The sequence below is a fragment of the Pipistrellus kuhlii genome, unplaced genomic scaffold, assembly GCF_014108245.1.
Source record: "Pipistrellus kuhlii isolate mPipKuh1 unplaced genomic scaffold, mPipKuh1.p scaffold_m20_p_17, whole genome shotgun sequence".
Lineage (NCBI taxonomy): Eukaryota > Metazoa > Chordata > Mammalia > Chiroptera > Vespertilionidae > Pipistrellus > Pipistrellus kuhlii.
The window spans coordinates 264,069-385,964 of record NW_023425482.1 but is presented as its reverse complement, the minus strand read 5'-3'; the positions used below and the strand labels follow the sequence as shown (position 1 = coordinate 385,964).

General features: G+C 40.6%; 1 protein-coding gene and 2 pseudogenes across 4 annotated transcripts; 1 reads left to right on the top strand and 2 right to left on the bottom strand.

Moving 5' to 3' along the window:
- Positions 1-4,503: 4,503 nt before the first annotated feature.
- Positions 4,504-8,903, bottom strand: LOC118720847 (annotated as a pseudogene).
- Positions 8,904-18,227: 9,324 nt separating this feature from the next.
- On the top strand, positions 18,228-103,687 carry ZFP82 (ZFP82 zinc finger protein). 4 transcript variants are annotated; one of them, XM_036440751.2, is made up of 5 exons: positions 18,228-18,344; positions 32,668-32,753; positions 34,046-34,172; positions 64,479-64,571; positions 102,088-103,687. In XM_036440751.2, the coding sequence occupies exons 2-5, from the start codon at positions 32,745-32,747 to the stop codon at positions 103,440-103,442; spliced, it is 1,584 nt and encodes a 527-aa protein (XP_036296644.1). In that variant the 5' UTR covers positions 18,228-18,344; positions 32,668-32,744; the 3' UTR covers positions 103,443-103,687. The 4 variants fall into 4 exon arrangements, with proteins under 4 accessions (XP_036296644.1, XP_036296647.1, XP_045438437.1 ...); XM_036440754.2 differs by lacking the exon at positions 64,479-64,571; XM_045582481.1 differs by lacking the exon at positions 32,668-32,753 and having other exon boundaries at positions 18,244-18,344; positions 64,483-64,571.
- On the bottom strand, positions 81,269-83,287 carry LOC118720551 (annotated as a pseudogene).
- Positions 103,688-121,896: the final 18,209 nt, after the last annotated feature.

Sequence of the window (121,896 nt, the reverse complement as noted above, 5' to 3'; positions counted from 1 at the left end):
AGGACCACACCAAGACACATTATAATTAAAGTGCCACGAGCAAAAGACAAAGAGAGAATATTAAAATCAGCAAGAGAAAAACAGTTAGTTACCTATAAGGGAGCACCCATACAAATATCAGCTGATTTCTCAACCGAAGCTATGAAGGCCAGACAGGAGTGGCAAGAAATAATCAAAATGATGAAGAGCAAGAACCTACAACCAAGATTACTCTACCCAGCAAAGTTATGATTCAGAATTGAAGGGCAGATAAAAAGTTTCACAGATCAGAAAAAGCTAAAGGAGTACATCACCACCAAACCAGTATTATATGAAATGCTAAAATGTGTTCTTTAAAAAGAGGAAAAAGAAGAAAAAAGTAAAGATAAAAGTTATGAACAACAAATACATACCTATCAACATGTGAATCTAAAAGTCAAGTGAATTAAAAGTCTGAGGGACAGAATAAACTGGTGAATATAATAAAATCAGGGGCATAGAATGGGAAGGGATTGATAATTCTCAGGAGAAAAGGGGTGTCTGCGTTGGGGGTACGGGAAGAGACCGGACAAAAATCATATACCTATGGATGAGGACAGTGGAGGTGGGGAGCTAAGGGCAGAGGGTGGGGTGGGGACCAGGTGGAGGGGAGCTATGGGGGTGGAGTGGGAAGGAGAAACAATTATAATAATCAGAAAAATAAAGATTCATTTTTAAAATAAACAAACAAATAAATAAATAAATATTATGTTATCTGTGGAGTTTTTGTAGATGAACTTAATCAGGTTGAGGAAATTTCCTTCTATTCTTGTTTTTTAAGTGTGTTTACCACGAAAGGGAGTTAGATTGTGTCAAATATTTCTTCTGCAACTATTGAGATGATCAGGAGGTTTTGTTCTTTATATATATGGTGTATTATATTAATTTATTTAAAAATATTAGATCAACCTTCCATTCTTTTTTTAAAAAATTATTAATTTTTTACAGAGAGGAAGGGAGAGAGATAGAAAGTTAGAAACATCAGTGAAAGAGAAACATCAATCAGCTGCCTCCTGCAACCAAGATACATGCCCTTGACTGGAATTGAACCTGGGACCCTTCAGTTTGCAGGCCGATGCTCTATCCATTGAGCCAAACTGGTTTCAGCTAAACTTTCATTCTTGGTATAAATCCTACTTGGTCATGGCATGAGACCAAGTAGGATTTATACCACTTGCTGAATTTGGCTTGGTAGGTTTTTTTTATTTATTTTTTTTTTTAGAATTTTTGTATCTATGTTATAACAGAAATGGGTTTGTAGGATTCATTCCTTGTGATGTCTTCTGGTTTGATATTAGGCTAATATTGGATTTGAAGCAAAGTTGTAAGTATTAGCTACCTTTTGTGTTTTTAAAAGAAGTTATGGAGATTTAATATACAGCATAGTGGCTATCTATATATACATATATACTATAGGTTCAGTGCACAAATTCATGCACAGGGTGGGGGGACAAATCAAGGGTGGAACCTGTGGGGAGAGAGGCAGGGGGAGGCTGGCCATCTCTGCCCCCAATAGGGCCAGTTGTCAAACTGCAGTAGGTATCATAGTGACCAGTCATTCCAGTCATTCTGCTTGTTCTGGCATTCCGCTTGCTAGCTTTTTATTCTATATTAGGGGCCCAGTGCATGAATTCGTGCACCTTGAAAGAAACTGTGGGCTATAAGGCAATGGGTACAAGCAGCGGCTGCTGGCCCTGATCACCCCTCAGTAGCTGGGGAAGGTGGAGAAGCCCTGAGTGGCGATTGGGCCAGCAGCCACCACTCACACTCACTGATGGAACTAAGCGATCAGGGGCAGAACTGGGAGCAGGCAGCAGGTACAGAGTGGCAGCTCCAGCGCTGGCAGCAGGTACAAGAGGGGCCAGTGCTGACTGCAGGTACTGGAACCGTGCCTTGGTCTGGTACTCCTGCTCACCTGCTCCACCATCCCCCAGGGGCCAATACCTGCTATGTTTCATGCTCTGCTGCCTGCTGATACCACCCACAATGGTCCGCACAGGGCCCCTGGTTGTCAGTGCACATCATAGTGATTGGTTGTTCAGTGGTTCCACCATTTGGTCTATTTGCATATTAGCCTTTTATTATACAGGATAATAAAAATCTAATACACTAAGTGTCCAGTTGTCTGGTCATCCATTCAACAAAAGTGTAATATGCTAATGATATGCTAATGATGCTCAACCACTTTCTATAACATGCACTGACCACCAGGGGGCAAATGCTCCAACTAGTAGCTTAGCTTGCTGCTGGGGTCTGGCCAATCAAGACTGAGCAAAATGGGCCGGACACTCCCTGATCTCTCTCATGTCCCTCCCTGGCCCCAATTGTGCACTGTTGGAGTTCTTTGGCCTGGATCAGGGTGGGGGTTCCCTTGGGGCATGTGGTGGCCTGGGTGAGGGGCCTGTGGTGGTTTGCAGGCTGGCTGTGCCCCCTGGCGACCTGGGTTCTGGGATTTATTTATCTTCTATATTTGAAACTTTGTAGCCTTGAACGGGTCCAGGGCCTGCCAGGGTGTGCAGGAAGCTTGGCTTCCTCCATTACCAGGGAAACTCAAGCCTCCTGTTTGCTTAGTGGCTGCAGCCATCTTGGTTGGGTTAATTTTAATACTCATTCTTGATTGGTTGGTGGGCATAGCTTGTGGGCATAGCAGAAATATGGTCAATTTTAATATTACTCTTTTATTAGATAGAACCAGTAGCCCTGTACACAAATCTGTGTGCCAGTAGCTTGCCAGTAGCTTGCTGCCACCCTCTGTTCCACCCTCCTATAGCTCCCCCCACCCATGCCCTCCCTCATAACTCGCTGCTCTGCCCCCTCCTGTAGCTCTCCACTGCCCACTTGTGGTTTGCTGCCCACCCTCCTGCTGATCCATGATCCAGTTGTTATGCAGTTGGTTGTTACATTTCATGGGGTAATGACCATTTGCATATTACATCTTTATTATATAGGATTGGTATATAGTTGTTCATAACATTTCTTTATAATTTAAATTTTTTTCTGTATGCTCAGTTACAATGTCCTCTTTATCATTGCTGATTTTAGTAATTTGAGTCTTTTTTAAAAATATATATATTTTATTGAGTTTTTACAGAGAGGAAGGGAGAGGGATAGAGAGCTAGAAACGTCGATGAGAGAGAAACATTGACCAGCTGCCTCCTGCACACCCCCTACCAGGGATGTGCCCACAACCAATGTACATGCCCTTGACCGGAATCGAACCTGGGACCTTTCAGTCCGCAGATGGACGCTCTATCACTGAGCCAAACTGGTTTCAGCTTGAGTCTTTTTTTCTTATTCAACATAGGTAAAGTTTTGTTAATTTTGTTGATCTTTTATTTATTTGTTAACTTTATTTTTATTGTTGACACTATTACAGATGTACCCATTTCCCTCTTTCAATTATGTTTTGTAGTTAAAATAGTATAAATTTTATTCCACCCAGCCCTGCCTCTCCTTCCCTCTAGCCATCACCACACTGTTGTTTGTGTCTATGGATTATGCATGTACTATCTATTCTTTGTCTAATTCCTTTATCTTCTTTTATCCAGTCCTCATCTTCCCCCTCACATCTGACAGCCATCAGTCTGTTCCACATATCCATACCTCTGGTTCTATTTTGTTTTTTAGTTTATTTTGTTCATTAGACTTCGCATATGAGTGAGATCATATGGTATTTGATCTGACATTAGGATCCCAAAGCGATTACACAGGTTGTTGTAGGGGTACTCCATAAAGGCTTATTTCAGTTACCATAATAATTTCCAGGTCCATAAATGTTGCCACAAAAAGTAAAAGTTCCTTCTCTTTTGTTAATCCTCATCCAAGGATATTTTTTTCCCATAGATTTTTATAGAGAGTTAAATGTTGGGGTCGGGGGACATCGATGTAAGAGACACACATCCCCCTCAAGCATCCCAACCCACCAAAACAAACCCAGGTACATGCGTTTGACTGGGAATCAAACCCACCACCCTTACACCAGGTCAGACCCTGGCCAGGGGAAGAATTCATTCATTTTTTTTTTTTTTTTTTTTTTTTTTACCACTGCATAGTTTTCCAGTGTGTACATGCACCACAGCTTTTTAAATCCACTCATGTACTACTGATCTGTTGACCTTTTAAAATAAGAAACTTTGGCTTTGTTTATTTTGCTATAGGGGAGGCACGGAAGGTTGGATGTAAGAGCACACTGACCACCAGGGGACAACTCCTGCATTAAGTGTCTGCCCCCTGGTTGTCACTGCACATCATAGCTACCAGCCAGTCATCCAGTCATAATAGTTGAGGTTGCTTAGGCTCTTCTATATATACTAGAAGCCCAGTGTAAGAATTTGGGGCCCAGTGGAATTGGGCCAAAACTTGCTCTTCAACATCCCTCGAGGAGTCCCAGATTGCAAGAGGGCGCTGCCTACAGCTCCTGACCCTGGTCCCAGCTAAGCTTGGTCAGTCAGGTCCCCAGAGTTGGTCTGGGGTCCATTCTGAATCTCAGAACTTGAGGCTGAAGCCAGGCCCTGCAGACAAAGCCCCCTGGTTTGTGGTGGTGAGGTAAAAACTGGTTTCCTTTTGGTCATCATCACTCAACTGACTGTAGCCCATGGAATCCATGGGCTGTGCTTGGCTTCACCTTTTGCTGCTTGTTCTTGGAGGGCCATATCTGGAATATTGTGGGGATCATGAAGGGTTCATAGGGAGGTGGATCTCCCAGGAATGCTGAGACTTGAAGGCGTCCTTTATGCCGATCCCTCATCCAGAGAAGTAGGTCAGAAATTTGTTTGGGAGGGTGAATTCCTGGTCTGACAATAGGATTCCAAAGTGCTTGTGTGGACTGTTGTAGGGGTACTCCATGAAGGTCATCATTGTAGAGAGGCCAGATTTTCTCACTGAGGGTCCCCTGGTCCTTAAACACTTTGTTGATCTGATCAACCTCTGATTCCCAGGGAACAGTGGCTTCTGAATTTGCAGCTCCCCAAAGATTCAGCCCATGTAGCACATGTCCACAACTATGGAGTACTCCTTGGCATCCAGAGCTGCTCCGAGGCATGGTACACACCACAGGGTCACACCAACCAAGTGTAAGCCTTCAGAAAGGTCTCTATTCCTGTGCCAGCCTGAAGTCTCCTGCCTTGAGGTTGCCACATGGCTCAGCAGCAGGATGGAGGTCTTGGCATTGGGTTGCAAGATCTGTTGTCATGAGGGTGCTTCTCATTGTGCAGCAGCTGGATCATCAGGGTCTTCACCTCCCCTGGCAGGAAAGGCTGCTTTATGGTTTCCATCAGGCTCTTGAGATTGTGCTCCTCATAGTTCACCACAATGTAAATATTCTCCATGTTGCTGCCCACGAAATCTCCCTGATGGTTACTGTGTGAGGTACTGCTCCTGGAGGATAATATTGATCTCCCTCAGCGATGTGATTGCAAAGCCCTCCTTCTCTTCCATTTTCAGGTGCTTCAGAGCCACAAACTCATCTGCTTTCATGTCATTTGCTTTGTACACCGCCCGTAACATGCCCTCCTTTTTGGGCACTGGAACTCCAGCTCTGACAGCGCTGCAGGGTGGGCAGAGTCTATTGAAGCTTGATGGACATGGTCAACAGGGCTGGTGAGGGGCACAAATTCTCCTTTGGTCAGGGTGCTGCTGAGAGGGTGCCCTTGCTTTCTTTTCCCTCCGCTTCTTCACTTACCCCAGAATTTCAGTCAAATCATGGCTCTGGACCAAGGAGGATGTGTGCTTTGTCTCTCGCTCATTTCTTCCTCACTCACTTTCTCAGCTGCCAGTCCCAAGGAGGCCTCCCAAGGAGTCACTGCAGATTCTTCCTCCTCTCCCACCTCTCTCCTCCTTCCTCCTCCTCCACCACTTCCTTTTCAGAATCTGACCCTGGATTCCATGAGGAGGGTCTCTCCTGAGCTGATTTTCCTCTTGCTGCTATCTTATAAAGTCAGATAGCATGTCTCTCCCATTTTCTCTTCTTTTATTGGTCTCTCTCTCTCTCTCTCTCTCTCTCTCTCTCTCTCTCTCTCTCTCTCTCTCTCTCTCTCTCTCTCTTGTGTGATCTGTTTATTGAGCTGCTTTATTATCTGGTTACCAAAAATCTAAATCTTTATTGTTCAGATTATTACAATTGTTCTTCTCCCCCCCCCCCCACATATCTCCCTTCCACCCAGTTCCCACCACAACCTCTGATCTTACCCGCCCCCCCAACTGTCCTCATCCACTCATCCATAGGTGTATGGTTTTTGTCCATTCTCTTCCTGCACCCCAACACCCCTTCCCCCTTGAGACTGTCACTTCACTCCATTTCTATGCCCCTGATTCTATTCTATTCACCAAATTATTCTGTTCATCAGATTTTTTATTCCCTTGATTTTTTGATTCACTTGTTGATAGATATGTATTTATTGTTCACAATTTTTATCTTTACTTTTTTCTTCTTCCTCCTCTTCTTAAAGAATACCCTTCAGCATTTCATATAATACTGGTTTGGTGGTGATGTACTCCTTTAGATTTTTCTTATCTGTTAAGTTCTTTATCTACCCTTCAATTCTGAATGATAGCTTTGCTGGGTAGAGTAATCTTGGTTGTAGGTTTTTGCTCTTCATCACTTTGAATATTTCTTGCCATTCTCTTCTGGCCTACATAGTTTCTGTTGAGAAATCAGCTGACAATCATATGGGTATTCCCTTGTAGGTAACTGTTTTTCTCTTGCTGCTTTTAATATTCTCTCTTTGTCTTTTGTTCTTGGCAGTTTATTATGATATGTCTTATGTGGTCCTCTTTGGATTCCTTTTGTTTGGGGTTCTGTGTGCTTCCTGGACTTGTAAGTCTATTTCTTTCACCAGGTGGGGGAAGTTTTCAGTCATTATTTTCTCAAAAAGGTTTTCAGTATCTTGCTCTCTCTCTTCTTCTGGCACCCCCATAATTCTGATGTTGATACACTTAAAGATGTCATATTTTTTATTCTTTTTGCTTTTTGCTTTTCTGGTTGAGTGTTATTTGCTTCCTTGTATTTCAAATCTTTGACTTGATTCTTGTAATCCTCTAGTCTGCTGTTGAAGCTCTGTAGATTATTTTTTACATCTGTCAGTGTATGCTTAATTACTAGTTGGTCCTTTTTCATATCTTTGAGGGTCTCACTAAATTTATCAGCCTTTTCTAGAAAATTCTTGAAAAACCTTATAACTGTGGTTTTGAACTCTATATCCACTTGTTTGCTTTCCTCCATTTATTTCATTTGTGACTTGTTTCTTTGTCTTTGCATTTTGACTGCTTCCCTGAGTTGATAAAGTGGCTTTGTGTGCTAAGTGTCCTATAGGACCAAGTGGCTCAGCCTCCCCAGTTACCTGAGGTTGACAGTCTTGGTGCATCCCTTTCTGGGCTATGTGCACAGCCTTGTTGTAGTTAAGCCTTGTTTGTTGTTGGTATCACTGGGAGGAATTGATCTCCAGGCTCTGAGGACCCACTGTGTCTACAATGGGAGAACTTCTGTGCTGATTACACCCTTATGAGATAAGACTTGCTTCAGTTTGGCTTTGGTGCTCACTGAGTCTTCCCCCTGAGTGTGTCCCTTATGGATCTGAGGAGTTGTAATCTGGATGGTTCTACTCAGACTACTGGGTACACTGGCTCTTGGATCTCCATGGAGGTGATAATTTAATCTCTGCCTGAGGCCACCCAGCAGGAGCTACAGAGATATCTGTAGATTCTTCTTTCTTTGGGTTTTGGAGGTGCTTAGATGAAGCCCAGCTGTGTAGCAATTCAAGCTGATGTGGGGCCCTGGGCCTTATTTTGGATGTTCTGGGTCTCACTGAGTCGGCTGCAGTTTGTTAGGTAAGGCTAGAATTCAAAGGATCAGGCCATTCATATGTAAAAGCCTTTGTGCTCAGCTTGGATGGGGCAGAGTCTCAGGGTGGAGCAAACAGCAATGGCTTTGTGGGGAAGGATCTCAGTGCAGAGCAGACAGCAATGGCTTCCCGTCAGCCCTGCACTAAGAGGCCCCTGGGTCTCAGTGTCCACTGCAAACATCTCTGAGAGAAAGCCATCCTCAAGTTTTGCCAACTACCAGACAGTCCAGTTTCTCCCCATATGAGTCTGGCTCCCCAGAGTCTCATCTGGAACTGGAATTCAGAGCATTTGGGAGCATTTGTCTCTCTGCTGATTGAGAAAGCCAGCTGAGTATTCAGTTGCCAGCCCTCTCCACACGTGCAGCTCCATATCTCTGCATTTCTACAACTCCTGTGAGTCTCAGTGTGCTTTTTTTCTTTCCTTCTAGTTGTAGAATTTCCACTCATCCAGACTTCCTATGGTTCTGGATGATGTCTGTTTTGTCTTTTAGTTGTAGTTTTGAAATTGTTGTGCGAGGTAGCAGTTCAGGTGTTTACCTATGCTGCCATCTTGGTTTCTCCTTGCTTTCTCACTATTTCAATTGCTTTATAACACTACTAGAGGCCTGGTGCATGAAATTTATGCATAGGGACATGGGTCCCCCTGCTCACCGTCTCCAATCCAGGGCCCCTTAGGAGATGTCCGACTGCCAGTTCAGGTCCGATCCCCAGGATGGAGCCTAACCCAGCAGTACAACATCCCTCTCACAATCTGGGACAACAGGCTCCTAACTGATCACCTGCCTGACTGCCTGATCACCCTAACTGCCCTCCTTCTGCCCTGGTCACCCATAATTACCACCCCCACCAGCCTGGTCACTGCTAACTGCCCCCACACCGGCATGGTTGCCCCTTACTTCCCCCTCTGCCAGCTTGGTCTCTACCAACTGATCCCCCCCCTCCCCCTTGCTGACCTGATTGCCCCACACAGCTGTCTGTTCAGTCATTTGGTCACCCTTCACTAATCCTCCTGCCAGCCTGGTCACCCCACACAGCCTTTTTGGTCATCTGTACGATTGTTTTGGTTGCGATGATTAATTTGACTTTTATATATATAGATATCATTGAGCCTCAATCTATGTTTTGGTTTGCAAACTGTCTTTTAGGTATGTACACAATAAACTTTTACTAGTTAATACCTCAGTAACTTCTGTTATTTTGAAAATTTGACACATGCCTACCCTGATATTAATCTTTTAAAAATTTCTCTTCTAATTTAAAAGGATTTATTTTAACTGACACCTTTGAGATATTTGTTCTCATTAATTTAAGTTTGTATGTTTATTAGCAATACATGTTTCCATTCATATCCTTTTAACATTGCTATGTTCAACTGCTTTGTATTTCTTTCTTTCATTGCATTAACTAATATATGAATACATTGTGTAAAGATTCAAATAAATATAGTTGTATTTCCAATAGTCTGTGAAGTAACTAAGAGAATGCCTTGACATGGCAGTCCTGAAGAACACTTCAGACTCAGAAGCCTACTCATGGCAGTAATAATGATGGAGAGTGTGACATTGTGATTTATAATAAAAACTAGAGGTCCGATGCATGAAATTAGTGCATGGTGCTCAGCCCTCACAGCCTCGGGTGGCTCTTGCAGCTCCAGCTTCATCCAGAAGGTTATTGGATGGTCATTCTGCTGTTTGGTCTAATTAGCATATTAACTCTTTATTATATAGCATTATATTTGGTCTTCCCTACTATTTCTGACATAGAGTTTTTAAAACACTTGGAATTTCCTATGATGAGAGTGATTATGGTTTCTCGTGCTGTCTTAATGAGATGATACTGGAACACTTAAGGATGGGGGATGGTTGCCAGGAAAATAAACTGTGGGATTAGAAGGTTGCCACTTTTAGTCCAACCTGACTGACCTTCAGAGAGGAGAGAAAAACAGGTTAGTTCAATAGCTAATGACCAATGATTTGGCCAATCATGCCTATGAAATGAAACCTTCATAAAAACCCAAAAGGACAAGGCTCCAAGAGCTTCTGGGTTGGTGAACATATGGAGTTTCAGAGAGAGTGGCATATTGGAGAGGGCATGGAGCTTTCCCCATGCCTTTCCCTATGCATCTCTTCCATGTGGCTCTTTCTAAGTTATATGCTATATAATAAAAGCCTAATATGCAAATTAGCCATAACTTCAACACACAAGATGGCTGTCCCCATGTGGACACAAGATGGCCTCCACAAGATGGCCAGCAGGGGAGGGCAGTTGTGGGTGATCAGGCCAGCAGGGGAGGGCAGTTGGGAGAGACCAGGCCTGCAAGGGAGTGCAGTTGGGCTGGCAGGGGAGCAATTAGGCATCAATAAGGCTGTCAGGGGAGTTATTAGGGGTGATCAGGCTGTCAGGCAGAAGCAGTTAGGGGCAATCAAGCAGGCAGGCAGGTGAGTGGGAGCCAGCAGTCCTGGATTGTGAGAGGGATGTCCGACTGCGGAATTGGGGAGTCAGACATCCCTCGAGAGGTCCCATATTGTAGAGGGTGCATTGTGGGCTGTGGGACACTGCCCCTCCGTGCACAAATTTCATGCATCAGGCCTCGAGTCCTTTTATAATAAACCAGTAATCCAGTAAGTAAAATGTGTTAAATGACAACAATTTGACTGAGTAAACTTGGAGATCTAATTGGCTTTATTTAATGATTCATAATTCAGGGAGCATCCAATCTAGCAAATTGAAGGGAGCGCTGAAGACTGTACAAAATGGAAGGTTTTTAAAGCAGGGTGGGGGGTGGAACAAGGAAGTAATAAATGAGAAAAAGAAATTATTTTAAGTAAGGTCACCTCCCTTTCAGGGACAAAAAGGGCTATTTAGGCAGAATAACTTACTGGTGCTGACCAGAAAATTCTAGATTTGACTGGTTAAGATTACATTCTTTGGGAAGATTGAAACTGCTATTATAATATCCTATTATAAAACTGATATTATACAAGTCAAATTTTAACTTCCAAAGCTGAAAGTCTTTTTAAAGGAAAGGTTTATTAGGCCACTTCTAGCAAATAAACAAATAAACAAACAAGCAACCAAACAAGTAAATAAATAAAGCTGGTTTAGGACATGGAGCATAAGCCATCAGCAGCATGGTTAAATAAAAAAGACAAATGTGTCCATTATCCCAGAGTTTTGCAAGTGGTTTTGTACATCATGTACAGGGGGGAAAGATGTAAGGTATTCTGAAAAATTTATGTTGGCTATAGACAAAGAGGATGGTAGAAGGTTAGGAAGGGCTTGTTCTAGGATATGCCCAACAGAGTCCACAAAACTCATCTAAGTAATAAAAGTATAATATGCTAATTAGACCATATGTCCTTCTGGATGTCCTTCCTTCCAAACAAAGTCGCAGTGGAGGGGTTTAGGCAGAAGTGGCATAGGCCCCCAGCTATGATGGGTGGGGGCCAGGGCCAAGGCCCTTGCATGAATTTCATGCACTGGGCCTCTAGTCTATAATAATAAAAGCATAATATGCAAATTGACTGAATGACCTAACAGCAGAACGACCCTCTGGATGACCTTCTGGATGACCACACTATGACACCCAAGGTGAGTGTGATGCAATTGGATGGGGGTCCAGCCATTTCCACATCAGCACCCTGCAGAGGGAGGTCCAGGCCACTGGCTGGTGGGGCAATCAATCAATTGGGGGGGGGGGCTCCTCGATTGCCCCAAAGAAGGAGGCCGAGGCCACTGACCAGTGGGCTATGGCAGGTCGGTGGGGCCTTCCTCTGCAGGAGTGTGATCAATCTCATGATCACCCTGCAGAGAGAGGCCCAGGTTACCTGGAGGCAGAGCTGTGGTGGGTGGGCAGACCTACCTTTTTGGGGCAATTGATCACATGGCTCTTGGACTGTGAGAAAGCACAGGCTGGGCTGAGGAATCCCCACATCCCAAGTGCATAAATTTCATGCACCAGGCCTCTAGTCCTAATATATAAAATCCTTGGGTTGTAATGACCAGTAATAACTGGAAGCTGATGAACTGGAAGTCAGTGCTAGCCCCAACCCCAAGCAAATGGTAAGGGGCAATCAGGTACGCAGGCAGAGTGGTTAGGGGCAATCAGGTAGGCAGACGGCCCCTTTCAGGGCTGGCCCCACCCCCAGAAAAGAAAGAGAGAGGCCCAGGCCAGCCCAGCCATTGTACCCCAGCCTGTCACCTACAGAGGAAGGCCACTGTTGGCAGGGGAGGGGAGGGGCAGCATTGCTCAGATGGCAAGCAGGGGCAGTGGCAGGGTGGGTCAGCTGCCTGCAGCCCAAGGAAGGAAAGCCCCAATAGACCCTGATCTCAGGCTAGGCCTAGGGTCCCTATCTGGGGGGTCCCGGATTGTGAGAGGGTGCAGGCTGGGCTGAGGGATCCCCTGAAGTACACGAATTTTCATGCACTGGGCCTCTATAATAATGAAAGTGTAATATGCAAATGGACCAAATGACTAAACAATAGAATGACCATCCAGACGACCTTCCAGGTGACCACATTATGACAACCACTGGCTCCAGGCCAGCCAAGGCAGGTGCAATGTGATGGATTGGGGGCCTGGCCATCACCCCATCATCATCCTGCAAAGGGAGGCCCAGGCCACCGGCCAGTGGGGCTATTGATCATTCGGGAGGCTCCATGATCGCCCTAAAGAGGGAAGCCCCAGCCACTGATGGGCGGGCTGCGGTGGGTGGGTAGGCAGGGCCTACCTCTGTTGGACGCAATTGATTATATGATTTCCCTGTAGAGGGAGGCCTAGACCACTGGCCAGTGGGGTGATCAATTGAGGGGACTCCACAATTGCCCCAAAGAGGGAGACCCAGGCTATCCCACAGTGGTGCTACGGTGGGTGGGCAGGACCTTTCCCTTTGGGGTGATTGATTGAAGGGCTCAGAGACTGTGAGAGGGCACAGGCTGGATGGGGGAACACCTCCCACTCTCAAAGTGGGCAAATAAAAAAGTCAGGGCTCTTAAGGTTCTGGGGTTCCATAGAACATGGCTAACTGTTCTCTCATTCGTCAACCACTGTAATTTTAATTTAGAACATGGAGCCTGCAATCCAGATATGCACCCTGACCAGGAATAAAAACCATAGACCTTTTTTTCTAGATCCTCACCAGAGGATATTTTTCCATTGATTTTTTTTTTAATAGAGAGAATGTAAGAGGGAGGAGGGAGGAAAGAGAGAGAGAGAGAGAGAGAGAGAGAGAGAGAGAGAGAGAGAGAGAGAGAGAGAGAGAGAGAGAAACATTGATGTTGCCTCCTGAACACACCCTGTCCCGGGCTGGGGATGAAGCCTGCAACCAAGGTACTTCTCTTTACCAGGAATGGTACAGGGACCCTTGGGTCCACAGGCTGATACTCTAACCACAGAGAAAATCGGTGAGGACCAAAACTGTCAACCTTTTGATGCATGAGATGAGGCTCAACCAACTAAGCCACATTAGTCAAGGTCCATTGTTTTTTTTTTGCTGTTGCTGTTAATTTTCATATGAGGATACTTTTTCCATTGGTTTTTAGAGAGAGTGGGAGGGAAGATGGGAGGAGGGGAGAGGGAGCAAAAGAGAGAGAAACATCAATTCATTGATTGTTTGCCTCCCATACACACCTCGACTGGACCAGAGATCAAATCTACAACCCAGGTACATGCCTTTGGCCAGGCATCAAACTGCTGACCCTCTGGTGCATGATCCAATGCTCTAATACTTTCTTTTCTTTTCTTTTCTTTTTCTCCAACCTCTCTTCCTCCATTCCTTTCTCTTTTTTCTTCTTTTTTTTCCTCCCTCCCTCCCTATCACCTTCCCTACCTCCCTTCTTCCCTTCCTCCTTCCCTCCCTTCCTTGCCAGGGCCAGCCTGACAGGTTAAACCTGGCTGAGGTATGGAGGTGGGAATTGAGAAAAGAAAGAAAGACAGGAAAGTGTAATCAGGAGGGTTTGGAGCCATTGACCAACTGCAGCAGCTTTATTAACTGTGTAATGCCTTTTATACACAAGCACCGATTAGGAGGTCTGTCAAGAGGAATGTATTCTTTGTTCCTCTTAATCTCTAAGGGGGAGACAAAGCAGAAGGACAAATTCTTAGTACAGCAAATCAGGCAGATTCTCAAGTAAATAGTTACAGAAAATCTCAGTAAATAGTTACAGACTTCTTGGTAAGCCATGAAAGGTTGCTCTCATTCTACTGATAACCACCATTCAAACAAGTCTGGGAAAACTGTGCAGGAAGCAGCCTATCAATGATTCTTTCTCATCATTGAGGTTTATATCTCTCCCTCTCCTTCCCTCTCTGAAATAGATAAAAATATTATTTTATTGATGTTAGAGGGAGAGAAAGGGAGAGGGATAGAGAAGAAGCATCAATTGGTTGCCTCCTGTACCTGCCCTGACCAGGAATCAAACCCACAACCTGCATATGTGCCCTGACCGGGAATTGAACTACAGCCCTTCAGTATGTGGGATGACGCTCCAATCAAAGGAGTCACACTGGCCAGGGGTGTTGTTTCTTTTTAACAAATGTTTCTGTGAATTGTGTGACCTGCTCCAGCAAATCAATCAAAACCAGAGAGGGATTTGTTGGAACCTCCAATCTACAGCTGGTTTGTCAAAAGCACGACAACTGGCATGTGAAGTGTGTGTGTTGGGTGGGGGCACACTTATAGGACTGATCCCTTGACCTGTGGAATTTGACACTATCTCCAGGTACAAGGTACAAGCTAGTGTCTGAGAATTGCTTGTTGTTGTGTAGAAACGCTGCTCCCCAAAGAATATGGAGATTGTGTGCAGAACCCTTTAATAAGTAAATATGGGGTTTACTTCAGGCAATCTATATTTAAGGAATAACCAATGCAGCAATACCCTCCATTCCTGAACAGGGAACCAGCAACCACATAGACTTAAGCCAGCACTCAACTAGTAATGCACTTGAGGATGCATACAAGCTACCAGCACTGTTTCCGTAATTATAATTCATTTGCCTAGCTATTTACCAGGTTTGTAAAAGTTATTTCCTAGGCACATTGTTTCCACCAATGAGAGTGGCACTATGAGTGTCAAGAATTTAGAAAGAAGCAGAAGAGCTGGTCATTAGCAGGCAAGTCAAACATGAGACACTGGAAGAAATTAGATGGAGACTGACTTGAAAGAAAACTCAGTATTGCCTTATAAATTGTGTTATTTTATTGCACCATGGCTAGCCTTCATGCCATAAAGATATAGCCATTCAAACAATGTCACTCTTAAAAAACTCCAGGTGATAGCTGGCATGAGAGGAGATGATAGAAATAATGTTGAACTTAAAGGAAAACAGCATACTGTACAAAATCTTCATCAGAACAAAATATAATACTAAGTGTATTTGAAGCAGAGTTCACAAAGCTGTGTAAAATCAAACTAAATAGCTGGCATTCCATAAAAAAAGAGCTTTCCTTTTTTATCCCCTTGTCTCTTATTTATGGATTTTTATTTATTTAATGGGTTATAATCAATTTCATAAATTATTGATGACAGAGGGAAAATAATTATTTCAAGTCATTTTTAAACACTCTGTATAATTAGAAGGGATCTACTCTAAAATAGGGACTGGCAAACTTTTTCTGTGAAGGACCAGATAATAAATATAGTCAAACCTCATAATTTGTGGATTTCCATATTTATATACTTACCCACTTGCTAACATTTATTTGTAATCTTAAAGTCAATACTCACAGCACTTTTGTGGTCATTCATGGAGTGATGAAAAATGAGTCCTCTGACCCACATTTCTCAGCTGAACTCAAACAAGCAACCCTCTGCCTTATTTAGGCTCTTATAGTATACTTATAGTATAAACGTGTCTTTTTTTCAGTGTATTTAGTACCTCATTTTCTCACTTCTGTGCCTTTTATTGGTGATTCTGCTATTTATTTTTTATTTTAAAATATATTCTATTGGTTTTTTACAGAGAGGAAGGGAGGGGGAGGGATAGAAAGTTAGAAACATTAATGAGAGAGAAACATCAATCAGCTGCCTCCTGCACACCCCCTACTGGGGATGTGCCTGCAACAAAGGTACATGCCCTTGACCGGAATCGAACCTGGGACCCTTCAGTCCACAGGCCGATGCTCTATCCACTGAGCCAAACTGTTTAGAGGTTAGGATGGTTCTGCTGTTTAAAATGCCCCAAGCATAGAGGTAAAGTGATGTCTAGTGCTCCTAAGCACAAGAAGGCTGTGTTGTGCCTTACAGGGAAAATATGTTAGGTAAGCTTTATTCAGGCATGAGTTATAGTGCTGTTGGTCATGAGTTCAATGTTAAAGAAATTAAAAAATCTATGAGAAGAGTGTGTAAAAGAAACACACAAAACAGGTTATGTATTGATTGATGAAAATCTTGTGACCAGATGCTTGCAGGAAACTAATTCTGTGTTTCCCTAAGAGCAATGGCTCACTACTTCAGTGTTTATAAAAACTTTATAAAATACTAGAGGCCTAGTGCACGGATTCATGAACTGGTGGGGTCCCTTGGCCGGGCCTATGGGGATTGGGCCGAAACTGGCTCTCCAACATTCCCTGAGGGTCCCGGATTGGGAGAGGACACAGGCCAGGACAAGGGACCCCACTGGGGCTTAGGGAGTGTGAGAATGAACCAGCAATCTTTCCTGTCAAAGAAAGGAATTCACTGCCATCTTAGGTCCCACCATTTTGATATGACCTTCAGGCTCTCTTGGGGATTGCCATCTTAGGCTTTGCCTTATCTTCCCATTCCTCTGAATTAGCCAATCGCACAATAATGGGAATCCGAGCTCTGAACCCTGACCAATCAGGTGAGAGTTCAGAGTGAGGGGCAGGGCAGACCCCACATCAGGAAATAAAACCCAAATGGACTTTCCATCAGTATACTTTTGCCCATGATTTGCAGCTGGCAGGAGCACCCTTATGTGCAGAAGTAAATTTGCCTTGATGATCCAGTTTCGAGTGTTTGTCTCATTCCTGCGACATCATTGAAAGCATTTCTAACAGGAGGAACCTGGGGAGGGTTCCAGGGCATGTCTGGCCATCCTCACCCAGTCCTGATCTGCCTGACCCTTCCCGTTGGAGCATCTGCCTATAGTGGTCAGCACATGTCATAGCAACTGGTCTAAGGGTAGAACGGTGGGAGGGATAATTACCATATTAGGCATATAATAGAGTCCAGATTATTATGATTTCTGAATATATAATAATCTGGCTACTCAGTGTGTGTGTGTGTATACACTTGAGGCCCGGTGCATGAATTCATGCATGGGTAGGGTTCGGCCAGCCTGGCCAGGGGAGGGGAGGGGACATAGGTGGTTGGCTGGCCTGCCTGCTGGTCGAACTACTGGTTGAGGGGGCAATTTGCATATTCGCCTCTTCTTATATAGGATATACACTCAGTGGCCAGATTATTATGTGTTCAGAGATCATGATAATCTGGCCACTTAGTGTGTGTGTGTGTGTTGTGTGTGTGTGTGTATTAAAAAACAACAACAACTTAGTTTAGGGCTTCCTAAATCTTCCCAACAAAATCCCCTTAATACTAAGAAAGAGGGAACACCCATTCAAGGGGATCTGGGGCAGAAGAAAATGAACTATTGCATAGCAGGAATTCCCTTTGAAAACTTATTTTTAAAGTTATGCTTATTCACATTCTTCCCCATGATGAACCTATAATTAAATGTAAAACAAATACATAATTATCCAGAAATATCAGGGTCTTCTCCTCTTCACCCCCCCGCCCCCCACACACTAAACCCATCAGTGAAATTTATGCTTCTACAATAGATGCAACATTCTTTTCTCTATTTGTGGAGAGTGAGGCTCTGGGTCACATCCACTATCCAGATAGCCATCCTTCCACAATCCTGTAAGATTACGTCAGAAACGCACTTTCTCGCCACACAGATGGGCTGTGTCTCTAACACACACCTTGGTCTGCAGAGGAAAACAAATCTATCAATACGGCGCCACAAAAATGTTCAGTCAATTACATGTTCACCAAAACAGATTTTCCTGTACTCAATCCCACTATCTCAGAGGCCCTCCTGCCCCCACCCCAGCATTTGGTTCTACACCGCCCCCCACACACTTTCAGTCATAAGATCTTCACAAACCACATTCCGATTCCGCTATCGCAACTTCTCAAACACACACCAGCTACACCTGTGAAAAAAAATCGCACCCAGACCACCGCAAAGACACATACAGCGCCTGATCACTCATATAACTCCTCCGCTGGCCCCACTACGAGCTATCGCCCCCTTGAAGGAGCCTGCGGCAACTTAGGAAAGAGCCAGGACCCCCGCCCTCGCAGGGTCTCCGCTCACTTAACCACCCCCTGGGGTTGGTCACGCCTGCGCATTTAGTGCTGAGCAGAAGTTCCCAGCAACCCCTGCGTGCGGCCTCTTACGCCTTGGGGTTGTCCCGCCCTCGCATCTAGAGGGCATCACAGTGAAAACGGTTCGGAGCCCAGGTGAGCAGTCCCAGCGGGAGCGTTAGCTCTGGCCCTTCGTAGGGAAGGCGCTGCAGCCCGCGGAGGAGGATTGGAAAGACGGGACCTCACCGCAGAGCTTTGCGCTCGGCGGAGTGTGCGTGAGAACCGCGGAGTAGTAATTGTGTGGGTGGGTGGCGGCGCGGGGCCAGGTGTGGCAACAGGACGATGTGCAATAGTGAGTCCGCAAATAGTGGGCGATGGTGTTTGTGTGACTGAATTGGGTGAAGTTTCTTGTGTGACGGAGATGACCATGGACTGTGTGACTACGATCCTTAACGTCAAATCTGAATCTCTGCCCCCTAGCTGCACAAGACCAGGTGCAGAGAAATTGCCCCAGTCAGATACCTGAGCGCCTTGGAAAGATTTCCAGCAAAAAGACCCGATCTTGGGATCGGAATGTTGGAAGTGAATTTGTCACTGAGGCTGACCCTCAGTGTAATCCCACTGCACTTCATCCTCAGGAGCGCGAGTGCGTGTGGACACACTCACACACTTACAGTTCTGAGGATCCACCTGCAGGTTTGAGAACCGCGGAGTTCCCTCCAGGAAACTGCTGTGAAGTTTCCATCCCTGGCCTAGCCTTTCTCTTAAATGTCAACAGTACTCGCCCGCTTACTTCACTCTGAATTTGTGCGGATGGTGGGGACCGGTGTAGTTGTGATCTGCCCTGATTTAGCCAGCCTGGATTGGTATCCAAGAAAAGCCTGTTTTAAGATTACCTACTTCCCCAGTCCTATCTATTCTAAGAAAAGGGCTCTGTGGAGAAAGAGGAGGAATGAATCTTTTGCCCATTTAAAATTCAAGGTCAGGTTATTGGGTATTTCCTCTAGTTTTGTAAAATGTATTTTTGTGAGGACATGGGAATATTTACTTCCTTCTTAAATGTCCATTGAATTGATACCTATGCTCCCTCCCTAGTGCCTATAATATGCACATAATTGCCATTAATTTTCTTTTTATAATTCTTTGTAAAACTCTTAGAACAGTGCCTGATATTCCGTAAGTACATAAGAAACATTTGCTGTTTGTTGTTATGTGATAATTTGGGGCAATTCCCTATCCACTCCACTGGATCAGGAAAAAATGAAAATATCAAGCTAATTTTGTTGGACATTTTCTAGTTTTTAAAAATGATATGTTCAAATGGTTTAGAACAGGAATTTTTAACCAGAGATAATTTGATCCATTTGGGGCTTTCAGGGAACCAGAAACCCCTTGAAATTGTATGTAAAAAATTGTTAATGTGCAATTTTTCTGGGAGAAAGTTTATAATTTAATGAGATCGTAAAAAATGATCCAGAAAGCCTTAACTCATTTGGCTCAGTGGATAGAGAGTCGGCCTGAGGATTGAAGTGTTCCAGGTTTGATTGCAATCAAGAACATGTAGCCTGGTTGTGGGCACATCCCCAGTAGGGGTATAAACAGGCAGCTGATTGATGTTTCTCTCGAATCAATGTTTCTAACTCTCTATCCCTCTCTCTTCCTCTCTGTAAAAAATCAATAAAATATATTTTTAAAATGACCTAGAAAGATTCAGATCCACTGGTCTAGAATCAGAGAGTAATGATATATGAGAATGTTCTTTGAGATACTCTTATATAAATTAATGACTAACACTTGAAAATTATTAAATAAATCACACTCCATTCATTACACAGGCCTATAGACTCACATTTCTCCCCAACTCTGTTTGTTTTATTTTATTTTATTTTATTTTATTTTATTTTATTTTATTTTATTTTATGGAAATAGTTTAATTTTTGTTTCTGATGATAAAATTAATGCAGGTTTAGTGTAGAAAGGAAAAAATATAGAGACCTAAGAACTTTTTAAAAAATATATATTTTTATTGATTTTAGAGAGGAAGGGAGAGGGAAAAAGGAGCATTAATAATAAGAGAAAATCATTGATTAGCTGCCTCCTTCACGCCCCCTACTGGAGATTGAGCCCACAACCCAAGCATGTGCCCTTGACCAGAACTGACTCTGGGACCCTTCTGTCTGCAGGCCAATGCCCTGTCCACCAAGCCAAACCAGTCAAGGCAATACCTAAGAACGTTTAAAAAACATTTAAATTGTCCATAGTCCCACCATCCAGAATTAATGAATATTACTATTTTGATGTTTGTTTTTCCAAATATTTTTCTGTGCACCTGTGTACCTGTTGACTTTGCAAAATAGAATCACAAAAATTGATTATTTAAGGAGATAAAGACTCTCCAACACTTTGAAAAAAGAACCCAGTGCAGCCATAAAATTTATTACATTTCTATGCTTGTATAGAGTAAAAGGAAGTGCAATGGTTCCCCTCTAATATGACAAGTCTTTCAAGAATTTACACCTATGACAACAAATTATCAAGTAAGTTATCCTTTTAGAAATAGAAATTTTTTTATTGGTTCAAGGTTTATGTCTAAGTACAAATTTACAATAATGGGAGAAAAAGTGATAATAGTGATAAATATTCAGACATTATACAGAAGAACTTGGTCAAATATTTCTATTGATATGTTCAATATGATGTCTTATCAAATAAAATTTCTTGAGTTATATAATGCTAAATGCTATCTCTTGGAGATGCTAGGGATGGAGAGCAAGAGGAACTTTGATCTGTTTCTTGATTTTTGTGCATTTTTTTGGCTAATATTATTAATTAAGAAAAATTATATTCTCAAGCCTAGTTTTAAAATTTGTTGTAAAAAAGAGCAATCTTGGAAAATCTCAGAAAGTTTACTATAGGACAAAAATAGATGGGTATCCTAGTATTAAAATTACTATAGAAAATTATTACATATAACAAAAAATTTTAAATATTATTTAAGATATTTTCTTTAATAGAATAAGGAGCATGTAATGTTTTTTATTTTATTAAGTGCTTATAATCTATTATATGTATTTTATTTTTACTTTGAAAGACTTTTATTAGAGTTTAGAGAGAGAACAAGAGAGATTGATTTGTTTTTCACTTATGTATGCATTCATTTGATTAATTCTTATATGTACCCTGACAGGGATCAAACTCACAAGCTTGGCATATCAGGACAATACTCTAACCAATTGAGCTACCTGGCCTGGGCTATATGTATTTTATATGTATTACAGGAGGCCTGGTGCACAAAATTTGTGCACTGCTGGAGGTTGCGGGGGGAGATATGCCTCAGCTCAGCCCAGCCTGCACCCTCTCCAATCTGGGACCCCTTAGGGGATGTCCGACTGCGGTGTAGGCCTGATACTGTGGGGGCAGTCACACGTTCCTCTCACAATTCAGGACTGATGGCTCCTAACCGCTCACCTGCCTGCCTGCCTGATAGCCCCTAACTGCTTTTGCCTGACAGCCTGATCCATGACTAACTGCTCTTCTGCTGGCCCAATTGCCCCCAACTGCCTTCCCCTGCAGTCCTGGTCACCCCTAACCTCCCTCCCCTGCAGGCCTGGTCACACCTAACTGCCCTCCCCTGCTGGCCTGATCGCCTACAACTTCCCTCCCCTGCTGACCATCTTGTGGCAGCCATCCTGTGACCACATGAGAGTGACCATCTTTGTGAAGGCATGATGGTCAATTTGCATTTTACTTATTTATTATATAGGGTATTAGCATTAACAACATCCCTGAAAGATAGATACTGTTATTTTTCTCCCTATAGTTTAGATTAGGGGTGTCGAACTCAATCAGAGAAGGGGCCAAAATCTAAAATCCAGCCTAAATCGCGGGCCGAATGGTTTACTGAACAGTCATAAACTGTCATTGTGATGGAAACGCAGTGGAGTGCAGTGATGACAGCGCGGTGCGGGCCACATTGCAAGGCCTGGCGGGACGGATTTGTGTTTGACACATGTGGTTTAGATAGAAACAGGCATTGAAAATTAAATAACATGTCCAAAGTGAGACAGGCCAGTAAGCCAGGACAAGTGGAATAGGGAAACTGGGACATATAGTTAAACAACAGTTTACAGCTATCTAAAATATCTAGATGCTAAGCATTTGTGGCCCTCTAGTAAGTTCTATCTTCTGTAAGCCAGGGACACTTGAGAGTAAATGGTTTGTACTTCTCCACAATCAGAGGGAGGGTAAATAGCTTAAATCACCCTCCTTGAGACAGACAGCAGAAATCCGATTAGTGCCATTTGCCAAGTATAGCCAAGAACAAATGAAGTTAGGAAAATAAACTCATTTTGGTATATCAGCATAAAATTGATGAATAGTCTATTGAGATCCTCCTGATACACTGAGCCCTCAAAACCAAAATCCCAACATGTGCTCTCCCTCCCAGGAGCACACCCCTTACTTCCTTCACCTTTCCCCCATAGCCATGCATTTCCTACACTCTAAGGAACTCCAGAAGCCTTGCAACCAGGACAGCAATGGGCAGCAGCAGTTCATCCTGGGTAACCCCCCTGAACCTGTCCCCAAGGTCCCCTTTTCTATGACTTTTTGTTTTATGAATCCTCACTTGAGGACACTTTCCCATTGATTGTTAGAGAGAGTAGAAGGAAAAGAGGGAGACACACACAGAGAGAAATATCCATGCAAAAGAGAAACATCCATTGGTTACTTCCCACATGTACCCTGACCAGGGCTGAGGATCCAGTCTGCAATCCAGGTACATGCCTTTTACTAGAACCAAACCTGGGACTCTTCAGCCCATGGTTCAATGCTCTACCTACTGAGCCAAAGCAAGGGCTTCTCTAACTTCTTAGTGAGTCAAAGCTGCCCAGCCTGGCTCATTGATTCAGCCCTTCCTTGTTTCACTGTCCCCAGCTTTAATATACATCCTCTAAAATTCTCCTGGACTTATGTTGTGGAAATTTTCCTGCACGGAGTCAAGAACCCACAAACTCCTGGCTGGCCATAGGCAAACCCATTCAGGGCCAAGTCCCCTTTCCAGTAACAAACATTTCCAAGTTGATAATTGCCAGACCTTAGATTCATGTCCTGGATCCTGATAACAAAGCCTGTGTTTTTCATATATGAGAGTCAGCCACCTCCCAACATTGTGTATACTTTTAGTCTGCCTGTCATACTTAGAAATTTATTGTGGATATTTTCCTTCATTAATTAATATGAACCAGTATCATCATCATTAATATTTCACAATATGCCATTATATAGAGGAACATTATTTAGGTTGTTGCCTATATTAGGTATTTTGACTTTTGGTTATAAATTGTTCTTTGATAAACTTCCTTACATATATCGCTTTGTATACTTTTACAAATATTTCCTAAGAATAAATTCCTAGAAATGGAATCTCTAGGTTGAGAATCTCTAGGTTGTATGTATAACATACAATATGCCAGATCTTGTGCTAGTACTTGGGGGAAATACAGTGACTTAAGTGACATGGTTGCTATCCTTAAGTTGCTTACTATTTATGAAGGTGGATAAACCTCAATAGGAATAAGACTAAGATAAGTGTGAGAAAGGTCATTGAAGAAGTCAGGGGAAAAGTGAGTTGACTCTAGCTGAAGCCCCTCCCCTGCAGGTTTCCAGCTGCTGGGACCCTTCAGCCCTTCAGCTCAACTGCCTGGAACTACTTGAGGAACTCAGTGGCTCAGAAACAAACTCTTCCAGGTAGATAATGACCTCTCGGTACACTTGAAGGGCAAAGGAACCAACAACATCCTATATTGACTGACCATAGCATTTGTCTTAGGGGAACTGTCTATAGCCTGTTTTGCTTTGGGTGGGATTTCTTTCCCTAAAAAAAAGTGAGAAGTGAGACTATGAAAACTGTAGGACCTGAGGGACTTGAACAAGCATCAGTGAATGTGCTGAGTTCTTGGGGGGGAAAAAAAAAAAAGAAGAAGACAAAAGTCAAATGGCATGGCTTGGAAGATCCTGAGAAGGAGATATCGGATTTTAGCATGCACTGCACATTGTGATAAAATAATATCAAAACCTTGTGAGGCTGAAACCGGTTTGGCTCAGTAGATAGAGTGTTGGCCTGCGGACTGAAGGGTCCTGGGTTCGATTCTGGTCAAGGGCATGTACATTGGCTGTGGGCACATCCCCAATGGGGAGTGTGCAGGAGGCAGCTGATCAGTGTTTCTCTCTCATTGACGTTTCTGACTCTCTATCCCTCTCTCTTCCTCTCTGTAAAAAAATCAATAAAATATATTTAAAACAAAAACAAAAAACAAACAAACAAACAAAAACAACAAAAAACCTTGTGAGGCTGGGTGAAAATTTGAAGAGATTAAGAAGTATAAATTAAAAAGGAAAAAGAAGTATAAATTACTACAGTATAGGGAATCTCTCTATATATAAAGAACCAGGGTTTTAATATCCAAAACAACTGAAGGCTTGACTGAATACTAGGCTGAGTGTGCAGCAGGTGAGTGGACTGAGCTGCTGATTTCTTGGAGAGAGAGGTAGGGCTGATCAGCAGCCAAGCCTCTCTCTCTCTCTCCCAGAGGCCAGCAGTTAAGCCCACTTTCCAGTAGCCTGGAACGCAGCTGATCAGCCCTGCATCTATGATCAGGCCAAGAGATGTTGACTGGCATAGAAACCAACTAATCAGAACCAAAATCTGGGTAAATTGCAAGGAGCCAATGACTGCCTAAGAGGTGGAGCTTTTGATACCGACTGGCATAAAAACAGACCAATCAGAACCAAATCTGGGTGAATTACGAGGAGCCAATGGCTGCCTAGGAGGCGGGGCTTTTGATGCTGACTGGCATAGAAACTGACCAATCAACTAAATCTGGATAAAGTGCAAGGAGCCAATGGCTGCCTAGGAGGTGGAGCTTTTGACGCTGACTAGCATAGAAACTGACCAATCAGAACCTACTTTGGGTAAACTGTGAAGGCAGAACCTAAAGTAAAGGCTGAGGAGGGGTTTTAAGGGCAAAAGTTGTTTGATGTATGGTGTAAGAAATTGATTCAATTTTTTGAAAAATATATATATTTTATTGATTTTTTATAGAGAGGAAGAGAGAGGGATAGAGAGCTAGAAACATTGATGAGAGAGAAACATCGACCAGCTGCCTCCTGCACACCCCCTCCTGGGGATGTGCCCGCAACCAATGTACATGTCCCTGACCGGAATCGAACCTGGGACCTTTCAGTCTGCAGACCAATGCTTAATCCACTGAGCCAAACCGGTTTCGGCTGATTCAATTTTTTAATGACCAGTTTGGCAGTATAGTGCATATGGCTGGCTATCAGTCCAGATATAGGGATTATGTCTGCCAAGAGCATTTCTTCCTGCTGAAAAAGGCTTCCCGCCCCCCCCAATTTAAGCAATCCTATCCTATATAATCTATCTATACTAATAAGAGGGTAATATGCTAATTAGACTGGGTTGACCAGCTATCTTCCAGATGTCCAACTTTCTTCTGGACAAAGCCATAGTGGTGAGGGCTAAGGCAGAGGAAGTTAGAGGTGATCAGGCAGAGAAGTTAAGGGTGTTTAGGCTGGCAAGGGGGCAAGGTGGGGCAATCAGGCCAACAGGGGAGCAATGTAGGGGTGATCAGGTTGGCAGGGGGACAAGGTGGGAGTGATCAGATGGGCAAGGTAGGGGTGATCAGGCCGGCAGGCAGAGGAGTTAGGGGCGATCAGCAGGCAAGTGGTTAGGAGTCAGTTGTCATGGTTTGAGAGAGGGATATTCTACTGCCAGATGTCAGACATCACCCGAGGGGTCTTAGATTGGAGAAGTGCAGGCCAGGCTGAGGAACGCTCCTCGCCCTCCCGTCCCCCTTCCCCATCCCATGCACAAATTTCTTGCACTGGGCCTCTAGTATAATTAATAATGCTATCTAATCAAAGAGTAATATGCAAATTGACCATCACTCTAGCACACAAGATGGCTGCCCCCATGTGGTCAAAGTTGGCTGCCCCCATATGGACACAAGATGGCCACCACAATATGGCCACCAGGGGAGGGCTTTGGGGGTGACCAGGCCTGCAGAGGAGGGCAGTTGGGGGTGACCAGGCTGGCAGGGGAGGGCAGTGGGGGGGATCAGTCCTGCAGGGGAGAGCAGTTGAGGGTGACCAGCAGAGAAGGGCAGTTAGGGGTGACCAGGCTGGTAGAGGAGGAAAGTTGGCGTGACCCGGCCTGAAGGTAAGGGCAGTTGTGGGGGACCTAGGCCTGCAGGGGAGAGCAGTTGGGAACAAACAGTCTGGCAGGGGAGTAGTTAGGCATCAATAAGGCTGACAGGGGAGTGGTTAGGGGGTGATCATGAAGGCAGGCAAGGGAGCACTTGGGAGCCAGCAGTCCTGGATTGTGAGAAGGCAGGCAAGGGAGCACTTGGGAGCCAGAAGTCCTGGATTAGGCCTACTGGGATCAGGCCTAATTGGGTCATCAGATATCCCTTGAGGGGCCCCATATTGGAGAGGGTACAGGCTGGGCTGAGAGACACCCGCCCCCATGCACAAATTTTGTGCACTGAGTCTTTAGTATATATATAAAAGCTTAAGTGACCAAACGACTGGTTGACTGGTCACTGTTATGTGCACTGACCACCAGGGGACAGACACTCAACACAGGAGCTGCCCCCTGGAGGTTAGTGCGCTACCACAGCAGGATCATGCTCAGCTGACCAATGGGTGCTAGATGCAGGCAGCACAAGCCTCCCCCTGACAGGACTGACTGGGTCAAGCTGTGGCAAATGCAGCAGGTCTGGGATAAATGGGAAAGGCAGGCAGGAGCAGCAATTTCACATTCCCCAAGGGGTCCCGGATTGTGAGAGGGCAAAGGCTAGGCTGAGGGATCACACCAGTGCACAAATCAGTACACCGGCCCTCTTGTATAAAATAATGTTGAATGTCAATTGTAATTAAAAATAAAAAGTTATAATCATTTTTCTACCAAACTCCACCCCACACATAAAAACCAAACCCATGGGGTTTCTGTGGAAGTAAATGGATTTATACAATAAGTTTTATATATTCACAGTTTTTCTTATAACTTTGATGCAAAGTGAGATCAATAGAACAGGAAGATTCATTTATTCTTTGGAAGGCATCATGGCTAAAATTAAAAGTTCAGAAGCAAGATCAAGAAGTTATGAGAGGTGCCCCAGATGGAGTGCTCAATGGTTGGAGCATCATCCTGTACACAAAGGTTGCAGGTTCAATCCCTGATCAAGGTGCGAATGGGAGGCAACTGATTGTTGTTTCTCACATAGATGTTTCTCTCCCTCTCTCTCTCTCTCTCTCAAATAAATAAACAGCCCAGCTGATGCTGCTCAGTGATTGAGTTTCGACCTGTGAACCAGGAGGTCATGGTTTGATTTTGGGTCAAGGCACATACCCAAGTTGTGTCCTCGATCCCCAGTGTGGGCATACAGAAGGTAGCCAATTGATGATTCTCTCTCATCATTGTTATCTCTATCTTTCTGTCTCTAAAATAAATTTTAAAATATATTAAAAAATAGAGGCCCAGTGCACAGAATTCATGCATGGGGGGTATGGTCCTTCAGCCAAGACTGTACCCTTTTCAATCCAGGACATCCCTCTCACAATCTGGCACAGCTGGCTCCTAATCACTTGCCTGCCTGCCTGCCTGCCTGCCTGATCACCCCTAATTGCCATCCTGCCAGCCTGGTCACCCCCTAACTGCCCCCTGCAGGCCTGGTTGCCCTGTAACTGCTCCCCTGTTAGCCTGGTCTCCCCTAACCAACTCTGGTTAGCCCCCACCACTGTAGCTTTGTCTGGAAGGACGTCTGGAAGGATGTCTGGTCTAATTAGCATACTACCCTTTTATTAGTATAAATAATAAAAAATAAAATCAATAAACAAATCCTCAGGTGATGATTTAAAAAATATATATATTTTATTGATTTTATACAGAGAGGAAGGGAGAGAGATAGTTAGAAGCATCGATGAGAGTCATTGATCAGCTGTCTCTTGCATGCCTCCTACTGGGGATGTGCCTGCAATCAATGCACATGCCCTTGACCGGAATCGAACCTGGGACCTTTCAGTCTGCAGACTGACACTCTACCACTGAGCCAAACAGGCTTTGGCAAGTTCAAGGTATTTTAATAAAGTAAGTCTACCTGTTTGAAGAAAAGCTTCCTATTTGTAAAATTTAAAAAATATGTTTCAGGGGTATATATGATCATATAAAATGAAGCAATGAAAGCAAAAAGAAAATTAAGATTACAATATGGAGGCCCTGGCTGAGTAGCTCAGTTGGTTAGAGTGTTGTCCTGAAGTACCAAGGTGGTGGGTTTGATTTCTGTTTAGGGCACATACATACTTACAAGAGTCAACCAATTAATGCGTAAATAGATGGAGCAAAAAATTAATCTCTCTCTCTCTCTCTCTCTCTCTCTCTCTCTCAAGTCAATAAATAAAGAAAAGTATTCTAATGTTGAAATAACATTTTTTGCATATTTTTATTTATTTATTTTTAATAAATCTTTATTGTTCAGATTATTACAATTTTCCTCTTTTTTTCTCTCCATTGCTTCCCTCCACCAGGTTCCTACCCCACCCTCTGCCCTTTCCCCACCCCCCACTGTCGTCATCCATAGGTGTACAATTTTTGTTCAGTCTCTTCCCACATCCCCCTCCCCTTTTACCTGAGAATCATCAGTCCACTCCCTTTCTATACCTCTGATTCTATTATATTCACCAGTTAATACTGTTCATCAGATTTTTAAATTTCCTTGTTTTTTAGATTCACTTGTTGATAGTTACGTATTTGTTGTTCATAATTTTTATCTTTATCTTCTTCCTCTTCTTAAAGGATACTTTTCAGAATTCCATATAATTCTGGTTTGGTGGTGATGAACTTCTTTAGCTATTTTTTTTTTTTGTGTGTGTGTGTGTGTGTGTGTGTGTGTGTGTGAAGTTCTTTATCTGGCCTTCAATTCTGAGTGATAGCTTTGCTGGGTAGAGTAATCTTGATTGTAGAGTAATCTTCACCACTTTGAATGTTTCTTGTCATTCCCATCTGGCTTGCATAGTTTCTATTGAGAAATCAGCTGATAATCGTATGGGTGCTCCCTTATAGGTAACTAACTGCTTTTCTCTTGCTGCTTTTAATATTCTCTCTTTGTCTTTTGCTCTTGGAATTTTAACTAATGTGTCTTGGTGTTGTCCTCTTTGGATTCCTTTTGTTTGGGGTTCTGTGTGCTTCCTGGACTTGTAAGTCTATTTCTTTCACCAGATGGGGGAAGTTTTCTGTCACATTCTTCCAATAGGTTTTCAGTATCTTGCTCTCTCTCTTCTTCTGGGACCCCCATAATTCTGATGTTGGTTTGCTTAAAGTTGTCCCAGAGGCTTCTTATACTATCTTCAACTTTCTGTATTCTCTACTCTTCTTGCTTCTGCAGAGAAGTGTCCTCTAGCTTTTTGTGTTCCAAACCTTTGACTTGATTCTTGTGATCTTCCAGTCTGTTTTTAGGACTCTGTATAATATTTTTTTATTTCAGTCAGTGTATGCTTTATTTCTAGTTGATCCCTCTTCATATCCTCAAAGGTCTCATTTAGTTTATCGGCCTTTTCTAGGAAATTCTTGAAAAACCTTATAACTGTGATTTTGAACTCTATGTCTATTCTTTTGCTTTCCTCCATTTCCTTCCTTTGTGGCCTGCCTCTTCTCTGCCTTTTCGCTGCTTCCTTGAGTTGGTAGGGTAGCTTTGTGTGTTAGGTGTCTTAGCAGGGCCCAGTAGCTCAGCCTTCCCAGTTACCTTTTTGGGCTGTGTGTGCAGTTTTGTTGTTAAGCCTTTCTTGTTGTTGGTATCACTGGGGGGAGTTGATCTCCAAGCCAGTTGGCTATGAGGATCAGCAGTATCTCATCTAGTAGGGCTTCTGTGCTCATCTTGGATGGGGCAGAGTCTCCGGGTGGCACAGGCCAGCTTTGGTTTCCCATCAGCCCCGCCTTTAGAGGGTCCTATTCGCCAAGTCCCACAACACTGGCTGCTGGCGCACATATCCCTTGGGGGAAGGCTATTCTTGAGTTTTGCCTGCTCCCTGACAGTCAGTTTCTTCCTGGATCAGAGTTGGCTGTTGGGAGATTTTGTTTTTCTCCCAATCAAGAAAGCTAGCCACTGGGAGGGCTTCTGCGCTGCACTTGGATGGGGCAGAGTCTCGGGGTGGCACAGACAAGCTTTTGTTTCCCGTCAGCCCTGCCCTAAGAGGGTCCTATTTCTGAGTTCTGCAGTAATGGGTGCTGGCCATATGCACCTCTGAGAGAGTTTTGCCCGCTGCCTGACAGTCTAATTTCTCCTTGCCTGGAGCTGGCTATCAGTCCAATAGGGAGGTTTTATTTTCCTCCTGAACAAGAAAGCTAGCTGCGCATTAGCTACCTCCCCTCTCTGTGCACCGCGAGTAAGCCAGCAGTGTATTTGGTGGCCACTCTTTCCTCGCACACAGATCTTTGCACCTCCACAGCTCCTGAAGCTCAGTGTCCTTTCTTTTCCCTTCCTAGATTGTAGAGCTTCCACTCAGCCAGCCTTCTGGTGGTTCAGGGTGATGTTTGCTCTGTTTTCCAGTTGTAATGTTAAAATTGTTGTGATAGGCTGCATTTAGGTGTTTACTTTATGCCACCATCTTAGTTTCTCTCCAGATTTTTATTTAAAATAAATAAAATTTTTGCAGATTTTTATTTAAAAAAAAATGTTTTCATTGACTTTTAGAAAGAGAGGAAGGGAGAGGGAATAGAACGATTGATGAGAGAAACATCATCAATGGGCTGCCTTCTGCATGCCCTCTCCTGGGGATTGAGCCAGCAACATGGGCATGACCCTGACCCAGAATTGAATCTGGGATCTTTTGGTTCCTGTGTTTATGTTAAATCACTGAGCCATACTGGCTGGGCTATAGATTTTTCTTAATGTTTGATACCTGTTAGTACCTCAATATGCTGATATAGGTATACTTTACAAATATAGTCATAATACCCATTTTATTTTTTTTAAAGATTACATTTCTTGAATATTTTCTAATGTGTAGCATTTAGTGAATATAATGCACATACATGTGTGTCTGTGTATGTGCCCTGCCATACAGAATCACACTACCTACAACTGTTGTTACCAGCATTCTTCACTCTGCAATAACTAGTAAACATTTTTATCTTTCCAATTAAAGACCTACACCATCATTTTTAAATGGCAATTTTTTGAATCACACTACCTACAACTGTTGTTACCAGCATTCTTCACTCTGCAATAACTAGTAAACATTTTTATCTTTCCAATTAAAGACCTACACCATCATTTTTAAATGGCAATTTTTTTCACTTAATGGATGCTTTATAAATAATGTTTGTCAACAGGTTTGCATATTTATGTACATGTACAGGGTGTCTCCCAAAAATGTATACACACTTTAACAGCTGATAGCTCAATTTTGAAAATAAAGTGTATTGTAAAGAACAATGCCTTAATAGTTATGCAAAGTGTATATACATTTTTGGGAGACACCCTATATAATTATTTTCTTCAATCCCAAAATAGAGTTTCAGAGTCAGAAAGTTTACATGGTTTAAATATTTCTTGTACATGCTTTTAAATTTACATCCTTGTAGGTTAGAATATTCATTTCACCACAAACTTGCTGATATGAGCATCAATTATCTTGACGTGATATTTAATATCTTTGGTGATTTGATGTATTCCTACTTTTTAGTGAGTCATACATGCTCATCTTTCTCTAATTGGAACTAGCAATTCTGAGGCAAGAGCTACTGTTGAATGAGAACTGGTTTTGTGCTTAGAAAAATAAACTTTGCTACTTACTAACTGAATTTCTACAAGCGATTTTACTTCTTCTAGTGTGAATTTTCTGATTCACTGCATAGATAGGATAATTACTATATTGCATAGTAATCCTGAGGATAATTAATGTGTGTGTGTGTATATATATATATATATATATATATAACCAATTACACGAAAGTCTTGATAAATAGATATGCTATTATCTACCTGCTGGGAGCATGAACCCAAAACTTTTTTTTTTTTTTTTACCTTTGTTGTAAGAAAGATGAAGTCATTCAGGAAAGCAATGTGGATGCTTCTGATTGAAAATATTGAGGAGTCCAGAAGATTCTGGAAGTTCTGGCAGCAGGCAGGCAGGGCTGCCAGTACAGCAGTTTGATAGTGGTAATGACTGTCAGGGTTGGTCCTTATGAATGTCTCTTCGTACCAAATGAATCCAAGCATTAAAAGAGATTCTGCTTTAGAGGAAGTGGCCTTTTATCAGCCCTGGAATTTATGACTAGGGATTAGATTAGTCCAGACTCCCTCAAATCTCCGTGTGTACAGTATGTGTGTTTGTGTTGGGGAGGTTAAAGGGGGATTTCTGAGACTTATATGATCTCATGGCCACCTTTTCCTCCTCCTAGCTCTGGTTTCTGTGAACTCTGATTCTCCAGGCAAGTAAACCCAAAGGAATACTGTCCAGTTCTTGACTTTCTAAACTATGGCTCATGTAAGTTACTTTTTCTTTCTCTTTCTAGAAATACTGTTATATTAAGATCCTATGAACATATATTTATCCAAAAACTGCCTACTTAAGAACCTTCTTTCATTTCCTCCAAAATCAGTGAGGGATGAGGCTAAATAGTGTAATACCTATCCCATGAGTCCTCTTTTTTTCCAGTTATTGTTTATGTATTAATTGAACAAATCATTCAGCATCACTATATTTGCTCATTCTCCTGCTAAGAGATGCTATGGAGCAGAAATGAAATTTTTTGAGGGAAATGTTTGACCATATCTAGTGAGATGACAAGAGAGGATAGGCACATTTGATTACTCTTGGGAAAACTGACCTTTTCCATACTTCAGTTTTCTAAGTATATGAGAATTGCTATTGGTTGGCCTCAGCCTCAGTATATCATAAGATCCCATACTTTCTGAAGCTTTTAGGACTGGCTAGTAATGTGGTTGGGTCTTGCATGCAGAGATAATGAATCTTCTCTGGGAATCTCTTAAGAGTTGTACACCAGGAACAGAATTCCATTTGTAGTTGGATAGGATGTGCTTGTCTGGAAAGCTCATCTTTGTGAATCTGGATCACCAGTATCCAGATTCTACAGTAACTGGTAACTTCTAACTCAGGAACAAAAAATGCATACAGTAAGGGATGGAAAAATAATGGTAGCTAAGAAGATCATGTAACTCTCAAAATTGAGGATCGTGACTATTTTGTGTAGATATTTAAGTATGGAAGAAGATTAAGTCTCATATATCCATTTGCATAAACTATTGACAATGAATTTATTTTAAGTTTATTAAAGAATCGCCATTAATAGCAAAACACTTATGATTGGGTTAAACAATGAACTTGGAAGAAATTCTTTAATTGTATTTAGATCTTTTCTAACAGATATTGTAGAGGAACATTTTGTAAAAGTCTTCTCTTAAAGAAAAAAATAGAAGGACTCACATTTCTTGAGAATTCATGAATGGGACATATAGCAGGCAGAAGGCTTATATACAATATTTAATTTAATTGGAAAACTGATTGTTTGTTTGTTTCTTTCCCAGACATGTCTCAATAATTAAGGTATGCCAGAGTATATAAGAAGTTATAGCTGTAGCAATAGTATCCTTCAAGAACACAGCCATGCTGCTTCTAACTCATTATCTCACAGGGTTCTAGCCAAGCCTATTTGCTTGCTTGGTCCATTTTCTGCAGTTTATCTTCCATCTTTTCTCCTTCCATCTTTAAATAAAATTTCTTTAATTTTAATTATTTTATATGTTTTGTCATTTCAGGGGTCAGTGATATTCAGTGATGTGTCCATAGTCTTCTCTCAGGAGGAGTGGGAATACCTGGACTTGCAACAGAGGGACTTGTATAGAGATGTGATGTTGGAGAACTACAGCAATTTAGTCTCATTGGGTAAGGTTATCTGCCTCCAGTAATACAGATTCTTCTCTGTAATGCCAGCTTTCTTTCTTTTTTTTTTAATCAATCTTTATTGTTTATATTGTTACAAAGGTTCCTCATTTCTTCCTCCTCCACAGGTTCCCACCCCACCCTCCGCCCCCTCCCCATCCCCCATTGTCCTCATCCATAGGTGCAGTTTATGTTCAGTCTCTTCCTCCCTCCCTTTCCCCGATAGTAAATCCCTTTTCAGATAGTAAATCAGTTACTTAGCATTTTCTCATATCAATAATACCACCACATGCCCAATGATACATTTCACACAAAAGACATTTCCAAATAGGTCAACCAGCCTCATCTAGGCCCCACCCAAGGCACTCACAGATCAACACAGATCAACACCCCGGCCCTATACTAACTCAACACATCCAGATCTAAGCCTTCATCACTTGATTCAGCAGACCCTCAAGTTCCCGCAAAAGTTTCCAGCCATGTCTGAGAGGCAGCCGTGGGGCAGGGGCAGGCAAGGAGCGAGCTGTTCCGGGCCTGGATGCTCCAGGCCTGGCCTCTGTTGCTCTGGTTCGTTCCACAACCAGCTGCTCCGGGTCTGGTCACCACTGCTCCCGACCTAGTTGCTTTGGACCTGGCTGCTGCTGCTCCGGGCCCGGCCACTCCGGGCCTGGCGCTCCGGGCCTGGCCGCTCCCAGCCTGGCAGCTGCTGCTCCAGGCCTGGCCGCACCCGACCCGGCTGCTCCGGGCCTGGCCGCTCCCAGCCTGGCAGCTGCTGCTCCGGGCCTGGCTGCACCAGACCTGGCTGCTCCAGACCTGGCTGCTCCCAGCCTGGCAGCTGCTGCTCCAGGCCTGGCCACACCAGACCTGGCTGCTCTGGGCCCAGCTGCCCTGGGCTCGGCCGCTCCGAGTCTGGCCGCTCCCAGCCTGGATGCTCCAGGCTTGGCTACTGCTGTTCTGGGCCTGGCTTCTTCGGGCCTGGCCACTCCGGGTCTGGGTGTTCCTGGACTGGCCACCCTGGGCTTGGCTGTCTCCGCCTCAGGCCTGGCTGCCATTGCCCCAGGTCTGGCTGCTGTTGCTCTGGTTCTGGCTGCTGCTGCTCTGGGGCCTGGCCGTTGCTGCTCCGGGCCCAGTTGCCACTGCTTTGTGCCTAGGCACTCTAGACCTGGCCACCGCTTCTGTCCTTTTTTTTTTTTTTTTTTTTTTTAAAAAAAAACACCTCATTTATGTTGGAATGTTGGCTGGTGAGTTGAGTTCTGACTTAGTCTTTGATTTTTCAAGATCTTCTTTGTATTCTTTCTTAAGTAATTTTACTATCTTTTGCTCTCACTTGATTTCTTCACATTGAGTACTTTGGTTTCTTCCTCCTTGTCCTGGGAGCTCAGCAGGTTGGCCTGTGGCACCCCTTTGTTCTCCGCGGGCTCCTGTGCTGCTTCAGCCTGTTGCTAGGGTCGATGCCACCCAGGAAGCAGCCCCCGGCCTTGGCTCCGTTGCCTGCGCTCAGAGGTCGAAGGCTCAGGGGCACCCCCCCACCCGGGGGCCCCGTCGCCTGGCTTCCTGCTGGCGCCCGGCTGGCTGGTGTCCTGCAGGGGCTCCTGCTCCCTGTCGCATTCCTCCAGTATGGAGCTTTTTTTTCTCTCCTTCCTGCTAGGGGAGTCTAGGATCAGAGTCAACAGACTGTCTTCTGTGCGCAGTGTGTGCGACTCTGGGGGCTCCGCTTTTCACCACTCCTCTGGGATTCCGCCTCACAGCCCCATCTCCCCCTGCCCGAGCCTGGGTCCCCAGGGTCTGGTCCAGGACTGGGGTTCAGAGCAGTCTGGACTGAGGCTCAGCGCCGCCGGAGGCTTTGTTTCTTCAGGCTAGGGTAATCCAGCATCAGAGTCAACATTCAGTCCTCTGTGTGCAATGTGCGCGCGACTCTGGGGGCCCTGCTTTTCGCTGCTTGCTTGGGGTTCCGCCTCCAGCCCCGTCTCCCCCGCCGGAGCCTGGGTCCCCAGGGTCTGGCTCATATCTGGGGCTCAGCGCTGCCGGTTCGGGGGTTCAGCCCAGGCTGGCGGTTTTATTTCCTTCCTGCTAGGGAACGCCAGGCAGCACCCAGCCCTCTCCTCCTCTCCAGCTGCAAACTTTCCGCGCGCGTGCGTGCGAGCGAGCGCGCAGCATGTCTCAGTACCTTAGGCTTTTTTTCAGCTACTCTGATTTTCCTTCTGGTTTTCTCTTTTCTTCTTGTTGTAGAGTTTTCAGTCAGTCGACTACCTGTAGCTCTGGGCGATGTCCACTCTACATTTTAGTTGTATTCCATTGAAATTGTTGTGTGCTGCTGCGGTTAGGTGTCTACCCGAGCAGCCATCTTGGATCCTCTGCCAGCTTTCTTTTTTGGAAATTTGAGCAATATCTTTCAACAAATTATCTCAATTTCTGTTCCCTGTTCTCAAGGGAATGGTTTGACCTTTTACTTCAAGCATTTCAAACTCGTGGCCTGCAGGCTGCATGCGCCCCACAATGAATATTTTTGTGGCCCAGCCAACATAATAGTATGTAAGAAATGCTTTAATAACTTAATTTTTACAGTATCCTGTTATACATAATTATTAATAACAAACTACAATGTTCGCTAATTACTGATTACTATAATCATATTGCATTCATTTCCCTTATGCGCCTTATACATAGGTGCATCATTCCTTTCCACTAATAGTAGCAGTGAATATTTTAGCAGTCGATTGCCATGTCATTTAGTCTTGTACTGAATTGTTTGGTGTGCACAACAGGAAATATTTTGCTTTCAGAGAACAAGAAAAAACAGGTTTATTTGGATTACACTTATTAATTTGTGCAGTTATTCAGTGTCTAATAAGTTAATGTTCAAGAAAAAATATTAATTTTTATTAAAATGTTCTATTATTTAATGTTAACAATTACTCATTTATTTCAGCCCTTTGTATTCAGCATGTCTCTATCGAAATAGACCTAAAATTTTTGTTGTTTTGTGGCCCACATAAACTTAAACCTTGTTAATTTGGCCCATCTTAGCCTTTGAATTTGACATGCTTGTTTTACTTGTTTGGACGGTAGCACCTTCATTAAGTATATTCATCTTTCCCATACTTAAGTGGCCCTCAGGTCTTCCTAAATGATGAGGAGACTAGATTTGAAATCTGGGTGTAAAAGAGCTTCATAAGTGTAAAAGAAATCAGGCTTCACTTCGTATTTGAACTTAGAATTGTTATATGTATTTTGTTATTTGTTGATATACTTATCAGGAAAATAGCTACACTTTGATTCTTGTTTTTTTTTTTTCCTCTGGCTATTAAAAGAATACATAATTTTTGTAGTGGTAAGTTGCATCTATTTATGATTATTTACAATTCAGAAGAATGTATTCCTTTTGTTATTAAACAAACATATTCATTTTTACCTACTTTTATGACTGAAAGTTAAATATCCAAGAACTTTGCACTTAATATTGTATGAATACCCTAATAACAATAAATGTCTCAGGAAGCTTCTTACTTTTCTCTCAACAAAATAGCAATAACAATAAATAGTAACTAATGAAATATATATATATAGTGCTTAGTACATGTGTTGTAGGCAAAGTTTATTTATAAATATAAATTAATAACCTTCACAACAATTGTGTAAGACGGACACTGTTATTATCCTTTTTTAATAGATGAAAATAAAGCAAGGGACTTGTCCAAGACCACACAAATGGAATATGGCAAAGGCAAAATATGAACCCAGGCAATCTATTCTCTCAAGTATTATAGACTCTCAAGAAGAAGTACTTGTATGAAATATAAATTAAAATAAGGCCTTTCATTCAGTTTATTTTATAATTTAATATGCATGCTTTTTATTTATTTACTTATTTATTTTTATAGTTGACAGTATTATAGATGTTTCCCATTTCCCTCCACATTGCTCCCCTCCAGCCCCTGCCCCACCCAATGTCTTCATACATATTGTCTGTGTTCATGGGTTATGCATATATGTTCATTGGTAGATTTCTTCCTGTTCCTGCCACTCCCCTCCCCTCTGCCATCTGTCAATCTGTTCCATGCATCCATACCTCTGGAACTATTTTGTTCATCAGTTTATTTCATTCATTAGATTCCACATATAACTGAGATTCTATGATATTTGTCTTTCTCTATCTGGCTTTTTTCACTTAGCATAATAATCTTTAGTTCATCCATGCTTTTGCAAAGGGTAAGAGATTCTTTCTTTTTGTAACCACATCATATTCCATTGTATAAATGTGCTACACATCTATCTATCTATATATCTATCTATCTATCTAATCTATCATCTATATATTATTGTTTGAAGCATTACACATAGTAGTACATATATCTCCTTTCCCCCCCTTGACCTCCCCTCAGCCTCCCCTGCCCCCCACATGTGCCTTCACCTGCACCCACCACCGTGTCTTCTATTCATTGGTTATGTTTATATGCATGCATATAAGTCCTTCCGTTGACCTTTTATAGCCCCTTCCGCCCAACCTCCCTTGCCTTCCTGCTATAGTTTGACAATCTGTTCAATGGTTCTTTATAACTATTTTCCCCCGTTTCTTTTCTTTGAAAAATCTTGCAACTGTAGACTAGAAATAAACATATAATAACAAAAAACGTTTGAGTTCCAATTTCAATGTCCAACAGTTCTGAGGCCGTTTCAATGTCAAATAATTCCTTATGTGTACATGTTAGCAATGATATCTGGATGATGGACAGATGGTGGCAATGCAGGTCCGACCCTCTCTGGTTTGGTTCTGGGCCAGGCTTCATTAGTGTCTTCCATTTCTGGATTGTTTCTCCTCTTGTCTTCGTAGTTAGAGCAGACCTGACAACTCTTTTCTGTTGCAGGAATCCCCATGGTCTTGAAGTAGTTTTCTAAAAATATACAAACATATTCTCGACCAAAAGTTAATCAAGGAATCTTTTCTATAAAATTGACTTGGGATCCTTTTTATTTTTTGCCCAAATGTTTTTCCTTTGGCTTATTTTGACACCATGTATGATTTTCATGGGTGTCTTGGTGTAAGCATTATAAATGAAAATTAATTTTCTATAGTAAAATTTTTCTAGATGTAATTTACTTATAGGATATTTTTCCTTACATGATATTACCCTACTATCTCTCTCTCTCTCTCTTTTTTAATGGATGCTTTTGTAAATTTTGTAATGCAGTCTTGATAACTTTAAATTTTAAGTTTTTGCACAAAAATAAGACTGCTTTAGGTTCATTTCATGTTAAGCAATTTTAATGTGAGAAGCACTAGCAATAGAAATTTTAGTTAATATTTTTGGAACAGCTTTTTATCCAATACACTTAAATTATCTGGATGTCCACTTATTTCTATTAACCAATTTAAATTAACCTGAAAACTTGATTACTCTTTTACTGTCAAATTTAATACTCTAACAACAATCTTAGTTTACCCCATAAATATTAGTGGAAAGGATTAATTGCATTCTTGAGTAGGTCCTGAGCATTCCTGGTGCTATGCTGGATTTAGATATAGGGCAGCTGCTGTTGACCAAATCTCTGTCTGTTACCTGGGTCTCGATCTGAGCTGGGCGTGGGCAGCAAAACAGCTATAGGGGCAGGGGACCTCTCTCCGAAGGGGTGAGGGTTCAGGTCCCTGCAAGGTTGGGAGGTGAGGGTCTGTGCCTCACCTCTGTTGATCTCCATGTTCTCTCCTGATGGCCCCTCTGAGACTGTGTCTGTCTTATGTTGTTTCTTCTCTGGGGAATCTTACCTGTCTCTGGCTAACCAGCCATCTTCTGGGGCCAAGAAGGGTGATTTGAGGTTCAGTTCTGTTTCCTTGGTAGCCTCTGCCCCCATAGCCTCTTTGCCCAGCTTCTGTTTTGGGATCCCCTCGCCTGTTGGCGGGCTCTAGCACTGATCACATATCTCGGAGGACTCAGGTTTCTTCTCCAGGGAGGGCCCAGTTCACACCATTGGGTGAGAGACAGATTCATGGTACCAGCCACCAGGAGGCTTCAACCTCAGCATGAACAGAAAGCTCAAGCAACAGCTGTGGACAATTTGATTGTAAAAGGATGGTTTCTCTTGGCCAAAAGGGCAAGAAGGGACAATAAGGAATGCTCCAGTGCCTTCCCAGTGCCTTAATTCCTTCTGAAAGGGATTAAATCCTTTCATGTCCTTTTTTAAATTACTGCCAAACATTCAGAGAATTAGTTTGTAAGTTTTTTTCAGGGGGTAATAATATGCTATTGTAAAATATCAAAAATTATAATGACCTTGTAGGATAATATCATGTAAAGATATTCTTTGGTGTGGGCCCTGGCAATTCAATTTCAAACTGGATGTTAACTTCTTTTTGTAACTTTATATAAACTTTGTTAGGGAGGCAAACACACAAATTATTTACTTTAGTTCAAGAGGCCAAATATATTGACTTTCAATTACAATCCTTATGACTTTTGAAGGAAACCTCTCTTTATTTCCTTCCATGATAATTTTCAGGCTAGAGAGTTTCATTTAAAAAACTGTGTCACATGAAAGAATTTCTCTTACGGTTATGGTGACCACTTGTATAGATTAGATTTAACATATAATTTTTCTTATAAAATTTTTATTTATTATTTTATTTTTTACATATATGTCCCTATTCCCCCATTATCCCCACCCCCACTCATGTCCCATCCCCCGGTTGTCTGTGTCCATTGATTAGGCCCATATGCATGCACACAGTCACTCTGTTGGTCTCTCCCCCTAACTCCCATCAACCCCCACCTTCCCTGAGGTTTGACAGTTTGATTGATGTTTCTGTCTCTGGATCTATTTTTGTTCATCAGTTTATATTGTTCATTATATTCCACAAATGAGTGAGATCATGTGATGTTTATCTTTCTCTGCCTGGCTAATTTTGCTTAACATAATGCTCTCCAATTCCATCCATGCTGTTGCAAATGATAAGAACTTCTTCTTTACCGAAACATAGTATTCCATTGTGTTGATGTACCATAGTTTTTTAATCCACTCATCTGCTGATGGGCACTTAGGCTGTTTCCAGATATTAGCTATGGTGAACTGTGCTGCAATGAACATAGAGGTGCATATATCCTTTCTGATTTGTGCTTCTAGTTTTGTGGGTTATATTCCTAGAAGTGGAGTCACTAGGTCAAATGGGAGTTCCATTTTTGTTTTATTGAGGAAAGTTCATACTGTTTTTCATAGTGGCTGCACCAGTCTGCATTCTCACCAGCAGTGCACAAGGGTTCCTTTTTCTCAGCATCCTCTCCAGCACTTGTCATTTGTTGATTTGTTGATGATAGCCATTCTGATAGGTGTGAGATGGTACCACATTGTTGTTTTAATTTGCATCTCTCTTAAGATAAGTGACTTTGAGCAGGTTTTCATATGTGTCTTGGCCATCCTTCTGTCTTATTTCGAAAAGTGTCTATTTAGATCAGTTGCCTATTTTTTTTGATTGGGTTGTTTATGTTCTTTTTGTTAAGCTGCATGAATTCCCTGTAAATGTTGGAGCTTAAACCCTTATTGTTGATATCATTGGTGAATATGTTCTCCCAGGCAGTGGGCTTTCCTGTTGTTTTATTGATGGTTTCCTTTGCTGTGCAAAAGCTTTTTATTTTGATGTAATCCCATTTGTTTATTTTCACTTTAGCTTCCATTGCCCTAGGAGTAGTATCAGTGAACGAGTTCTTTCAGCATATGTTTAATATTTTGCTGCCTGTTGATTCCTCTAGTATTTTCATGGTTTACCATCTTATGTTTAAGTCTTTTATCCATTTTGAGTTTATTTTTGTGTATGGTGTAAGTTGGTGATCTAGTTTTATTTTTTGCATGTATCTGTCCAGTTTTCCCATCACCATTTGTTGAAGAGACTGCCTGACTCCATTGAATGTTTGTGCCTCTTTTGTCAAATATTAATTGAACATAGTGATTTGGATCAATTTCTGGGTTCTCTATTCTATTCCATTGGTCTATATATCTGTTCTTGTGCCAGTTCCAGACTGTTTTTAGAACAGGGGCTTTGTAATACAGCTTGGTAACTGGTATTGAGATCCCACCTACTTTGTTCTTCTTTCTCAGAATTGCCGAAGCTATTCAGGATCTTTTTTTTAATTTCAGATAAATTTTTAGAAAGTTAGTTCTAGGTCTGTTGTTGGTATTTTAATGGGAAGTGCATTGAATTTATATATTGCTTTGGGTAGTATGGACATTTTGATTATGTTGATTCTATCAATCCATGAACATGGTATGTTCTTCCATCTGTTTATGTCTTCCTCTATTTCTTTTTTCAGTGTTATGTACTTTTTCCCATATAGGTCTTTTACTTCCCTAGTTAAGTTTATTCCTAGGTATCTTATTTTATTTTTATTTTTTTGGTGCGATGGTGAATGGGATTTCTTTTTTAGTCTCTCTTTCTGTAAGTTAATTATTGGTATATAGAAATGCCACAGATTTCTTGGCATTAATTTTGTATCCTGCTATATTACCAAATTCATTTATTAAGTCTAATAATTTTGATGGAGTCTTTAGGGTTTTCTATATAGAATATCATGTCATCTGCGAATAAGGAGAATTTTACTTCTTCTTTTACAATTTGGATGCCTTTTATTTCTTTTTCTTATCTGATTGCAATGGCTAGTACTTCTAGCACTGTGTTGAACAGGAGTAGTGAGAGTGGCTATCCCTGTCTTGTTCCTGTTTTTAGGGGAAATGTTTTTAGTTTTTTGCCCATTGTGTATGATGTTGGCTGTGGTTTGTCATATATGGATTTTATTATGTTGAGGTATGATCCTTCTATTCCCACCTTACTGACAGTTTTTATCAAGACTGCTGAGGCTGTTTGTGGTCTTTTTGTATTCTGTGCAGAACACAAGGCCACAGTGGCGGGAGGGGGGATAGGGCCATAGCGATGGGGGCAGGATCCTGTCATGCCTCCTTTAGAGTTGCGGAGTTAATGATGGACTGGCTCTGGTCCTCTTCCAACAGCCCTCCACAGCAGGCATGGGGTTGTTGAGACACAGGCCAAGCCTGTTGCCACAGGTCCACAGCTTCAGAGACCATCTCTACCAGGCCTCCATGGCTGGGCTGCAGGGTGCCTGAAGCCCAGTACCTATTCAAGATATGAAACAGAGAGGAGGTGCAGGAGGAAATCCAGAGAATGGGATATGGGGGTTCAAGACTCACTTCCTTTAGGCTTTACCCTTCTTGGCCTTGGTCCTTTTCTTTGGGGCCTGGAGAGCAAGCACTGCAGGAGAGAGGGATGGATGAAGGCCAAATGTGTAAGAAAGGAGGTGACGCAGGTGAAGGTGGAGACCTAGCACCTGCAAGTGTCTGCGAAAGGTCTCACTGTGGGGCTGCCTGAGGGGCTCCTAGGCAAGAGCCACAGCTTCAGCAAAGCAGCTGGCCAAGAGGGCAACAAGGGAGAGTGTACCAGAGGAGGCTCGGGCCAGGGCAGAGGGCCAGCAGGCAGGGATCTTCCTCACCCACGGAGAGGAAGATTTTGTATTTGTCCCAAGACATGGGTAGTACTAATGGGGAACAAGGTGGAAGGATGGGTAACAAGGTGGAAGGATGCCGGGTGGAGGGGCACTGACCCGGAGACTGAGGCAGGGGTTGAGGGGTGGTGCACTGTGGGATACCCGACTGCTGCAGCAAAAGCTCCCAGCGCTAACCCACCTTCACCCCAGCTGCACTTGACAGGCAGCGACTCCTGCTTCTGCTTTGGCCCTTTTAAAAGCAAGCCCTAGCCTGTCCTGCCCCTCAGAAATCCCATGGAAGCCACCACCTACTCCAGAGAAGGGAGGGAAGTAAAGAATGGGGCATCCTGGATGAAGAGGTGCTTGAGAACAAAGCATGAAAGCCTGATGGGGAAGGTTTGTTCTGCTTGCCAGGTGGCTGCCCCTTAGGAAGGGCAGAGAGCATGGCTGTGAGGGCTCCCAGCACACTGAGTCATGTTCAGCAGCCAACTGGAATTAGCCTCAGTTTCCTGGTCTGTAAAATGGCTTAAGCATGTCCCAGTGTCTCCACTGACCTTTGAGGGCCAATTGAGATACTATAATATATAAAGAAGCATCATCATTAAATTGGCAAACACTAACAACAAAGTAAGAATCTTAAAGGCTGTCAGAGAGAGAAAGAAAATTACCTACAAGGGATTGGCTATTAGAATATCAACTGATTTCTCAACAGAAACATACCAGGCCAGAAGGGAATGGAATGAAATATATAAAGTGATGCAAAGCAAAGGGCTGAATCCAAGAATACTATACCCAGCAAGGCAATCATTCAAAATTGAAGGGGGAATCTGGAGTTTCACAGACCAAAAAGGGCTAAGATGTTTATCACTATAAGAAGCCAGCAATACAAGAAATGCTAAAGAAACTGCTGTAAAAGGAAGAAAGAGAAAGTAAAAAAGAAACACAAACACTAAGGAAAATTATGTCAACAAACATGTATGTGTTAATAATAACATTAAATGAATTAAATGCACCAATCAAAAGACATAGGGTAGCTGAATGGATAAGAAAACATGACACATATATTTGCTGTCTACAAGAGACCCACCTCAGAGCAAAGCATTCACACAGACTGAGAGTAAAGTCATGGAAAAATATTTTTTAGGCAAATGGAAATGAGAACAAAGCTATGGTTGTGATAATCATTGCTGATAAAATAGACCTCAAAGTAAAGTCCGTAACAAGAGATAAGGAAGGCTACTACATAATACTAAAGGGAGCAATTCAACAAGAAGTTATAACTCTAGTAAACATATATGCACCCAATGCAGGAGCACCTGAATACATAAAAAATGTTCTGAAAGATATCAAGGGAGAGATGGAAAACAATACAATCATAGTAGGAGACTGTAATACACCACTGACATCACTGGATAAATCCACTAAACAAAAAAATCAGCAAAGAAACAGCAATTCTAAGTGATGCAATAGATCAAATGGACTTAATTGACATCTTCAGAGCATTTCACCCCAAAGCCACAGAATATACATTCTTCTCAAGTGCACATGGGAGATTTTCAAAAATAGACCACATATTGGGTCACAAACAAAGTCTCCCCAAATTAAAAAAGATTAAAATCATATCAAACATTTTTTCAGATCATAATGGCATAATATTATAAATAAACTATAATAAAAACATCCCAAAAAACTCAAACACTTGGAATCTGAATAGCATACTATTAAATAATGATTGGGTGATCAACGAGATCAAAGAAGAAATTAAAAACATCCTGGAGACTAATTATAATAACATAGCAATGCAAATGCTATGGGACACAATGAAATCAATACTGAGGGAAGTTTATAGCTCTACAGGCCTACCTCAAAAAACAAGAAAAAATGGTAATGAATCATCTAACTCAACAACTCAAAGAATTAGAAAGAGAGCAACAAGAAAAGCCCACAGTGAGCAGAAAGAAGGACATAATACAGATCGGAGCAGAAGTTATTGACATAAAGACAAAAAAAAAAAAAAAAAAAAAAAAAAAAAAAAAAAAAACCACAAAAGATCAACAAAACCAAGAACTGGTTCTTTGAAAGGATAAACAAGATTGATGAAGCTCTAGCCAGGCTCACCAAGAAGCAGAGAGAGAGAGGACCCAAGTAAACAAAATAAAAAATGAAGAGATGAAATAACAATAGACCCCACAGAAACACAAAGGATTATTTTAAAAAAATACTATGAACAGCTCTATTGTAACAAACTTCACAATCTGAAGGAAATGGAGACATTCCTAGAAAAATACAACCTTCCAAAACTAACTCAGAAAGATTCTAAAAATCTCAATAGGCTGATAACTATGAAAGAAATTGAAGTCATCAAAAAGCTTCCAGCAAACAAAAGCCCAGGGGAAGACAGCTTCACCATGCAGTTTTACCAAACATTCAAGAAAAAACTAAAACCTATCCTCCTCAGACTATTCAAAATAATTCAAGAGGAAGAAACACTTCCAAGCTCCTTCTATGCCAAAACAAGATAAAGATAACACAATGAAAGAGGATTACAGGCCAATATCTCTTATGAATATAGATGCCAAAATCCTCAACAAAATTCTAGCAAATCGAATCCAGCAGTACATCAGAAAGATCATACACCATGACCAAGTAGGATTTATCCCAGGAATGCAAGGATGGTATTACAATATTTTCAAATCAATAAACATGATACGTCACATAAACAAATTGAAAGATAAAATTTATACAGTGATTGTGACTGTTATGGTGTCCAAGCTAATTAGCATAGATAGACTAGAGGCCTGGTGCACAAAATTCATGCACGGGTGGGTGGGTCCCTCAGCCCAGCCTGCACATTCTCCCATCTGGGACATCCCTCTAACAATCCAGGACTGCTGGCTCCCAACTGCTCGCCTGCTTACCTTCCTGATTGCCCCTAACTGCTTCTGCCTGCCAGACTGATCACCCCCTAATCACTCCCCTGCCAGCCTTACTGATGCCTAACTGCTCCCCTGCTGGCCTATTTGCCCCTAACTACTCTCCCCTGAAGGCCTAGTCACCCCCAACTGCCCTCCCTTGAAGGCTTGATTGCCCCTAACGGCCCTCCCTTGCAGGCCTGCTCCCCCCCCCCCCAACTGCTCTCCTCTACTGGCCCGATCACTCACAACTGCCCTCCCTTGCAGACCTGGTCCCTCCCAATAGCCCTCCCCTACTGGCCATCTTACATTCACATGGGGGCAGCTATCTTGTGTGTTGGAGTGATGGTCAATTTGCATATTAATCTTTTATTAGGAGGCCTGGTGCATGGGTGGGGGCCGGCTGGTTTGCCCTGAAAGGTGTCCCAGATCAGGGTGGGGATTGCCTTGGGGTGTGGGGCTGCCTGGGTGAGGGGCCTGTGGTGGTTTGCAGGTTGGCCACACCTCCCAGCAACCCAAGCAGAGGCCCTGGAATCTGGGATTTATTTATCTTCTATAATTGAAACTTTGTAGCCTTAAGTGGAGACCAAAACTTGGCTTCCTCCATCACCAGGGGCAACTCAAGGCTCCTCTCTCTCCAGCTCTGTGGTTGATGCCATTTTTGTTGGGATTTATTTATCTTCTATAATTAAAACTATGTAGCCTTGAGTGGAGGCCTAGGCTGGCCAGGGCAGGTGGAAAGCTTGGGTTCCTTCATTGCCAGGGAAACCCAAGCCTCCTGCTCTCTTTGTGGCTGCAGCCATCTTGGTTGGGTTAATTTGCATACTTGCTCCTGATTGGCTGGTGTGTGTGGCCTGTGGGTCTAGCAGAGGTAAGGTCAATTTGCATATTACTCTTTTATTAGATAGGGTGGTTTGATATCCTGTGCTGTGATACCTCCTACATTTTTTCAATGTCCTATAGTAGGGGTGTCGAACTCAATCAGAGAAGGGGCCAAAATCTAAAATCCAGCCTAAATCGCGGGCCGAATGGTTTACTGAACAGTCATAAACTGTCATTGTGATGGAAACGCAGCGGAGTGCAGTGATGACAGCGCGGTGTGGGCCACATTGCAAGGCCTGGCGGGACGGATTTTTCCCGCGGGCCTTGTGTTTGACACATGTGTCCTATAGTTTTCTTAGTATAGGTGTTTTACCTTCTTGATTTATTTCTAGATACTTTATTTATTTATTTATTTATTTATTTAGTGAAAAACATATTAAAGTTTTATTTATTTATTTATTTAATAATTTTTTTCTTTATTGATTAAGGTATTACATATGTGTCCTTATTGCCCCATTGGCCACCCCCAGCCCCCATGCTCTCAACCCCTTGTTGTCTGTGTCCTTTGGCTAGGCTTATATGAATGCATACAAGCCTATGGTTAGTCTCTCTCCTATCCTCCCTTTGAGGTTTGACAATCTGATCGATGCTTCTCTGTCCCTGGATCTGTTTTTGTTTATCAGTTTATGTTGTTCATTATATTCCCTAAATGAGTGAGATCATGTGATATTTATCTTTCTCTGATAAGCTTATTTCACTTAGCATAATGCTCTCCAGTTCCATCCACACTGTTGCAAATGCTAAAAATTCCTTCTCTTTTACCACAGCATAGTATTCCATTGTGTAGATTATGTACTTTACTTTTGTTGTTATTGCAATGGTAAACAGGATTATTTATTTATTTATTTTAGTTTCTATTTCTCAGAGTTCATTATTAGTATTTAAAATACCATCAATTTCTGGATATTAATTTTGTATCGTGCTACTTTGCCTAATTAATTTTCTTTTTTTTTCTATCTTTTTTTAAATTTATTTTTATTTATTTATTTATTTATTGTAATATATTTTATTTTTTTTGCCCCCATCCCTCTCATACATACCCTCCCTCCCCAGAGTTTTATGTCCATTGGTTGTACTTATATGCATGTATACAAGTCCTTCAGTTGATCTATTATCTCCCCCAGATCCTCCTCCCTTCCCCACTGAAATTTGACAATCTGCTTGTTGCGTTACTGTCTCTATATCTATCTTTTGGTTCATCAGTTCATAATGTTCTTTATTATCCACAAATGAGTAAGGTCCTGTGGTGTTTCTCTTTCATTGATTGGCGTATTTCACTCAGCATGATGCTCTCCAATTCCATCCAGGTTGCTGCAAATGATGAGAATTCCTTTGTTTTTAAGGCAGCATAGTATTCCATTGTGTAAATGTACCATAGTTTTTGGATCCAATCATCTGCTGACGGGCACCTAGGCTGTTCTCAAATTCTGGCTATTGTAGATTGTGCTGCTATGAACATAGGGGTGCATATATCCTTTCTGATTGGTGTTTCTAGTTTCTTGGGATATATTCCTAGGAGTGGGATTACTGGATCAAATGGGAGTTCCATTTTCAGTTTTTTGAGGAAACTCCACACTGTTCTCCACAGTGATTGCACCAGTCTGCATTCCCACCAGCAGTACAAGAGGGTTCCTTTTTCTCCGCAACCTCGCCAACACTTGTCATTTGTTGATTTATTGATGTTGGCCGCTCTGACAAGTGTGAGATGGTACCGCATTGTTGTTTTGATTTGCATCTCTTGGATAATTAGTGACTTTGAGCACGTTTTCATGTGTCTTTTGGCTTTCCTTCTGACTTCTTTTGAAAATATTCTATTTAGGTCCATTGCCTATTTTTTAATTGGATCATTCATCTTCCTTTTATTTAGTTGTATAAGCTGTCTGTAGATATTGGAGATTAAACCTTTATCAGTAATATCATTTGCAAATATGTTCTCCCATACAGTGGGCTTTCTTGTTGTTTTGTTGATGATTTCTTTTGCTGTAAAATAGCTTTTTATTTTGATGTAGTCCCATTTGTTTATTTTCTCTTTAGCTTCCATTGCCTTAGGGGCAGTATCAGTGAAGAAGTTCTTTTGGCATATGTCTGAGATTTTGCTGCCCATGGTTGCTTCTAGTATTTTTATGGTTTCCCGTCTAATGTTTAAGTCCTGTATCCATTTTGAGATTATTTTTGTGAATGATGTAAATTGGTGATCTAGTTTCATTCTTTTGCATGTGTCTGTCCAATTTTCCCAACACCATTTATTGAAGAGAGTATCTTGACTCCATTGTATATTCGTTCCTCCTTTGTAAAATATTAATTCAGCATAGTGATTTGGGTTGATATCTGGGTTCTCAATTTTATTCCATTGATCTATATGTCCGTTCTTGTGCCAGTACCAGGCTGTTTTGAGAATGGCTTTGTAATACAATTTGAAGTCTGGTATTGAGATCCCTCCTACTTTACTCTTTTTTCTCAGGATTGCTGTGGCTATCGGGGGTCTTTTATTGTTCCAAATGAACTTTTGGAGAGTTCTTTCTAGGTCAGTGAAATATGTCGTTGGTATTTTAATGGGGAGTTCATTGAACCTATAGATTGCTTTAGGAAGTATGGACATTTTGATGATGTTGATTCTACCAATCCATGAACATGGTATGTTCTTCCATCTCCTTACATCTTCCTCTATCTCTTTTTTCAGTGTCGTGGTTTTCCGCAAATAGTTCCATTACTTCCTTAGTTAAATTTATTCCTAGGTATCTTAATTTTTTTGGTGACATGGTAAATGGAATTGCTTTTTTAGCCTCTGTTTCTGTAGTTTCACTGTTGGTGTATAGAAATGCCATGGATTTCTTGGCATTAATTTTGTATCCTGCTACATTGCCAAATCCATTTATTAAGTCAATTAGTTTTTTAATGGACTCTTTTGGTTTTTTTTATGTACAATATCATGTCATCTGCAAATAAGGATAACTTTACTTCTTCTTTTCCAATTTGGATGCCTTTTATTTCCTTTTGTCTAATTGCAATGGCTAGTACTTCCAGTACTATGTCAAACAGGAGTGGTGAGAGTGGGCATCACTATCTTGTTCCTGTTCTTAGAGGGAATGGTTTTAGTTTTTGCCCATTGAGTTTAATGTTTGCTGTGGGTTTATCATATATAGCTTTTATTACATTGGGGTATGATCCTTGTACTCCCACCTTGTTGAGAGTTTTTATTGGGAAAGGGTGTTGGATTTTATCAAATGCTTTTTCTGCATCAATTGATATGACTATATGATTTTTATCTTTCAATTTGTTTATGTGATGTATCACATTTATTGGTTTGCGGATATTGTACCATCCTTGCATTCCTGGAATAAATTCTACTTGGTCATAGTGTTTGATCTTTGTGATGTTCTTCTGGAGTCGATTTGCTAGAATTTTGTTGAGGATTTTGGCATCTATGTTCATGAGGCATACTGGCCTGTAATTCTCTTTCATTGAGTTGTCTTTATCTGGTTTTGGTATTAGAGTGATGCTGGCTTCATAGAAGGAGTTTGGAAGTGTTTCTTCCTCTTGGATTTTTTGAATAGTCTGAGGAGGATAGGTTTTAGTTCTTCCTTGAATGTTTGGTAAAACTCTCCTTTGAAGCCATCTGGCTATGGGCTTTTGTTTGCTGGAAGCTTTTTGATGACTGTTTCAATTTCTTCCCAAGTCACTGGTCTATTGAGATTTTTAGATTCTTCCTGATTGAGTTTTGGAAGTTTGTATTTTTCTAGGAATATGTACATTTCTTCCAGGTTGTTCAGTTTGTTGGAATAGAGTTGTTCGTAGTATTTTGTAACTATCTGTTGTATTTCGGTGGGGTCTGTTGTTATTTCACCTCTTTCATTTCTGATTTTGTTTATTTGGGTCCTCTCTCTTTGTTTCTTGGTTAGCCTGGCTAGAAGTCCATCTATCTTGTTTATCCTTCCAAAAAACCAGCTCTTGGTTTTGTTGATCTTATGTACTGTTTCTTTGGTCTCTATGTCGTTTATCTGTGCTCTGATTTTTGTTATTTTTTTGTTATTTTATTTTATTTATTTATTTATTTATTTATTTAATTTTAATTTTAATTTTATTTTATTTTCCCCCTCCCTCCCTCCCACCCATCCCCTCCCTCCCCAGAGCTTTATGTCCATTGGTTGTACTTATATGCATGTATACAAGTCCTTCAGTTGATCTATTATCTCCCCCAGATCCTCCTCCCCTCCCTACTGAAATTTGACAATCTGCTTGTTGCTTTACTGTCTCTGTATCTATCTTTTGGTTCATCAGTTTATAATGATCTTTATTATCCACAAATGAGTGAGGTCATGTGGTGTTTCTCTTTCATTGATTGGCTTATTTCACTCAGCATGATGCTCTCCAATTCCATCCAGGTTGCTGCAAATGATGAGAATTCCTTCTTTTTTATGGCAGCATAGTATTCCATTGTATAGATGTACCATAGTTTTTGGATCCAATCATCTGCTGACAGGCACCTAGGCTGTTTCCAAATTCTGGCTATTGTAGATTGTGCTGCTATGAACATAGGGGTGCATATATCCTTTCTGATTGGTGTTTCTAGTTTCTTGGGATATATTCCTAGCAGTGGGATTACTGGATCAAATGGGAGTTCCATTTTCAGTTTTTTGAGGAAATTCCACACTGTTCTCCACAGTGGTTGCACCAGTCTGCATTCCCACCAGCAGTGCACGAGGGTTCCTTTTTCTCCGCAACCTTGCCAACACTTGTCGTTTGTTGATTTATTGATGTTGGCCATTCTGACAGGTGTGAGATGGTACCGCATTGTTGTTTTGATTTGCATCTCTCGGATAATTAGTGACTTTGAGCATGTTTTCATGTGCCTTTTGGCCTTCCTTCTGTCTTCTTTTGAAAATATTCTATTTAGGTCCATTGCCCATTTCTTAATTGGATCATTCACCTTCCTTTTATTTAGTTGTATGAGCTGTCTGTAGATGTTGGAGATTAAACCTTTATCATTGGTGTTATTAGCAAATATGTTCTCCCATACAGTGGGCTTTCTTGTTGTTTTGTTGATGGTTTCTTTTGCTGTAAAAAAGCTTTTTATTTTGATGTTGTCCCATTTGTTTATTTTCTCTTTAGCTTCCATTGCCTTAGGGGCAGTATCAGTGAAGAAGTTCTTTTGGCATACGTCTGAGATTTTGCTGCCTGTGGATGCTTCTAGTATTTTTATGGCTTCCCATCTGATGTTTAAGTCCTGCATCCATTTTGAGTTTATTTTTGTGTATGGTGTAAGTTGGTGATCTAGTTTCATTCTCTTGCATGTGTCTGCCCAATTTTCCCAACACCATTTATTGAAGAAACTGTCTTGACTCCATTGTATATTCATGCCTCCTTTGTCAAATATTAATTGAGCATAGTGATTTGGGTTGATATCTGGGTTCTCAATTCTATTCCATTGATCTATATGTCTGTTCCTGTGCCAGTACCAGGCTGTTTTGAGAACAGTGGCTTTGTAATACAGTTTGAAGTCTGGTATTGAGATCCCTCCTACTTTACCCTTCTTTCTCAGGATTTCTATGGCTATTCGAGGTCTTTTATTGTTCCAAATGAACTTTTGGAGAGTTCTTTCTAGGTCAGTGAAATATGCCGTTGGTATTTTAATGGGGAGGGCATTGAACCTATAGATTGCTTTAGGAAGTATGGATATTTTGATGATGTTGATTCTACCAATCCATGAACATGGTACATTCTTTCATCTCCTTACATCTTCCTCTATCTCTTTTTTCAGTGTCGTGTAGTTTTCTGCATATAGGTCCTTTACTTCCTTAGTTAAATTTATTCCTAGGTATCTTAATTTTTTTGGTGCAATGTTAAATGGAATTGCTTTTTTAGTCTCTGTTTCTGTAGTTTCACTGTTGGTGTATAGAAATGCCATGGATTTCTTGGCATTAATTTTGTATCCTGCTACATTGCCAAATTCATTTATTAAGTCAATTAGTTTTTTAATGGAGTCTTTTGGTTTTTTTATGTACAAGATCATGTCATCTGCAAATAAAGATAACTTTACTTCTTCTTTTCCAATTTGGATGCCTTTTATTTCCTCCTCTTGTCTAATTGCAATGGCTAGTACTTCCAGTACTATGTCAAACAGGAGTGGAGAGAGTGGGCATCCCTGTCTTGTTCCTGTTCTTAGAGGGAATGGTTTTAGTTTTTGCCCATTGAGTATAATGTTGGCCGTGGGTTTATCATATATGGCTTTTATTATTTTGAGGTATGATCCTTGTACTCCCACCTTGTTAAGAGTTTTTATCAGGAAAGGGTGTTGGATTTTATCAAATGCTTTTTCTGCATCAATTGATATGACTATATGATTTTTATCTTTCACTTTGTTTATGTGATGTATCACATTTATTGATTTGCGGATATTGTACCATCCTTGCATTCCTGGAATAAATCCTACTTGGTCATGGTGTATGATCTTTGTGATGTTCTTCTGGAGACGATTTGCTAGAATTTTGTTGAGGATTTTGGCATCTATGTTCATGAGGGATATTGGCCTGTAATTCTCTTTCATTGAGTTGTCTTTATCTGGTTTTGGTATTAGAGTGATGCTGGCTTCATAGAAGGAGTTTGGAAGTGTTTCTTCCTCTTGGATTTTTTTGAATAGTCTGAGGAGGATAGGTTTTAGTTCTTCCTTGAATGTTTGGTAAAACTCTCCTGTGAAGCCATCTGGCCCTGGGCTTTTGTTTGCTGGAAGCTTTTTGATGACTGTTTCAATTTCTTCCCAAGACACTGGTCTATTGAGATTTTTAGATTCTTCCTGATTGAGTTTTGGAAGTTTGTATTTTTCTAGGAATATGTACATTTCCTCCAGGTTGTTCAGTTTGTTGGCATAGAGTTGTTCGTAATATTTTGTAACTATCTGTTGTATTTCGGTGGGGTCTGTTGTTATTTCACCTCTTTCATTTCTGATTTTGTTTATTTGGGTCCTCTCTCTTTGTTTCTTGGTTAGCCTGGCTAGAGGTCCATCTATCTTGTTTATTCTTTCAAAGAACCAGCTCTTGGTTTTGTTGATCTTATGTATTGTTTTTTTGGTCTCTATGTTGTTTATCTGTGCTCTGATTTTTGATATTGCCTTCCTTCTGCTTACACTGGGCTTTTCTTGTTGCTCCTTTTCTAACTCTTTGAGTTGTAGAGTTAGATCATCTGTTACCTTTCTTTTTTCTAGTTTTTTGCAATAGGCTTGTAAGGATATGAACTTCCCTCTCAAAACTGCTTTTGCTGTGTCCCATAGATTTTGGATTGTTGTGTTTTCATTGTCATTTGTTTCCAGGATGTTTTTAATTTCTTCCTTGATTTCTCTGGTAACCCAGTCCTTGTTTTTTGCATGCTGTTTAGTCTCCATGTGTTTGATTTATTTGGATTATTTTTATTGTAGATAATTTCCAGTTTTATGCCATTATGATCTGAGAAGATGCTTGATATGATTTCTATCTTCTTGAATTTGAAGAGACTTTGCCTATGTCCCAAAATGTGGTCTATCTTTGAGAATGTCCTATGTGCACTTGAGAAGAATGTATATTCTGTGGCTTTGCGGTGGAATGTTCTGAATATGTCAATTAATTCCATTTAGTCTAGTGAATCATTTAGGATTGATATTTCTTTGCTGATTTTTTGTTTTGATGATTTTTCGAAGGGTGACAGTGGGGTATGAAAATCTCCTACTATGATTGTATTGCTATTAATTTCTTCCTTAATGTCCTCCAGCAGTTTTTTTTTTTAATGTATTTGGGTGCTCCTGTATTGGGTGCATATATATTTACCAGGGTTATTTCTTCTTGTTGGATTGTTCCCTTTAGTATTATGAAGTGGCCTTCATTATCTCTTGTTATGACCTTTACTCTGAGATCTAATTTGTCAGATATAAGTATTGCTACCCCAGCTTTTTATTAATTTCCATTTGCCTGAAAAACTTTTTTCTATCCCTTCACCCTCAGTCTGTGTACATCTTTTTTTCTGAGGTGGGTTTCTTGTAGACAAAAGATGTATGGGTCTTGTTTTCGTATCCAATCTGACACCCTATGTCTTTTGATTGGAGCATTTAATCCATTTATATTTAAGGTTATTAATGATAGGTACTCATTTGACGCCATTTTTATTCTATACCTGTGTTCCTTCTTCACTTCCTATTCCTTTATGTTTACAGTAGACTCTTTAGCATTTCTTGCATTGCTGGTTTGGTGGAGATAAATTCCTTCAGTCTTTTTTTGTCTGTGAAGCTCCTGATTTCCCCTTCAATTTTGATCGATAGCCTTGCTGGGTACAGTATTCTTGGATTCAGACCCTTCCTTTGCATGACTTTGTATATTTCATCCCATTCCCTTATGGCCTGATATGTTTCTGTTGAGAAATCAGTTGCTAGTCTGATGGGGGTTCCTTTGTATGTAACTTTCTGTCTCTCTCTGGCTGCTTTTAAGATTCTTACTTTGTCGTTGCAGTTTGCCACTTTAATTATAATATGCCTTGGTGTCTGTCTTCTGGGATTCATTTTGCTTGGGACTCTGCAAGCATCTTGGATTTGTGTGGGTTTTTTCTTCTCTATCTCAGGAAAATTTTCTGTCATTATTTCTTGAAATACTTCTTCCATGTCTATCTCAGTTTCCTTTCCTTCTTGAACCCCTATTATTCGAATATTATTTTATTTTGTATTGTTCCAAAGCTCCCGTAGGCTCTCCTCCTGCTTTTTGATCTTTTTTTCTAGAAGCTGCTCTAATTGGGTATTTTTTTCCATCTTGTCTTCTAGCTCACTGATGCGGTCCTCTGCTTCATCTAGTCTACTCTTGATGCTTCCTATTGAGTTCTTCATGGTAACAATGTCATTTTTCATTTCTTCTTGGTTCTTCTTCAATTCCTCATGGTTCTTCTTCAATTCCTCGTGGTTCTTCCTCATTTCTTCTTTGTTATTGTCAAATTTCTCTTCCATTCTTTTTAGCCATCCTATGATCATTATTCTGAACTCTTGCTCTGGTAGGCTGCTTGCCTCTGACTCGTTTACTTCTTTTTCTGGTGATGCCTGCTTTTCTTTCATGTGCGGGGTATTTTTTTGTCTTCCCCTGGTATCTCTTTTCAGGATGTCTGGTTATGTGGTGTTCCTTCTTTTGTGTTGATTTAAAGGCACAAAATACAACACCAGCAGGTATAACACAAGAGGCACTTAACAGGAATGTATTTATAATATTAATAACCTCTAATAAAGTGACCACTAGAGAAAGGCAAATTAGGGGATAGGAGGGAAGGAAGAAAGGTAAAAATAAAATAAAGAAAAATTAAAATAAAATTAAATAAGTAAATAAAAAAAGAGGGATAAAGAGATAGAAAAAGAAGAAAAAAAGTAATTACAAAATGACGTTGGAAAACAGGGAAAAAAAGAAAAGAGAGAGAGAGAGAGAGAGAGAGAGAGAGAGAGAGAGAGAGAGAGAGAGAGAGAGAATAAGCTTACTACAAGAGAAATGGGAAACAAACTATATATATGTGGAGAAAATTGCCATAGAACAACCACTGAACGCAGCTAATACCAGTAACAATACTTGGACATTAATACAAACTACAATATCCACTATTATTAAGTAAAGCTATGATATACAGAAGTAAAAGAAACAAACAAACAAAAACAGAGGATTTTTTTAAAAAAAATAGAAAGCAACAATAACAACACAGGAATAAGCATAACAATTTCACTGAAAAGCATAAAAATTCACAATAATCAACCTTCACACAAACAATGAGAAAAGGATAGAGAGGAGAACAGTTGTTTTTTTTTTTTTTTAACTAGGTAATATAGTGCATAGAGTGGTATTTATACACTTGGATCCGGGGTTGGAAATTAGGTCTATAAGTATAGTGAGAGCTTTAGCAGAGGGTATACAGAAAGAATAGAGGAAAAACTAAAGCCAGAAAGGGATAGAATAAACCGAAGACTAAAAGGGTAAAGTTTAGTAAGAGAGTGATGGTGTAAAGGTTGAGTTGAGATAGAGTTGAATAATGCTATAGTAGAGATTAAAATAGAATCCAGGTTACTCCCAATGTAAAATAAAGAAAAAATAAAATGGTACTGGAGAGGACAAAATAAATAAATAAATAAATAAATTGCAAAATAGCAGTAGTAATAGTGATGATAGAGATTGAAAAATGTAATAATTGAAAAGGTAAAATCAAGTAAGGAAAAAAGAAAAAAATTCGTTTCTTAAGTAAAAGATGTCAAAAATGAAAATAAAATAAAGAATAGTAAATTAGCATAAAAATGTCCAGTAGTGGTCATTCACTTCCTCTGTTATTGTATTTGGCATGCCTGATTCTCGGACCAGAGAGTCTTGCACTTCCCAGAATTCCACTGCACCTCCGTTTTGTAAGGTAGTCCTTAATTTTAAGTAAGCTCTATCTTAGTTTTTTGTGTCCATTTATTTTTGATTAATTAAAAGAAAAAGAAAGAAAGAAAAAAGGCAGTTTGTAATTTAGTCCTTAGGTGTCAGTGTTTCCGGTTTGACCTCCCAGTCCTTTTGGTTGCTCTGGCCTTCTTTCTCTATGGCTCTCGCTGGCAGAGTGCCAGCTGACTCCCAGACTATCTCTTCTGGCTCTGATCCCTTGTTTCCAAGAAGGCAATTTCACCTTGCAATTTCCCAGGATATGCCCAACTGGGCAGTCCTTCCCTTGTATTCAGATGCAAGAGGGTGAAGGGGATCAGGCGCCAAGGTGTCCAGATGTTCCGCCCTTGGCGGGACAGCCGCGATTCTTAACAATCTGTCCCGTGTCCCCTGGCGTTTAAAAAAGTCCCGCTTCTGGGGAAGATTACGCCAAACCCCGGACTGGCTGTTGCCTGGCTGGTTTCTCGCTGCAGCCTTCTTTGGGCGCAGCTCTGGTGCGAGCTGTCGCGTGGTGCTCCGGGCCTACAGTGGAGGCATGTCCTCGAGGGAGCTCCGGGGTTACCGCTGCCTGCGCTGCGGGACCCAGATCCCTCAGGCTATCCCTGCAAACTCTCTGACCTTTCCATGGGTGATTGAAGAACTCCCTTGAATCCACGTGTTCGCGCCGATTGGGGCATCACAGCTGCTCAATGGACTCCTCCGCTGTGGGTTTCCCAGGCCTCAGAGAAGCTCCTCTTTTCCTGATAAGATGGCGTAGCCTTCCCTCTGAGCCCGCAGCTCCAGGAGAACCGCCGCGGCAGTGCTGGCCGCTTGGTCAGGAAATCCTGTCCAACGGACCCTTCCTTACCTTCCTTGAGAGTTCCGCTGCCCCTTAGCTGCTAATCAACATTCCCTGAGCAACTCAGACACTGCTTTTATCTGTTCTGGGACTGGGGTCAGAACAAGTCCATCTGTTCGGTCGCCATCTTCAAGCTCCGCCCATTAATTTCTGGTTCTCTATCCCTTGCTCACATTCTTCTCCCTCTATTACCTCTATAATGTGGATGTTTTTATGTTTCATGTTGTCCTGAGTTCCCTTAAACTATCCATATGATTTTTAATTTTTTTTGTTTTGTTTTTGGTGCTCTGATGGAGTGATTATTTTCTATCTGTCTTCTAATTTGCTGACTTAATCTTTTGCTTACTCGGATGTACTATTTATTCCTTCCAATGTATTTTTTATTTCAGATTTCATACTTCTTTTCCTACTGGTTGTTTTTTTTTTTTTTTTTTTAATTTTTTTATGTTGTTTTTCATGATGTTGAATATTCTTAAAATTATTACTTTATACTCTGTTTTTGATAAATTGCTTGCTTCTATTTCCTTTAGCTCTTTTTAGTGGCGATTCCTTCTGTCTTTTATTTGGGATCTGTTCCTTTATCTTCTCATTTGGCTGTTTCCTTGTGTTTCCGTGTATTGGATAAGGCTGATATCACCCACAGAATTGGTGGGGTAGGCTTCCTTAGTGGGTATCTTGTGGTACCCAATGGTGTACTCTCCTTTATCTTTAGAGCTAAATGCTCTAGGAATGTCCCTGTGCAGGTTATGTGAGATCACATGTTGTAATTGAGTCTTGATTACTGTTGTTTCTTTCACGGATGGGCTCAGCTCTCAGGCTGGCTGAATTTGAGCCCCAATGCTGAGCACTTCACAGATGCTGATAAAACAAAATAAGATAATACAAGTGCAAACGGAAAACAACATGGGAAAAAACCAACCAACGAAATCAACAAAATAATAACTAAGAAAAAATAATACTAAAATACAAGGGACCAGAAAACTAGAGAAGGGCCCTGGCCAGGTTCCTCAGTTGTTTGGAACATCATCATGTGCACCAAAAGGTAGAAGGTTTGATTCCCAGTAAGGAAACATACCTACGTTGCAGGTTTGATTCCAAGTTGGGATGTGAATGGGAGGCAACTGATCCATGTTTCTCACATTGATGTTTTTCTCCCTCCTTTATTTCTCAGATCAATTTAAAAACATAAAAAGATTAGAAAAGGCAGAAAGAAATAAAATAAGAGTATATGAAAAAAAAAGGGGAGAGAAAAGAAAATGAATAGGAATAAATAAGAAATGAACATAATAAATGAAATAATAAAATTTATAAAGGTAATAATAATGAATAAAAATATTGAATAGAGTCGTTAATCTGGAGATCTAAGATGGCGGCTTAGGTAAACACACCTAAACTGCAGCTGCGCACAACCATTTCAAAACTACAACTAAAAGACAAAACGTCTATCACCCAGAACCACCAGAAATCTGGTTAAGTGAAAGCTCTACAACTAGATTGAAAGAGAAAGGAGCATTCAGGGCACAAGAGGCATGATCACGATATGGTTAGGTGGCAGATCCTGGCTGGTGGAGGGCGTTGCTTTCTTCAACCTGAAGAGAGACAAGCTCCCAATCTCTCTGAAATCCAGTTTCGTGGGAGAATCTAGACTGTCTGCTATTGGGTCGGAAAGTGAAGGTGGTTTGCTTGCAGAGTTGCATGCAAGAATAATTGTTTGCTGTGCTGGAGCGCAAGATGCAGGGACACAGTCGGAGAGGCAGAGATGGCTGACTGGCAGCCACTGCTGTTTGCCACACCCTAGCTTAGAGACACCCTGAGATTCCACCCTGAGACTCTGCCCTGCACAATCTATAAACACACCCAAGCTCCAAGCAGCGGCTTTTGCATATGAATGGCCTTCTCTACTGCAGTTTAACCTAGCAAACTTGCAACCTGGTGCAGACAGCTCCAAAGCCTCTAAGCTCCAAGCAGGGAAGAGAGGACTGTGGTTCTCGCTGTAGCTCCTGCAGGGTAGCCTCAGATAGTAGCTGGACTGCACCCCATTAGAGATCTGGAAACTAGTGTATCTAGTGTTTGGTGTGAGACAACACCAGATTTCAACTACTCTCATAAGGGACACATTCAAGAGACAGACTCAGTGAGCACCAAAGCTCTATGGGAACAAGTCTTCCTCCATCAATGTGTCTCCAGAACAGCAATTCTTCCATTATAGACACAGCAAGTCCTCACAGCCAATTAGCCTGGAGGTCAGTTCCTCCCAGTGACACCAACAACAATCAAGACTTAACCACAACAAGGGTGTACACACAGTTCACAAAGGGGTGCACCAAGAGTGTCCACATCAGGCAACCGGGAGGCTGATACATTGAACCATATAGAACACTCAGGCCCACAAAGCTACCCTACCAACTCAGGGAAGCAGCAAATGCCAAGAAAAGGAAGGAGATCTCAAAAGAAATGGAGGAGAACAGAGTTCAAAACCATGGTTATAAGGTTTTTCAAGAATTTCCTAGAAAAGGCCGATAAATTGAACGATACTCTTGAGGATATGAAAAAGAAATTAAACCAACTAGAAATTAAACATACTGACTGAAATAAAAAATATTATACAGAGACCCAACAGCAGATTAGAAGAATGCAAGAATCAGGTCAAAGATTTGGAATACAAAGAGGCAAAGTCACTCTTCCAGAGAAACAAGAAGAGAAGAGAATCCAGAAAGTTGAAGATAGTGTAAGAAGCTACTGGGACAACTTCAAGTGTACCAACATCAGAATTATGGGGGTTCCAGAAGAGAGAGCAAAACACTTAAAACCTATCGATATTTGAAGAAATAATGACCGAAAACTTCCCCCACCTGGTGAAAGAAATAGACTTACAAGTACAGGAAGTGCGAAGAACCCCAAACAAAAGAAATCTAAAGAAGACCACACCAAGACACATCATAATTAAAATACCAAGAGCAAAAGACAAAGAGGGAATCTTACAAGCAGCAAGAGAAAAACAGTTAGTTACCTATAAGGGAGTACCCATATGATTATCAGCTGATTTCTCAACCAAAACTATGAAGGCCAGACGGAAGTGGCAAGAAATATTCAAAGTGATGAAGAGCAAGAACCTACAACCAAGATTACTCTGCCCAGCAAAGTTATTCAGAATTGAAAGGCAAATAAAGAGCTTCACAGATCAGAAAAAGCTAAAGGAGTACATCACCACCAAACCAGTATTATATGAAATGCTAAAAGGTGTTCTTTAAAAAGAGAGAAAAGAAGAAAAAAGTAAAGATAAAAATTATGAACAATAAATACATACCTATTAACAAGTGAATCTAAAAGTCAAGTGAATTAAAAGTCTGAGGAACAGAATAAACTGATGAATATAATAGAATCAGGGGCATAGAATGGAGGGGATTGATAATTCTCAGGAGGAAAGGGGTGTCTGTGTGGAGGGTACGAGAAGAGACTGGACAAAAATCATATACCTATGGATGAGGACAGTGGGGGAGGGGGGGAGGAGGTAAGGGCAGAGGGTGGAGTGGGGACCAGATGGAGGGGAGCTATGGGAGGATGGGGGAAAGGAGAAACAATTGTAATAATCTTAACCATAAAGATTTATTTTAAAAAGTATTGAATAGAAAAGAAAAAATGAAAAAAAAAATAAAAGAAAACATACAGAGGAAAAAATAAGGAGATAAAAAAGCCTAGGTGGTCCTTGCACCCTCATGTGAAGCCCTCACGTCATCACAAGATGGCTAATCTCATGTAGTCACAATATGGCCAACACAAGATGGCTGCCACAAGATGGCCAGCAGGTGAGGGCAGTTAGGGGCAATCTGGCCAGCAGAAAAAGCAGTTGGGGGCAACCATGATAGCAGGGGAGGGGAGTTGGGGTAATTGGACCTGCAGGGAGAGGGCAGCTGAGAGTGAACTGGTCGGCAGGGGAGTAGTTGTCAATCTGGCCTGCAGGGGCAAGGTTAAGGGATGATCAGGCTGTCAGGCAAACGCAGTTAGGGGCAGGCAGGCAGGTGAGCAGTTAGGAGCCAGCAGTTTTGGATTGTGAGAGGGATGTTCGACTGTCAGTTTGGGCCTTATCCCACAGAGATCCCAGATTAGAGAGGGTGCAGGCCAGGCTGAGGGAGATGCTCCCCCAACCCCCATCCACGAATTTTGTGCACTGGGCCTCTAATAAGAGATATGAAAGAAAGAAGGACAAAGAACTATAAATGAAATATAACCAAAAAAGGTAGAAAAGGTTAAAGAAAAATAATGGAGTTTTCCTCCTTAGATTTTTGGGCCTGCTGCAATCACTCTTTAGATCTGCTACTTGGGGATCTCACTGGATTTTGCTCCAATGTTGTCCAAATTTGGACACTTGGTGTGCTGGTCCTGGTCCCCTGGGAGGTTTTCTGGTGCTGCCAATGTCATTGTTCTTGCCTGGCCCTTGGCAATCTGACTGAAACTCAATAGGGTGAAGCCCCAAGAAGTTTGGTGTGTAGGGCCTCTGTTTTGGTTTTGTATCTTGAATTCCTGCTCTGAGATACTCTCCCTCCCCCTCAGAATTGCAGTGAGTGGGTTTATTCAGTACTTGGCTGGGTTACTTTAACAGACTCGTGTTAGGGATAGTGCCTGTAACTTGGGTGGGGGGAGGGGAGAAGGGGAGAGTTTGACCTCTTCTTCCCAAGGTTGATCTGGCTGACCTCAATGGGGAGTTTGGTTCTGGCTCTCTGTAATGTAGCCAAAAGGCCCAACATAAGCCTGTTTATCTCTTGAACAGAAGCCCACCCCAGATACCCGATATTAATGCCTCAGTTCTGCCTGGTTCCCTGGCTCCACCTTGCTGCCCCAACAAGTAGGAGGGGATATAATATAAATTTTAAAAAGCAGCCTTTCTTGGTATTTCCATCTTTCTGCATGGCTAGCCTCCATGGGATGAGGCCTCCACCCAGACTCCAAATGGACCAAATGTTTGAATCCTCTGTATGGTCAAACTAAGCATTACAGGTGCAAACTTCTAGCCCAGCACTGCTCCCCTTTGTTTTAGATCACATTAGGACAGGGCAAACTCAGCAGTTCTGTAGGTGTGGGGAAGGGCATCACCTGTGCACTCTGGATGGGCAAGATCACTCCTCTTTCCCAAGACACACTGTTCAGCCCCCATCTGGCTCTCTGCCCGAAGTTCTTCCATTTAATAGAGGACCCTTCAGTTATTTCTGGGTATATTGATCAGACCCTTCAGCTGGCCATGGGCTTCTGTGTGGCCACTCCTGCAGATAAAGATCAGAGTAAACTTCACAGGCTGGTGTTGTACCAAAGAAATTGTACTTTCCCTGGGATGGTGGGGGCTGTTTCTCCCCATTGGACTATTCCTAACTGATTCCCACCACCTGATGCTCTGGATTGAGGATATTTGAGTGGGGCTGAGATCCCAGACTCCTAGGGAAAGAGGCTCTGCTGCTGCAAAATTCCTCCTGAGCTATGGGAGTTGGCTCACCCTCTCGGTGTCTCCTCTGTGCACCCTGCTCTCAATATTTCAGGTCAGCTACACTTTAATTGGTTTTTCAAGCCAATCGCTCTGCGGTTTAGCTGTAAGTCGCATTTGATGTTACAAACAAGCAGAAGCCTCTGACTACTGTGCTGCCATCTTGGAATTTCCCCAATATAAATGTTTTTAAACCATCTTGTCACTCTTTGTCTTATAGTCTTCATTACTTGCCATTTGACTTGTAGACAAATTTAATCAAGGCTAAATCAAAGTAATTTTGAATTTTTTTTTTTTTTATAATATCACTTCACATATTTTTTCTTCTAACCAGGAAGCTTCATTTCTAAACCAGATGTGATTTCCTTATTGGAGGAAAGAAAAGAGCCCTGGAAAGTTATGAGGAAAGGAAGAATATTACATTCAGGTGAGTAAGAACCAATTGGGTAAGAGAACCCATTACTAGAGAAAACTACTCAGCTACTTAGGGAAGAGGCACACCCTTCTGATGTTTAGAAAGTCCTCTTTAAAGATTCATGGCCTGAAGAAAAAAGATCTGGGACTGTATTAAGATCTTATCTGGGGATACTAATAGAACTACTTCTTTATCTCATTTACTATTCTTTTTTCCCCCCTCTAGTTTTCCTGCCCTTGAAAAGGGGTCAGGGATAGAGAAGTGCTTTCTTTGTTTTCTGTTGACAACCATTCTATCTACCTTTATATAAGGAATAAACATGAATTTGATAGACTATAGGGAGAGTGATTCTGTGGTGTAGCTTCTACCTCTATTTTCATCTCCTTTGAACCTCTTGTTTAAAAAATATTCTTAAATTTCTTTAAATAAAGACATATATATGTTACCATTTTGTATTTTGCTTTTCATATATTCAGGTCTCTAGCCATTTAAGTGCCCTATTTATAATAATATATCTTCTAGTTTACTTTCTAACAAAGGAAAGAAAAACATGTTTTGTTTTGTTTTTCCCCTCAATTTCAACTTGTTCTCTTATTCATATTTAAGTAATTAAATGAGACTTACAACTATTAATACTAACAAAACAAAAACACACACAATAAAATGCAGAGGTTCCAAGTGAATAAGATAATATCAGCTTAGTTAGGAAACATTTAGCTAAAATAACAATAGTTGACTCATTGTTAGACATCTTAAACAAGATCATTTTTTCTCTTTTTTTGTTTCTTTCTTCCTTTATTGAAATATTAAATGCATACAGAAAGGTGGACAAATGGGGAAAGGCTTTTTTGAGGAGGTAATATATAAAGATAGACATGAAGTAAGACTGAAGCCACATGACTCTCTAAGAGAACATTCAAAGGAGATAAAGAAGGCCTAAGGAAGAAATTAGCTTTATATGTTTGAGTACTAACAAGAAATCAATTCTGACTAAAACAGGTGGAAAAGGAAAGGAAAGTAATAAGAGATGAGATCAGAGTTAGGCAAGGGCCATATAACATAATCATTAAGATAAATTGGAAGCTATAGTGTGCTTTGTATTCTAAAATGATCCTTTTGAATACAAAATTAACACCAAGAAATCTATGACAATTCTATACACAAATAATGAACTTACAGAAAGACTAAAAAAGCAATCCCATTTACCATCGCACCAAAAAAATTAAGATACCTAGGAATAAACTTAACTAAGGAGGTAAAAGACTTATATGCAGAAAACTACAGGACACTGAAAAAAGAGAAAGAGGAGGATGTAAACAGATGGAAGGACATACCATGTTCATGGATTGATAGAATCAACATAATCAAAATGTCCATACTACCCAAAGCAATTTATAGAGTCAATGCACTCCCCATTAAAATACCAACGGCATATTTTACTGACCTAGAAAGAACGCTCCAAAAATTCATTTGGAATAAAAAAAAGACCCCAAATAGCCACAGCAATTCTGAGAAAGAAGAATAAAGTAGGTGGGATCTCAATACCAGATTTCAAGCTGTATTACAAAGCCACTGTTCTCAAAACAGCCTGGTACAAGCACAAGAACAGACGTATAGACCAATGGAATAGAATTGAGAATCCATATATCAAACCAAACCAGTATGCTCAATTAACATTTGACAAAGGAGGTATGAAGTCAAGACAGTCTCTTCAGGAAATGGTATTGGGAAAATTGGACAGATACATGCAAAAAATGAAACTAGATCACCAACTAACACCATAAGTGGAAACTAGATCTCCAACATCTACCGGCAACTTATACAACTTAATAAAAGGAAGGTAAATGACCCAATATATGCACCCCTATGTTCAAAAATAAACTCAAAATGGATACAGGACTTAAACATAATTCAGGAAATCATAAAAATACTAGAGGCACCCATAGGCAGCAAAATCTCAGACATATGCCGAAAGAACTTCTTCACTGATACTGCTCCTAGGGCAATGGAAGTTAAAGAGAAACTGAACAAATGGTACTACATCAAAATAAAAAGCTTTTGCTTAGCAAAAGAAACCATAAACAAAACAACAAAAAAGCCCACTGTATGGGAGAACATATTTGAAAATGTTATCACTGATAAAGGCTTAATCTCTAACATCTACAGGCAACTTCTACAATTTAATAAAAGGAAGATAAATGACCCAATAAAAAATTGGCAATAGACCAAAATAGAATATTTTTGAAAGAAGACAAAAGGAAGGCTAGGAGACACATGAAAACATGCTCAAAGTCACTAATTATCCAAGAGATGCAAATCAAAATGACAATGAGGTACCATCTCACACCTGTCAGAATGGCTAATATCAACAAATCAACAAATGACAAGTGCTGGTAAGGATGCAGAGAAAAAGGAATCCTCATGCACTGCTGGTAGGAATGCAGACTGGTACAGCCACTGTGAAGAACAATATGGAGCTTCCTCAAAAATATGAAAAATGGAACTCCCCATTTGACCAGTTATCCTACTCCTAAGAATTTATCCTAAGAAACTGGAAACACCAATCAGAAAGGATATATACATCCCTATGTTCATAGCAGCACAATTTGCAATAGCTAAGATTTGGAAACAGCCTAGGTGCCTGTCAGCAGATGCCTGGATCAGAAAACTATGGCACATCTATACAATGGAATACAATGCTGCCATAAAAAAGAAGGAATTCTTACCATTTGCAGTAACCTGGATAAAACTGGAGAACATTATGCTAAGTGAACTAAGCCAATCAATGAAAGAAAAATACCACATGATCTCACTCATTTATGGATAATTAAGAACACTATAAACTGTAGAACAAAAAGATAGATACAGAGGCAGTAAAGCATCAAACAGACTGTCAAATTACAGCAGGAATGTTAGGGAGAGGTGGGATAGAGAAGAGATCAATGGAAGGACTTGTGTGCATGCATATAAGCATAACTAATGGACGCAAAACACTGGGAGGTGAGGGCGTGTATGGGAGTGGGGTGGGGGCCAAAGGTAAGATATGTACACATATAAGACCTTAATAAAAAATAAAAAATAAAATAAAATGATCCCTTTGGTGGAGTACAAAAGCTGGAAGTACCATTGTAAAGGCAATTTTAGCTGTTTAGACTAGAAGTAATGGTAGTTTGGAAAAGAAAGGCAATGATAGGAAGTAGTAAGAAGCTATTAAAGATGGTGATGAAAGGAGACTTGACTTGGGGTGGTAAACACACAATACAATATGCAGATGACATTAAGAAAAAAAGCTGTTAATCTAATATACATATGAAGAGGGAACCAAAAAAGAACTTAGTAACTTGATTAAAAATGGAGTGATATCAAAGGAGCAACTAAGGGTGTTAAATAACTATGTGGGGAAGATAGGAAAAGCAAATTGGAAGATAGATATTAAGAGATTCTGTTTGGATATTTTAAATTTGAAATGTCTATTATTCTTTCAGTTTGAGATGTTGAGTAGGCAATTGAACATGTATACCTCGAATTCAGGGAGAGTTGAACTGGGTGTTTTTACTTTATTATTGGATTTTAAAATCATGGGTCTGAATGTGATAACCTAATGAATGCATGCTGATAGAAGAAAGCAGGTAAGAAATGGCCTGATGATTGATTCATGGAACACTCTAACATTTAGATTTTTGAAAGAGGGGCAGCAAAGGAGATTAAAAAGGAACAGCCTCTGATATAAAGTAAAAACAAAAGAAAATGTTTCAAAATTTGAAGAACAGAAAATGAGGACTGAGAATTTACCCCAGGTCTGACAAGATGGAAAATGTTGGTGACCTTATCAAGAGTGATTTTAGTGAAGTCAGGGTGACAAATGTGATTGGAATGACTAATGTAAGAAGAGTACCTGAAGAAAAATGATAAGAATGAATATAAGACAACTCTTTGGAGGAATTATTTATGAAGGAAAGCTGGGAAATATGGGTTATAAGTTGTGTAATTTATGGTAGGAAATTTAGAATATGTGTGCTCATGGGAATGCTTCTATAGGTGGGGGAAATTCATGCAGTAGAGAAAACATAATTGTGAGAGCAGTGTCAGTGAAGTGGGGGGTGGATGAAGGATATAGAATCTGGAATAAAGGGAGAATAAATGGGGGAAAATATACTTAAGAATACAGGTAAGGTGGTCATGGTGGTGGAAAGAAGACAACATATTTTATCATTGATATTTTCTCAGAGAAATAAGAAAGATGATCATAACTAGAATGTGAGGATTGTTCCATGTAGGCTTCTTAAGGATGTGATTAAAATTGGTTCTTAGAAGTACAGTTCCTTGAATGTCAGGTTTTGTTATTTTCAGATCTTTGTACATTGTCCCCCATATTGAAATACAAATAATGTATCTCTGACCCAAATTTATATCCAGACCTTCTTGTGTCAACAAATTGTCAATAAAGTGTCAATATAAGCAAAGTCCAACCTTTTGAGAATTTTTATGAGTTTATTTGAGCCCAAACTGACAACAATAGTGGGAAGTAAGAAGATCTCAAAACCTTCAGAGAATGAGTTTTGCAGTTTCTTTTATACTTTTATAATTAAGGAGGGAATGTCAGGAAGATTACATGAAGGTTGGAGAAAGCAAGGTATAGGATAGTTAAGATTATTCATTCCCTTGAAGGCTCTGGAAGTGGATACTTCTGCCATTTCAAAGGTGTGTTAATCTGGACTCACAAGATGAGCAATGGACAGAGCTTTCTTAAAAACCTTTCACTAAAAGTTATAGGAATGAGGTGTGGTTACTCAACATGACCTTCCCAGTAAGGAATTTATGATCAGATCATCGTGCTAGATTATTTTTGGTTAGACTTATTATACTCCCTAAAAGCAAGGTGGTTAAAAATAAAATGCCCAATTAAACTAAGTAGGTAATAAGTCCAGGTGACTTATGAGGCATTTTCCATTTAATAAAAGCTGGTTCTCTCCATGCAAAGAGGGAATTGCACTTGTGATTTTTCATATTTATATTTTTTAAGCTGATTAAAAAAAGGGGTTAAGTTTTTTCTGTATTCTCATCAGCAATCTATTATAGAATGGAAATTCTTTGACCCAACAGAATTGGGACTGTTATTTGGTTTTATTAATGCATAAAAATGAGTTACTATAAAAGTATTATTTTAACTCTGAACATTCGACCTAATAAAAGAGTAATATGCAAATTAACCATCACTCCACTACACCACAAGCTACGCCCGCAAAACAATCAGAGCAAGTATACAAATTAACTTCAACCAAGATGGCTGCAGCCTCACAGAGCAGTTGAGAGGGTTGGGTTTCCCAGGCAATAGAGGAAGCCAAGCTTTCCACACACACTGGTTGGCCTAGGCCTCCACTCAAGGATACAAAGTTTCAATTATAGAATAAATCCCAAGAAAAATGGCCACAGCCACGGAGCTGGAAAGAACAGGCTAGGGTTTCCCCCAGCAACGGAGGGAACCAAGCTTTCCACCTGTGCTGGCTGGCCTAGGCCTTCACTCAAAGATACAAAGTTTTAATTATAGAAGGTAACAAATCCAAACAGAAATGGTGACAACCACGGAGCAAGGATTGCTCCGCTCCTACAAAGTTTCAATTGTAGAAGGTAAATAAATTCCAGATACCATGGCCTTTGCTTGGGTTGCCAGGGTGTGTGGCAGGCCTGCAAACCACCACGGGCCCCTTGCTCAGGCCACCCCACACCCCAAGGGAACCCCCACCCTGACCCGGGACACCCTTCAGGGCAAATCAGCTGGCCCCCACCCATGCACCAGGCCTTTATCCTATCTAATAAAAGAGTAATATGCAGATTGACCATCACTCTACCACACAAGATGGCTTACTCCATGTGGTCAAAGATCCTGCCCCTATGTGGACACAAGATGGCCACCATAAGATGGCCAGCAGGGGAGGAGAGTTGGGAGGCACCGGGCCTGCAAGGAAGGCAGTTGAGAGGGACCAGGTCTGCAAGGGAGGGCAGTTGGAGGCAATCAGCCATGCAGGGGAGGGCAGTTAGGGGTGACCAGGCCATCAGAGAAGGAAATTGGGGGCAAACAGGCTGGGAGGGGAGCAGTTAGCCATCAATCAGGCTGGCATGGAAGTGGTTAGGGGGTGATCAGACTGGCATAGAGTGGTTAGGGGGTTATAAGGCTGGCAGGCAGAAGCGATTAGGGGCAATCAGGAAGGCAGGCAGGTGAGCAGTTGGGAGCCAGCAGTCCTGAATTGTGAGAGGGATGTCCGGCTGCCCATTTAGACCCGACCCAACTGGGTCTAACATCCCTCGAGGGGTCCCAGATTGGAGAGGGTGCAGGCTGGACTGAGGGACACCCCGCACCCCATGCACAAATTTCATGCACCGGGTCTCCAGTTCAAATATATATATTGTATCTGTTTGCTAATACTTTTGATGTGTTCAAGCCTTCCTTTTATTGTTTTGTGTTTAACTTTTTATCTACACCACATACATTATGCAGAGTCTTATTTCTATTTTTAAGTCAAACAAAAAATGAAACTTGCAATATGAGTGCAGAAAACTTATGGATACAGAATACTCATGATGGAGATTAATGAAGTATTATGAGAATAATATGGTTCCTGAAAAGCTTCTACAATTTGGAGGGGGACCTTAATCATGTGAAAAGCAAAAAGTTCGCAGTAGTGGACTTTCACTTCATCAGAGGTACACAGTATTTAAAATTTTTAAATCTTTACCTGAGGATATTTAGAAAAAGTGGAAAGGAGGGAGAGAAAGATAGAGAGAGAAACATAGATGTAAGAGAGATACATCGATTGGTTGCTTCTCACGTGTGCCCCTACGCGGAATGGGAATGAACTGCATGGGCCAACACTCTACCTACTTAGAAACACTAGAAAGGGCCACAGTATTTTAACTTTAAAACAAATATGAATAATTCTATTTTTAAAAGATTTCCATCACCTCCAACTTTATCTCTTCATTTTTCAGAAAATTTAATTTTTCAAAATAATTTTATACATTTAGAATTAAGGAGGGAACATACTAGTAAGGAAGATTAATTTTCTGAAAAAAATATGCCTTTTGAAAATTGTATATTTACCTGAGTACTAACAATTTTATTTCTTTTTTTTATTGCAGAGGTGTATTTATTTTTTAAAATTACTTTATTGATTAAGGTATCACATATTTGTCCTCATCCCCCCCATTCCTATTCCAAACCCCTCCCCATGCATGCCCCCACCCCCATGTTGTCCATGGCCACTGGTTAGGCTCATATGCATGCATACAAGTCCTTTGGTTGATCTCTCTCCCTTATCCCCACTCTCCCCTATCTTCCTCTGAGGTCCAACAGTCTGATCGATGCTGTTCTTGTTCATCATTTCCCCTAGATGAGTGAGCTCATATGATACTAGAAATACACTTATAAGAACTGAAAATGAGACAAGCAATAATGGTTATGCTGAGAGGCAAATGAATCAGTCTTTAGTGAATTTCTTTCTGGACCAAAAGTTCTTTTGAGTTCCAAATTCTATGTCAAACAGTTCCTTATATGTACATGTCAGCAATGATATTTCAGTTCTGAATGGTGGAACTGCAGGTCCCTTATGTGTACATGTCAGTTGTGGATGGTAGTAATGCAGGTGTGACCCTCTCTGGTTTGGTTCTGGGCAACCTGCAGTGACACACAGCTGCTGACTGCTAGTATGGCAAGGCATTGTCAGTGTCTTCCATCTCTGGACTGTTTCTCTTCTGTCTTCATGGCTGGAGAATTCCCGTCAATTCCTCTCTGTTGCAGGAATCTACATGGTCTTGGAGTTGTTTTCTGAAAATGTACAAACATATTCTCAACCAAAAGTTAATAAAAGAATCTTTTCTATAAATTTGATTTGCAATCCTTTTTCATTTTTTTTTATAGGATATTTTTTCTTACAAGATATTCTTCTACTACCCCCTCCCCTTTTTTGATTTAAATATTAGGAGGCTTTTGGAAATGTTATAATGTAATCTTGATAGCTTTTAAATTTTAATTTTTTGCACTAAAATGTGACTGCTTTAGGTTCATTACGTGTTATGCAATTTTACCATGAGATGAACTACCAATAAAAATTTTAGTTAACACTTTAGGAACACCTTTTTTCCAGTACAATTGATTTTTCTAGAATATTCACTTATTTTAATTAGCCTGAAAACTTGACTACTATTTTACTGTCAAATTTAATACTCTAACAACCATCTTATTTTATTAGTGAAAATAATAAATATTAGTGGAAAGGATTATTTGACTTCTTGAGTAGGCCCTGAGCATTGCTGGTGGTAGGCTGGATTTAGATATAAAAAACCCCAGTTCCCCACATCATGAGTACAAGACATCTCAAACAAGTCTTGTTGCAGTGAGAGAGCAGATGCTGTCGGCCAAGTCTCTGTCTGTTACCTGGGTCCTGATTTGATCTGGGCATGGGAAACTAAGCAGCCATGGGGGCAGGAGACCTCCCTTAGCAGGGGTGAGGGTTCAGGCCCCTGCAAAGTTGGGGGGTGTGAAAGTCTGTGCCCCACCTCTGTTGACCCCCAAGTTCTCTCCTGATGGACCCACTTTGACTGTGCTTGTCTTAGTTTATTTTTTTCCTGAGGAACCTTACCCGTCTCTGACTAACCAGCCATCCTCTGGGGCCAAGCAAGGTGATGTGAGGTTCAATTCTGTCTCCTTGGTAGCCTAAGCCTCCATGGTCTCTATGCCCAGCATCTGCCTTGGGATCTCCTCACATATCTTGTGAGATCCAGGTTTCTTCTCCAGAGAGGGCCCAGTTTACCCCACTGGGCAAGAGACAGGTGCATGGTACCAACCATCATGAGGCTTCAACCTCAGTATGAACAAAAAGCTCAGGCAACAGTTGTGGACTGTGAGAAGAGGGTCACTCTTGGCTAAATGGCAAGAGGAGCAAATATAGAATGCTCAGGTGCCTTCTTAGGGGGCCCTCTACACAGTGGAAGGGATTAAATCCTTTTATGTCCTTTTTAAATTGCTGCCAGACATTCAAAGAATTAATTTGTAAGTTTGTTTGGGATAATTGTACATTATGCTGTTGTAATTCTAAAATATCAAGAGATGTGCCAAAACTGGTTTGGCTCAGTGGATAGAGCGTTGGCCTGCGGACTGAAAGGTCTCAGGTTCAATTCTGGTCAAGGGCATGTACCTTAGTTGCGGGCACATCCCCAGTAGGGGGTGTGCAAGAGACAGCTGATCGATGATTTTCTCTCTCATCTATATTCCTAACTCTCTATCCCTCTCTCTTCCTCTCTGTAAAAAATCAATAAAATACATTAAAAAAAGAGAGAGAGATGTGTTACCTTTGTCTCTAAGCACCAAAAAGATGATTTTTTATTGATTCCCAAGGGTGCGAGGTACTATTATATGTAATGGGGATAACAAATCTGGGAAAATTTATAATGACCTTGTAGAATAATATCACATAAGGATATTCTTTACTCTAGGTCATGGCAATTCCATTTCAAACTGGATGCAAATTTCTTTTTATTTATACAATGTCTTAATTACATTTTCTACACCTCTCTCAGGAGCAAGTAGTGATAGTCCCTTTCTTTGGTGTCCACACAAGCCAAAAACCTCTCTTTAATTTTACATACAAAGGAGCAATGGTTTGATTTTGTGTCATACAAAAGGGAAGCTGGGTGGAGGCCCCTGTGTAATTATACTTCCTTGCCCCACGCATGGTACTCCTGGATGACCAAGGTGTTTGGTATTATTGGTGACTACATTAGGCGGGGGATCAGCCTATGTAAGGGCTCTTAGCCATGAAGGGTCAGGAACATAAGTCCAAAATACTTCACTATTTACCCCAGGATATATTACTGTATAGCTGATGACTGCTAGCATGGCAAGAGAGATGTTCTCAGGCATCCTTGGGGTTCTGGTTACCTCACAATTTTTTAAATATTTAAAATTTTTTAAAAATAATAATAATTATTTTAAATATTTACTTTTATTTTTTATTATTATTATTATTATTATTATTATTATATATGTGTACTTATTCCCCCATTACCCTCCTACCCCCGATTCGTGCCCCATCCCCCTCTTGTCTGTCTCCATTGATTAGGCTCATTGCATGTACCCCTTTCCCCCACTGACTCCCTCCTTCCCTGGGGTTTGAGATTCTGATCAACGTTACTCAGTCTCTGGGTCTGTTCTTGTTCATCAGTCTATGTCATTCATTATATTCCACAAATGAGTGAGATCATATGATATTTATCTTTCTCTGCCTGGATTATTTTACTTAGCATAATACTCTCCATCTCCATCCATGTTGTTGCAAATAGTAGGAGCTCCTTTTTTTTTTTTTTTTTTTTTTTTTTTTTTTTTTTTTTTTTTTTACCACAGTATTCCATTGTGTAGATATACCACAGTTTTTTAATCCACTCATCTGCTGATGGGCATTTGGGTTGTTTCCAAATCTTACCTATGGTGAGTTGTGCTGCTATGAACATTGGGATACATATATCCTTTCTGATTCGTGTTTCTAGTTTCTTGGGATATATTCCTAGCAGTGGGATCACTGGGTCAAATGGGGAGTTCCATTTTTAGTTGTTTGAGGAAATTCCATACTGTTCTCGACAGTGGCTGTACCAGTTTGCATTCCCACCAGCAGTGCAAAAGAATTACTTTTTCTCCGCATTCTCGCCAACACTTTCTGTTTGTTGATTTGTTGTTGTTAGCCATTCTGACAGGTGTGAGATGGTACTGCATTGTTGTTTTTGATTTGCATCTCTCTGATGATTAGTGTCTTTGAACAGTTTTTCATATATCTCTTGGCCTTCCTTCTGTCTTCTTTCGAAAAGTGTCTATTTAGATCAGTTGCCCATTTTAAAAAATAAATAATAAGTATTGTTCAGATTATTATTATTACAGGTGTTCCTCTCTCCCCCCCAATAGCTCCCCTCCACCTGATTCCCAACCCCATCCCATGCCCTTACCCCCGCCACTGTCTTCATTCATAGGTGTAAGATTTTTGTCTAATCTCTTCCGCACACCTCAGACCCCCTACCCCTGAGAATTCTTAGTCCAATTTCTTTCTATATCCCTGATTCTATTGTATTCACCAGTCTGTTTTGTTCTTCAGATTTTTTATTCACTTGATTTTTAGATTCACTTGTTGGTAGGTATGTATTTAATGCCTTTTTGTTGTTCACAAATTTTCACCTTTACCTTTTTCTTCTTCTTCCTCTTTAAGAATACTCTTCAGCATTTCATTTAATCCTGATTTGGTGTTGATGAACTCCTTTAACTTTTGCTTGTCTGTGAAGCTCTTTATCTGACATTCAATTCTGAATGATAGCTTTTCTGGGTAGAGTAATCTTGGTTGTAGGTTCTTGTTGTTCATCATTTTGAATATTTCTTACCACTCCCTTCTGGCCTGCACAGTTTCTGTTGAGAAATCAGCTGATAGTCGTATGGGTACTCCCTTGTAGGTAACTACCCTGTTTCCCTCAAAATAAGACAGTGTCTTATATTAATTTTTTCTCCCAAAGTTGCGCTAGGTCTTATTTTCAGGGCATGTCTTATCTTTCCATGCGCTAGGTCTTATTTTCAGGGAAACACGGTAGTTGTTTTTCTCTTGCTGCTTGTAAGATTCTCTCTTTGTCTTTTTCCCTTGGCATTTTAATTATGATGTGTGTTGGTGTGGTCCTCTTTGGATTCCTCTTGTTTGGGGTCTTGTGCGCTTCCTGAACTTGTAGGTCTATTTCTTTCACCAGGTAGGGAAAGTTTTCTGTTATTATTTATTTCAATATGCCTTCAATATCCTGCCCTCTCTCTTCTTCTGGAACCCTAAAAATCCGGATGTTGGTATGCTTTAAGCCTTCCAAGAGGCTCCTTATGCTATCCTCACACTTTTGGATTCTTCTTTCTTTTTGCCTCTCTGATTGGGTGATTTTTGCTTCCTTATATTCCAGATTTTTGGTTTGATTCTTGGGGCATGTTGATCTATAGTTGAGTTTCTGTGTATTCTTTATTCCATACTTTGTACGCTTAACTTCTGGCTAGTCCTTTTCCTTTTCCTTTTTTTATTTTTTATTATTATTATTTTTTGTATTCTCATTAAGTTCCTTGAAGGTCTTAGAAAGCTTGTTGGAGGTCTCATCAAGTTTCTCAAAGGTTTTTAGAAGATTCTTGAGTAACCTTATAAATGTGATTCTGAACTCTGTGTCGTCCAGTAGTTTACTTTCCTCCATCTCTCCCATTTGCGTCATGCTTCTGTGTCTCCTCATTTTGGCTGCCTCCCTGTATTGATGGAATGACTTTGTGTGGTCAGTGACCTATAGGGGTATGTAGCTCAGCTTCCCTAATCACCTGAGGTGGTCGCTTTTGTTATATCCCTTTGTGGGCTTAGTGCAAAGTCTTGGGTAATTAAGCCTTGATTGCTGTTGATACACTGGGAGCAATTGACTCCAGGCCAATTGTCTGTGAGGACCTGCTGTGTCTATAAAGGGAGAACTGCTGTGCTGGAGACATGCCTTATTTCAGTGGTGCTTTGGTGCTTACTGAGACCATCTCCCGAATGTGTCACTTATGGGTGTGAGGGGTTAAAACTGAGCACTAGGAACACTGGCTTCTGGATCTCCAATGGGGTGTAGTTCAGATAATGTCTGAGGCCACCCTGCTGGAGCTATAGTGAGAACCATAGTCCCCTCCTCCTTTGCTAGGTTAAACTGCAACTGAGAGGGCTATTCACATGCAAAATTCCCTGCTTGAAGCTTGGGTATGTTTGTAGGTTGTGCAGGGTGGAGTCTCAAGGTGGAGTCTCAGGGTGTCACTAGGCTGTGGCATGGCCAACAACAATGGCTATCCATCAGCTGCCTCTCTGAGCCTCTCTGTCCATGTCTCGCCGTCTCCCCAGGTCTCGCACCACAGCACAGCAAACAAATATTCTTGTGTGAAGCTCTGCAAGCTAGCTACCCTCACTTTGCAACCCGATGGCAGACAGTCTAGCCTCTCCCCAGAAACTGGATTTCAGAGCAATTGGGAGCTTGTCTCTCTTCAAGTTGAAGAAAGCAATGCTCCCTGCCAGCCAGGACCCGCCTCCAGCCTGTATCTCGTCTGCACTCCCTGTACCCCCCCCCCCCACCTTAGTTTTTCAGCTCTTGTGCCCTGAATTATCCTCTTTCTCTTTCAGTCTAGTTGTAGGGCTTCCTTTTGGCCATCTTTCCCTTGGGTTTAGAGTGATAGACATTTTGTTTTATAGTTGTATTTTTTAAATTGTTGTGCATGGCAGCCGCTTAGGTGTGTTTACCTACACCACCATCTTCGTTCTTCTTCAGTTGCCAGTTTTTTGATTGAGTTGTTTATCTTCTTTTTTGTTAAGTTGTATGAGTTCTCTGTAAATGTTGGAGATTAAACCCTTATTGTTGATATCATTGGCAAATATGTTCTCTCATGCAGTGGGCTTTCTTGTTGTTTTATTGATAGTTTTCTTTACTGTGCAAAAGCTTTTTATTTTTTGATGTAGTCCCATTTGTTTATTTCCTCTTTAGCTTCCATTGCCCTAGGAGCAGTATCAGTGAAGAAGTTCTTTCAGCATATGTCTAATATTTTGTTGCCTGTGGATTCTACTAGTATTTTTATGGGCATCAGGCTTATGTTTAAGTTCTTTATTCATTTTGAGTTTATTTTTGTGTGTGGTCAAAGTTGGTAATCTAGTTTCATTTTTTTTTGCAAGTATTTGTCAAATTTTCCCAGCATCATTTGTTAAAGAGACTGTCTTGACTCTATTGTGTGTTTGTGCCTTCTTTGTCAATTATTAATTGGTCATAGTGGTTTGAGTCAATTTCTGGGTTCTCTATTCTATTCCATTGATCTATGTGTCTGTTTTTGTGCCAGTACCAGGCTGTTTTGAGAAAAGTGGCTTTGTAATACAGCTTGAAATCTGGTATTGAGATCCCACCTACTTTTTTCTTCTTTCTCAGGATTGCTTTGGCTGTTTGGGGTCATTTTTTATACCAGATGAAATTTTGGAGAGTTCATTTTGGTCTGTGAAATATGCCATTGGTATTTTAATGGGAAGTACAATGAATTTATATATTGCTTTGGGTAGTATGGACATTTTGATTATGTTGATTCTATCAATCCATGAACATGGTATGTTCTTCCATCTGTTTACATCTTCCTCTTTATCTTTTTTTCAGTGTCCTGTAGTTTTCTGCATATAGGTCTTTTACCTCCTTAGTTAAGTTTATTCCTAGGTATCTTAATTTTTTGGAGTGATGGTAAATGGGATTGCTTTTTTAGTCTCTCTTTCTGTAATTTCTCTATTGGTGTATAGAAATGCCATAGATTTCTTGGTGTTAACTTTGTTTCCTGCTACAATGCCAAATTCATTTATTAAATCTAATAATTTTTTGCTGAAGTCGTTAGGGTTTTCTATATACAGTATCATGTCATCTGTGAATAAGGACAATTTTACTTCTTTTCCAATTTGAATGCCTTTCCCCCCCTTCTTCTTGTCTGATTGCAATGGCTAGAACTTCTAGCACTGTGTTGAACAGGAGTGGTGAGTGTGGCCATCCCTGCCTTGTTCTTATTTTTAGGGGAAATGGTTTTAGTTTTTTGCACATTGTGTATGATGTTGGCTGTGGTTTGTCATATATGGATTTTATTATGTTGAGGTATGATCCTTTTATTCCCACCTTTCTGAGAGTTTTTATCAAGAAATGGTGTTGGATTTTATCAAATGCTTTTTATCCATCAATTGAGATGACTATATAATTTTTATCTCTCAATTTGTTTATGTGACATATCACATTTATTGTTTTGAGAATTATGTATCATCCTTGCATCCCTGGATTAAATCCTAGTTGGTCATCGTGTATGTACTGCTGGATCTAATTTGTTAGTATTTTGTTGAGGATTTTGGCATCTATGTTCATGAGGGATATTGGCCTGTAATTCTCTTTCATTGTGTTATCTTTATTTGGTTTTGGTATTAGGGTGATGCTGGCTTCATAGAAGGAGATTGGAAGCAGCCTTTAAGATTCTTACTTTGTCGTTAGTGTTATCCAATTTAATAATGATGTGTCTTGGTGTTGGTATTTTGGGGTTCAACTTGTTTGGGATTCTGTGTACTTCTTGGACTTGCATGGTTTTTTTCTTGTCAATATCAGGAAAGTTTTCTGTCATTATTTCTTCATACAGTTTTTCTATTCTTTGCTTCTCTTCCTCTCCTCCTGGTATCCCTATTAAGTGAATATTCTGTTTTGTGTTGTACCAAAGCTCTCTTAGGCTCTCCCCTTGCTTTTTCCAGTTGCTGCTGTTTGTGAGTTTTTTCCTACTTTGTCTTCTAATTCACTGATGCAGTCCTCAGCCTCTTTTATTCTACTGTTTAAGCCTTTCATTGTGTTCTTTATTGCAGCTATGTCATTCTTCATCTCTTAGTTCTTTTTCATGCTGGCGACATTCTCATTCAGCTCCTTATAATTCTCATTGAGTTGTATGTATTTGTCATCCACCCATTTAAACATCATTATAACCATTATTCTGAATTCTTTCTCTGATAAGCTGCTAGCCTCAATTTCATTTAACTCCCTTTCTGATGTTTCATCTTTTTCTTTTCTTTGGTGATTGCATTTTTTTGTTTTCCCATGTTTTCCTATAATGTTTTATTTATATATCCACTTGCTTTGCTACCCAGGTTCCTTTGGGGATGGCGCTAGTGGTGTAATCTCTCAGTTCTCCAGAGCTTGGTAATCTAGTGTAGCTCCCTACTTGAGCTATTTGGGTTCTCTTGATATAGGCCTGCAATCTTGAGAGGCACAATTGTGGTGTCTAGAAGTCAGCAACTATGGAGGGGAGTGTCCCCATTTTTACTTTCTTGCACCCTTAGTTGAAATCACACGTGTCCGGTGGGGATTCACAGTGACACCCAGGAACCGCCTGTTGGGAGAGCTCCCAGTGGCTACCACTAGTGCCCTGTTTGTAGATTGGCTCAGGGTGCCTGCCTGTTGGAAATTCGCATCTGCGGTGGTGTGTTTGCACGTGCAGAGCTCTGATGTGCTTTGATGGGTTCTGGCACTGAGGTTGAGCAGCTCGGTTGAATGTGGGCAGTTATTCAGGAAGTGGGGTTTCAGAATTTCTGCTGCAGGGCAGCGCATCCTTGTCTGTACAGAATCACACCAAGCAGGGGCTCACGCAGCTCCCCAGAGGACCCTGTGGAAATATGGGCTCAGGCTGCCTGCCCTTTGGAAATGTGCACATCTGTGGCAGTGAGATTGCTGGCACTGAGCTCTGACACACTTTGAGGGGCCCTGGCACTGAAATTACCCTGCTGCGGCATCTGTATAGGTGTCCAAGATGAGTGAATTAAGAATTTCTACTGCCAGAGTCAGTGTGTCCCTGTTTGTCCAAGATCACACCCAGCTAGTACTCACAGTAGCTCTCACAAGCACCCTATGGATAGATGGGCTTTGGACTTGTGTATGCAAACTTTGGAAGTGCCTGTCTTTTGGAGGTGCGTGCACAAACTGGTGCTGCGTTTGCCTGCACAGAACTCTGACACACTTTGAGCGAGCTTGGCGCTGAAAGATAAACAGCTAGGGTGTATGTGGGAATTTATTCAGGAAAAATGAGTTCAGAGTTTCTGCTGTGGGGCAGCGTGTCCTTGTCTGTACAGAATGACATACAGAATGACACTCAGAGCAGCTCCCTAGAGGAGCCTGTGGATATATGGGCTCAGGTGCCTTCCCTTGTCTATGACCATGAGTTTGCTGGCGTTGGAAGTGCGTGCTTGAACTTTGGAAGTGCCTGCCCTTTCGAAGTGTGCGTGTGAACTTGTGGTGTGTTTGCCTGTGCAGAGCTCTGACACACTCTGAGGGGCCCTGGCACTGAAGTTGCACAGCTGGGGTATCTGTGGGCAGGTATTTAGGAAGAGGGAGTTCAGAATTTCTACTGCAGGGCTGCGCGCCCTTGTCTGTTCAGAATCACACCCTCTGGGGCTCTCAGTGGCTCCCAAGCACTGCCTAGGTAATGGAGTCCCTGGCTGTCTAGAGAGCTGGGTTCTGGCACTGGGGAGGGGGAGGTTGTATTATACTTACTGCTGTCAGGCGGCACACCTTTACAGGTGGAGGTCTCAGGGTCCGCGGGTCTGCAGCAGGGTAGTAGGATTTTGGTTGAAGTGGCTGCTGGGTCCTGGGCAGTTCCAATGCCTGACTGGTTGGTGGTGTTGATGAGTTAATAAATCTGCAGCTGGGTGCCTGGAGTCTTGGTGTCCCTCGGTCTGCAGCTGTGGTGGCAGATCTTCTACCAGAGCGGCTGTAATGTCCTGATTTGAGACCAGACTGGGTGGTGGTGAGGCTGATTCTAGTCTCAGGCAGTTCTGTACTTTAAGATGGTGTGGTCTCTGTGCTGCTGGTGTCCTCCCTGGAGTGTTTGCAGTGGTCGCGGGGTTTTGTCATCTAAGACTGCCTGGAGTAGAAGCCCCCTGGAAGAATTGCAGGGTCAAACTGTTCCTATTTCAAACACACACACACACACACACACACACACACACACACACACCTCTATCACTCCCTCACTCAATCACACACTCTCCCTCCCTACATTCCTGCTGGTCACCATCTTTAAGCCACAGAGGTGTATTTAATTTGAAGAAGATAATATCTCCATCCTCAACAATATAATTTCTGCCTTGTCTGTACATTTCAGTAGTCTTTACCATGTTTTCAGAATCTTCTTTTTTAAAATCATTGTATTTCATCACTTCAGCCATAATGAATCCTTTTTCAAAATTTTTGTGATTCTTTACTGCAGCTTGAGGAACATTCATCATTTCCTGATGATCCATGCAGGCATTTCATTTGGGCCTGCAGTGAAAAAGTCTTCTAGTTGGAATGCACAAACCCATCCTTAATGATTTTTGGCAAAGCACTCTGTGTCATGTTTACTTCCAGATACTTCTGCCTCTCCTCAGCTTTCAATTCTTGCATCTTGAGTTCCAAGGCCCCACTGAAAGGAATGCCCAAGGCACTTGGATCATACTTGTCCACCCACTCTCTAATTTTTATCAACCAAATTTGTTTTTTTTCTAATTAATAGTTTTCAGAAATATTAACCAAGTAGACAGTTGGTTTTGAAGTAATAAATAAATGTTTATTCAGCACTTAAATCTGTCTTTCCAATCATGATAGAAATTAACAGATTTAAAAAAAAAATCTATAACCCAGGATTTGACTTTGCAACATTGTCATATTCAGGTTTTAGTTTTGTTATTGTTGTTTATATGTTTTTATTGATTTCAGAGAGAGGTAGAAACATCAATGATGAGAAAAAAATAATTAATTGGCAGCCTCCTCAACATAGGGAGTTATGGGGGGCAGAGGTTGAGCTGACAACCACGGCATGTGCCCTGACTGGGAATCAAACTGTGACTTCCTGGTTCATAGGTTAATGCTCAACCACTGAGCCACATCAGCTGGGCTGGTTTTAGTTTTGTATCTCCTCCTTTCACAGCCACTTTTTCTAGTTTATAATGGGCCCAATCATTTCCTCGTGATTAAGCTGCAGCTTTTCATTTATTATTTCTGTATCTCTAATAGGAACTACACTTTCTTCAACATATGTGAATTCATCATCTTCAAAAGCAAGTGTTAGATGAAAGATTCCATTACCATCACTAATATGAGATAAAATGGCATTTCCCAGGCCTGTCCATTGTGAGCTGCTTTTACAAGACTAGCAATATACACTACATTTAGAAAGGTAGAGATTTTGCTTGCTGGTCTTTAGATGAGGACCCATATTGCAGAATGAGAAATTTTCTCCTGAAGCCTGACTATGATTAATACATTGAAGAAGGTAGATTTACCAGCATTTGGCAATCCAACGATACCAATTTTCAAGGAGATTCCAAATCTTCCAATGATTGGGGGTGGTTTAATTCCATCACCTCACTTTTTTATGGGTATCATGCTCTGGCAAGTGATCACTCTTGCATGCCAGAGGCAGCTCCATACAGCTCCTACCTGTAGTGGAAGGTAGGAAAAAAGGAGGAGAGAATGCAGGAGCAGCAAGCATGGTGGCTGCCTTGGTCAAATGGGAACCAACACTTAATTTTTAATAGCTGTGATTTTCAGCAGTGTATTTATGACCAGTTATTTTCATAATTTCATTCTTTTCTCATAGTTACTCATGGGTTTACATATTAATTCATTAAATTAGATACTTTCAGGGGGAAAAAGTTAAACTGGACTAACTTGTGAGGCAGGATTGCCTTGTCAGTTGGACCTGTAGATGTGGCTATAACCCCAGGACATGGTCAGACACTGGCCTTTCTTCCATGCGCTAGACCCATGAGTATTGCCTAGTCTGGAAACAGACAATAGTAGTTGCTATCTGGCCTAAGGGAAATAATCTGGAGGATTCAATATACCCAGCCATATTGAACACAGTATATACCTGTTGTTAACAATACTATTCACAACTGCTCAATTTTACAAAATGAACACTCTTGGTAAGCCATGTTCACCTTGGGCAGAGTAATCTCCCTCTTGTGATTTGGAAAAATCTATTGCCAAATGCATCAAGAATTTTCAGAATTTTCCTCCCAAAGGTCATATATTTTAAATGTACTCTTTTTGTTACTATCATGTCTGGGATCTTTATATCTCCATTATATTTTATTAGAGGCCTGGTGCATGAAATTTGTGCACAGTGGAGTGGCCTATACCCTCTCCAATCTGGGACCCCTCAGGGAATTGGACCTGAACTGGCAATCTGACATCCCTCTCACAATCTGGAACTGCTGGCTTCTAACCACTCCCCTGCCTGCCTGATCACCACCTAACTGCTCCCCTGCATGCCTGATCGCCCCTAACCCCCTCTGTCTTGGTCCCCACCATTGTGGCTGTGCCAGGAAAGAAGTCAGATGTCTGGAAGATGGCTGGTTACCCAGTCTAATTAACATATTACCCTTTTATTAGTATAGATTGTTAAATATATATAAAAGCTTATTTTAAATTTTAATTTTATATACTATTTACTTTATTAATTTTATATACTATTTACTAGTTTTCAAGTTATATAGTTATATCATTTGCAAATAGGAGTACCTCCTTTAAAATTCCTTTTTTTGGTTGCTATTTTACTTTTTTATTCAATTTATTGGGGTGACATCTATACTAGTAAAGAACTAATATGCTAATGGTCGGGTAACAACCAGGTCATTAGCATATTAGCTGGGGCATTGCTCTGGAGACAGGGTGGAAGTGGGGAGGCGCCCGGAGGAGGCAAGACCATCCATGCTGGGGAGGGCAGAGGTGAAAGCCCATAGCGCCCTCCTCACTAGTCCTTCACCATCCACTGCTTGCACTCGGAGTGACCCGCAGCCCACCTGCCAGGGGTAGGAGCACAGCGCAGCAGCGCCATGATGGGGCGGAGCTGCTGTGTTGCTCCGGACACTGGGTGGAAGTGGGGAGGTGCCCAGAGAAGATGGCACCAGCTGGAAGAGACTCGAGGGACTGAGGCCTGGGCTTGAAGTGGCCAGAGAAGGCCAGAGGTTTTGGGAGCTGGGCCAGGTGCACTGGAGCTCTGTGTGGATAGGTTCAGATGTCAAGGCAGGGCTGCAAGTGGGTGGGCGGAGCCGCGTGATTTCATGTTCTGGGCTCCTAGTTTGGTTAATAAAATTATATAGGTTTCAAGTGTACAATTCTATAATACCTCATCTGCATATTATATTGCATGTTCATTATCCAAAATTAAGTCTCATTTCATCACCAATTATCCCTCTTTTACCCTCTTCTACAGTCCCAATCCCCTTTCCCTCCTGTAATCACCATACTATTGTTTATAATCTTGAAGTTTTTGTTGTTTTTGCTAATCTTTTTTACCCCTTGCACCCAGCCCTATTCCCTCCCCTACCCCACTGACACTATTAGTCTGTTTTATGAACCTATGAGTCTTTTTTTTTTTTGTTTGTTCATTAGATTCCATTTATAAGCCTTCCTCTGACTGGCTTATTTTGCTTAGCATAATACTCTCCAGGTCCATCCATGCTGTCACAAAAGGTAAAGTTTCTTCTTTTTTACAATCACTTAGTATTCCATTGTGTAAATGTACCACATCTTTATCCACTGATCTACTAATGGGCACTTGGGCTGCTTCCAAACCTTCTTGCATTTCTCTTGATGATTGTGGCATTGAGCATCTTCATATTTTTATTGGTCATCTGTATGTCCTCTTTGGCAAAGTGTCTATTCATATCTTTTGCCCATTTTTAAACTATATTATTGTTTTTGTGGTGTTGAATTGTATAAGTTATTTATAAATTTTTTATAGTAACTTCTTATCAGATGTATCATGTGCAAATATGTTCTCCCATTGAGTGGGTTGTCTTTTCAATTTGTTAATGGTTTCCTTTATGGTGGAAAAACTTTTTAATTAGATGTAGTCCCATTTGTTTATTTTTTCTTTTGTTTCCCTTGCTCTAGGATACACACACACACACACACACACACACACACACACACACATATATATATACCATGTTCCAAAAATAAGACATCCTCCCAAAATAATACCTACTTACAGGTTTCCTTCTGAGTGAAATATAAGGCATCCCCTGAAAATAAGGTCCCCCCTAGGCTAAACATGAGAGATTTGGTCCACTGATTCTGAAAGAAATGGAGTCACAAGAAATTCACCAGGAAATTCAGGAATTGGATTGTTATGATGATGTTCCAGAAGATAATGACATGATTGTCATTGAATAAATGAGTAAATTCTTGATATTATAGGATTCACAGTTTGTCTGGTTTGTGTTGACAACTACCGTACTACTGTACCATATATAGGTAATAAATTTCCTTTATTTTCATTTAACAATAAATGTGTACCATATTCTTCTTCAAGGAAAAATAAGACATTCCCTGAAAATAAGACCTAGTGCATCTTTGGGAGCAAAAATTAATATAAGACACTGTCTTATTTTGGGGAAAACAGGGTATATATATTTATATTCAGAAAAAAATATTTCTGTAAGAAATTTTCAAGATTTTACTGACTATTCTTCTAGAAGACTTATGGTTTTACATGTTACATTTAAGTATTTAATTCATTTTGTTTATACTTGTGCATTATGTATAAAAAGGTGGTCTATTTTTTTATTTAAAAATATATTTTATTGACTTTTTACAGAGAGGAAGAGAGAGGGATAGAGAGCTAGAAACATCAATGAGAGAGAATTCATTGATCAGTTGCCTCTTGCACACCTCCTACTGGGGATGTGCCTGCAACCAAGGTACATGCCCTTGACTGGAATCGAACCTGGGACCTTTCAGTCCACAGGCTGACGCTCTATCCACTGAGCCAAACTGGTTTTGGCAAAAGGTGGTCTACTTTTACTTTTGACACATATCTGTTCAATTTCCCACACCATCTATTGAATTGAATAGACTGTCTTTACCCAACTGTATGTTCTTGCTTCCTTTGTCAAATATTAATTGATCATAAAAGTGTGGGTTTTATTTCTTGGCTCTCTATTCTGTTTTATTGATCTATATATCTGTGTTTTTATGCCAGTACCATGTTGCTTTGTTTATTATGGCCTTGTAGTATAGTTTGATGTCAGGTATTGTGATCCTTTAGCTTTCTTCTTCTTTACTATGTTTAGGTATGTTCACTCTATTCCCATTTTGCTGAGAGATTTTATCATAAACTGGAGGCCCGGCACACAAAATTCATGCATGGGGGTGGGGGTAGTGTCCTTCAGCCTGGCCTGCACCCTCTCCAATCTGGGACATCCCTCTCACAATCTTGGACTGCTGGCTCCTAACCATTCGCCTGCCTGCCTGCCTGCTTGCCCGATAACCCCTAACCACTTCTGCCTGCCAGCATGATCACCCCTTAACCATTCCGCCTGATGGTTCCCAACTTCCCTCCCCTGCCTGCCTGATTGCCCCCTAACTGCTCCCCTTTGCTGGCCTGATCTTGCCCCTAACTGCTTGCTTCCTTGAACTACCCTGATTATGCCCCTAACTGCTTGCTCCCCCACTGGCCTGATTGCCCATAACTACTTGTTCCCCTGCTAGTCTGATCAGCCTTATCCAACTCTGCCTTGGCCCCCACCACTGTGGCTTTTTCCAGAAGGAAGCAGAATGTCTAGAAGATGTATGGTCAATTAGGTCTAATTAGCATATTATCCTTTTATTAGCATAGATGGGTGCTGGGATTTATCAGATGCTTTTTCTGTACCTATTGATACAATCATGTGATTTTTAGCCTTTATTTTGTTTATGAGGTATATAACTTTTATTTGTGAATATTACATCCTAGGAATAAATCCCACTTGATCATGGTGTATGATTTTCTTAAAGTATTGCTGCATCAGTTTGCTATTATTTTGTTGAGAATTTTAACATCTATGTTCATCAGGCATTTTCTTTCTTGTTAAAAAAGGCATTTTTATTGACTTCAGTGAAGAAGGGAGAAGGAGAAAGAGATAGAAACATCAATGGTGAGAGAGAATCATCTATTGGCCGCCTCCTACATGCTCCCAACTGGGGATTGAATCCACAACCTGGGCATGTGCCCTAATTGGGAATTAACCATGGTTCATGACTGACACTCAACCGCTGACCCACACTGGCCAGGCTCATTTTCTTTCTTTGTAGTGTCTTTATGTAGGTTTTGAAATTAGGATAATTCAGTCCTCATAAAATAAGCTTGTGTCTTTCTTCCTCTTTTAATTTTTTGAAATAGTTTGAAAAAAATAGGTAATAATTCTTTGAATGTTTGGTAAAATTCACCTGAGAAGCCATTCATTCTAGGACATTGGCCTGTTGAAATTTTTTAAATTACTGCTTTAATTTTCTTAGCTATAATTGGTCTATTCATATTTCTTGATTCTTCCTGATTCAGTTTTGGAAGGTTGTATCTTTCTAGCTATATTTTTTATATAGTTCCAAATGTCCAATTTTGGGGCATGTAGTTGTTTATAATAACTTTTTACAATCCTTTGTATTTCTATGCTGTTCATTTGTTACTTCTTTTTATTTCTGATTTTATTTATTTGGATCTTCTCTCTTTTTATTTATGGATCTGCTTAAATGTTTATCAATCTTATTTATCTTTTCCAAGAACCAGTACTTGGTTTTTATTTTTATTTACTTTCTTTATAAAAATGCATTTTATTTAATGACCAAGTACAAAAATATAAACACACACATTCACACACTTATATAATTAATACAATATTGACTTTTACCAGGTAAGATGCATTGAGAAATGTTCTGCTCTATGTTCTTTCATTAAAAAAAAAAAGTGAGTCACCACTTAATAAATTTTTCAAACAACAAATACGTTACAACACACAACAGTTCTAGACTAATACTAACTTATAACTTTGGGGGAGTTTATAGTCTTCCTCCTTCTCAGAATTAGCCTACACGTGTACTTTATTTACTCAGAGAAAACAAAAATTAACTTAGCCTTGTTACCATATATCCAGCCTGGACATGGTGGGAGCTTTCATTGTGCTTAAATCACCTACTTTCCTGGGCCCAAAACTGAGGGGGTGACTTGCAATTATGTGTGTACTGCACATTTTATCTATCAGTTCTTTTTATATATGCTATCCTCACAATAACCCTGTGAAGTCGGAGGGAAAATATTATCAGATTTACTTTTCAGATGAAGTTAAGGCTCAGAGTGCTTAAGTGATTTTCCAGGTCATCAAATATTTGGGAAGAGGCAGAGAGAATAAGAACCATTAACTTTTAGGTTGAGGCTCTTTTCTCTAAACTACAGACTCAGAGAGTACAATCTGACCTCAAATATTTTTACCACTTAATCCTCCTTTTCTTATTGTTGACTCAAATTTTTATAGGAAACAACAAAAGACATGATTCTAAACTTATCCTGCAAAGTTTATGCTTCTCTACCAATGAAAACTTATGGCCATGGGATATATATTCTTTTGGAAAGTACCGTGTCCTTAGCTTTAGTCTAAAGGAACAACTATACTAATAAAAGGCAAAGCCACAGTGGTGGGAGCTGAGGCAGACATGGTTAGAGGCGATCAGGCTGGCAAGGGAGAGCAGTTAGATGTAATCAGGCTGGCAGGGGGGAGCAATTAGGGGTGATCAGGCCACGAGGGGTGGGGGCAGTAAGGGGTGATCAGGTTGGCAGGGGAGGGCAATTAGTGATGATCAGGCCAGCAGGGGAGGGTAGTTAGGGGCGATCAGGCCGGTAGGAGAGGGAAGTTAGAGGTGATCAGGCTGGCAGGGGAGGACAGTTAGGGGTGATTAGGCATGCAGGCAGACAGGGGCAATCAGGCAGGCAGGCAGGTGAGCAGTTAGGAGCCAGTGGTTCCATATTGCAAGTCAGATATTCCCCACAGGGTCATGGATTGGACAGGGTGCAGGCCGGACTGATTGACCACCCCATGCATTAATTTCATGCACCAGACCTCTAGTTCTATATAATAAAAGCCTAATATGGAAATTGACCAAAAGGTGGAAAAACCAGTTGCTATGACACACACTGACCACCAGGGGGCAGACACTCAATGCAGGAGCTTCCCCCAGCCAGAAGGCCCCAGGCCAGCCAAAGTGGGTGGGAGCAGGCCCCCCCCCCCCCCCCCCCCCCCCCCCCGCGAGCTCTCTGCTGGTCATCCCACAGAGGGAGACAACAAATGGTAACAGTGGGGGGCAGGGCTGGCTGGTGAACAGGTGGTGCTGCCCCCTTATTGCTTTGAGGAAGGTGACCAGTGGCAGGGTTCAGGGCTAGTGAGTGGGCAGTGTCAGGCTGCCTGCTGAGACAGGTGTCAGCGGGGGGCCCCCCAATCACCCCACTCACCAGTCGCCTAACAGAAGAGGTGGCGGCAGCAGAGGGCAGAGCTGGCCAGCAGGCAGCACCAGGCCACCAACCAAGGTGGGTGCCAGCTGTGGCCCCCCCCAATCACCCCTCTGGTCGCCCCACAGTCTGGCCCTTATAATTGGCCCGGATTAGGGATCCTATCCTATATATCGGGAACAATCTCTTAGATTTAAAAATTAAAACCAGGAAAGGCTACTCTAACACTGAAAAAACCGGATGACGCAGTGATGATATGCATGGTTTCTGGCTTGCACATTTTGTGGTCAGCCCTGATTTTGACACTTATAACTGTGTAACAAAGCCAATTACTTAACTTCTCTTTGCTTCAGTTTTCCACCCATAAGATGGGGAAAATGGTACTACTGCCTCAGAAGCTTTTACTTTTGTGACAGAGTTCAATAGAGAGCTTTAATGCAGATGAGATATGAGGATTTGAAGAAAATCCAAGTCTTGATGAAGTTATTCAAATTCAAAGTTTGAATGAGTAATGATGGTAGGCCTCAGGGTCTTCAAAAACTTATACTTGTTGCTTTCTCAAAGTTCTAGGATTTGAATGCCATAATACAAAATGACTCATGTTTTTATCCATTGATGGTCTTTGTATTTTTATTAAATGAAGTCCATGGATATAGTGTTCTTCAAAAACTGTCGGGGATCCAAGGTTCTAGGTGGACAAGAGAAGCTCCTCCCTCCCATCACTATACCCTCCACACCCCGAGTACTTGGATTTTAGACTCTATTTTATTTTATTTTTACCCTAGAGGCCTGGTGCATAACTTTGTGCACCAGTGGGGTCCCTAGGCCTGGCCTGTGGAATCGGGTTGAAACCAACTCTCCAACACCCCTAAGGGGTCTCAGATTGCAAGAGGGTGCAGGCCAGGCTGAAGAACCCCACTGGTGCACGATCAGGACCAGAAAGAGACACAAGAGGTTGGCCAGCTGGGGAGGGACAGTGGGAGAGCTTTAGGGCATGTCTGACTCGTCTTGCTCAGTCCTGATCGCCTGGACCCCAGCAGCAAGCTAACCTACCTGTCAGAGTATCTGCCCCCTGGTATTCAGTGCACCTCATAGTGAATGGTTGGCCAGTTGACTGCCCCCTGGTGGTCAGTGCATGTCATAGCGAGCAGTTGAACATTTAGTTCATTTAGTATATCATTAGCATACTAGAGGCCAAGTACATGAAATTTGTGCACGGGGAGGGGGGGTGTCCCTCAGCCTAGCCTGCACTGTCTCCAATCTGGGATCCCTCCAGCGATGCCTGACTGCCCATTTAGGCCCAATTCCACAGTCATGAATCCCTCTCACAATCCAGGACTGCTGGCCCTCAACCACTTGTCTGCCTCCCTGCCTGATTGACCCTAACTGCTTCTGTCTGACAGCCTAACTACTCCCCTGCTAGCCTTATCAATGCATAATGGCTCCCCTGATGGCCCAATTGCCCCTAACTGTCCTCTCCTGCAGGCCTGGTCACCCCCAACAGCTCTCCCCTGTTGTCCTGGTCACCCCTAACTGCCCTCTCTTGCCAACCTGGTCCCCCCTAACTGCTCTCCTCTGCTGGTCTGGTTGCCCCCAACTGCCCTCCCCTGATGGCCTGATCACCTCCCAACATCCCTCCCATGCAGGCCTGGTCCCCCCAACTGTCCTCCCCTTCAGGCCTGGTCACCCCCAACTGCCCTCCTCTGCCAGCCCAGTCACCTCTAATTGCCCTCTCCTGCAGGCCTTATTGCCCCCAACTGCCCTCCCCTGCAGGCCATCTTGTATCCACATAGGAGCAGCCATCTTGTGTGTTGGAGTGATGGTCAATTTGCATATTACCCTTTTATTAGATAGGATGGGTTGCAGGTTTGTTACCTTGGCTTTGATTAATTGAACATATTACTGGACAACCCGACACTTAGCATATTAGGCTTTTTTTAAAAATATATAGTGTTCTCATTGATATTTTTTCCATTGAGTTTTAGAGAGAGTGGACAAGAGGGAGGAGAGAGAAAAAAACAAAACAAAACAAAACAAAAAAACAACCTTGATTGGCCTCTCCCCTGTGTACCCATGCTTGGGCCAGTGATAAAACTGAGGTATATGCCCTTAATCAGGAATTGAATCCATGACCCATTTTTGGCCATTTTGTTAATTTTGCTATGATCTGTATTATTCCCTATCTTCTACTCATTTTTGACTTTGTTGTTCTTTTTATAGTTTCTTTAAATGTAAAATTACATGTTTGTTTGATTTTGAGATTTTCCTTGTTTCTTGAGGTAGACCTTTAATGCTATGAATTTTCCTCTTAGGTCTACTTATACTATATTATATAGATTTGGGGCTGTGCTCTCATTTTTATTTCTTTCAAGGTATCTTTTGATTCCTTCCTTGAACTTGTTAATGATTCATTGTTTAGTAACATTCTATTTAGCCTTTATTTCTTTGGGTGGTTTTTAGTTTTTTCTTGTGATTGATTTTTTGTTTTATATCATTATGGTCAGAGAAGATGCTTTATATAATTTAAATCTTCTTAAAATTTATTGAGACTTTTTTGTGTACTAATATGTGGTTTATCCTAGAAAATGTTCCATGTGCAAGGTAAAAAAATGTGTATTATGTTTTGGGGTGAAATGCTCTGAAGATATCAAATAAATTGCCTTTGCTGGTATTGCTAAGTGGTTAGAGCATCAGCCCACTAACAGGTTCAATTCCCAGTCAAGATTATGTACCTGGGTTGTAGGTTTGTTCCCTTGGCCAGTTGGGGTATGTGAGGGAAGCAACCAATAAATGTGTCTTTTTCACATTGATGTTTCTCTCTCTCTCTCTCTCTCTCTCTCTCTCTCTCTCTCTCTCTCTCTCTCTCCCCTTCCTTCTACTCTCTCTAAAAATTAATGGAAATATATCTTAGGTGAGGATTAACATCAATAAAATAGTTACTACTTAAAGTCATCTGTTGTAGTGTATCATTTAAGGCCTCTGTTTCCTTGTTGGTTTTCTGTCTGGAAGAGCTATTCATTGATGTAAATTGGGTGTTAAAATTCCCTATTATCACTGTATTACTGTTGATCTCTCAAGAATTGCTTTATATATATCTAGGTACTCCTTTTTTAAGTTGCATAGATGTTAACAAGGGTTAAATCTTTTTTGTTTTTTGATTGCTCCCTTTATCATTATGGATTGTTCTTCTTTTTCTCTTATTATAGCCTTTCTTTTAAAATCTATTTTGTCAGATATTTATATTCCTACCTCAGATAGATCTGCTTTGCCTTTCCTTCTTGATAGGGTGGCATTTTGTAGTAGATTTTTTATGGGATACAATGGCACAGCCTCCTTGATCATATGAGCTGGATGCTCCAGAATGTTCCTTGTATGGAATATGTGCATCCTCCTATTGTAATTGAGTTTTTATTTGTTTGTTTGTTTATTTTCTAGGTACTTTATTGTTAAAACAGGTCACAATACTAAGCTCTGGCTTGTTCTGCCAATGTACAAGCTAAAAATGCTTGCTTAGCAGTTGAGGAGCACTTTGTAGTAGCATGTTTGAAAATTCAATAAAAATTCATATAAAGCATATATTCAAATAGTTTCCATAGGAACACAGATTAGTGTGACCCCATTGCCTAGGCTTTCCACATTGTTCCATCTGTGCCAACACTACTTACAAAGACAGTTAAAAACTAGCAATAATTAAGTTAAATGGTCCCCCCAAAATCCATTAAGGCAAACTATACTCACATAACAGCTACAGTAATGGCATCTACATATTAATACAAACTGAAGCACAGGCTGCTGGTTGGCATTTTATTCCACTCTCCCAAGCACAAAAAATAGAGTGTTGATGTCCTGCTCCTCCAACTCAGGTGGAAGTCATGGTACTGGTCTTGCTACAATACATCAGTTGCCATGTTGGTCCTGACATCACAGAGTAATAAGCCAGCCTCTGGAATCCGTTGAAAGTAGAAATAGAAGCAACAATGTAAGCACCCAGTTTTTAAAGAGCATCCAGTTTTGTACATGCATCTCAGGCAAGGCTGTCACATGTTGATCCCCATATGCTGGATGACAATACTTCTCATCTGGTTTGGCCTCTTCTGCAAAAGGGGCTTCACGTGTGCATGATCATCATATAGGATGCAACTAAATATTCATATACTCCATTATTTCACATAATACATAAGGAGTTTTTCCTCATCATTGTTATCAGAGCCTGTTTGTTTCTTTAATACCAGTTTTTTTTTTTTTTTTTTTTTTTTTTTTTTGTGTGTGTGTGTGTGTGTGTTTTTCTCCCAATATTAACTGCAAGTGTGAAAGCTGATGCAACATAGTATCTTTCTGCCTTAGCTATGAATGTTACTCCTGAATCTGACTTGTTAATGGCTGGATTGAATACACTGGCAATCTCTTCAAATTTAAGCTTTGCATCCTCAGATCCAGGAAAGTCACCAATATCAAGCAGATGCATGTTGAAACCAACCTCAGCTCCCATGTCAAAGACACATTGGGCATCAGAGATGGCCTACATGAAGTTCTCAGAATTGGTACAGCCACTTCCCATGTGGAAACTGACAACAATGACATCTTTTGCCCATCCCAAAAGAAACCTATTGGTTTCCAATGTGGCACCAAATTTAACACTGAGACAACAGACCACTTTGGAACTATCAGTGGCAATCCGCATGACCAACTTTGCCTGTAGATGTTTTGCCTGGCAACTTTCATCAACTTGACTTCACTATTGAAAGTCATCATCTAGACTCCACAATTAACAGCATATTTAATCTGAAATACTTTTAAAAATATGTTTTATTGGGAGAAAACCAGAAGGAAGTGCAGAGGAGCTGTAAAAGCCTAAGGTACGGAAACACGCGGTGCGCGTGGAGAGGACAGAGCCGGAGAGGAGGGAGGCTGAGTGCCTGGCTGGCATTCCCTAGTAGGAAGGAGATAAAAGCTCTGACTGTGTTGGGCCACAGTTCTGACTGCTCTGAACCCCAGTTCTAAGCCAGACCCCGGGGACCCAGGCTCATCCATAGGGAGCTAGGCTGTAAGGCAGAAACCCGGGGGAGCAGCAAAAGGAGGTCCCGGCGGCGCGCACATTGTGCGCAGAGAAGGGACAGTTGGCTGTGCCGCAGAATTGCCCTGGCGGGAAGGAGACAGGGGCTCCAGATTGCTCTGATCGCCACCTCCAACTCCACTTCCAACTGAACTGAACCCCAATACCGGGTTCATTGGGGGAAAGCCTAGACTGTTTGGTAGGAGGCGAAAATCGAGGGCACCTTTCTCTCAGAGGTGCTTGCAGTGAGTACTGAAGGACCCTGAGACCCAGGAACTGCATAGGGCGGGGCTGATGGAAGCCAAGGCTGTAGGCTCCACCCTGAAACTCTGCCCCATCTGTAGCTGCGAAATGCGACAACGAAATAGATCACAAATGAAAGAAATGGAGGACAAAAAGTGACTGGATATGGAGGTCAAATCTACTCTTATAAGGTTTTTCAAGAATTTCCTAGAAAAGATCGATAAGACCTATGAGGATATGAAAAGAGATCAACTAGAATTAATAAGGAATCAACAAGAAATGATAAGGGATCAACAAGAAATGATAAGGGATCAATAAGAAATGATAAGGGATCAACAAGAAATAAAGAATACATTGTCTGAAATAAAAAAATATTATACAGAGTCCTAAAAACAGAATGGAAGATCGCAAGAATCAAGTCAAAGATTTGGAACATGAAGAGCCAGAAGACACTCCTCCACAGAAGCTAGAAGGCAAGAGAATCCAGAAAATTGAAGATAATGTAAGAAACCTCTGGGACAACTTCAAGCGAACCAACATCAGAATTATGGGGGTCCCAGAAGATGAGAGAGAGCAAGATATCGAAAACATAATGAAAAAATTGTGACAGAAAACTTCCCCCACCTGGTGAAAGAATTAGACTTATAAGTCCAGGAAGCACACAGAACTCCAAACAAAAGGAATCCAAAGAGGACCACACCAAGACAAATCATAATTAAAATTCCAAGAGCAAAAGACAAAGAGAGAATATTAAAAGCAGCAAGAGCAAAGAAGGTAGTTACCTATAAAGGAGCACCTATACGATTGTCAGCTGATTTCTCAACAGAAACCATGCAGGCCAGACGGGAATGGCAAGAAATATTCAAGGTGATGAATAGCAAGAACCTACAGCCAAAGATAATCTATCCAGCAAAGCTATCACTAAGAATCGAAGATCAGATAAAGAGCTTCACTAATAAAAAAAAAAGCTAAAGGAGTTCATCAACACCAAACCAGAATTATATGAATTGCTGAAGGGGGTTCTTTCAGAAGAGAAAGTAAATAAAGATAAAAATTATGAACAACAAATACGTAACTATCAACAAGTGAATCTAAAAACCAAGAAAATTAAAAAAAAATCTGATGAACAATATTAACTGTTGAATATAATAGAATCAGAGGTATGGAAGGGGAGTGAACTGACAATTCTTGGGGAAAAGGGGAGAGGGGGATGTGGGAAGAGACTGAACATATACTGTGCACCTATGGATGAGGACAATGGGGAGTGAGGAAAGGGCAGAGGGTGGGGTGGGAACCTGGTGGAGGAGAGCAATGGTGGTGGGGGGTGCGAAGGAACATTTGTAATAATATGAACAATAAAAATTTATTTAAAAAAAATAAAAAAATATGTTTTATTGATTTCGGAGAGAGGAAGGGAGAGAATAGAAATATTAATGATAATAATCACCTATTTGCTGCCTTCTGCATGCCCCCCTACTGGGGATCGAGCCCACAACCTGGGCATGTGCCCTTGACTGGAATCGAACCTGGGACCTTTTAGTCTGCAGGTTGACTCTTTATCCACGGGGCCAAATCAGCTAGAGCAAATCTGAGATACTTAAAAAAAAAAAAAAAAAAAAAAAAAAAAAGGATTTGCATACATCATTCTCTCTGGAGGCATCCCAAGTGTCAGTACCAATTGTATTTCAGTCTTGCCAGTACAGTCAAATCCCTTCCTGATGACAGCTAGGGTCTTCACTATGTTCTGCTGTCATTGCATTTGACTGCATAAAAGGGGGTGTCCCAAAGAAGAGCTTTTAACCATTTCATATGTTTCTTCAGAATATTTCCCAGGTCTGTAAAATAGAAGGCACTCTTATCATTGGAAGAAGAGACTTTATTAACTTTTTAGTTCAGCATGTCCTTGGCAGTAAAGTCCTCATTGAGGAAATGGCAGTAACATCTAGAAAACATGAACAATGTTGGTTTATTACCAACATTGTTCATGTTTTCTAGATGTTCTGAAATGCAATAAAAAGGAAAAAGATAGGGTTTAAAGAAAGTATTGCCAGCTTTTCACAAAACAGTTCTTCAGGAATTCCAAGTCCAGCAGATGGGTATTCTCTTGGTGCAGCAGTGGAAGTGCCCTTGGAGCACAAGGGTGCCTCAAGCTGACCCCATGGAGTCACAGGTGCCTCAGCTGAGTGCACAGGAACACTGGCCACCCCATCAGCAGCCAATCCGGCTGCCTGCTACCTTGCTTCCTCCCTAGAAGCATCACCTGACAGAGGGGCAGTAGCGGTGGAGGTTGAGGGGACTGACCGTAATTGAGTCTTGATTGCTATTGGCCCATTTGTGCATAAGATTAGTCCTTAGGTGGACTGTCATGATTGGTTTTGGCCACAGTGTATGAGCTGCTGTGAAGGTGCTAACAAAAAATGAAGTGGAATTTGCCTCAACTGGGTCTGATGTCTGCTGAGATCTTTCTTCAGATATGCCACTTTTGAAACTAATTGGATTCTGCTCTGTTGTTGTCTGAAGTTGGCCAATTGGTACATGTTGGTTCAGAGGGTCTGTTAATAGGGACTTTGATGCAGGTCAATGTCAAAAACTGCCACTGACTCACCTTGGACACCTTTATGGAGCTACAAAGTGATTCACAGTTTGTGGCTTCCTTTGCATGAGCATGGAAAGCACCAAGTTTTTCACTAAGGCCACTTGCACTTGCATCGAGTCTTGGAGCATGTCAGCAAAAGGTCCAAGTATCCCAAGATCCACATCCGCCAGCTGGCTGCCTGTTAGACTTGGCTGCCGTATAGACTCAGAGCTTCTGGTGGTATTCAAGTTGCAAGAGGAAGGTTTTTAGGAGTTACTAGGTAAAGGGTGAGTGTTGTTCACCAAATTGATACAGATTCAGACTTAGTTCTGTGCTGGGTCTGAGTCCTTCTCAATAAAACCCCCAGGTTATACCAAAGTCTAGCTGCCACCAGCTGGATGCTCAGAGAACTTTGCTGTGGGGTAGGGTCTCAGAGAGTTATCAGAGTGAGGCCAGTAGAGATTATCAGGAACAAATAGAGTAAGATTTGGTTGTGTTAGGGGAAGTTCTACACCAGTTGGGCATATAAAGGAATAATGTTCCCATTCTAGAGCCATGCCACTTGGTGTGTTGTAGAAAAACATAAAGAAGTTCTTCATTACCAAACTAGTATTACATGAAATGTTGAAGGGTACTCTTTAAGAAAAGGAAGAAGAATAAAAAAATAAAAAAATATGAACAATCAAAAGGCAATAAATATATATCTATCAATAATTGAATCTAAAAATCAAAATAAATGAACAAGAAACCTAATGAATAAAAAGTTATCACTGGCAGCCATATCTGGGCTTCTAATAAGATATCTAATGAACAAAATAAACATTAACATAGTATCAGAGGCATGGAAATTAACAGAGTGACAACTCTAAGAGAGAAGGGTTGGAGCTGATAAAGATTTACCAAAGATTTTATATGTATATATACATTACCTATAGACACAGACAATAGGGTGGTGAAGGTTGGGGGCAGGGCAGGAACTCGGTGGAGTGGGACAATCAGGGAGAAAAAGCAGGACATCAGTAATACTCTCAACAATAAAGATTTAAAATTTTTAAATTAAAAAATAAATAAATACTTGTTAAAACAAAAAGCTAACAACAAAAATGGTGGCAGAATACATGGAAACTACACTCACCACCTCTTAGAACCAAACTGAATTCACAACTCAACTACAGAACAATCAACCTCGATGAATAACCAACCGAGGAGGAGCTGAATAGAATTCTTATAACCAGGGACTTGTAGAAGCCAAATTGATACTGGTAGAAAGGGCAAAGATCCAAAAGGGCTGGCCCTGCTCTCACAGGCCACAACTGAGACTCTAGAGGGATATCTCAGCTGCAAAGTTCCCCCTTAAAAGTGTAGGATCTGAACCCTACAGCAGGCTCCTCAGCCCAGAGCACCAGAGCTGGGAAGAAGCAACCACATACCATCTGGCTGTAAAAATCAGCAGGGATTCAGTTCACTGGAAAGAGATAAGAGTCTGCTAGAAACATAGGTGCCCTCTTAAAGGGCCAACACACAAAATCTTGTTCAGAGCTACTCACCCTGAAATCCAGTGGGAAAAGGGAAGAACACAGGAGAGTTGTGTGAAAAGAGACAGCTTAGTAGCTCTAGAAAGAGAGCTGAAAGGATAAATACCAAGGAACCTGTGCTGAGTTCCTCTCCCACATCACAGATGACATCATTTGGGGTGGAGCACTCTTCTCCTATGCTTTCATTAATTCCATTGAAGCTCTCATTAAGATCTTAGATTAATCTAATAACCATTGTTTTGAACTCTGTATCCACTAGTTTGCTTGCTTCCATTATATTTTTGTAACATACTAGTATTTCTTTGTTTCTACATTTTGGCTGCTTTCCTGTGTTTGTTTCTATGTATTAGGTAGAACTGTTATGTTTCCTGGAATTGGTAGAGTAGACAATAGTTGTCCTATAGGCCAAGTGGCTCAGTCTCCCAGTCAACTGAGCTGGGCACTCTAGGTGCTCTCCTGTGTGGGCTGTGTGCACAGTCTTCTTGTAGTTGAGCTTTGATTGCTGTTGGTGTCATTTGAAAGAGTTTACCTCCAGACCAATTGGCTGTAAGATTCAGCTGTGTCTACAAGGGAAGAGCTCTGCTGTGAAACAGATACCCATATGGAGCAGGATTTGCTTTAGTAAGGCTTTGGTGCTCACTGAGTCTAACCCATGAGTATGTCACTTATGGATATGTAGAGTTTAATCTGATATGGTTTGTCCACCAGGTGTACTGGGGCCTCCAGGGACAGTGCAAAGTCAGCCACTGCATGGGACCACCTGACAGGAGTTACACAGAGATCTTCAGATGGCTGATACTTGAATTTGGCTAGGAAATTCCCAACTGAGGCCCAGCTATGAAGCAAGGCAGGCTGGTATTAATGCCAGGTCTTGGGCCTTTAATCAATAGGTTTCTTGCTGTTGCTTGTTATAAGCAAAGGCATTTTAATCACAGTGGGTTTGATTTTAGTCTAAGAATAAGGAAAAATTGTTGAAAAAAAAAAGTTAAGTATGAATTTTTCTTTTATCTTCATCTGAATCACATGGAGAATATTGAAATAGGATTGCCCAGGACTGTAGAATCTTATGCAAGAGATTTAGGTTGTTATCTAAACCTGAACATTTGTAATAAGTACCCTAGTGATTCTAATCTATATCTCAATTTGAGAACCACTGACTTAAAATGTTTACAGGCATTATCTCAGAGATATTGTGGATTTGGTTTCAGACCACTGCAATAAAGCAAATATTCACGTTAAAGAAATTCACACAATTTTTTTGTTGTTTTCTAGAGACTATTCAATTATGTGTACATCATACTGTAGTCTATTAAGTGTGCAATTGCTGAGGTGTTTCTCAGCATCTTAGAAGGGCTCAAGGAATCTGGAAAAGGGGGTGTGCATAAATGAATAAAGAGTCTAGACATGAAATATAAATTTGGAAGGCATATTAGAAGGCCAGATGGAAACTTGGTTCTAGTACCTAAGTTCTCTGAGTCTCTGGACCCCTCGCTTTTTATTAACACAAATATCCCTAAAGCAAAGCAGATATACATATCAAAGGTAAGGCCTGGTAAACAATAAAAAATTATCAGATGGGGGAACTGTCCTCAGCTGTCTTGCAGTAGGCAATATAATGCAAATCTTCAGCTCTGCTGAAACTGTCCCTCAACCTTTTGGTGAATTTCCTGTATTTATTATGCTAACTACTGTTCCCAGCCTCCAGCATGCAATAGCATCATGTCTAAAAAAACAATATACATAACTTAATTAAAAATTATTTATTGCTAAAACATGTAAACCATTATCTGAACATTGAGTATATTATAATCTTTTTGCAGGTGGAGAGTAATATCAAAGATCGCTGATCATAGATCATCATAACAAATATAATAATAACAAAAAAAGTTTGAAATCTTGAAAGAATTAATAACCAGAATAGGACAGAGACATGAAGTGAACAAATGCTTTTGGGAAAATGGTGCTGATAGACTTGGTTAATGTAGGATTGCCACAGGCCTCCAATTTGTAAAGAACATAGTATTTGTGAAGCACAATAATGGGATGTACAATAAAACGGGGCATGCCTATAACTAATACCCAATCTTTCATGAACTCTTTTTTTTTTTCCTGGTGTTCCCTTATGTTTTTCCCCCCTCCAATTTTATAGTAGTTTTAGAATTTCATTGGGCATTATTTTGTGTTTTTTTTTTTTTTTTTTTTTTTTTTTTCTGTAGAAATTTTATTACTTTCAGAAAAAAGAACTATATGTTTGTTCTCTTGTTTTCTTTCAGATTTGGAGACCGGATATGAAACCAAGAGGTTATCTTCAGAAAATGACATTAATGAAATAAACTTAGTCCAGTGGAAGATAATGGAAAGAATTAACACACATGGCCTTAAGAACCTAATTTTAAAATATAATTGTGAGTCAAAAAATTTTTTTAAAGGACAAGAGGGATTTGGAGAAGTGAAAATAACATCTCAAAAAGTGTCCTCTCACCAGAATCATACATCTCTTACTCCATATCAGAGAATTCAATTTGTTAAGAAACCCTATGAATGTAAAGAATGTGGGAAGGCCTTTAGAGTACGCCAACAACTTACTTTTCATCACAGAATTCACACTGGTGAAAAGCCCTATGAATGTAAGGAATGTGGGATGGCCTTTAGACAGACTGCCCACCTTAATCGACATCAGAGACTTCATACTGTTGAAAAACTCTATGAATGTAAGGAATGTGGAGAATCTTTCATGTCTGGTCCAGATCTTAGAGTACATCAGAAAATTCATATTAGTCAGAAGCCATATGATTGTAAGGAATGTGGGAAGGCTTTCAGAGTGCGTGGACAACTTACTCTTCATCAGAGGATTCATACTGGTGAGAAACCCTATGTATGTACAGAATGTGGAAAGGCCTTTAGACAGTATGCCCACCTTACTCGACATCAGAAGCTTAATACTGCTCACAAACTCTATGAATGTAAAGAATGCGGGAAGGCCTTTTTGTGTGGCTCTGGCCTTAGAATACATCACAAACTTCATACTGGTGAGAAACCTTATGAATGTAAGGAATGTGGGAAGGCTTTTAGAGTGCGACAACAACTAACACTCCACCAGAGAATTCATACTGGTGAGAAACCCTATGAATGTAAGGAATGTGGAAAGACCTTTAGTCGTGGTTATCATCTTATTCTTCATCACAGAATTCATACGGGGGAGAAACCTTATGAATGTAAAGAATGTTGGAAGGCTTTTAGTCGTTACTCACAACTTATTTCACATCAGAGCATCCATATTGGTGTTAAGCCCTATGACTGTAAGGAATGTGGGAAGACCTTCAGACTCCTCTCACAACTTACACAACACCAGAGTATTCATATTGGTGAGAAACCCTATAAGTGTAAGGAGTGTGGGAAATCCTTTAGATTGCGCCAAAAACTCACTTTACATCAGAGCATTCATACTGGGGAGAAACCCTTTGAATGTAAGGAATGTAGGAAGTCCTTTAGACTTAATTCATCACTTGTTCAACATCTGAGAATTCACTCTGGGGAGAAACCCTATGAGTGCAAGGAATGTAAGAAGGCCTTTAGACAGCATTCACACCTAACCCATCATCTGAAAATTCATAATGTAAAACTGTAAGAAAGTCTCAGTCCTGTAGTGTAGAAACCTTATTAATGTTGTAATTCCTTTTGCTTCATACATGCAATCATCTTGGTATATGAATTTTTATAGAATTTTTTAAATATGGTAATTTAGAAAAAAAATCTCTGAAAATGGAGGTGGAATAGATGGATGTGTCCTAAGCCTTGTCCCGGAGCAGATAGAACAAGCAACTAAATCAAATAACATCCACTCCAAATTGGTGAAGTAGATACAGCTGGTGAGCAATTCACAACCAGAAAGGGCAGAGGACACCTGGAGAATGGTAAAATCAGAAACCTGGGCTGAGGAGAACTGCAAGACCTGTGAACCCAGAGAGTCAGAGGGAAACCTCACAGCACAGAGGCCACATCCCTTTGATCAGGCACAGCGTCTGTCTGTGGAAAGGAGGTCCATAGGACTTCTGGTGACAGGGGATTCTAGATCTGGGTCCACAGTCATGATGGCCAGAGAGGGCATTCAGGGCTGCTGCCTAGACTGCACTGTGCTGAGAGGAGAAACACTAATCAGAAAGGATATATGAACCCCTATGTTCATAGTGGAACAATTTACCATAGCTAAGATTTGGAAACAGTGTGCCTATCAGCAGATGAATGGATTAAAAAATGGTGGTACATTTACACAATCTACATATCTATACTATGCTGCGGTAAAAAAAAAAAAAAAAAAAAAAAAAAAAAAGTAGGAATTCTTACCATTTGCAACAGCATGGATGGAACTGGAGTGCATGATACTAAGTGAAATAAGCCTGACAGAGAAAGATAAATATCACATGATCTCATTTATGGAATATAATGAACAACATAAACTGATGAACAGAAACAGATCCAGAAACAGAAGCATTGATCAGACCATCAAACCTCAGAGGGAAGGTAGAGGGAAGAAGTCAACCAAAGGACTTCTATGCAAGCATATAGTTCTAACCAATGGACACAGACAACAGGGGAGTGAGGGCATGAGTGGGAAGATGATGGGGCAATGGGTCAATATTGTAATACCTTAATAATGAAAAGCATTATTAAAAATGTCATTTAATGTATTCTACCATTACTCAAATATGATAAACTTCACATTCATTCTTAAAACTGATCTTAATATAAAAAATGTGAGAAACACACTTACCTCTATCCCATCATTTTCCTACTTGTATTATATTGGACAATATGCTGTTAACTGCTCTGTGTTACAATTTAGATTTGTAAAATCTGTAACAATAAAAGCATAATATGCTAATTAGACTGGATGTTCTTCCTGATTATCTCTCCAGTTAAGCTGAGGCTGCAAGGGAAGCCTGGGTCCCAGGTGCCTGCCAGGTTCTGGGTGCCAGAAGGGAGCTGGTGTCGACAGCCAGGGGAAGGATGGTCTACTCTTGCACAAATTTCATGCATCGGGCCTCTATGGTGATATAATACTGTGGCAGCATAATATTACTGTAAATTCATTGATATTTCTCCCTTTAAGCAGTGGAATTTACAACCTTTCCTCTTTAATCTTATCAGACTTTGACTTTGACCAGAAGAATATAGTGGAAGTGCCAGTTTCTGGACCCAGATTTACCGGTATATTTTATTTTATTTACTAATATTGGCATATTCTCTCAAGTTCAGACCCTGAACTATTCAAAAGTCTGGCCACTTCTGTTGAAAAAATCCTGAGAATACATTGAAAGAGAGTAATGCCCAGTCTTCCAGCCATGCCCACCGGGACACCAGAGAGTTGAGTGAAATAGTTTTGGATCCTTCAGATCAGCCACCAGTAGAATGCCATTGAGTGACCTCAGTCATTGCTATATAGAATAGAAAAAAAATTGATCAACTGAGCCCCTGCCCAAATTCCGGATCCACAAAATGATGAGATATAATAACTTGTTGGTTTAAGCCTAAATAATCAAAGTTGACTTAAGATACTATAAAAAAGAAAACACAAAAAACTTGTACAGATCTATCAACAAAGGAAAACACTTATTTTTATTTTATTATTTTATTTTTTTAATATATTTTATTGATTTTTTACAGAGAGGAAGGAAGAGAGAGAGAGAGAGAGAGAGCCAGAAACGTCGATGAGAGAGAAACATCGACCAGCCGCCTCCTGCACAACCCCCACGGGGGATGTGCCCGCAACCAACGTACATGCCCTTGACTGGAATCGAACCCTGGACCTTTCAGTCCGCAGACCGACGCTCTACCACTGAGCCAAACCAGTTTCGGCAACAAAGGAAAACATTTAAATTTAATTATGATCTTGTTTTTAAAACCAGAATCAATAGTTTTGCAGGCAACAAGAAATAATAGATAACTTTAACAAAGTCTTTCCAGATCATTCTATAATGCATTATTTTAATAGATGAGGATAGCCCCTAAAATGTAAAATCTAGATCAGTATCAATTAAGATATTTGTAAGCATTTCAAATAGATTTTAGTAAATTGAACTTATTAGTTTATTAAAATGATTATAAAACATAAAATGATCTACCAGGAATATCCAGGGACTTGATCTGTTGTGATTTAATTAGGTATCTAGATTTAGGTTTTCTAACCTGAGCAGTCTAACAATATATTGGAAAAGGTGACATGATCAGCTCTAATATCTCATAAATTGTTTCTTATTCTTGTTTATCTTCATTTGTTTTAAAAAAGGGATAAACAATAGCTTGGTTGGCATTACTCCATGGTTGAGCATTGGTATATGAATTAGGAGGTCAGGGTTTGATTCTTGGTCAGGGCACATGCCCAGGTTGTGTGCTAGGGTTCCCTTTTTCCACATACTTGCTAGCACTTGCTATTTATTGATTGTAGCCATTTTGACAGGTGTGAGGTAATATCTCATTGTGGTTTTAATTTGCATCCCTCTGATGGTTAGTGACCTTGAGTAATTTTTCCTATGTCTATTGGCCATCTGTATGTCCCTATTGGAGAAGTGTCTATTCAAGTCCTTTGCCCATTTTTAAAATGGATTGTTTGTCTTCCGGTATTGAGTTGTATAAGTTCTTTATATAATGTGGAGATTAACTAACATCTTGCCATATGTATCATTGGAAAATGTTTTCTCATACAATCTGTTCTCTTTTCATTCTGTTGATTGTTTCTTTTGCTATGTATTAATATAAGCTTTTTAGTTTTATGTAGTCCCGTTTATTTATTTATTTCTATATTTCCTTTGTCTGAGGAGACATGTTGACCAAGATATTGCTCTGAGAGATTTCTGAGATTTTACTGCCTATGTTTTATTTTCTTTAGGATTTTTATGGTTTTGTGATTTAATCTTTTATAATTTTGAGTTTATTCTGTTTCATTTTTTGCATGTACCTGTCTAAATTTTCCAACATCATTGATGAGACTGTCTTTATCCCAGTGTATATTCTTACCTCCTTTGTCAAATGTTAATTGATTATGTAGGCATGGGGTGATTTCTGGGATCTCTGTTCTATTCCATTGATCTATCTGCCTGCACTTATGCTAGTACTGGCTGTTTTGATCATAATGGCATTGTAATAAACTTTTATTTCTGGTATTATGATACCTCCAACTTTTCCCTTCTTTTTCAAGATAGCTGAGCCTATTTGGGGTATTTTTTTATTCCATATAAATTTTTGAAATGTTTTAGATCTGTGAAATATGCCATTGTTTTAAAGTCTGCTTTGTCCTTTATAAGCTTTGCTATCGATATTCAGCTTTACTTTTATTTTCCATCTGCATGAAATATCTTTTTCTATTCCTTTACTTTTAGTGTGTGTGTATTTTGTTCTGAGGTGGGTCTTCAGTAAGACAGGATATAAATGGGTCTTGCTTTCTTATCCATTCAGCTATCTTATATATATTTTTTTGATCAGAGCATTTAATCCATTTACATTTAAAGTGATCATTGGTGGGTACATGTTATTGCCATTTTATTCTTTTAACTGTTCTTTTTTTGCTCCTCCTCCTCCTCCTCCTCCTCCTCCTCCTCCTCCTCCTCCTCTTCCTCCTCCTCCTCCTCCTCCTCTTTCTTCTTCTCCTCCTTCTCTTACTTAAGCAGGCCATTTAACATTTCTTGCAATACTGGTTTGGTGGTAGCCAAATTATTTAGCTTTTTATTGTCTGGGAAGTTCTTTATTTCTCCCTCAATTTTATATGCTAGCCTGCTGGGTAAAGTAGTCTAGGTTGTAGTAGTTGTTTTTCATCACTTTAAAATATTTTATGTTAGTCCCCTCTGGCCTGAAATGTTTCTGTTGAGAAATCAGCTAACAGTGCTATGGAAGTTCTTTTCTAAAAAAAAAAAAATATATATATATATATATATATATATATATATATATATATATATATATATATATATATTTTTTTTTTATTGATTTTTTTACAGAGAGGAAGGGAGAGAGATAGAGAGCTAGAAACGTAGATGAGAGAGAAACATCGACCAGCTGCCTCTTGCACACTCCCTACTGGGGATGTGCCCGCAACCAATGTATATGCCTTGACTGGAATCGAACCTGGGACCTTTCAGTCCGCAGACCGACGCTCTACCGCTGAGCCAAACCGGTTTTGGCTGGAAGTTCTTTTGTAGGTAATTAACTGCTTTCTTTTGCTGCTTTTAATATTGTCACTTTGTCTTTACCATTTCAATGATGATCTGCCTTGATAAGGGCCTCTTTGGGTTCTTCTTGTTTAGGACTCTCTGCACTTCCTGGACTTATATGTCTTTCCTTCAGTAGGTTAGAAAAATTTCAATAAACATTCCTTAAAATAGGTTCTCAATATATTGCTCACTCTCTTTCCTTTCTGGTAGTTATATGAAAGAGATGTTTCACTTCATGTTATCACAAAGTTCCATTGTACCTTATACATTACATTTAATATTTCAATTAATTTTTGTGCTGCTCTGATTCGATTCTCTGCTACATCCAACCTACTTTTTATTCTTTTCAGTGTACTGTTAATGCCAGATATGGCATTCTTAATTTATGATTTTATTTTGCATGGTTTTTATGTTCTTTTTCATGCTGTTGTAATATAATAAGTTCTTTGAAAATCCTTATAGCCATTACTCTGAACTCTTTATCTGATAAATTGCTTGCCTTCATTTCATTTAGCTTTTTCTGGAGATTACTCCCGTTTTTTCATTTGGGTCATTTCTTTATTTCCCCATTTTAGCTGTATCTTTGTTTTTGTTTATATGTATTAGATTTATCTATGAATCATAGTCTTTGAGGGGTGGAATTATATACTAGATGTCCTGTGGGACCTAATGGTCAATCTCTTTTATCTCCTGAGCTGGATGTTCTAGGAATGTTCCTCATGTGTGTTATGTGGGCTTTCCTGTTGTAATTGGTGCTTCATTACTATTGGCTCCTCTGCATATGGAATGAACCCCTTAGGCTGACTGACTGTAGGGCTAACCCCTGATCATATTATGAAAGCTGTTGTACAGGTGCTGACATAAAAAAAGGGAGGGGGGAAAAGAATAAGAAACAAAAAAGAATAAGAAAATGAAAAAAATGAAATAAATGGAAAAAGAATGAGATGAGAAAAGGGTAATAAAAACAAAAATAAATAAGAAAAATAAAGGAAATAAAAAAGAAATATAAAAATAAATAAATTAAAAATTAAAAATAACAAAATAATTGAATTTACCTTATCAGAATATAGTTGCTGCTAAAATCTCCCTTTGTATATGCTGTTTATTTTATTTTATTTTTTATTTTGATCTCTTTTATTTAAATCTTTATTGTTCAGATTATTACAGGTGTTCCCCCCCCCCCCCCAGCTCCCCTTTACCTGATTACCAACCCCACCCCACACCCTTACCACCGCCACTGTCTTCATCCATAGGTGAAAGATTTTTGTCCAATCTCTTCCCGCATACCTCAGATCCCTTTTCCCCTGTGAATTGTTAGTCAAATCCCTTTTTATGTCTCTGATTCTATTATATTCACCAGTCCATTTTGTTCTTCTGATTTTTTTTTTATTCTCTTGATTTTTAGATTCGCTTATTGGTAGGTATGTATTTAATGCCATTTTGTTGTTCACAATTTTTTACCTTTACCTTTTTCTTCTTCTTTATCTTCTTTAAGAATACTCTTCAGCATTTCATGTAATCTTGGTTTGGTGTTGATGAACTCCTTTAATTTTGCTTGTCTGTGAAGCTCTTTATCTGACATTCAATTCTGAATGATAGCTTTTCTGGGTAGAGTAATCTCGGTTGTAGGTTCTTGTTGTTCATCATTTTGAATATTTCTTACCACTCCCTTCTGGCCTGTATAGTTTCTGTTGAGAAATCAGTTTGACAGTCTTATGGGTACTCCCTTGTAGGTAACTAGTTGTTTTTCTCTTGCTGCTTGTAAGACTTTCTCTTTGTCTTTTGCCCTTGACATCTTAATTATGATATGTCTTGGTATGTTCCTCTTTGGATTCCTCTTGTTTGGAGTCTTGTGTGCTTCCTGAATTTGTAGGTCTATTTCTTTCATCAGGTAGGGAAAGTTTTCTGTCATTATTTCTTCCAATAGGCCTTCAATATCCTGCCCTCTCTCTTCTTCTGGAACCCTAAAAATCCAGATGTTGGTATGCTTTAAGCCATCCTGGAGGCTCCTTACACTATCCTCACACTTTTGGATTCTTTCTTTTTGCCTCTCTGGTTGGGTCATTTTTGCTTTCTTATATTCCAGATCTTTGGTTTGATTCTTGGGGTATGTTGATTTATAGTTGAGTTTCTGTATATTCTTTATTTCAGACTTTGTATGCTTAATTTCTGGCTCTTTTTTTTTTTTTTTTGTATTCTCTTTAAGGTCCTTAAAGGACTCACCAAGCTTCTTGGAGGTCTCATCAAGTTTCTCAAAGGTTTTTAGAAGATTCTTGAGTAATCTTATAAATGTGATTCTGAAATCTGTGTCATCCAGTAGTTTACTCTCCTCCATCTCTCCCATTTGTTTCATGCTTCTGTGTCTTCTCATTTTGGCTGCCTCTCTGTATTGATGGAGTGACTTTGTGTGGTCTGTGACCTATACGGGTCAGTAGCTCAGCTTCCCCAATCACCTAAGGTGGTCGCTTTTGCTATATCCCTTTGTGGGCTTAGTGCAAAGTCTTGGTGTAATTAAGCCTTGATTGCTGTTGGTACACTGGGAGGAATTGACCTCCAGGCCAATTGCCTGTGAGGACCTGCTGTGTCTAAAAAGGAAGAACTGCTGTGCTGGAGACACACTTGTTTCAGTGGGGCTTTGGTGCTCACTGAGACCGTCTCCCAAATGTGTCACTTATGGGTATTTAGGATTGAAACTGCGTACTAGAACTCTGGTTTCTGGATCTCAATGAAGTCCCATTCAGCTACTGTTTAAGGCCAGTACTGTTGCAGGAGCTACAGCTTGAACCACAGTCCTGTCCTCCTTGGATCTGTTTGCTAAACTGCAACAGAGAGGGCCATTCACATGCAAAGTCCGCTGCTTGGAGTTTGGATGAGAGGGGCAGAGTCTTAGGGTGGAGTCTCAGGGTGTCACTAGGTTGGGGCGTGGTCAAAAGCAATGGCTGCTGTCTGCTGCCTCTCAGATGGCGTCCCCGCGTCTCCCTGCTTCTCGTACCACAGCACAGCAAACAACCTCAGCTCTGCAGGCAAGCCAGACTCATTTTCTGGCCCGATGGCAGACAGTCTAGCCTCTCCCCAGAAACTGGATTTCAGAGAGATGGGGCTGAAGAAAGCACTGATCTCTTCAGGTTGAAGAAAGCACTGTCCTCTGCCAGCCTGGATTCGCCACCAACCCTTATTGCACCCTACCTCAGTTTTTCAGCGCTTGTGCCTGGATTCTTCTCTTTCTCTTTCAGTCTAGATGTTGGGCTTCCTCTCAGACAGCTTTTGTTTGGTTTTTGGGAGATAGACATTTGTTTTATAGGTTTTTTTTTTGGTTTTTTTTTAACTTGTGCTCAGCAGCCATTTTGTAGTGTTTACCTACGCTGCCATCTTCTAGACCTCTGTATATGCTGTTTTTGAAGTTTGTTGGATCCTGCTTTGGTGTTATTTGAAGGTGGCCACTTTGTGTGTTTGGTTCTGAGCCTTTGGGAAGGACTCTGGTGCAGACCAATGTGAGGTGCTGGCTGTGCCTGCCCCTCTGCAACTTGTTTGAAGCTACATGTAACCCACAGTTTATGTCTGCCTCAGCTAGGTTTAGCTATGCATGGGAAAGGTCAATTTGTACTCCAAGACTGCCTTTTACGGGTATTGGGTATGGGGGGCATGTCAGTAAATGTGCCATGGCACCCTGGGATCCTCCTCCACCTCCTGCTTGTCTATTAGTCTCAATCACTGAAAAGAGCCTCTTTGAAAAAATGGGAGGGTGGGACTAGTTGATCTATTATGAGCCTTCAGGGAAAATGGTGGGTGTTATTCCCCAACCCAGAGCCCCATGACTGTCTATTCTGGATTTTAGTCTGACCTCAGTAGAGTGGAGCCTCTAGTAAGGTGGGTTGGTTTGCTGGAGCCCAGAGGGTGGGTCTGCTGGAATCCAGGAGGGTGGTTCTATTGGGTCTTCCATGAAGGGGAATTGCCACTCAAATTCACAGGAAAGTGGAGCAAATGGCCCCACCCTAAAGCCAGTCACTAACACCCCCTGAGTCTGTCTAAACTTTTACACCATGGCCTATGCCTCTGAATCCTCAATAGAGCTTAAAATCTGCAGGGTAGCATGAGAAAGATTATAGAAATTGGGATAATTTCATTCCCTGTAGTTGATTGCCTTGCCCAAGAAGGGTGGTGACTGAAGTATTGGGAAAATGACTCAATACAGAGATCCTGGAAGCTGTTTACCAGTGACTCAGACCCCAGATTCTCATCAGAAGACATATCTACGCTGCTCTTTCTATGCCAGAGCCCAGGGTGAGTGTATGTGAACAAAATTTTCAGTTTTCACCATTTGTCTCCAGCAGATTCAATCTCCTTGACAGACAAACCCTTCTACTTTTTGCAGATGGATGTTATGTGGGCACATCTTTCCAGCTCTGGTGTTCTGAGCTATGCAGTCCAACAGAGGTTGAGGCTTCACACTTCTCAGGGGGAACCTCCCACAGCTGAGATATCCCTTTGGAACCCCAGCCACTGATCTTGGGAGCAGGACCAGCCCTTTTCATGTCTCTGCCTCCTTACCAGTCTTGATGTGGCTTCTGTAAATCCTTGGTTAAAGACTCCTCTTCAGCCAGTGTTTAATGCAGCAGCCTTTTGCAGTGAGGATTCAAAATCTGGAGAAGGGGCTGTGTATAAATGGATACACTATACAAGAAATATGAATTTAGAAGGCATTGGGGGAGCCAGGCAGAGACTTCACTCTAGTGGTGAAGCTCTCTGTGTTTTCTGACCCCTTTGCTTTTATTTACTAGAATACACATTTTCCCCTTATCAAAACAAACGAGCATAGAATGGTAAAGTTTGGTAAACAGTAAAAGATTATCAGGTTAGGGGGGTTGCCTTGAGCCACCATTGTCTTGACAGAACAATTGGTGTCATAACTTTTAGCCCTTGCTAATGCCCAAGGTCCATCAGCCTTCTGTGTTCCCTGCTGCACTTTCATGATAGTGTAGACAATGGGTAGCTTCCAGCAGTTTAGTTAGTTATTTAGGGTGGCTTTTTTATTTAATTGTATTTCCTAGTTGGTCCTGGGAGAAGGTGAATATAAGACCCACCTATTCTGCCACCATTTTGAAAGTTCTCAAATAACCACTTACAAAAGGTATTCAAGTGGCTAATAAATATGTCAAAAGATGCACAAGTTCATTAATTATAAAAAATAGAAATGTTAAAACCACAATGTGATATGACTAAACACCTATCAGAATAGTTAATGAAAAAAAAATGTATACAAAGGGCTGGTGCTTAATACATAGCTACAGTGTGACACAGAGTGCTCTAATCTTCAAAAATATGCTACTTAACAGTAAGGATCCCAATATCCAAGAACATCTGTATATCATACAACCAGTGGGTACCTAACTATGAAAACTTCAGATACTGGTAAGAGCCATGAGGAGAAAAGATGTCAAGAAGGGCACAATTTAGCCGTTTCATTAAGAGTACAGGTTTTTGTGGGTTTTTAATCCTCATATGAGGATATTTTTCCATTAATTTGTTTTCAGAGAGTGTAATGGAGGAAGTAGAGGGAGAGAGGAGAAAGAGAGAGAGAGAGAGAGAGAGAGAGAGAGAGAGAGAGAGAGAGAGAGAGAACATGAGATAGACACGTCAATTGGTTGCCTCCCATATACACCCTAACTGGAGCCAGGAATCAAACTTGCAATTGATGTATGTGCCCTTGACCAGGAATTGAACCCAGAACCCTTTGCTCCACAGGTTGGCACTCTAACCACTGAGCCAAACTGGAAAGGGCAATAGTATATGTTTTACACAGTAAAAGCCAGGCTAACACACACACACACACACACACACACACACACACACACACACACACAAAAGGCACATAGGGATACTAGACCTACCAGATATTTTAAAATACTAAAAGATCTGTTAATCAAAATGATGTGACACTCGTGCATGAAGAGACTAAGGGAAGAGAACAGAAAGCCCAAATATATAGGACATTTTAGTACTAGGAATAAAAGAAGTGACACTTCTGAATATATCTTTTTGTTTACTTTTTACTTTAGGGATAATGTTAATGTAATACATATTTTAAAAGTCAATAAATAAAGAAGAGGCCTTAAACTGGAGTATAAGCAAAAGCAAAAACTTCTCCCACACCAAAGAGAGAAAAAAAGAATTAACAGAGGAAACTTGTGAAGACAATGTGACCATATTCCTTCAGGCTAAGATAGAAAAAATCCCTGAAAATAAATTAACTTCAATGATCAGAATTGATTTAGATAATGATATAGATTAGCAATTCTGAAACTGTGTATTCTTGAATCAAAGAAGTACATATCTGTGGAGTAAGTAAATCTGATGGGAGCCAAGTTTAACATTACCGGAGAAGAAAGTCACAATATGGAAAGAAGGAGGCTAGAATTATCTCAGTGGTGTTGGATCACATAATGGCATGGTTTTAATATATATTAATATATAATAGATTAATATATCGATAGAAATACATAGAGTTATGTAGTGGGGAAGACATAGAAGCAATGACATTCCATTACCAATAAGATTACACAAACTAATATCCAAAGAAACAGGGCTCTATATACCAGTGTTGAACAGAGGAAAACAAATGGGATTGGAACATTTTATGGGAGCAGGAAATAAGAAAGTGCTCAACCAAAACACCTAGGGACCAGCTGCAAACCCAGGTACATTGGATCTCAAGTAGTATGAATACATGGACTCCGACAAGCTCTGCACCTTCTCAAGGAAAGGTCAGATTTCATCTACAGAAAGGTGGTCTGTGATCCAGGCTGTAGAGAGAAACACATGGCAGCGGGATCTAAAGGTTAGGGAGAAGTCTGTGCCCACATAATTCAAGGCCATTGGGGCCAGTGTGATCCACAAATGTGAAAGGGGATCCACAAGGCTTCTAGCAGAAGGGAACTCTAAAAATCAATCCATACCTGGACTGGGCACAAAAAGGCAGCTTGAAGTTTTACCAGAAAATCGACTACACTGTGCCAGAGGAAAAAAGATGTGCACAGAGACATTCACAGAGTTGTGCGCAGTTGCAAAGGGTAAAAGTCACTAGTTCATGCACTTTGGCTCTTTTTTTCTCTTTAAATCCTTGCTTTTGATTACTGAGCATCTAGAGAAAAAAAAAAAACAAAAAAAAAACACCTTAAAAAACACCCAATTGGGGACGCTCTACAGAGACTGCAGGGGAAAGTTGTTTTTGTGGAACCTGGGGATCAGAGTGGGGAGTGGTGATCAGAGAACCAGCTCTGGGGAAGTCCATTCTCCTAAACCAGTTAAGTGTGACCGGGAAAACAAAATTGAAATACTGGCTAGAGAAGACTTATAGCCTCGGATATTAATCCAGAAATGCTGCCATTCAGTGGTTGAATCTCAAATTGACTCTTGTGTAAACACAAATAAAGGCAGTTTAAGAAATAAAGAAATACTGCCTTCTTTAAAATCAGAATTGTGGCTTACAACACATAGGAGCATTGGAAAGCAGGGAACTTCAATACTGTCCTGACTACCTGACAGAAACAGGTGTGCCAAACATAACAGTATAGGTAGTGAATGCCCTTCACTACTGCACATTTTTATTTTTTTTCATTTTTACTTAAGAAACCAATCTTTTTTCTTTTTTCCTCACTTGATTTTACTATTTTAATTATTATATTTTTATTGTTAATCAGTATTATTACTACTATTATTTTACCTTTTTAAAATGTCATTTAATTTTGGGATGAGTGTTCTACATTCTATTTTCATTTTTTTAAAAATATATTTTATTGATTTTGTACAGAGAGGAAGGGAGAGAGATAGAGAGCCAGAAACATCGATGAGAGAGAGTCATCGACCAGCTGCCTCCTGCACACCCCCCACCGGGGATATGCCCGCAACCAAGGTACATGCCCTTGACCGGAATCGAACCCGGAACCCTCCAGTCCCCAAGCCGACGCTCTATCCATTGAGCCAAACCAGTCCCGGCTATTTTCATTTTTTCTTTAGCATCATTTTACTCTATCTCAACTTTATGCCAATGCTCTCTTCCTCACTTTTCCCCCTTTGTTGTCCTGTTTCTCTTATATTATTCCTGCTTTAGATTTTCCCTATTCCTTCTTTTTAGCCCCTGTTAAAAAGTCGTTCTACTTTTATATCTAATTTCAAATCCTCTGCCTCAGATCCATACACACCTCTCTCTTCTTTTTCTTCACTATCCAAATTTTATTCTCTCTTCTCTTTTTTGTTTTTTGTTTGTTTTGTTGTTGTTGTTATATGTTTTTTGTTTTGTTTTGCCTTGCTTTCTTTCTGTCCTATTGTTGATGTTTGCTTGAATGTTGATTAGGTTGTTTTGTTTTGATTGTTTGTGAGATTATTTCTCTTTTTGTTCATTTGTTTTTGCTTCTGTTTTTCCTCTCCTTGCTTGTTATTAGTTGCTATTTGTAGTTTGCATTCTTCTGTGGGTGTTTGTTGTTTGCATTTGGGGGGGATTAGTTGTTGTTCTATTGGAGTTTTCATCCATATAAATAGTCTTTTCCACCCTTATTTTTTCTCCTCCTTCTTTTCCCTCTTACTTTTTTTCCTTTTATCAATATCAGTTTTGTACTTTTTTTTTCTTATCCCCTAATTCTCTTTTCTCTGGTGGTAACCTTTATTTGTGGTTATTAGTATCATGAATACATTTGTGTTCAGTGCCTTGTGCATTGTGTCTTGTTGTGTTGTATTTTGTGCCTTTAAATAAACTCAGAAGAGAGAGAGCTACATAACCAGACACCTGGAGAAGAGAGATCATGGGGAGACAAAGAAACACCCAACATATGAAAGAAAAGGGAGTAAACGAAATGGAAGCAAGCAATTTGTCAGAGAACAAATTCAGAGAAATGGTAATAAGGTTGCTGAAAAGAATGGGAGAGAAATTAAACAATATGTGTGACAACCAAAAGCAAATGAAGAACCAAGAAGAAATGAAAAATTATATCATTACAATAAAGAACTCAATAGAACGCTTCAACAGTAGACTAGAAGAAACAGAGGACCACAACAGTGTGCTAGAAGACAAGGTAGGAAAAAATACCCAAGCAGAGCAGCATCTAGAAAAAAAAACTTAAAAAACAGGAAGAGAGCCTACAGGAACTTTGAGACAACACGAAACAAAACAACATCCTCAAAACAGGGGTGCCAAAAGGATAGGAAACTGTACAAGGAATAGAAAACCTGTTTGAAGAAATAGTGATATAGGGAAGAAAAAAATCACACAAGTCTAAGAACCTGGGACCTCTCAGCCCACAGGCCAACACTCTATTCACTGAGTTCCAAATAAGATGAACCCCAAAAGACTGATGCCAAAGCACATTATAATTAAACTAGAGGCCCTGTGCATGAAATTCATGCATGGGGTGGGGGGCCTGCACCCTCTCCATTCTGGGACCCCTTGAAGGATGTTAAATGGGAAGTTGGACATCCCTCTCACAATCTAGGACTGCTGGCTTCCAACTGCTCACCTGCCTGCCTTCCTAATTGCCCCTAACCACTCCCATGCCAGCCTGATTGATGTATAACTGCTCCCCTGCCAGCCTGTTTGCCCCCAACTTCCCTCCTCTGCCGGCCTAGTCACCCCTAACTGCCCTGCCCTTGCAGGCTTGGTGCCTCCCAAATGCCCTCCCCTGCTGGCCATTTTGTGGTGGCCATCTTGTGTCTATATAGGGGCAGGATCTTTGACCACATAGGGGCAACCATATTGTGTGGGATCCCTTAACACGACCCACGTGGTTCAGGGCCCACTCAGGGTCCAGCTTCTGGAGAAGGCCACACATTAAAATGAAGACTAGAAAAGAGTTAATTTGGGAAAATGGGGGGCCAGGTGGGAGTCAACCTCTAGTGGGAAGACTACCATTAGTCTCTGGCCTTGCTATCCCTTTTATTGAGGCTACGGGATACACCCATTACCCTTAAGCAGCTTTGGAAAACACCCATAGCCCTTAGGCAGGTAATAAGCAGATTATCATATCAGTAATAATTTACATGATTACAAGATGGGGAAGGTGCCTCAATTACCATTGTCTCAATTAGATAGGGAATGGTTGGCTCTGACCTTTCAGAGTTTTGAGTTTGACCAGCCTCTTTCTATTAGTGAGACAATGATTGGTTTCTGGCAATATTTTGTGTTGGAGTGATGGTCAATCTGCATACCGGTATTACTCTTTATTAGATAGGATAGAGGCCTGGTGCCCTGAAGGGTGTCCTGGATCAGGGTGGGGTTCCCTTGGGGCATGGGGTGGCCTGAGCGAGGAGCCTGTGGTGGTTTTCAGGCCAGCCATGCTCCCTGGTGACCCAAGTGGAGGCCCTGGTATCTGGAATTTATTTACCTTCTACAAAAGAAACATTGTAGCCTGGCGAAGTGTCAAGCCCCCTGGTCACTCTGGGTGCTGCCATTTCTGTTTGGTTTTATGTATCTTCTATACTTGAAACTTTTAGCCTTGAGTGGAGGCCTAGGCCGGCCAGGGCAGGTGGAAAGCTTTGCTTCCTCCATTGCTGGGGACAACCCTAGCGTGCTCTTTCCAACTCCATTGCTGCTTCCATTTTTCTTGGGATTTATCTTCTGTAATTGAAACTTTGTATCCTTTAGTGGAGGCATAGGCTGGCTAAGGCAGGCAGAAAGCTTGGCTTCCGTTGCTGGGGAAACCCAAGCTTCTCAACTGCTTTCTGTGGCTGCAGCCATCTTGGTTGGGGTTAATTTGCATACTTGCTCTGATTGGCTGGTTGGCGTGGCTTGAGTGGCGTAATGGTTAATTTGCATATTACTCTTTTGTTAGGTAGGACTGCCAAGCTCCAACTACAAAGTATGAATCTTAAAAGTGGTCAGAGAGAGACAGAAAGTTATGTACAAAGGATCCCTCAACAGACTATCGACTGATTTCTCAACAGCAACACATCAGGCCAGAAGGGAATAGAATGAAATATACAAAGTCATGCAAAAAAAGAGTCTGAATCCAAGAATACTGTATTGATCAAGGCTATCAATCAAAACTGAAGGTGAAATCAGGAGCTTCATAGACAAAAAAGGACTAAGGTAGTTTATTACCATCAAACCAGCAATGCAAGAAATGCTAAAGGGTCTGCTGTAAAAAGAACTGGGAAATTAAGAAGGAACACAAAGGTAAAGAATAAAAATGGTGACAAGTACCTATCAATAATAACTTTAAATGTAAATGGATTAAATGCCCCAATAAAAAGGTATAGGCATAGCTGAGTGGATTAAAATAGTATGACCCATATATCTGCTGTCTATAGAAAACCCACCTCAGAAAAAAAAGGACTCATATAGATTGATGGTGAAGGGATGGGGTTTTTCAGGTGAATGTATATGAAAAAAAAAAAAAAAAGCTGGGGTAGCAATACTTATATCTGACAAATTAGATCTCAAAATGGAGGACATAACAGATAAGGAAGGCCACTTTATAATATTAAGGGGAGAAATCCAACAAGAAGATATAACTCTGGTAAACATATAAGCACCCAATACAACATATACGCACCCAAATACATAAATAAACTTCTGGAGGATATCAAAGGAGAGATTGAGAGCAATACAGTCATAGTAGGGGACTTGAATACCCCACTATCACAATTGGACAAATCATCCAAACAAAAAATCAGCAAATAAACATCAATCCTAAATGACTCACTAAATCAGATCGACTTAATTGACATCTTTAGAACATTTCACCCCAAAGCCACAGAATATACATTATTTTCAAGTGCACATGGATCATTTACAAAGACACACTATATATTGGGTCACAGGTAATGTCTCTTCAAATTCAAGAAGATAAAAATATCAAGCATCTTCTTAGATCACAGTGGCATAAAATTAGAAATCAACTACAATAAAAATAATTTTTAAAAATCAAACACCTGGAGGCTAAATAGCATGATATAAAACAATGACTGGGTTATCAGTGAGAACAAAGAAGAAATAAAAAGCATCATGGGAAGCCAAAGCTGCAGGCTCCACCCTGAAACCCCGTCCCATCTGTAACTGCAAAATGTGACAACAAAACAGATCACAAACGAAAGAAATGGAGGACAAAAAGTGTCTGGATATAGAGTTCAAATCTACGCTTATAAAGTTTTTCAAGAATTTCCTAGAAAAGATCGATAAGGCCTATGAGGATATGAAAAGAGATCAACTAGAATTAATAAGGAGTCATCGAGAAATGATAAGGGATCAACAAGAAATAAAGAATACATTGTCTGAAATAAAAAATATTTTACAGAGTCCTAAAAACAGAAGGGAAGATCAGAAGAATCAAGTCAAAGATTTGGAACATAATGAGCCAGAAGACACTCCTCCACAGAAGCTAGAAGGCAAGAGAATCCAGAAAATTGAAGATAATGTAAGAAACCTCTGGGACAACTTCAAGCGAACCAACATCAGAATTATTGGGGTCCCAGAAGATGAGAGAGAGCAAGATATCGAAAACATACTGAAAGAAATAGTGACAGAAAACTTCCCCCACCTGGTGAAAGAATTAGACTTACAAGTCCAGGAAGCGCACAGAACTCCAAACAAAAGGAATCCAAAGAGGACCACGCCGAGACACATCATTATTAAAATTCCAAGAGCAAAAGACAAAGAGAGAATATTAAAAGAAGCAAGAGCAAAGAAGGTAGTAATCTATAAAGGAGCACCTATACGATTGTCAGCTGACTTCTCAACAGAAACCATGCAGGCCAGAAGGGAATGGCAAGAAATATTCAAGGTGATGAATAGCAAGAACCTACAGCCAAAAATAATCTACCCAGCAAAGCTATCACTCAGAATCAAAGGCCAGATAAAGAGCTTCACTAATAAAAAAAAAAAACTAAAGGAGTTCATCACCGCCAAACCAGAATTATATGAATTGCTGAAGGGGGTTCTTTCAGAAGAGAAAGTAAACAAAGATAAAAATTATGAACAACAAATACGTAACTATCAACAAGTGAATCTAAAAACCAAGGAAATTAAAAAAATCTGATGAAAAATATTAACTATTGAATATAATAGAATCAGAGGTATGGAAGGGGAGTGAACTGACAATTCTTGGGGAAAAGGGGAGAGGGGGGTGTGGGAAGAGACTGAACATAAACTGTGCACCTATGGATGAGGACAATGGGGAGAGGGGAAAGGGCAGAGGGCGGGGTGGGAACCTGGTGGAGGAGAGCAATGGAGGGGGGGGGGAGGAACATTTGTAATAATATGAACAATAAAAACTTATAAAAAAATAATAAAAAAATAAAAAGCATCATGACAACAAACAACAATGAAAACACAACAATCCAAAATCTATGGGACACAGCAAAAGCAGTTTTGAGAGGGAAGTTCATAGCTCTACAAGCCTACCTCAAAAAACAAGAAACAATGGTAATAAATTATCTAACACTACAATTAATAAATTATTTAAACAATGGTAATAAATTATCTAAACAATGGTAATAAATTATCTAAACAATGGTAATAAATTAGAAAGAGAGCAACAAGAAAAGCCCAGCATAAACAGAAGGAGGAAAAAATAAAGTTCAGAGCAGAGATAAAAACATAGAGACTAAAAAACCCTATACAAAAGATCAACAAAACCAAGAGCTGGTCTTTGAAAGGAAAAACAAGATTGACCAACCAGCGTCACCAAGAAGCAAAGAGGACCCAAATAAACAAATTCAGACATGAAAGAGTTGAAATAACTGATCCCACAGAAATACAAACATTTATGAAAAAATTCTATGAACCAACCCTATTTCAACAAAATGAACAACCTAAATGAAATGGAATATTCCTAGAAAAATACAAGCTCCCAAAACTCAACCAAGAAGAATAAAAAACCTGAATAGGCTGAT

What these genes read in the sequence shown, in the direction of transcription:
- ZFP82 (XM_036440751.2), top strand. An exon ending in CAGCAATTTAGTCTCATTGG is followed by an intron (nt 34,173 to 64,478) that starts GTAAGGTTATCT and finishes TCTTCTAACCAG; the next exon opens with GAAGCTTCATTTCTAAACCA. An exon ending in AGGAAGAATATTACATTCAG is followed by an intron (nt 64,572 to 102,087) that starts GTGAGTAAGAAC and finishes GTTTTCTTTCAG; the next exon opens with ATTTGGAGACCGGATATGAA.